This window comes from Diadema antillarum, unplaced genomic scaffold, assembly GCF_040938485.1.
Source record: "Diadema antillarum isolate AM-2024a unplaced genomic scaffold, OU_Dant_1.0 scf00000218, whole genome shotgun sequence".
Taxonomy (NCBI): Eukaryota; Metazoa; Echinodermata; class Echinoidea; order Diadematoida; family Diadematidae; genus Diadema; species Diadema antillarum.
In genome coordinates, this window is record NW_027271107.1 from 202286 (window position 1) to 324181 (window position 121896).

At 39.3% G+C, this 121896-nt stretch overlaps 1 protein-coding gene and 1 pseudogene across 1 annotated transcript; one reads left to right on the plus strand and one right to left on the minus strand.

Annotated features, from left to right (window-relative positions):
* Window positions 1–42247: 42247 nt before the first annotated feature.
* Window positions 42248–82507, minus strand: LOC139724517 (serine/threonine-protein phosphatase 4 regulatory subunit 1-like). Its single transcript, XM_071635651.1, has 14 exons — window positions 82490–82507; window positions 80068–80214; window positions 67213–67359; window positions 59990–60094; window positions 54855–54920; window positions 51743–51901; window positions 50282–51319; window positions 49115–49303; window positions 48602–48763; window positions 47289–47389; window positions 46406–46526; window positions 44856–44971; window positions 44273–44433; window positions 42248–42931 (listed from the first exon to the last, which is right to left on the minus strand). The coding sequence occupies exons 1-14, from the start codon at window positions 82505–82507 to the stop codon at window positions 42684–42686; spliced, it is 2778 nt and encodes a 925-aa protein (XP_071491752.1). The 3' UTR covers window positions 42248–42683.
* A 71-nt stretch (window positions 82508–82578) lies between these two features.
* Window positions 82579–118176, plus strand: LOC139724518 (NACHT domain- and WD repeat-containing protein 1-like; annotated as a pseudogene).
* The last annotated feature ends 3720 nt before the right edge of the window (window positions 118177–121896 follow it).

Consider the following 121896-nt stretch of genomic DNA (forward strand, 5'->3'; position numbering starts at 1 on the left):
AATAGATGGTAGAGGGAGGTATAAAAAGTCATCCCACCCCCACCCCCCATAAAAAGACAACCATTAATGTGATCATTCACTAAGTCACTGTGAAGGTTCCCAACATTACTGCAATTAAATGTGAAATGATGAGATGTAGGTGTGGCAATACTCAATGGCTAAATTTCACTGCAATTCAGCACATGCATTCAGCTCCTAGATTCTTGCATTATTATCATTATCATTTTTTTTTGGGGGGGGGGGAGGGGATTCAAAGAATGGAAGAAAAGAATTCATCTAACACATCAAATTAATGTTTAATTGAACCAAACCATTTGGCTCAGACAATCATACAAGGCTTATTGACCATTTATTTTTAAAAAAGGCTTTGGAATGATGTATTTCTGCCATCAGCGCTGTTTATAGGACAACAAACTGTGATGTATGCACACAAAGGACTTGTGGCCTTTTATTTCCTCTTTGTAACCTGCTCTCTCTTGATTGTCATATTAGTTTTTGTTTTATTTTATTTTCATATCCATCACATTAATTTGTGGCAGTGAAGAAAATGGAGTTATGGCTGCTGACATTCATTCATCCAAACCAGGAAGATTCCACTATGCAGTCAAGAAGAATCTTATCTCTAACAGGCATCTCAACAGATAAAAACATAACTCTCAAATCATATTCTAATATTCATATTCTACTATCATGACAGGAAGAAGTAAAGGCGTGGTCAGGCTGGCAAAAGATTGAGAACTTTAAGATTGTGATCTTGAAGTTCTCAAAGTTTTGCCAGTTGAACTGCAAATTTCCTGTGAAACTTCCCAGGAAAATCCTCATGAAATTTCCCAATCCAACTAGGGATATTTCCCTATCTAACTAGGGATATTTCCCTCACCCCTGCCAAACTTCTCGATCTTCTGCCAATGTGACTGCTAGAAACTGAAACTTTGCGATCTCTGTCACGTGACCAGTCCACCATCTGTTTTCTGGCGGTGTCTCAGAAGCACATGTCTATTGTGTACTACATGTGTTCATTGTGACATCACAATCACCAGCAAACAGACAACGTGCTCTTTCTTCTTCCTTGCACACATGAACTGACAACCCAAAAGTTTTGATCGAAAAATCAAGAGGTTTGGCTGCCAGTGTGACTGGACAACATAAGATCGTGAAGACTTCTCAATCTTTCGCCTGTGTGACCGAGCCTTATGTTTTCAAGAAGCCTCCTGTGTAATCAGGAAGACTGGGAAGCTCTGGGAGAGAGAGTTTAAAAAAAAAAAAAATTGAATGTCATTGCCCTGATCCCCACTTTTGGTTTCACACTCCATTGACTTAACTGCTTCATCAGGGAAAGGATCTCATCTAAGACAAATTACTGTATATTTATATGCTTAAATTTAAATTTCTCGCAGTTGTTTTATTTGTCTGAACTTCGTGAATGGGTTTTTCGATTGTGAAAATAACAAGCGTGCGCAGATATAGACTAAAAATGGAAACAGATATTTGCCCATGGTGTACATAACACTGCACTGCTTCATCAGGGGAAAGATTTCATCCATAAGACAAATTATGCCTGGATAAATGCACACCCATGACTTAAACTTCATACAAGATGGGTAAACAAAAGGCAAAGACCACACAAACTTTTTGTTTAAAGAATGCCAATGATGCATTACTGAAAGTTAAAGGCATAATTTACCATTTGCAGATGAAACAACAACCCAGCATTTATGTTTTAAAATAGTTCTAGAATGTGAGTTAGGGATAGAAACATCCACTATAAAAATTTGAATCCGTATAATGGATGTTAAGTATTGTTAAATACACAAAAAGTGAACAATAGTTATAATAAAAATGCTTCTAGAATAAACCGTCTACAGTTATGGTTTATTCAGAAAAATACTGATATCTCCTTATATTTTAGGCTTTATTGCACAAATTTAATATGGTAGGATGTTTTGCGATACAACAGACCTTTCTAATATGCATCAAATGTGATATCTTGAACATTTTTAAAATCACTGCTCCCAAAGGTAAACTGGACCTTTAAATTCTTCACACTGTATTTGATAAATCAAATAAAAAAGGATTTTCTTCTCGCTTGAGTAGTTCACTCTGCTCCGGGCCAAAGGGGTGTGGGGGCTGTGGACTTGTATTCTTCACTTTAACTTCTGAAAAAAAAAGCTTCATAACTAATGATACAGGCCATACAAAATAATGCTATCATACTCTGTGGCTGAGATTTTCTGAGAAAAAAAAAAAATCTGTACCATGTCCCTGTGTCAGATGAAAGACATACAATGTAGTTGTGCTGGGAGCTGGAGGCCATTGACAGAACATATTGTTTCTTTATATGCCATGGTCAATGCCATGGCTCATCTTCACATGAAAGGGCCGGAAGAAGAAAGGCATTTGATCCTGACTCTAATTTGTGATACCAAAGTCAACTGTGGAACTGAAGGAGATTGCCGACATAGACAGGTAAAGACTAATTAGTATCCTTCTACTTCAGATCTGATTTGACAAAACCTGAAATTTGATTAACCCTTAGGCCTTTTAATACCCAAGGCCACCTTTGCATGTACAGTACATGCATTTATGGTCTGTGCAAATCTGTGCATGTCTTGGCCCTGGTCATGTCAAGCCCATACAAATCTACTCCACAATTTTCCCTATCACATTAAACATTTCATCGCTTGTAGTCGGGTCTGTAAGCTGGTCATACGATACATGTAAATGAATGAGGTGATCTTTAATACACATCCATGCACAACAGGCAAATGTCAAGCGAGGTCATAATTTCAGTGTTCACCTGTGCACTTCCGGTAATATTAGTGTCACTGCAAAGCAGGCATGGGATGTGGCAATCTCATCTCATTTTCCCCTTATGATGTGACAAAAACATTGTCACTTCATAATTGCATATAATGCATTTTCTGAGCTTTTAACTTGATGGTTCTCTTCCCAACAATTGCTGAGAAAATCTACAAAAGTATGGTAGTTTAGAGATAGGGATAGTGCTCCATTTTTGTTTCCATGTATGATCACTATATCACAAAGAGCTTGCGCTGTGCACTGGCACAGCATTGTCCACACATTGTTACAGAAATCAAACAGCGCTGCCGCCGTTTCAGTGTTTACAGCTTATATTTGACAGGGAGATCTCCACAAATAATACAATTGTTTGTCTAAGAAAACCAGAGCAAAATTGTTTGAAATTAATTGCACTTCCTTCAAGGTGTTGAGCAGAGACTTCAAGCCCAAGCACCTTCTGATCTGGAGATTCTCCTGCCTGAAACCCCTGGCAAACGGGAGACTTCATCTTCATGTGCGCGAAGCACGAAGTTCCTTGCAGTGGGGGTCCAGCGCCCCTAAGCGGGCCCTGGAAGCTCTAGGGTTCTAGATGCTCTCTCGTGCTATCTAAGGCTTATTTTTCAACATACCATGGCAATAAGTAAGAAATCATTTCCAGCAGGAGACACAGAGCCAGGGCGGGAGAAATCTCAAGCGGGAGAACTGGAGATTTTGAAAAAATGGGCTTTCGGCAGGAGATCTACTGTCGAAAGTGGGAGGGTTGGAGTCTCTGGTTGATGTTAACACTACAAGAAACCTCACAGTGCCGAAAATGATGATACAATTATCTCCTGTCATCTAGGACACAATGTCTTTGAATGTGTGCTTCAAGGCTCTCAAGCACAACTGCACAAAAGTTCCATCAATAACAGTTTTAAAGAATCTATCCTCCAGTAACGATACTACGAGTACTAATACAAAAGTTATGAGAAACATGTTCACTCCTGTGATATAACCACCAATTTTCCTTCATCAATTTCACAAGATACTTCTAGGCCAAATGTCTCTCACTGCACAAATGTCAAGTGGGACATTTCCTAGAAATACAGTATGTTACAGAAGCATTAGGAAAATCTGCTAGCAAAGGACGACGGGGCATTATGGGATGGCAGCAAAAATAAAACAAAAAAATGCACGCACAATATGTTGAAATGAACGCACACATTGATTTTAAAGGTCCACTTCACCTTTGGGAGCAGTGATTTTTAAAAATGTTTAAGATATCATATTTGATGCAGATGTGTAGGTCTGTTGTATCACAAAACATCCTACCACATAAAATCTTTACAATAAAGCCTAAAATATGAGGAGATCTCAATATTTTTCTCAATAAACCATAACTGTACACGGTTTAGTCTGGAAACATTTTTATCATAACTTTTGTTCACATTTTGTATATCTAACAATACTTAACATCAATTATATGGTTATTGCTTTTATCACTTTTTAAACACGAGCATCATTGTAAAGACCAAAGACTATATGATTCGTTGTTATACTCTGTATGATCTCTAAAATGTGGGGGAGTCTTGTAAATGCACTTGTGTCACAAGTCATGCTTTGGTGTTTAAAAAAAAAAAATGGATGGTAATCTTCTCAAGGTCAAAATCACATTAATAAACACCATACTGAAGAAAAAAGACTGTTGACTATTCATAATTGAGCTATAACCAGTCTTCAGCTTTAACAGCAAGTAAAATGCAAGCAGGTCATGAGGCTGATCTGGGCATTAGAAAAAAGAAGAAGAAGAAGAAGAAATGCACTCCATCGGCACTTCCATGATTAAACCTCTCGTTCAGTGATGCTGCACATGTCTAACAGAATTCCAAGTTTTGTTTAATATTCAGTAGGCACAACAGCTAAAAGATGAAAAAAAAGAGAGAAAAACACTAGTCCTTCTGATCCCTATCAATAAGTTAAGAACTCACCTGCTGATCACCTCATTGGCCCGAATTCACGAAGGTGGTACAAATGAAACCACGGTTTAAACCACGGACAAAAACCATGGAGCGCCAAGTGTCGCATGGGATATTTTCTTGCGAAATCAGTCATTTCGTCGATGAAATAATTATTTTGTAACGAAATGACAAAATTTGTAACTAATTTAATGAACATTTCCTCCACGAAATGATAATTTCGTTAACGAAACGGTCTTTTTGTCGACGAAATGACCAATTTCTTAACGAAATATTCTGTGAGAAACTTGGCGCTGCATGGTTTTTGTCCAAGGTTTAAACCATGGTTTCATTTGTACCACCTTCGTGATTTCGGGCCATTGAGTCATTACTACAGAAGGACAACATTGCTCACTGGCATTTAAGAAAGTCACTGCTTGGAAAAAAAAAATCATGCAGAAGTATATGGTCTGCAAGTGATTGGTTATGATGTTTAATGGCAAATTTGATGTTGCTGTAGTTTTTTTCTGCCATTTAGGCTTAACCACCTGCTTTCCAGGTGACTCAGTAACCCATAGATTTCATACATTATACATCCTGATAACAACAGAAACAGGTCAAAATTAAATTAGGAAAGAACTATCTGTCCTGAAATAATCCAGAAGATTACCAACATTTACACATCAAAATCAGGGAGATTCCTAGCTGGAGTGGGAAGTTTCGCAACAAATTTCACAGGAAGTTTGCAGTCACACTGACAAAACTTCGAGATCTTAATGATCGAGATCTAAACTTAATGATTTTTTGCTAGCATGACAGCGCCTAATAGGATATAGCTATTCCTAAGGTTTCATGCTTTCGTTATAACATGAAGAAATGTTTCATTTGTAAGAGATTATTATCTTCAAGTATAGTCTGGTAAATCTTGTGCATTTCTTTGTGTCATAAGGGCTTTTTACACTTGTGTTTCTTAACCCCGGACTTTCTCTGACCCAGGACTATCGTTAGTCCCGTACCAATTTTTTCAGCTTTTTACACTCGCCAATTAGTCCCGTACTATCTCTTGTCCGGGGCTAAGGAGAAAACTGACCTTTTTACACTCGTATTTCTTAGCCCCGGACTTTCCAAACCACATGAATATTCATAATTACGCTGTGTACTGTACAGGTACACGCACGCACCGGCAACACTTGATTACCTCGTTTCTGATTGGTCAGTGAGGGTCGGACTTCGTCTCCGTCGCTTAGCCCAGGATTATTTTTTCGTTCTGTTTACACTCACTTGCTTGGCACCGCAATTGCGGTGCTAACCCCTGCTATTTTGCAGGGCCAGATAGTACCGTACTATCGGTGGGGCTAGCCCACTTTGGCAAAAACGAGTGTAAACAGAAAGTGGGCTAAGGATAGTCCCGTACCAACGGTGGGGCTAAGGCCCCCCCTTAGCCCCACCGTTGGTCCGGGGCTAAGCAAAATTTTACAAGTGTAAAAAGCCCTATAGAGGCTCAAATACTAGGCAGAGAAAATTCTCTGCCTATATCATATCTCTACAGAACTATCTGTCAAAACAGTTTCTATTCAAGATTTAAGCATCAACTCTAAATCAGGGGATCAATCATCCCATTATCGGTGACAAATTTGTTAAAGCAGTCTGTCTAAAGATCTGTTCTGTGCTATACTTCAAAATAGAAAAGTTCATTACAGTAATGGAATTGCCATGATTTTCAGTTGCTCTGATTTAGATTGTCCTCATACATTAAAGTGAAGTGTTGATCTGCCATTAGTGGCGACCTTCTACTCATAATGCATCTTGATGATACAATGTATATCAAGGCTTTCACCCAAGACTTTACTGTATGGACACATCTGAGTTGGTTTAAACAAGAGCCAGGCTCTGTACACAGAAAAATTAGCAGACAATGATCCCATCTACTGACAACAATGCAGTTTAAATAGCGTAAATGGGCAGTTGGAATTTACATACAAGTGGTCAATACACCGGCCACAAAACTGCACAAGGAAACTGACCATCAACCGGCATTCATTTGCTTGGTCAGCATCAATGACCGGTAACGTGGCGACTAAAGTTTTGGAGGGGAAAACACTTGTCATGTACACAGCAACCCCCTTTTTTTCTCTTGAATGAACAGTACACAGTGTCATCATGTAAAGTGAGGACAGAGAAAACAATGTGTCAATATTTGTTGTGTGTCTCATTGTGCATTGTGTGTGTGTGTGTGTGTGTGTGTGTGTGTGTAATTGGGAGTATGCACAAGGTGCTTTATCAACAGTTATAGTACTATATGTATAGTTACTGCTTTTAAAATCCAAGCCCACAAATTCTTACAATTGTCTGAGCTAGATCAGGGAATCCCTTTTTTATTTATTCTCCTTCTTTTTTTTTTTTTTTTGCTGTTAGTATGAATTTAATGTAAATTAATCCCTACACACAAGATGTCAAAAGCTTTGATACCCATTTACTGGATTTCTCAAGAGAGTGAACATTTTTTTTTTTCATCACCTTACATGTTGTTCCTGACCTCTCTCTTCTCCCCCTTTTTTTCTCCTTCTCCTTTTCCCATCCCTTTTTTAGACTTTTTTCCTCCTTCTTTTTCTTCTTAAACCTCTCATTTTCCTCTATCCTCCCTGTAAATCAATTCCAATTTTTTCTTCTTTTTTTTTACATCCTTCTCAAATCATCTAATTTCATTCCATCTTCATTTTATTACTCCTATCCAGTAGATTCAAGGGAACAACCAAGCCTGACTAGAGCAATTTATAGAATGCAACAAAAGGCAATATCACAGTCCAATATACCTTTCACTGTTGAAAAGAATGGAAAACAAGGAACATGAAATACTCTGTACAACCAGACAATGGGTACACTACCACCAAAGTATTTAAAGCAAACACTGGTGCGCTAAGGTGTTGCATACTGTTTGCTGAGCATGCCACCACACCTGATAAAATTTCAATATCCAGGGCTAAAACTGGAGAAAATTCATACAAGACGTGGCAGCTCAGCACTGACCGCAGAATGTGCAATAAACTCGAGGAAATGCAATATTCAGTGTCATAAAGTTCAGCGGTATACAATTACATTATATAGAGCGCTCAACCCACTAATATCTACAGACAGCTGTCACTGGTCTTACACCTCAGTCGATATAGAAAAACATACTATGTATCAGTCTGCACACCTGGTAATATATCTCACAAAGAAACTGATTATCTAATTTGCAAAATAATATACGGGCGTCATAAATAGTTTTGAAAAGCTCTGATTTTTTATTTTTCTGTCACTGTCCATCCCAGTAATACATGGAATTAATAACCTGCAAATGATTCCCATCAACTCGCAAATACTAAAATACTACAATTTGAGTGTGTCCTTTCAACCACACCTTAGCCACAACAAGCTCAGAATAGTAAAAATTGGCTTTTGACTAACTAGATCACTAGGTCTGTTCACATATCACATAATATACATTTGTAATAATAGTGCCTATTGTGACAGATTAAAGTATTCATATACAGTGAAACCTGTCTATAGCGGCCAGCCAAGGGAGACGGAAAAAGTGGCTGTTATAGACAGGTGGCCGCTATAGACAGGTAATCCAACTTTGTGTGCATTGCTTACATGTACATGTATCATCATTGTATCCTTACATGTACATGTACAGTGTATGTGTGTACGTATGCATACACCGTTCGTTTCATGCATTTAACCATGCCGGTGTATATGAAATTGTTGCACAGTAGCATGTTTATTGTCATGAAGGATTGTGCATTATTATGACTAAATGAGGGATGAATGCAGCGGTGGCGATCACTGAACGTTGCTCGCACAGCTAAACAGAAAAATACGCTGAATTATCGGCTTGGCTACGGCTCCATTGGGTTTTTGGCCGCTATAGACAGGTTAATATCTCCCGCCGGAAACAAAATTTGTGGCCGCTGGCCGTGTTAGAGAGGTGGCCGCTATACACAGGGTCTTTAACAGGGCTTTTCTCTCAGGGGGATTTTGCAGTGGCCGCTATAGACAGGTGGCCGCTAAGGCAGGTTTGACTGTACTTCTTGAAATTATACAAGATTTGAAAACTGGCCATGACCTTTGACCTTGCATTTCTCCAAGAATACTAGAAAATGGAAAAAAAAGAAGAAATGTATATCATGAAAGGTTCTTGGCTGAGTATTTACACATGAGATCTTAACTAATTGACTACTTCGTCAGTGGAGAATGAGAAGGGCATTAAGTTACCTCGAACACTATGGGTTTAGTGGCAACTTAACGCCCTTCTCATTTTCACCATCATTGTAAAGTAATGTATACAATCATGTGCTCCATGTCTCATTGAAATGTAGGCATCAGAATATTTGGCAAAAGCAGATAAAAAAATTCAGAATGCCCCCTAGCATCCGATTATCTGCAGCATGATGAAAAGTACCTCCATCCCCCTCCCCCCCCCCAAAAAAAAAAAAAAAGATGACAGCAGCAATAAAGCAGCAACTTAGAAATATATACTAATGGCAGAAAACTTCATCAACTTCTAATGTCATCGATTAGTACAACATACACTTCAATACTTGAAATCTGTTGTTGACAATCAACTTCCTGTCAAAGCGAGTTTTCCTATCTTCCCTCTTCACGTAGGCCACAGAAGATGCCTATCAGAAAATACATGCTGACCTTTTCATCACCCCCCATCATTACCATGGTTTTTAGTTTAGTAATCGGCTTCTTCTCTGGTGCTGTAGTTTCCGTTATGAAACTTGGGATTTATAGTAGGGAGGGAGGAAACAAAAACTGGAGGAATTTGTCTGAGGTTGAATGGCGCCCTCGTTGATGAAGGTCTGCTGGGGGATGTTGATCATAAAGTCAAGAAAATTCCATATAGAAAATGCTGAGCTTTTACTTGCAGTGCCTCATTTGTCGCCTCACTGTAATGGGCATTATTAGTGCTCTTCGATGCTTCAATGGAAGAAAATGGGATAGGCATGGCTCTGCCTTTTTCACTGTGATCATCAAATGACACTAATTTAATTTACCCCTTCGCCATATATCTCGCTACCAATACCCTTCCGCATGATTCTTGCCTTACATCACTTCATAAGGGTGGTATATCACATCTTCTCCTTTAAACTGCTTGCAAGTAGCTGGTAAATATTCTCACTGCAAGACTCTGAACAGACCTTGCCCTTGCCCTTGCCGTTGCTGTTCATTGTCACCCAAATGTCATGACTTTCTTCTCTTTTTTTCCCCCCACACTGTAAATAGCCACAAGGAGGATACTGCAGGGGATTAAATATCTCGAAACCTACAACATTATGCATGTTGTAAACTGTTGACATCTTGTAAATTCATACCCTGACATATTGTGCTAAAAATATTATCGAACTCTGACAAAATTTGCAACATTTGCAGTGTTAAACTCACAGGCAACCCTCACACTTGTGAAACAGGTTCATTCAACACCCTCGTCTTGGGCTAAGATATCCACGTAGAACTAGAAGCTCTCGGAAAGTGCAAACCATCGCCAAGGCCTTACAAGCTCACCTACACTATACAACTGTACACTCCTCCTCCTCCTCCTCCTTCTTCTTCTTCTTCTTCTTCTTCTTTTATCTCTTTAAAAATAAAATCCTGGATCTTAACTATGATCCAGATCATTATTAGAAAAAAAAAATCATTAAAAAAAACACTCATCTGTTCCTTCTACCACAACAAAACTATCGAGAAATGTCATCAAAATCCATTCATAACTTTTTTATCACCTATTCCACCAGCAACTGCAAGTACCTTGGGCTCCACAAGGTATGGAGACATCTACCGGTAAGTTATATGACACATTCATGAATGGTATGGTGTGGCTTCATCATTAAGGTATTTATTTGTACCTGCTAATACGGAGCTGCCATCAGTGTACACTGTGACAAGGTAAATTACATTTAATTAAATCATTCGAACATTCTCATCAAGTCCATAAATATCCACTGTCCACAAACCATCAGTTCCACAAAAACAAAAAACAAAACAAAATTTTAATTGCTGTTACATCATCAGGCTTTCATAAGCATACATGTTATACACAAGTGCACAAACACTGATTTTAATACATCATGCTAAACTTTAGAAAAATAAAGGAACATTACAATTAAATACAGTAAATGTAGAAATTTTTGCACTCTACTGAGTAAGATGAATTTTGCATGCTTTTAATTCCACAGTTCAAATCAAAATATAAAGTAGTGCATATTTTATCACACATAACAAATTAAAAAAAAGAATGTGTGCTCTTAGTTTAGCGCTAGTTTTATGCCGCACAAAATGCAAGAAAATATCCAAATTGCAAAAATGTTCACCTTTTCAGCATGGTTTCTGATCATGACATTAATTGTATTTTTAATGAAGCTGAACAGAAACTGATTATCATGACAACTAATGAATTTCTTATTAAGAAATGAAATGCACAGAAGTTCCTTCGATGTAATGCAAGAATGACATCGTACAGAAACTCACACATTTCAATGAAATTTATGTACCAAGTTACAGCATCAAGTTCATCCTATGGTAGCCAAGGGCGCAACATCGACAAACAGCCACACATACACACACATCCATACAAACACTTGTTCTAAATTGCATACTATGTGCACATATAAATTCACATGCACACATATAAAACTCACATGCGCACACACACACACACACACACATGTATGCAAAAACTGTCACTGTGCCAACAGCACAGCGATGCATTCCACCGAAATCATCATCCCATTACACGAAAGTGAGCCGTAAATGTGGGATGCCATGACTACAGCCGAACATCCTGGCGACACAAAATGATCAGGTGTAACGGACTCGTCATCAGGTTCAATTACATCACACGTCATTCCCCATCTGATGTACTCTGCTCTCAAACTGATATTGACTACCGTCCGCTGAGGACAGGGAATTTGATGTATTGATTGTCAGGGTCTTGCTCAGTCTCGGTACAAATTTCCGGAAAAAAAAAAACGGCTTAATCAGGAATCAATTTCAGATAGCAAACAGGCAACTTCATTTTCTGCTCGCTCTACCTTCTCCCTCTCTCTCTCTCTCTCTCTCTCTCTGCTTATCTATTTATGTATTACCTCACTATCTCTCATCCAATCCATATATCCTTGGTTGCATTTTGCTCCTACATCTATAAAGACCTGAGCATAGAACCTCATCCTGGATGTTAGTACTCTAAAAATTAAGCAGACATGGAATAGCAGCTCTCTAAAAAGTAATAACAAAATCAATAACAAAATCAATGAAAACAAGATTTTCCTCTACACTTCATCAAAAAGATTAAATTATCCCTAGTTCCTAAAGTTCCTAAAGTTCCTATCTAAAGGGCCTGGTTCTTCCTGTCAAGAATTGACAGAGTAATTAAAAAAGTTTGCTTCTCCAGAGAAAATTGATACTCTTTCAAAACAAGCCAGCAAATAATGAGTTCTTACTGCATGTCTTTAAAGTCACAATAGCTGTCTAAGTGCTATGATGAAAAGCAAGTGACAGAACGGGGATATAATACCATGATTCAATCACATTAAAAAAAAACATAATCTGAGACAGGTTTATGCTGTGTTTAGTTGTCTTCAAACTTCCACTATACCTTGCCTCCATAACATTTGCACGCACATTTAATACCATATTTATCTTAGATAAATATACAATGTACTTAACTGCTTTTATATGACATACGCTTAAATTGATAAGCATAGTTTCATCATTTTGTCTACAATTTTTCTACCATCCTCACCTAATATCTCACCAATCTTCAGTCTTCTAAGAGCTGTTTATTTTCTCTACCTCTCTTTCTCCCTCTCTTTCTCTCTCATGCACACATATACACAAAACACACATAATACCATTTCTACCTCCCTCCCCAAATATTTCATGTTGTCACGTCACCATGGCAACGCAGGCGTGAACATTGTACCAGGTAGCTGGAGTGCCAATGTTTGATGTTTACCAATGGCAGTGTGTGTGTGATCACTGGTGGTAACGGCAGGTACTATATTGATGGCTATGATTTGGGACTTACTGTATTTATAGTCCGGTAATCACACAGTTCAAGTGGTCAGTTCATGGAATGGTAGAAAATAATATGGTTACCATTCAATATTTCTCTTTTATTTCTCTCATTTGAATTTTTTCCCTCTTCTTATCCCTTTACCTCTTCCTCTTCCATTCACCTTGAATTGTTCTCTTTTTGTCCTTTTCTCTGTTTTGTTCTTCATTTTTCATATCTTCTTTCTGAATCATCTTCTCTTTTTCTTCATGTCCATGTGTTTTTGTTAAAAAAAGAAAAGATTATTGATGAGATTGCACCGTATGCCAGGATTGCTAACAAAATTGAAAGTTTGCTCACAGATTAATGCATCCTGACTATGCACTGTTTTATGGCATCATACTCAAGCCTCTGAGATGGACTGGCTGGCCTAGTGTTTGAGTTGACTGTAGAAAATTTGTCCCAGGCAAATGCAGCAAGAGTTATTATTAGCTGACAGCAAGTGTTCCATCATGAATAAATCCAATGTCTCAGTAGCATATTCCATCTTCCATCTTCACTTATTTTTTCTCTTTTTAGATAACAATGTGATGACATAATTTGTCTGTCAATACAATTAGGGAAAACACTGCTAGTTGTACATTTTAACATAGTTCATCTTCCGTTATCATTCAGTCAACTACAATTAACAAAAATATTATCCACCTCATTTTTTTATTCTTTTTGGTTCTGTTTCTTTCCAGGTATACTAGTTCAAATTTCATAGAAAAAAAAGTCTCACAAAAAAAAAATGTTATTTCTGTTCTCATTGAAAAAAAAAGTTCCAAATTTGGGTCATGATCAGGATCACAACCCCCCCCCCCCCCAAAAAAAAAAAAAAAAAAAAAAAATTGTTATACTGAGTGCAATGAGACTGACACTATTGTTACCCTAGGGTTATCAGGTACCCATTTTTATACCAAGGTGGAGAGGGACATCATGGCTAAATCATCCTGTCCAAGGGTTTTAAAAGCACTTGGCAGGACCTCCGTTTGTAAGGCAAGAGTCTTTAAAGGAAACCGAAACCCAAAGAGAAATGAAGATAGAGTGAAAGCAGCAACATTAGTAGAACACATCAGCGAAAGTTTGAGGAAAATCGGACAATTGAATGCAAAAGTTATGAAATGAATTTTTAAAGCTTTGGTGTAGGAACTGGTGGATGAGGAGACTACTAGAGGTTATGATGTTATGTGTGGACAACAATATAAAAAAATATAAAGGGAATTCCACAAAAATTCATTTTTCATGAAGATTACACATTCCATCACATTGATACTGACATATGTTAAGGGTAGCAATTATTCCCCCTGCTTTCTGAAAGCGGTTAGTCAAGTGCTCTTTCATTATGTGCTAGAAAGTGAATTTTTGTGGAATTTCCTTTGTATTTTAATTGTTGTCCACATATGACGTCATAACCTCTAGTAGTCTCCTCATCCAGTGGTTCCAACACCAAAACTTTAAAAATTCATAACTTTTGCACCGATTGTCCGATTTTCCTCAAACTTTCACTGATGTGTTCTACTAATGTTGCTGCTTTCACTCAATCCACATTTCTCTTTGGGTTTTGGTTTCCTTTAATCCACTATACCTTAGTGCCCCCGATGATTAACATCATGCTGAGGTGAGCTGATGATAACGATTACTATGATGAAGGTGACAATGATGATAATCATAACTTCAGAATAACGTCAACAATGATACAGTCAAAACCCAAGTGATGATAAATGATATGATTGATAGCAATCAAAGTCTACCTTGACAATGTGATGGTACTGGGCAGTCTACAGATGATAAAATGGAAATTCATTCCCATGACATTTCACTACCAGAACACTAATGTAAATCTCAAGGATCATGAAATTAAGAGCTTAAAAACTGACACCAGTTATCTCCATGCAGTCAGGGCAACACAGAGGCTGAGTTGCTAGCGCACACTGCGTTGCAATCAAATGGCTCTGTTTTCATGTTACAGTGCATCCAACTGAGCAATGCTGTGTGTACATGTATTACACCATGTATTCATTCTGTTCCCTCTGTGAGAGGCACAAGATTCTGTCCCTCGGACAGCGCGGAAGATGGGGGTCCCAAGTGTAAGGGATTCATAATCCATACACGTACAGGATCCCACTTCAATCAGCTCACAAAAAGCAGCCCTGGTGAAATCTGAATGAAGTACAAGTACAGTTGTAGCAGTGGTGAATCCAGAGGGGGGCGCACTGGGCGCACGCCCCCTCTATATTTTTTGTTGAAACAAAAGAAGTAAAAAGAAAAAATGGGAGGCGTGCGCCCCCCCCCCCCCTTTTAATTTTGTAAAGGTGCCTCCCCTTTACGGAATTCCTGGATCCGCCCCTGAGTAGGGACTAGTATGCCCCACACGCACCACCAAGTGGGCAAATGATGCTACATTTGGTAACCTGGGGTACCAAATGAAATTTCGCTATTTTGCAGAATTATTTTTTTGGGCTTTACCCTGGGTTACCAAAAAAAATTGTGTAAAAATAATTTCAGTACTATTATGCACATAAATGTTTTCCTGTTTGTATGCAACAATTAATGCACGCAAATAATAACCTTTTTTCTCATTTACATGCTCTGTTGTAATCTTTGCTGTGTAAAAGTTGATATGGAAGAAAAATCAGCATTGCGATTGTTATCGCCATGCCGATTTATGCTTGAGCTGATGATGAGAAAATAGTCGCTACGAAATGACAACACTGTACAAAGTCTGTATGATAATGGAACACAAGATGGCACTACACAACGCCATACTCCGGGTTATGACAGTACCCCAGTGTATGGGGTGATGATGATGCCAACCCCTGTGGGGTTCACCCCAGGTGACCAGCAACTGTATTAAAGCAAAAAGGGGATTCAACCAAGCATATTGTGCAATTTGTGAAGATCATCAGTGTACTGCTTGAGGCAGAATACTGTCATTTACTATAAAGTCCTGGTAACATGTACACATGTATGTACACATACTTCATCAATGCACATTTCAAGATGCTGATCCCTTACGGCTTAATGGACTTCCCTTACCTGGGAGACATATTAGGGACTTTTAGACTGCGAGGATGAGGATGCCGTCCTCATTCTCTCGCGGTGCCAAATGGTTGCGGTCCTCTCATTACGTCCACCTGGTTGAAACCCAAATTGATTTCCAGTATGCATGTTCACATCGTGAACATCATGATCTTATGGTTCCGCCCTCTAGCCAGCCAGCCTGATTTTTAGACACAATAACAAAATTCTTCCTAGAATCGAGGAGGAGGCCCTGAATTCCTCCATACCACACATTCTTGATTGTGGTATTAAATATGTCGGGGAACATGAAACATGCACAATTTCTTCGAATGACATCATCACGTGACAGTCCCCGTTTTGGACATTAATTCGAAAAGCCCTATGGCTTATTGTTTGTGGGTGGACCACCACCTAAACTCCGTGGAACAGTGATGACGGGTAAGGGGGGAAATTGACTGTGAGCAAAGAGCAGTATTGTTCAATTTCTGTTCTTTCTTTCCCTTTCCATTATGCATATTATATTTCTGTGTGGTGATGAGTGCATGTCTGTGAGTGCAAGTGTGAGAAGTTGTTTGTTGGAATCTGTGTATTTATTTAAAATGCATCATTGATGCGTAAAACTGTAAAAAGCATTTTTTTCGTGTGCTTCACCACGTGCATGCACCCTGGATACCTTATATGCATGACTTTCTAACTACAGATTCTAATAGACTCCAAATTATGTGATTTAATGTAAGCTCTAAATCTGATACAATAGTGATTATGCTTTTTACCTTATTTGCTCTTACTGTATACATGCAATATTAAGCCTCTACTAGCATCTTTTAGTACCAGTAATATTCCTATTCATGTCAAAACTGTGTACAGAAACATGTATAATACCTGAGCCATATTAGCATGACCCAAATCTTTTGCATTGATTTTTGTCAGTGGACAGTCAATATCTATGAAATTCGATTTCATAGAAAAATTCTACTCATAGACATTTCAGACTGCATTGTCATACTGAGAAATGAATATAACCCTCAAAAAAAGGCAAAAATAAAGTCTAGGAGCAAGGTCACCTATAGTTTGAAATTCTTTGGCTATGCAGTTTCATGCTATTCCAGACTGACATTGACATTCTGTTACTACTGGCACTATAAAGATTTTTTTTTTTAAAGAAGATAAAACTTGCAGGATGTAAGAAGACAGCCATACTTCAAAACACTCGCTATCATTTCACTGCAAAGGGCAAGGCACGATAACAACTATCGATCACCTCCGCAGATTAAAGGAGTATTGATCCGCACACTGAAGAGGACCTGAAGAGATCTTGAAAAGAGGCACAGAGGGGTGTAAATGGGCATTACAGAACATACTGGGCTTCTTTTGTCCACCTGCAACAATGTGGGTTTGAAAGGGAGGGTGTTACCTTCCATAATTGAGTCAGAGAGTGAACTCTTTTCCTCCCCCCCCCCCCCCCCCCCCCCCCTGCTCTGGCCGGACACCTGCTGAGAGTGTGAATCAAGGATTCTCCCATCTCTCTTTGATTTGGGCTATTTTGGGATCTTTACTGATACTTTTTTTTTTCTTTTTTTAACTTGCAACATTGGCCCTTGTAAGTTCTACTTTCTCTTCTTAATTAAAAGGTTCTGGGACGAACACTGTACTAGGGCTTTCTATAGATCAGTCTGTAGAGCACCGGTCTAGCAATCCACAAGTCTAGGGTTCATATCCTGATGGAATCCAATTTTCTTTTCTAAATTTTTCACCATTAAATGTAAAATAGAAATGTGAACACCTCTTCATCCAGCAATCAGAGAGAAAAATAAAAATCTCACTAGGACCTAGGATATTTGAATTCTACATCATTTGTATCCCAACTCCACTGCTAGAATTTTCACTCAGCAGCACACACAATTAGAGCATAATTTCACAGTACTTTTGTTGTTGTTGTTGTTGTTGAAGGGGGCATATCCTATCCCATCACAAACCATTACAAGTGTAACTTGAACCATTGGAAAAAATATTTCTTCAAACTCATTAGATATCATCATACATGATACTGCATATAAATGTCTGTGTCCTATTGTTGTCAAACAGCATTACCTCAAATGGGTCACTGAATCTTAATCACGTGACCACAGAGCTGGTTGTTATAATCTTCCGCATTTGTTTAGTGCATGGGATCCTACAATAAAATGTCCCAAAGTTTCTATCCTTTTGAGAGCTTTCTCCATGCCTTCAAGCTTATTACCCCATGACAACAGTAGACATCCAACAAGACATTCATTTCAATTCATTCTATCACAGGGGCAGATCCAGGATTTCCGTAAAGCCTGAAAGGGGAGGCGCCTTTTCAAAATTAAAGGGGGGCGAAAAAGTCCATCCCCCCATTTTTTCTATTAATTTCTTTTGTTTTAACAAAAAGTAAAGAGGGGGCGCGCGCTTGGTGCGCCCCCCCCCCCCCCCTCTGCTTTTACCATGGATGGTTGCATTCAGTATGTACATGTACAGTGTAGTTTCAAGTTCTCACAGGGCAATAAATATAATTTATAAACCTCAAAGGGCACTAAATATAATCATCATAATTCATTTAGTACTTCATGTTCAGTTTACCATAATCAACTTTGGGCCAATCAATACTTGTTCAAACTCCTGGTGAATTTGTAGTAGTGCTCTAAAGTTTGTCCTGAAATGACTTCAAGAATCAAGATTTTGACAAGCTTCTAAAGGAATGTTTCTACCTTTTCAAGCAATCCTAACGAATCAAACAAATTTTGCCTTGTGTACAAATATTATGTATTTTGTCAATGGTTATGCAATCATATTGGCAGTTCACTACAAATTGATATTGGCTGGTCATCTCAAAGATTTGAAGCTACATGTATGAGCCAATCAAAATATAAAAGAGATAAAAATTATATCACAATTCTTGTCATTAGGTTTTGTTGAACATTGCTTTTCTTTTAGAAGTGGCAAGCTGAGAATGGTTAAGTATGGAACTAGCATTAAACGCCAGCCTGATTAGTGTAAAATAAGCCCACCTACTTTGTATTAGAATAGGATTTATCCAATCTCTACCATTTTTGCACAATGGCAAAGCAGTACAATTACAAGAACCTGGATCACTTCAATGGAAAAAAAAAGATTTGTCAGGAATAAAAAAAAAAAAAAATTCATAAACTGATTTTGCTGATAATAAATTAGTGTAGCCAGACCAGACACCGTACACTTGTGTACAGCGACAGTGCTGTGTGTAGTTAATTACAGTGTAAAGAAACTCATTTTTTGGTTCTTGAATGACTATGAATTTTAATACCGATAATCACACCAACACAACTACATCAGCATTTAAACAGGTTTGTTTGTAAGGGTAGAATCTCCAAGTTTGTGTTTGTTTGTTTGTTTGTTTGTTGTTGTTGTTTTCATTTTTTTTTTTTTTTTTTTTTTTGGGAGTTCAGTTTGCACATTCTAGTTAATAGGCCTGCCTCTGGCTCTGTTACCATATTTACGAAATGCTGTTCAACTGAGCGCAGAAATTAAAAAGAATAGAAGAGAGAAAGACTACAACATGACATACAACTCTGTAATCTAATTTTGATCCAAAGCAATCTTTGGTAATCTTTTTTTTTTTTCATTCTAAAGTTTTTTCTGAAGCTTATCAAAGCCGGTACGCAAAAATAATTATACCAATCGACCATCTCTTCACACACGGGACCCATGCCCAATACTTCTGCGAGACAACCCCGCTACTCGCTAGGTTTGTGCAGTCGGCGTTTCCAATTTATTCCTAGAAGATCCATTTGGATGGATTGAATACGAATTTACTAGTTTCAGTCAAAAACTCATCGTAAGCGTAGACACATTTTCCGTAGAATAATATGAATTTCGTCTACATGTCGGAAGACTGCATAAATTCAGTCCATAATATGCAGCCGCTGCTCTACAGCAATTTACATCCAATTTGCTTCCTTCATCAACAGATTTCTCGCAAAGGCAATACAACGCAGCCTGGCATAATAGCTATGCTAGTGAGACGAGCGTAGCGCTAGCGAACGTCGTCTGAATGGTGCAAGACACACTGCCAACGTTAATCATTTGAGAAATCGGTATCTAAGCATCGCATCGCATTCAGATAGTCAAAATAAGGATTATCTTGGTGCTACTCACTTGGCCGTAGAATCGCCATTGACACTTCGTGTAGAGGAACAACTGGTCCCCATTTCTGGAATATGACTTGATCACACGTAGTCGTATCTCTCAGAAAATCAAACTCATAGGGAATGTGCATCAGGGAATGGAAAGGCTACCGATCTCCGACTTACGGAAGGTTTACGACTTGGAGGCGAGTCAGTCCCGTAAAAGCGTGGAGAGCCAATGGAGGGGAATAAGGGGAGCGAGCGTGCATCAATATCATGATGAATTTAATCACACGTTTCCACGGCAGCGGTACATACTACACCAATGGCAAAGGCGTAGCGTAGATGGCAGCCGTTGAAGTGAACCCTGATGTTCGTAGTGAAAGATGTGCTCACCCCTCAGTTCTTGAACATGAAGCGTTTTTATTTTTTTATAAAGAGGTGTGGACCGTGTGGTGCACACCCAACGTACGCATTTGACTTTTTACTTAACACTTGTTGTTGTTACTTTCTTTCTTTTTTTTTATGACGTCGCCGAATATTAACATCTCGATGTCATACTTGCAGTCAAAAAAAAAATAATGTAATAAAATCAGTATTTTTTAGCCATCACTTGAAGTTGAAGAATAAACAAATGGAAATGTTGTATAGTAGTTGTAGCAGTTTTAATAGTAGAAGAAGTAGTAGCAGCAGCAATCGTAGAAGTGGTAGTGGTAGTGGATGGTGATGATGGTGGTGGTGGTGGATGGTGATGATGGTGGTGGTGGATGGTGATGATGATGGTGGTACAGTGGTAGTGGATGGTGATAATGGCGGTACTGGGGTGCCAGTGGTAGTGGTAGAGGGAGTGGTAGTGGTAGTGGTAGCAGTGGAAGTGATAGTGGTAGTGGTAATGGGGGTGGTAGTAGTTATAGTCATAGTGGTGATGGTGGTGGTGGTGGTGGTCTACCGATGGCGGTGGATCGGGTGGTAGTGGTGGTGGTGCATTGTAAGGATGGACGGGTTACCAAGGTTATGGGGAGAGGATCAGTACCATTATCTTACTATAGCTCTATGCATCATACCAGGGTCTTCCCCTCACATCCAGTAATCGATTCTGGGATGGCCAGTGTGTTATTATCCCACCCCACACAAAGTGAAACAAAGTGGTCCTAATCATGGACCTAGTAGGTCCATGGTCTATTATAGCGTCAATGGTACAACCCTAAACACTCCCCTCCCCCACCCCCGCTCTCGGCGGAGCCTTTGGAAATGGGTTGTTGTTGTTGTATTTGTGGTTGTGGTGGTGGTGTTTCTAAAGAGCTAAATCATGTCCCTGGAGGGGGAGCGGGTACACAATTGTATAAGGGATGCAGCCAACACCCCCCCCCCCCCCCGCCCCCGTTCTGCGACCCCTGCATTGGATGACTGGATGGAAAATGAGACAGGTTCGAGTGTCCTTTTACTTCCCAGCAAACACATAACGTTTTCAGGGGTTTCCTAAACGTTTTACTGAGGTTCCGTACGTCTTCGTATAAAATGGACGTTTTCAAAACATACATACAACGTCAAAGTTGGGACTTAGCATTTACCGCAAAGCACAGGGTTTTTTGGAAAACGTTTTAAAAATGTCAATGGACGTTACAAAACGTTTTTATTATGTCTGCTACCTCTTCGTCCTTTATAAACGTCCACAGAACGTTTTTATTAAGTCTGCTAGTGTTCGTCTTTGATTAATGTTTAAAAAACGTTTTTATTTGGTCTGCTACGTGTCCGTCATTGGTTTCTTTGTCATGAATATTCATGCATTTTTATGAATATTCAAACAAGAAAATATAAGATTTGAAAACTAGTAGAAATAGATAAAAGACATTGAAATCTAAAGATTTATGCTGGGTTCAAACTTTCTGTGTTAAAAATAAACTTACTTACGTTATTATTCAGTTATTCACAATTTCAAATTGTGTTATGAAGAGGTATTTTCATATGTTAATAGGCCTAATTAAGGTGTGTGTGATCTAATTTTAGTAACCATGTCTTCATGCATTACAACATTTTGCTGGTATATAAAAGAATGTGATACAGAATCATCAATTGGGAATAGAATGTATAAATAGGTGGTAGGACGTTAGGATAGGACGATTAGGATTAGGGTACATTAACTCCAGATTGTGCCTGTATAATCTCATAATTTATATATATATATATTTTTTTAAATACCCAATAAAAAAAATAAACATTAGACGTTCTTAAAAGGTTTTCCGGACGTTCTAGACGGATATGAAAAGTTTTCTAAACGTTCTGGAACGGGTCATAAGACTTTTTAGACGTTCTTAAAACGTTTTTTGAACGTTCTAGACGGTTTTCAAAGGTATTCTGGACGTCCGCAGAACGTCCGCAGAACGTTTTGAATATTCTTAAAAGGTTTTACTGACGTCTATAACATTTTAAAAGGTTTTCTGCAGGTCCTTAAAAATTCCGAAAGGTTTTCCATTGGTTTTTTAAACGTAAAAAAAAAACAACACGTTTTTATAACGTCCATTTGAAACGTTTTAAATACGTCGAAAAGCTTCCACAAAAACACGTTCTGGAAACGTTTTGACAAAACGTCCAAATAACAAACTTGGAACGTTACAAAACGTTCAGAAAACGTCCAAATGTTAGCTGGGTTCCTTGCTAACTTTCTTAAGGTGTGTCAAGGTGATAAATAGTATTGTTGTTGTTGTTGCTTATTTAAGCAACATCCTCAACCACCACCACGACCACCACCACCACCACCATCACCATCACCCCACCACAAAAACGACAACTCTGTAGGAATGTCAACGATTCCCTGCAGTCTGCTGGAGTGGTTTGTGGCGTATGCCGTTTTCAAATGAAAGCTAGTCATAAATAATCTTCATCCATCTATATAAATTAATGTGCCTAAGTAGAGACACATCTTTATGACTGTCACGAAAACAGTTATGTATGTATGATGTACTGTATGCATGGCTGTTTTAATGTGTGTATGTATACAGGTTGACCAGATTAGTGGATAACTTTTTATTTGGTATACATGTAGCTACAGTACCGGTACATGCTTGTGACAAGAAATACATTATATAGCTCACTCAATCTAGAATGATCTCTCACCCAATCTAGAATGTTCTAGGAAGTGCTTACATATTTGGCTGAGTGATGAAAAACATATACACTGTACCTGTAGCCCAATGTGATTGGTAGTTATAAACAGGTCTTGAACTTGCAAGAAGGTACAAGTGTGTAGCCCCAGGTTGGAGCAAATTACAGCTCATTCCAGAAGGGGTGAATGGACCTATATAAGCCACAGAAATTCTGAGGCAGGCAGAGTACCCAACACCTCTGCTCTGAGAGTTACGTCACTTCTGGCTCTGAAGCGACTTGTTATAGTCAGTCCTGTGTTACCTGCTGACCTGCTATATTTTGTGGAGATAAGGCCTGGGAGACATTTTGCCTGCAGAGAATTAATTTGCCTACATTGGAGATAGACTCCATTTTTATGTCAATGGACATTGCTAAGTCACAGCTGTGACGGGTTCCTAGCTGGATATTATTGGCTGAGTCATCATTCCCGCATCGACTGGACGCGATCGTCACAACGTTTGGATTCTGCACGTCCACGTCGCTGTGGACTTATACCCTGGATTTTTACCCTGGATCTAGTATACCTTGGATTATTGTAACCTGCGCCTCTGGATTTACGTCGGAGGAATCTTTCATCGGTGCGTCAAGGATCATTCATCTGTGCATCGAACATCGTCTTTGGACATTTCCAGGGGATTACATGGACCTTGTGATTTAAGATTTGGCTGTAATGCATGTAAGTTATATCACACTCTCATTGTGCTAATATATATGTATATAATTGTTATATTGATCATTGTCTGTATAACCCACAATATCACTGTTAATAAACCGCCTGAACATTAGTTGATTGTTTCTTTTGTGCGATCATTCTCAGAGTGATTTTGGTCGTATGACATATTAAGTAGGAAGTTAGAGGTATCCCATCCCAGGTCGATGCGCTTTTGTTTGTTTGTTTGTTTGTGTGTTTGTTTGTTGGTTGGTTGGTTGGTTTTGCTCATATTTTTTGCAAGTTTACAAAATTGCCCCATCCATTTTTTTTCTTTTTCTTTTTTGTTGCCCCCGAGCGGGCAGCCTTGTTTGTGTATCCAAGTGAAACGACACTTTATTTCAAAATAGACTTTTATATAATCACATTTAACAAGAAAGGAGCAGTGAGAGATTCATTAAACTAACACGAAAACTGGAAAGAGTCACGAACTTTGTTAAATTTTGTATGATTTCGAGCCCTCACATATACAAAATCATCTTGAAGGAAAGAAAAAATACATACCATTTGCATCAAATAATAATTGAAGAGTTGGCGATGATGACATTTCAAAGGGAGTTTTTCGTCTTGATTTAGTGATTATCATCTCCATTTCATGTCAATAAAACTCTTTTTATTAAAAAGTTTTTGGTAAAAAAGAATTTCAAATAGGCAATTACAACAACCTCATTTAAGTTGCACGAGAGACTATATGAGCGATATCAATGTTTTGTTGAATGCAATACGAATTTATATATGATATTATATATTTTTATTTTGTCCGATTTTACTATGATGCTTTAGTTGTCCTTTTCATATTGGTTCTCCAGAAAGAATGAATTACATCCTTCGCATAAAGTTATTGTAGCGTTATATCAAGCAATAGGATCCTCAGTATGAAGGTTATTATAAGAGCGTTGCTGAATCAGCCAAAAATAATTATGTTCCTTATGACAGTGTTTTTACAATCCACTATAGTGGTCTGAGACAATAATATCATTTTGCAAACCGATCGACAAGTTGCCCGCCATCAATGTTAAGCACCGAATCATACAAACATTTCGCAGTAGCTGTATACAATGGATATCTTTATTCGGGTTGGACTCGGATCAACGATCACTAAGTTTGATTACTATACTACCGAGCATCTGCCCGACAGCCAGTGCTAGTACTTTACCCTTATGATATAGCATGCAGTGGGTATCTAGTCACTGCGTATTTACTCAATCAATGAATCCTTATACGTCGAATTGTTTTTATTGCAGCTTATTATCGATTCTATATCGACGTAAATAAGCACCAATTATCCAGACTTTTAATATAGGAGCCATGCATGTCAAATCATGGACATAGGGGACCAACATTCATGTTGAACTCGAACCAACAATCTCCTGAACACCAGAACAAACTACCGAGCTTCCCCCGACAGCAGTGCTGGTTCTTCTTTCCCTTATAGCAGCTTATACAGTGTTTACTTCATCAAATTAATTAATTCTTGCATCGAGTTGTTTTTATAGCAACTTATTGACAATTTGCCTTTCGTCGATATTAAAGGTCCTGTTTACCTTTGGGAGTAGTGATTTTAAAAATTTTCAAGATATCGCTTTTGATGCATATGTGTAGCTCAGTTGTATCACAAAACATCCTATACCATATATTTTTTTTTTTTTTGCAATAAAGCCTAAAATATGAGGAGATATCACTATTTTTTCTCATTAAACCATAACTGTATAGACGGTTTAGTCTGGAAACATTTCTATTATATCTATTGTTCACATTTTGTACATTTAACAATACTTAACGATTATACAGGTTCAAATTTTTACATTGGTTGTTTCTATCCCTAACTCACATTTTAGAACTATTTTGAAGCACTAATGCTGGGTTTTTGTTTCATCTGCAATTTAATGGTGAATTATGCCTTTAATAAGCACCGATTATTCAAAGGTTAAATAGTGGTCATGATAAGAAAATCATGGACATATATAATAACTCGTGCTGCACTCGAACCAACCCAACCATGCCAGCGATCTCCTGACAACTGTAAACTGGCTTCCGCCCGACAACTCATTAATTAATTCATTATTGGCTAACATCATTTGATGACATCACTATAGGTGATAGAGAAGGAGTGGAATCTCTATCCAATTTGTGCTTAGCATTCTATTACTGGTTTTGATGTTCCATGCTCTAAGCCGCTCTACCATATAGAGTTTTGATATTATGGAGACCAAATAAGAGGTTCCTGCATGATTTTAGCAATTTCAAGCTGCATATCAGAGGAATGTTGAAATCCTGTGGAACTTTTTGGTTAAGCCTATATGGTACGAAACAAATCCAGTGAGTCTTTCTGCAAATATTCTTATTATCAATACCCCAGGGCTGAAAAAGAGAACATCGCATAAAAAGTTAGCATTTAACCATGTTGCGCATATTGGAGTTTGTGCATAATTTTGTTTGTCGGGTTTAGTACCTGAATGTAAAATCTCTCGGAATGATTGGATAATGCGAGTTTCCGCGAGTATAACAGCATTTTACCGTTGAAAGAGTAAGTTTTTTAAAACTCATTTTTGTTCGCGTGTCCTGTTCTAAACACACTAGATAATTGCTTTCAAAAATATTGGAAAGCACTTTATTGAAATTGTGCTGCTTCGGTTTGTTGTGAATGAGGAAAGATGCATTCTTTAATAGAAATGCTGTCTTACCCTTGTTGAAGCAATTTATTAATACCTGCGATAGAGCGCATGGAACTTCTCTGCGACGCGGAGCATAGGTATAATTATTATTGTTTTTCTCCTTCTCTAACACCTCCCTGCTACTAGTATTACCTAGAGATTAGGGATAGCTCTTGGTGATGAAGGCAGAAGGCCGAAATCTATATAGTAGAGGGAGCAAAATTTGAGAGCAACGTCCGACTTGGAAAATCCCAAACTTCTTGTAGCTCAAAAGTCCATAAGACATCACGGTCCAGATATAATATAACTCATTGGCTGATGATCTTAGACGCAGCTCTTCTTTACAAAGTTTTAAATCATTCTATAAAAAAAGTCCTTCTCGCAATGTGTCACTCGAATTAGAAATACGCCCTCATTATAGCTCGATCCCAACTTCTGAACAATGTATTGTATACTATATATAATATAGCGCTTTTCGTCCCTTTACTTCTCTTCTCTCTACTTTTCCTATTCGGGTACCCCCTTATTCTTGTCCCTTATTCTTGTTTGTGTGTGTGTGTGTGTGTGTGTGTGTGCGTTTTGGTCTTTTTGTATTATTCCACCTTTTGTTGTCCTTTTCTGTTAAATGACATTCAAAAAAGTTGAAAGTTTTACGCTATTTACTCTATATGTGTATGTGTTCTGTTCCTTCAGTTAAAAAAAAATAGAAATTGTTCCAAGCCGTATATGCTTAGAGGCCGTTGTCCATAAAAGTCATGCGATTTGCTTATTGAAAAACTGTCGACTCCACCTGTGCGTGTGTGTGTGTGTGGGGGGGGGGGGTGTATTAGCGTAGAATCATAAAATGAACGAACCGTCAACATGGCCAATGTAACAAAACAAGATGACACATAGCAGACGAGATCAATCATGTAATCTCTTGCAGACAATCTCAAATCGTATTAGCGTGCTCGAGTTTTAGACGAATGTCGATCATGAAATATTCAAATCAAGGAGACGAACGTAAAGCAGATGACGTCTCGACGCGTCGGTTTAACAGCTTAGTTTGTATACGGAACATTCGATGACGATCCGTGCGATTGCCTTGGTTACAGCACCCTTCGTCATGTCTTAAAGCTTTGATGTACACAGCGTTTCCTGCTCTGAAAAAGAGAGAGAAAAAAAAAGTAATCAAAATTCTTCCCGAGTTAATGATGTTTTATTCTTTCTCATCTGATCAGAGCAAATGTTATAAGAATATCACAGGTGGACAAACCGCCAAAAAGGACAAGAAAAACCATGTAAAAACAATGTAAACTTTATAATACAAATTTCTTTACAATCAAAAACAAGACATCAGATACTCGTCTGCCTTTAGGGGAAAAAAGATAAATTTGTCATCCTAATAACACTGTCAACAACATCCCCCAACAAAATTTCCTCTTCATCAACAGCAAACTGGGCAAGACGGAAAAACAAATACGTCAGAGATCATAATCGTCGCATCTTTTTGTGACAAACAATGACAAAATTTTGATGGAAAGCAACAAATGAATGATGCACTAGACCTTCTCATTTGCGACCTCTCTCGAATAGATTGCTAAGATAATCTGCATTCAATATTGATTTTGACTAAAAATAAGGTGGGCGATGTCCATGTACAGAACACAAAAACACAAGCATAGTTATCTTATGGTGTGAACAGAATTCATGAACTCTGCCTCCACTTCCTGTTAATATCTCACTCTAAATATCTCGATTTATAACACGAACATGGCATATCTTTACAGAACTTGTTTCTGCAGTCATTCTAACTGAAGCCTCTGTTAGTTTGTTACTTGATTTACTTTAAAACAAACAGATAAACACTGGCCAAACAAAACTGAACGAATGTTTAAGGAAAAAGGTGGGCATTTTGCGATACCCATGTGCACGCTATTGGCAATTACAGGAAGACATGGCAACTATTGATATGGATCGACATTATGCCCTTATGCTTAAGATTCATAATGTGTTACATTGCAGAAAAGCCCGTCATGTCAGAATCTTTAGGAGTATAAAGACAAAAGTGAAAACAAATACATGTGTATCTTGTTTGCAAGATGAAAGAACAAACGAAGAAACATTATGAATGCCTACAACGCTGATGGACTCTTTAGATGGAAGCAAAATGCATTTCCATTAATTTGTTTTCTCCTTTTCTTCTTTTTCCCCCTTCTTTCTCTTTCTCCGTCTACTTCTGTAACAATTGCTATTTCTTCTATTATCACTATTTACTATTACCAGATAAGTACTTCAAAATGATGGTAATATTGATAATGATGATGATGATAATGTTGAAGGTGATAGTGATCATGATATTACTGATGATAATAATAACAACAATAATAATAATGATTATAATAATCATCATCATCATCATCATCATCACATTAATGATGATATTGATAATGGCCATGTGAAATGGTCAAAAAAGACAATGTCACCTAGCATTTGTCCGGATATCATCATCGAAGACAAGGATCGGCACAATCGGCGATGTCGCTGAACCGTGAGATAGGCCTAATAGCAGAACAGCCGAGAAAGATAAGCAGAAAAGAACCAGGACCTGGCCAGAGAGCTTTGCAGCCTTTGAGAATGAAGGTGGTATGAGATAATATAATATAATATGACATGATATAATATAATATGATATGATATAATATAATATAGGTTTTCCCGGTCAATTTCATACTTTTGTCATTCAAGTTCCTATTCCGAGCATTCGATTTCACGCATTCCACGCTCGCAGCACTGAATCAGCAATCAAATTCAAAATCCGGTCATTCGAATTCACTATCCGAGCATTCAAATTTACTCTCGGAGCATTCAAATTCACTATCGGAGCGTTCAAATTCACTATTGGAACATTCAAATTCACTATCGGAGCATTCAAATTTAAGAGAGGAGCACGCATTTCATCAATGAGCATTCAAATTCATGTCAAGCTGGCGACGGAATCTCGTCGGTCATTCAAATTCGTGAATAGGCAACCATGTTCCAAATAACTGCATTCAATTTAAAAGAAGTCCTGAATTTAGTTAGTTTGGGGCCGTGTATGCATGTGTTTCTCACTTGGCTTTGAATATATTGGGATTTATGATGATTATTTATTTTGCAGTAGAGGTCCACCTGTTAATTGACAATTTTGAACTCGCGCTTAGCAAATAGGAATATACAGGCACATGTCCCTGGGATTGGACATAAAATGGAGGTCCCACGTGTAAAAGAGTCACAACTCATACACGTAAAAGATCCCACTTCATTTATTCATCGCAAAGAGCAAAACATCTAACTGGACCCCATATGAAAGACCAGCTTTTGCAGCTGAATATGGGTTATCCAGCTATCTTCTTTGATAGAAAATGAAACAAACAAACCAAAATTAGGCATTGTATAGAACTACAGACGAGCATAATACGGAGGGTTGGTTGACACTTTGGCGGAAAAAAAACACCACAATTTCGACTATAAAAAATATTGAAACTGATACATGAACATTTTATACGTCTTGTGTGTTGTGTATTGCTGTCTTATTGATGTAATTTTGCGGGACTATGCGAGATCATTGTGTGTCAGTTTGTCTTTAAATTGATGAATTGTCATCATGTGGTTGGTGTTGGGGCGTTGTCAGCATGCAGTATATCATCAAGAAATATGATTACTAGTTGTGTTGTTTGGATGCACTGCTGATTGGACATTGCTATTTTGAATTTATTGAGATGAAAAAAAAAGAATACATGAACAGAGAACAATGTAGAACATGTAAACAATCCTAATTACACTATATGCAAGCATTCATTGGTTGTGTTGGCCCTTTTTCCTTTCTTAAAAGTCTCCTCCATTTTCCTCGTTAAATTGATTGCACGAAGTAGGAACTTGATCGCCTAAAAATGAATTTGAACGCTCCAAACAAGCTCATTGGGACTATCACGTGACTATCGCATGAATTTGAATGCACGAGTAGGAAAGTCGGTGCTCGCATTTTGAAATTGAATGCCCAATCGTGAATTTGATTTCAAGAAAAAGAAATAGATCGCTCATAAATGAAATTGATCGCTCGGATTCTGAATTTGAATGCCCCAATATTTTCGCGTGCGTGCGCTGCGTGAATTTGAATGCACATTAATGAATTTGAGTGACAAAAGTATGAAATTGACCGGGAAAACCTATATAATATGATATAATATAATATAATATAATATAATATAATATAATATAATATAATATAATATAGTGTAATATAATGTAATATGATACAATATAATATAATATGATATAATATAATATAATAGAACATAAAATGATATGATATAATATGATATGATATAATATAATACAATATAATATAATGTGATATAATATGATATAATATGATATAATATAATATTATATGATATACAATAATGATAATAATCAATTATATAATAATGACATATAACATGAAGACGAAGATGGTCCCTATTGTAGTCGGAGCACTTGGAACAACACCAAAGACCAAAGTAACTTTAGGCGTTACTTAGACAATCTGGATGTGGCCGATCGAGTGCAGACACGTAAAAATGTAGCATTGCTCGGGACGGCAAGAATCCTCAGAAAAGTACTAGAAGTCTGATGTTCTGGAATGAAATTTGATGTGATTTTGATCTCCAAGAGACTTGAATAATGAGAGACAATGATGATAGTGGTAGTAGTAATATTAGGACTATAAATTAGTATAGGTTTTCCCGATCAATTTCATACTTTTGTCATTCAAATTCACACAGCGCACGCACGCGACAATATTCGGGCATTCAAATTCAAAACCCGAGCGATCAATTTCATTTATGGGCGTTCTATTTCGATTTCGTCAAATCAAATTCACGGTTGGGCATTCAATTTCCAAATGCGAGCAATGCATTTCCTACTCGTGCATTCAAATTTGCTTGGACCTCTTTTATTTATCCTTTATATTAATGACATGCCGAATTCATCAAGTGTTCTTTCATTTCTATTTTGCTGATGATTCTAATGTATTTTTGTCACATTCTGATCCTAATATGTCAATTGATGTTTTAAATATTGAATTGGACAAATTACTTCAATGGATAAGAGCAAATAAATTGTCAATGAATATAAAAAAAAAAACCTAAACGTATGATTTTTAGTAATTCTTTGGAAAATGTACCAAGGAATGTTTATCTGAATGACACAGTTATTGAAGAAGTCTCTTCAATCAAATTTTTAGGTTTAATTCTTGACCTTAAACTCACTTGGAATTTACATATTGATTCCATAAGCCGTATTATTTCAAGAAATATAGGAGTTATAAATAAAGTTTAATTTTGTTTACCCAAGAACGTTCTTTTAATGTTATATTCATCTCTGATTTTACCTTATTTGAATTATGGTATACTCGCTTGGGGAAACACAATGTCACATTCTTCACATTTGGAAAGATTACTTTTGTTACAGAAAAAAGCTCTTCGTATCATTTGCAATGAATCGTGGAGAAGTCACACTGATGTGTTATTCCATGAAAACAAAATTTTAAAGGTAAAAGATTTGTATTTTCTATGTTTAGGACAATTCATGTATAAACTTGCCAATAATTCTCTCCAATTTGTGTTTGAGTCCATGTTCACGAAAAATAGATCTGTTCATCTTTATCCTACCCGACAATCCAACTCATTTCATTTGCCGTTAACTAGGACTATGTTTGCTAAATCTATATTTTCTTTTACTGGCCCCAAATTTTGGAACTCTCTCGATAATAGCATGAAACAAGTTCTAAGTTTAAACACGCATTCACATTCAAACTGAAGAAGTTGTTCATAAATTCCTATATAGCTGAATGAGTTACATTTTAGTTACCATTAATTTTGAGCATTATTTTTTATTCGTTATACTCATTCTTTTCTTTTATCTATTCCTTTCCTATATTATATACATATACCCCGGCGATCCATTGCACCACGTGCCTCGCGTGTGCTGGTATAGACCCTTCATCTCTTCTCCTTTCTCGCCTCTTTCCTGTCCTATTGTCTCTTTCTGTTTCTTCTTTCAAAATAATTTCTTCTTTTTCCTTCACTGTGTTCTTTTTTTCTCTATCTTTCTCTTTACAAGAGAGGTTGCTTGTGTTTGTCTGTCCGTCTGTTTGTTTGTCTGTTTGTGTGTCCGTCTGTTTGTTTGTTTGAGATCTGTATGTGTTGTGCACCTTTTATGTTATGTCTAGCAAATTGCTTCTTTGATGTTATTTAGTCTTTTTGTCGACGAGGAGACTGCAAAATACAAGCTTAGCTTTTTAGCATGTCTCCTCCATTTCCTGCAACTGTAGATTTATTTCAATTTTCACTCGCTTTTGTGATGCGTAGTATTCTTAACTTCACGTATTTTTCTTTGTCACAACATTGTATTGATATTGTGTTATTTTGTGTATGAAAATGTTTCACATTGCAGGAAATGAAATAAACGAAATGAAATGAAATGAAATTCACGAATTTGAATGACCGACGAGATTCCGTCGCCAACTTGACATGAATTTGAATGCTCATTACTGAAACGCGTGCTCCTCTCGTAAATTTGAATGCTCCGATAGTGAAATTGAATGCTCCGATAGTGAATTCGAATGACCGGATTTTGAATTTGATTGCTGGTTCAGTGCAACGAGCGTGGAATGCGTGAAATCGAATTAAATGCTCGGAATAAGAACTTGAATGACAACAGTATGAAATTGACCGGGAAACCTATAGTAGTATGGTTGTAGTAGTAGTAGTAATAGTAGTAGTAGTAGTGGTAGTAGTAGTAGTAGTAGTAGCAGTAGTAGCAGTAGTAGTAGTAGTAGTAATGATAATGACAATGTTGATGATGACAACAATGATAATAATAATAATAATAATAATAATAATAATAATAATAATAATATTTTGAATTTATAAATAGATAAATGAATGGTGATAATAATCATTATGACAATGATACAAAAATAATAACAATAACAAGGTGGTAATAAGAAAACTAATGGTGAATAATCACAACTTTATCACGACAGAATATTCAGCTGCATTATGGCATGTCCATAAATTCTACAAACCACTACTCTCTTTCATCTTGGGGAGGTAAATATAAGATTTTGATTTTTTTTTTAAATTTAGAATGTCTTCATGGCAATCATAAAGTTTGCAACATCATTATCATCATCTTCTACATCTATAACGTTGCGCTGTTTAGGTGGTGTTTTCGTCTTCTATATATGCGCTATAAATATGATAAAGCTTCAGCCCCTTGTATTCTACATGTTCTAGGTATAGTTACCAGGGCCCCGTTTTATCAAAAGATATAATCGAACATATATTTCCTTACCACACAGGTTGTCATAGACTTATGATAGAAATCAACTATCTAATCAATTATAACTCTTCATAAAAGAGGGCCTAGGGCTCCTATTCCCTAAACTTACAAGACAAATTGCTTAGGTTCACTATGAGAGCGCTTGGGACGTACTATTAGAGCCTGCTGGACTTGACCTATATAAACTGCTAAAGAACAGTGCAACAAAACTGACCTTTTTCTGAAGGCGTATCTTTACTTTATCATTATTATTATTATTATTTCTTTACAAGGGTTTCCAGCCATACTTCCTCCGCCTACTTCTTTCTGATGAGTAAATGTTATAGAAGAGCTATTTGTTAGTTTGTAAGGTAGTCTGTGCGAATCATTCAGCTTGCCTAATTTGGAACTCCTTTATGAAATACGGGGAACACCTGAATTAGCTATTACTTGTATTTGCATGCTTAATATACAAAAAGAGAGGGTGAGCGGGAGAGGGAGGGAGAGAGAGAGAGAGAGAGAGAGAGAGAAAGATAAGATTGATGTATAGAAGGTTCTGACTCTGTTACGACTCTGTTTATTCCGATAACATCATGTTTTTCTACGTGTACCTTTTTCACCACTAACTAGAGACTTCCAGTTTCAAAGATGACGCTCATCAGGAATATCGGACCCCGATATCACCTAACTCGTCTCATTAAAGAGTTTAAATCATACGAATCCTGTTGTCTAATACTCTCAGCTCATAATATCATTAAGTTTTAACTTGTAGTATAAACATGTCACGAATTACATTGTATCTTGTTTTTTAATCGGTTTATGCGTTTTTAATTGATTCGACAGGGATGTATACTTTACTTTTGTTTGTGTATATGAGCATTTGGTAACAGTTACTCTGTAATCATCCTTTTATGATGCTTGATAATTTACAAATACATTTTGTATATACAAATGAAGATCTGAATATAAGAACGACCCAAGTCCAATTTTTGGCCAAATTCAGTTTGACATGGGAAATTGTAGCTTATGCATGGACTCATCTTGTGTATAAATGATAAATCCTAATTACCCCCGGAAGTGCCTGAAATGAATGAGTTAAATCTTATATTAATGTAAGAATGAAGGACTTGCGTCATTCTTACATTCATATAATAGCGCCCTCTCTCATCCTTCTCTCATCTCTATAGCAGAATATCATGTATATGAATCAAAGAACGACCCAAGTCCACCACACAAAATGGCCTCTCCACAATTATTAATGTAAATGTTAATTGTCATAATAATATGTGTTCTAATTTGTATATATAATGTTGCCTTCCCATCACAGTTAAATAGAATATTATTGGACAAATAAAAAAGATATGAAGTTTTTTTTTTTAGTTTACTCGAAATGGTCTTCCATGGACTTGGGTCGTTCTTATATTCATATACTCAAATGCATATAGATTTTGTTAATTTTTCTTTTACAATATGTTTATACTCTTTATATAATAAGGACTCCATGGAAGACCAGCTCTGTCATGCTGACAAAGATGAAAATGCGCAATCCATCCGGGTTTTTTTTTCGTTTGTTTTACAGGAAATAAGTACTTTTTTATTATCAACATTATCATCATCAACACGATCATCATCATCGTCACTTCCATGAAATTTCTCATTATCATCACGGTCATCATCATTTATCAGCGTTATTATCATCCTCATCATCACCATTATATCATCACCATCATATGAATTGATGAAGGGGATCAACGAAGTATTCTCCAATGGCAATGAGGATAAAATGCCTTATAACCAATGTCGCCAGGGACTCGAACCTGCTTGACAGTCCGTGGTCTTTATCCACTGAGCCACATCAAGATCAAAGAACATCTCACATGAGCCAGAGTATGGACCGAAAAAGCAAGCACGGTTTGGCTTTTGAGCAAGATAACTGCCTCAATCTTAAACAAAAGGTGGCGCAACATAGGAAGCAAAGACCATGAGAGGGGGCTAGCGCGATCTCTGAAATCACAGGGCTCCCTCTCTAGGATGATAAGAGGCATGTTTGATTTCGAAAAAAAAAAAAAAAAAAAAAAAAAAGAGAGAAAGAAAGAAATAAAGTGAAAACCCGAAAGATTTTACGTATTCTTGTCTGATATCTAGGCGAATCAGTTACAACTTGTAATTCCCTTTTAATCTTAAGCTTGGAATAGGGATATGGGGCTATTAGGAGTATGCTCCAATATGCTTGGGATCCTGCTGTACTGTGCTCAAGTAGGCCTTCGACAAATTTAGAAACAAAAAGATGCGATACGAAAAACTAAGGCAAAGCATAGCATTTTGATGTACCTGCTCAGTTTGTTTCTAATATAAATTATTGAGACGATTAGAGTGAAATGCTCTTTTTGTGCAGTAACTATAATTTAAGTATGTTGAATACGACCGATATTTGATCTTTCTCTGATGTCCCAAAACTGTTGCAGTCTAAATTGATTGTAGCTGCTGTTTTTGTAAGTTATCGCAAAAGAATAGAAGTTGTAAATGTGTGTGTGTGTGTGTGTGTGTGTGTGTGTGGTTTGTTGAAGATATCCATTTAATTACAGACAAAGGATTTTTATTTTTATTTTTAATCATTTCGTGTATTTGTTACATTAGTGCTTGACTTCGTCTGCAAGATTGACAAGAGTTTTCTGAAAGGGGGTTGGGGGAGAATGTGTTATTCCTATTTATGATTAACAAAAATCATTTGCAGTTTTTGTTCTTTTGTTGAAAGCTGTAAAATACTTATGAGCAGACTGTCAAGATAGTGAGGATATGCTTGATGCTATTAAATTGTTTAAAATGATTATCATTAGTGTGAAAAGTTTCAAAATGAGTATTCTCTGCCTTACTATGTGTCAGATTCTCCTGAGAAGATGGCAATGGAATACAATACAATAATTACATTTATACAGCGCTGTCCGGAACTATTTAGTTGTTTTACAGCACGTTACATCAATTACATTGTCTACAGCAAACCTGCTATATAATACATACACTCTGTATCTATTTAATTTCTCATTCGTCATATAAACCCAAAATAATTTCAAGGCTAAAACCTATAAACGACCCATTCTCAGGAGCCCCCTACCAGCACCTGTATATAGCAGTGCCAAAGATAGATTGGTTTTCTCAACATCTCAACAAGTAATGAGATACAATGTATTAGAAATAAATGAATCAGATATTGACTGGACAGAAGAAGCTCGTAACAATTTATTTTAGGAGTACACCCGTAACTTGTGACACTGAGCTAAGTCATTTTGTTTTTAAAAATTTCAGTCTTTGCTTCAGCAAGGGACACACAGCTGTGTGATTATTGTAATACTGCGATGAGCCTGAATCTATTCGTTTGCTGACTACTTGTACATCATACTGTGGTCAAATCTTTGGGGCATTGTTTAGGGATTTTCATATCAGTAAAGTTGAAGAAAAAGAAGACAAAACTTTGGATGCAATAAACCTGGCTAAGCCCTACATGTATTAATGTTATTATCTTGTGCACACAATCTGACAATCTGTCATAACAGATGCAAAGTCAAAATGTTAAGCTTTCCTTTGATCACCTTACTTTCTTCATTTGTTTTAATTAAAGCCTCAAAAATGAGAAGTGGGACCCTCGTTTTAAAGTTTACTTTCCAAGTTTGATCATTGTCCAGTGATGTATGTTCATCACATTCAATGATTTTTGAAAGTGCTGTGATCGAAATCATTTCGTAAGATCATGTTAATTTCGTAAGCAAAATTTGTAGTTTCGTCTAATTGTGTTAGATTACATGTATTTCATTTCACTGTACAATATGTACTGTACATATGTACGTATTCAATTCAGACAACTTACTGGTATACAGTGTTCAAAGAGTGGGCTTTTTCTCATGACAGACATGAATAATTCCACATTTGCACAGGCACACTCCCAAACACATTCAGAGACACATATATGCATTCATTGTTACAGACAAAGAAACATTACATACACACACACACACACACACATGCAAATACAAACACACACACATACGTGTCTATGGTGGAAACTGAGGACCTGTTTTACCCATAAGAATTTTACCACATAACCGAAGACCTGTGTGTCAGTAGGACTCTTTGTCAACTGAGGACTCATTCGTGTATTACCATCCAACCGAGGACTTATTACAATACATGTAATGGTCTGCGTACCCAGGACGTCCTCAGCTCTCTGCGTGTCCTTGGTTTAAATGTAAAGTTCGTATGTGTGTCCTCGTTTTACACCATGGGTAAGTGCACACACATACACACACACACTCAAACAAATATTCACATGCATGTTCTAGTAATGGGGAGCCAGGACCCCCCCCCCCCCCCCCCCCCCCCCCCCCCCCAAATCTCATTTGATTTGCAACCCTGCTGTGAGAAATACACCCGTATAACTCGCTAAAGTTTTGCTGGTTTCACAGGGACCATGTTGTCGCAAAACACACATATTTGGCATCCAGGGTTACCTCAGAGATCAGCGAAGGGGTAAGCCCATCCAAATATCCCATAATTTTTTTCATTCTTTTACAATGTGGCCTTGCGATATCCATCATGATGACAACCACTGATTCCTAGTGGGAGGACTCCGGCATGAATGCACACGAAGACGATATCTTGTTCTTACAATTCAAAATTTAATCTGGACCATACTGTACACAAGTGACGTCTGCTACCTAGTCCACAGTCAAAACATTTGCACGTTTAACACAATTTTTTTGTTTTGTCTATTAAAAAAAAGTACATACATAGCAACATATTATTGTTTCATCTCTTCCTCCCTATACACTTTGTTAGTACACATAGCATTTAAACACAGTGTGCATATATTAAGGATAGATACAAATTTTATAAACTTTCTTCCACATGTTCATTTGTACATAATCGTGTTACTGTTGATGAGCTTACGTTTACATGACACATAATAAAATTTGCGACACAGTATCAAACGAAAAAACATACACGTCTACAAATGTCATCACACTACAACAAAGCAGAGAAATATGCACAGTACTATTCAGTATTTCCACTTTGTTGCTGCATATTGAAAGACAATTCTAGACTTTACCATTTTTTTTTTTTCGTAAATCACCATCACAAGATTTCTCTTTTTTTTTTTCTTTAAAAAAATAGGAGTTCAGTAATAATTGTATTTCTACAGAGGAAACAAGAAATCAGGTAAAGTGACAATCCTGATCCGCACTCCGGGACTTTCAATAAATTTGTCGTCGTCAAACGATGGCTTTGAAAAAAATAACCAAAAAGACAACTGCTTGTTTTTTTTTGTTTTTGTTCAAGACACACACATGACCAATAAAGGCACACTGCAGAAGAACAAAATGATTTTGATGTCACCGAAGATCCTGATGAGAAATTGTTACACAGAAAAGTACACACCCACACTCCCACTCTCACTGAAATACTGACACAGACACATACAAACAAACAAACTAGCAGGCATGCACTTTCTTTCTCTTCTCCTGACCATCAACTTGTTTTCATGGTCTCCCTCAAAAGAGTATCTTAAAAAAAAAAGAAAAAAGGAACGCAGCAGTCCTCTCACTTAGAGATGTGGTGATACATGTGGTAAGAATGAGACTGTCACATATAGAGCTGGTATAGATCTGCCAACAAAAATATCTGGACAGTGCCTATATTATGTCATTTTCTAACAGCTGTTTGTGTATGTCATTTTTAACAGCTGTTTGTGCTGCCGAACATGAATAAAAAACAAACATCAACTCACGAGCACCGAATTAAAAATATCATGGTACAGGTTTATAAAGTTTCATGGTTTGTGTGAGAAAGCCAGAAAGGGCATCAATTTGCACTTTTGCTATATGGTGTACATGAGGAGAATTTGTGCCATTTACACTTTCTTAGAGCCGTAGTAGATTTTGGGATTGCTGACAATCTTGAAGACTGTCATCGTGACTAGCTGTATACTAAAAGAAAGCGTGCAGATTACAGCTAAATGAATATTTGCATGTTGTGTTTGCGCCCTATCATGGTGCTCATCGTGTTACTAATCCGACATCGTAAAACATGCCTTAGCGGTACCACATTTCTCTGCCAACAATGACTCCCATCAATACACATCTACATAGATTCCGAGGTTTGTTTTAAGCATGGGTTTATCGCCTGCGGACTGATGCCCACATACACTAACAAAGAACAGTGCGAAGACGTTGGGTCTCGGTAATTGTATGTGCAGGCCTAACTTCATGGTGTGAAAGATATCTCGTGAAGAAAAACTGAAAGAACAAAGACTGCCTCGCTGAAATGAAGTGACTTTGTAAGGACAAAGAAAGGGCACAGTAAAATCACAGTTCCTGTCATAGAAAAGTTGGCAACCAATATCCACATGATTGTTTCATTAACATCTACGGAAAGCGGACTCTCACTAACGTCAGTTTAAAATGACTGAAGTCTAGAGTAATTAACACAAAATAAAAATTGGTAAAAAGTGAAAACAATTCTATAAAACATCAAAATTTCTTGCATTATAAACTTGCTTAAAAAAACTAAAAAGTTTCTTACTCCAAACATGTAATATTTAGCACTTCTCCTCCTCTGAGAAAACAGACATTAATACAGGGATAAGAAACTAGGATGTCACAGGCAAAGTGACTCCATACACAACCATGACATAATAATCATGTTTAACCTTCTAATGTAAATGAAGTTTACCCATGCACATTTTAACATTTTTCAACAACTAATCACACTGGTGTTCATAATTAATAATTTTCCACAGGAAAAAAAAAAGGAACATCCTATATTACCTCATCAGATTATAAGAAGTTAATGAGTTTACTTGGTGAAGTTGGGCAACTAAGAAGGGCAAGGGGAAAGACACCCAAGTTTTCATCTAGTTAGTGTGTGTTCATTGGCCATGCTTTGCACTAGCAGATCTTGAGAAAACATTAAACTGGGTATTAGAATATTATATGTGAAGATACACAGCATGGAATTTAAGAGTCCCATTAAATGCAAATGAAAATAAAAAGATGTTCAAAGTTACAACATGGTGATATCATTCAGGCTGGATATAATATTAGTGGGCTTGATGGAAAGAAAATAGGGCAAATATGTGATATGGATTATTATCAATATTAAAAATCTGCTGCTATAGAATTTTCTGACAGCTACCGAACCTCTTCTCTCTATAACTTCCCATATTCTGAAACTGCAAGATGTGCCTTTTTACTTTGCAAAGTTGACAATAATGATTAAAAAGTTCTTAGTCTTTGAATAAATGAAAATTTGTAAAGGAAAAATAAAAATCTTTTGCAATCCAAAACGACAATCCAAAACGACCAATATATATATAAGGAACCAACTTGGGTATGATACGTAATGGTGATATCAGGTTTGTGGGGATACATGCATGCTAAAGCCCAAAGTTATATAAATACAGAGATAACAAATATTTGTGAAGATTACATAATAAGACAGAATGTGAAGTTTCTAAAGCATTTAAACACGAAATAAGAAATTTTAATAAAATTTGCTGCTGCAAAGCTTGACACGACGCTTCATAGAGACATTAAGAACAGAAAGTAGCAGGGGCCGTATTACACCCTTGACCTTTACTGTGCCCAGGAGTCTAGCCAGTGCTTCCCAGGCCATCTTACAAGCATTCAATGAATTTCCCCCCACAGATAAACTTGACCATAATTCAGGGTCTGCCAAACTGTGCTGCAGTCCTAAATGAAGACTGCCAAACTAGGATTGGAGGATTCTGTAAACTCTATTCACTGACAATTTGCTGAACGCTACCTGTGCATGGCGGCAAAAACAGAGCAAGCCAACTAAATCAAAAGTAGGGTTGATGACATGCTGTGAGGTTTCAGCAGAACCATTCGGCAACACGGCGGGGGCTAAAATCATGTCACACATCTTCTATTGCCAGTAGCATTAAAAGCAGGCAAAAAAACAAAACTAGACCCATTTAAAGAAAAAAATCTTAATGTAAAGCAGTGTGCTTGGGTGCAACTGTGTCTGTCTGCCTTGGTTTTGACCGACAGAAGAGGTCAATAGTAGCGAGAGGTCCAGATTGACCAGGTCTGACTTTGGCGGGCATCTTGAATCTAGCTTTGTGGAGATGATGAGTGTGATGTGATGTACCACGGTAGCACACTAGTGGAAGAAGAAGAAGGTTGCATCTGATGATACCCATCGTGCCAGCTATACCGGTGGTTCCTGCAAGAAATGCAAGTACACAAGATTAAAGTAATGATGGAGTACTAAACACTCGCAGAACAAAAATGTCAACATAAAACTTTCCATGAATACCACAGCGAGTGCCAGAGGTTCATCATCAATTCCTTCCAAAAGATTACCAATGCACACGCTCAGAGTCACAAATATTATATTGTCAGTTCTCCTAAAATAGATTTCTGCTCTTACAATTACAGCATATCATATGGACTTTGGTAAAGGCATGTCCCACACATCAGTTTCTCGCAATCACTAGTCCAGCTGTTACTTTTGCGTATAGATATTTTTGCGAAATGTTGTTTTTGCGAATTTACACAGAGTGCACTATTATACTAGCGCATGGCGACATTTTTGCTTGTTGATAAATTTGCAGTCCAACAGTAATTTGCTAAATTTGTGAAAATTTAACCCTTGCAAAAATAACACCTTAGACAGTACAAGTGTAACCGTAAGTGAGAAAGAAAATTCCCTGGACATTCATTCAAATCGTATCCACACTTCCTTCATAATGGACTCTGTGAGAGCTGAAAGTTGGGGATATTTCTTTTACCGACCATCCGTCAACTGACTAGTAGACTGATACAAGTGCTCTGCATTCTATCGTGTGCCACATGTTCATTTGATTCTTCATTGTCATATTAAAAAAATAAAATAAAACAGTAAAGTTTCAAATATTATATGTGACAGGTTCATTGCTGATGGGAGGAGGAAATCATCTGGACGTTGCACAAAACTAACCCCTTCAGCGAAAGGCGCTTTCGTTTCCCCGGACGGGCCGATGCTGGAGTAGAACCGGACGTCCCGATCCTCGTCTCCACGTAATCGTGTCAGTGTTTTCATCATCTCCTCCTGGTGGGGATTCCCCCGCTTGTCGTAATAATCTACCAAGATCAAAGATGACACAAAGCACATTCAATTTCATGTCAGATGATCTTACAGTACAATAACGGGTTTTCGCTCGGCTCCCCTTTTTTTTCTGCGACATCAAAGTCAGAAATGGTGTTAAGAAATGCAAAGTAAGGAAGGATAAACATTATTGAAAACATTCACTTTGTTCCATGTACTGTACTTGCCCTATATTGAGCAGGTATAATTTTTCTCAAATCAGGACATCCCAACAAGTGTTTGAATTCGCGATTGTTCAGCACAGTAATGCATGGAGAAATTTACGCATGCATGCAGCATTCATGTCCAGATCAAAATTAATACTTTCGTGTGTTCTAAAATTCTTGAATTGTATCCTTCATGTGAAATTCACAGAAATAAAACACCCACAAAAAAATCTATGGCATATACAGTATCGTTTACATTCGAACCGGCTGACTTACAACTAACAGTTTACACAACAACCTACAGTGATCCCTTTTTCATTTATCATATCCATCATGTCACTTGTTTAAGTTTTTACCTTCGCCTTGATCAATGGAACAGCGGCAATGTGCAGTTTGTGAGACATCTGCAGTCTACATGACCTGTCATTTTCAAGGCAGTGATGGATGTAGCAGTTACTGATCCAACACTCTTTACAATAGAAAGGACTGGATTCCAGCACCAGTGCTCCCAAGTCCCACATTTTCAAGACTAAAAGCTAACTCTGCCACGCCTGAATGACTGAATGTAATTTCTCCCAGCAGACTCCATTCTTGCCAGTAAAGAGAAGTGTTTTCTACGTGACTGCTTGCTACTGAGGCCCCGGGGTATGTTTTTGCCACGTAGGCCCACATCTAGAGGCATCCATCCATGCAACAATGGTAGCAGAGGATATTAATATTCCCATCTCTCGTGAATTCAGCTCTTAGCAGGATCTTTATGGATCATTGTTCCATGCAGAAGGCTTTGTTGCAGTAAACTAAAGCAATCAAATCCTGCTTAATGATGGGCATGGGGAGGACAACATTTGTCACCGTTAAGCTTATGGTGACACACAGACACCAATGTGGCAACACTTCTATCATAACCCTTCCTTTCTTTCTCCCTCATGCTGGAGGAAAGCGAGATATAAAGAGATAATTTCCCACAGCTGGGGGTAAAACACTTTTATTTCAATTTGACTGTGTCTTACAATCTCTGAACTCCACACATCACTTCTCCCAAACACAGTAAAATAAAAACACAGGGACAAGGAAGGAGATTAATTAATGGTGACAGCGATATGTCAGTCCCAGAATGTGCAGAGGATCCCCAACCCAAAACAGTGACAGCATTGCTGGTAGGACACTTACAGAGAGGAAGAACAAACTCGGTGAGGGTGCGGGCCACCGTGATGCGGACGTTGGGGATGGGATCCTTCTCCAGCTGGAGTAGACTAGGCAGGAAGTCTGTAGCGAAGGTTGATGCATCCAGGGCCTGCTCGTGGAGCAGTCTTTGGCACAGATGGCAATACCTGTCACGAACATGAAAATGAGATTCTAAAGGTCTTCATTTTTCTTTTTTTTTTCTTTCTTCAATCACACAAATCCTGGTCAACAGATTGCAGCATATGATTAACACTTTCATGTATTCATTATCACTGATATGGATAAGCCTATTACACAGCTTTGAATCAAAATACAAGTAAAGGTAATATAATAAACTGAGCTAGAATCAACATTATCAATTAAGTGCCTTCTTCAAACAATTTTGCATAATTGTGAAGATGCAAACAAAAAACAAGCAACTAAATCAGATACAGACAATCACCGAGTCATCGTTTCTTTCTTGGTTTTGTATGGTGATACTTTTCTTGACCACTTTTGTGCTTTTTAGGGGGAAATTTTCTTTATTAACAAGATAAAACAGAACTTGAAACTTTGAACTTGAACTTACGCCTGTCTCTTGATCCAGCGGGGGCTCTCTGCATAGCTGGAGTTGATCTCGTGGACGAAATTTCTCCTCAGGTTGCCATTGTTGGACGACATGATGATCTTGGCAATCATACTCAGCTGTATCATTTAGGTGAGAATATAAGACAAGCAATGAACAATGGTGAGGATAGCTGCATGCCATTACTTCTCGCTATGTTAGGCAAGTGGAAGTAAGCTATCTGAATGTTTCAAAACAGACTTCATTGTACAGGCACAAAGAAAATTGGGATAAGACTGGAAAATGTTTGCAAATAACGACGATTATCAGAAGTCTCCCCATTGCTCATTATAAGGGCCCTGCTTTGCAATGAGTCATAATGCCCGAATTTGACTTTTCCCCTTTTCCTCATTCTAGAACTAGAGAGGACACGATAATGTAAAACCAGAAAGATGCGTGAATTACCACTGGCATTCAATGCATTGTGTAAAGAAAACTTTCACATGCATTTTTTTTCTTTTTCTTTCATGAATCTTGGCTCTGTAAGAAATTTGCGAAAGTTTCATGCATGCATAAATTTCTGGTTTTACAGTATGCCATATCACCTGACTGGAATGTGACTAGAAAGAAGACTTACTGTATATGCCAAATATTTCGCGAGATTTTTATTTTCGCGAATTTCGCGAGTCAGGTGCTATTCGCGAAATTAAAAACACAGGAAAATATTGACTCCAATGCCGATATGAATGTGACATACACGTATACATTTCTCCGTTCAGTACAGGACTCCGCGATCGCGAATTTAACCACTTGCGAAATTGTTGGGAAGTCGCAATTCGCGAAATTTTAGACTCGCGAAATATATGGCGTATACAGTATCTGGGTCTCGACTCTACATTGTTGCCCTGTCACAATATATTATCAGGCTGGCCTAAAGTGTGTCAGTACTCCTTCATAAAACTTACATGATTATTTCTCAATACAGGGTGGAACTAGATCCAATAAAAAAATATCAATCCTCCTCCCCAAGCCCCACACCCCCCCCCCCCCAAAAAAAAAAAAATAAAACGCTCTCAAAAACCTTCAGAGAGAAACGCATTCATCACTGTGGAAGCTAAGCTGCATGTCTTTCTAATCTGTCATATCACCAAAATGTACAACTGTAAATGCCAAGTAATTGACATGAAATGTATACATAGTAGTGCAGGGATGATATTGAAGTTTTTTGAGAAAATCGGAAATCAAAATTGTCAGGTGATTTTGATACATGAAAATAGCAAAATGTGTACAGACCTGGGAAAAAAAATCTGAAATCAGATTTAAATCTGCAGAATATCATGCCTGGTAGTGGCAACTTAGAATGAACAATCTATATTTACAACAACGATGTCACAGACAGTGATAACATGCTAATTCACTGCATGCTCTTCATTACTACTGCCCTGCTCAGCGAATACTGCAACATTAGATGTAATCTATACAGGTACTACTCCAGAAAAGGAGTGGTGGGCGGGAGTATCACAAGCATGAATCTCTAGCAGAGATTAACTTCCTCTATGCTTAGCAATGCTTACCAGTTTGTAGGACGTGAACCTCACGTCGGCGACGCGATCCCCGGCGAGCGTCATAGCGATGGGCAAGATGTTATCACAGACATCGCTGGGATCATACAGATCACACAGGAGGATTAGTTGCCTGCGAGAAGTAAAACCAGAAGAATTGAAGGAAATTACAAAAACGTGGATAACACCATCTTTTTCAGGTGAGGTCCAAATCATGTGATTGAGGAGGGTGCAAAGAAAGAGAAGCCATGGGTATCACCAAATTTGTTTCATTGGCCATTAATTCTTGTGTGTAATGTGTTGTAGTGTATTTTTCTATTGCTGTACTGTATTGTCTTTTTCCTGGTCAAGTAAATCATAAATTATCAAACAGGTGTACCTCTGGCATCAAAGACAAGGGATCGAGTTCAGGGGGAGAGGATTTAAGAAATGGGAAGCACATCAAGATTTTTTTTTCCAGAAAAACAGCTATCTTTCCAGTCTTACACACAGACACAAACACAGACACAGATACAGACACACAAACAGACACACACACACATAAACCCAACAGATTGTAACTGAGAAAGGTGCCTGTAGTTGAGATCGCAATGAAAGCTGATGTCAAATACATCCTTGCTCCTTCGTCTCCCTGTGCTTGTTTCTGAGGAGCTTTCATATCAATCACGGTATTCACACATCTTTCACTAACTCAAAATGGGCGTTAGTAGAGCACTTCAAGTACATCATTTTTCTTTTTAAATGTTATCATGCTGCTTTTAATTTTTAATAACTCTAGAATTCTGAACAGTTTCTCTTAACCAGTTCTGTACGGGAACCTGGCGGACTGTGTATTAAGTCTATAGGCATTTCAGAATTCAGTATGGAACGGGTTAATTGCACAAGGGCTGCTTACTCTGCCAGCTCTAGTCGGAAGCGCCAATTCCTCTGGTTGTCGGTCGTCAGAAAGTCAGTCATTCGGCCGAGATACTGCCTCCTCAGCTCAGGTTGTAATAACTGCACACGGGGGAAAAGATAATGAAGTATGTATCAGTCGGAGGGAACAGGGCGAAAGAGAGCAGAACAGCTGAACAAGCTCTGAATTTACGAGAGAAATGCAAACACCCTTTGATTTGATTTGGAACCTGTTCAGCAGTTCATGGAGTTCATCTTTAACTATGTAGGGGGAAAAAGACAAATATGAGAACAAAATGATAACAAAAACCGCAAGACTATTGATTGGATGGCAGGCTACAGGCTGGTGCCATGAGAAGCCACAGAGCGGAATCAAATTTGTATCCAATCTAAAGCATGCAATATATCTCCACTTACCATGCGCTGACTGGTTTGATGGGCAGTGAGACAGAATGTTATCATGCAAAATATGCTCAAAGTACCGAGTTTTACAGCGCCTCAAATACAAATACCCTGAAACTTGGTGGGGCCAAGGTCAAACTGAGTTCAAATTTTTGTCCTCCTTCATATACCACCATGACGACATAAATATTCCTGGAATGCATTCTTGTCATCCTATTCATTCCTTAATCTTTTGCCATTTTTTTTTGATTAACCTTATTTCAAAATACCCAGGATATGGTTTGATCGTAATATATTATGCTTATTTCAATACACATGCGTTTAATATCTTTATAAAGTAAAATTCAATTAGTGGGCAGTGTTGCTATATGTGATCTTTCTGCTAAGTCACTAAAAAGAATATTAGTTCCTATTTTTTTTTTAGTGAACTAACCCATTTTTTATTATACATGTGTGGCACTGTTTTCCTATTTTCTTTGATTTTTCACATATTGTACTATTTCACTGTATCATGTATATATCCTCCGCTTTTCGTACACTCGGCTTCAGAACTGATGGAATTTAATTTTTTTCTACGATCAAATAGTCTCAACAAAATAACTTCAGTTAGGATGCAGTTGAATTGAAGTAGAAGGGGGGGGGGGGGGGGGGGAGCGCACGCATGGCCATGGAATTACTCTGGTGAGAGTTTTCTCCTCGAACAACTAATCTTGTTACCTTCCAAGAACTTGCCAAGGGTGCCAAGATGAGGCATTCCTTCATTCAAACCATCGGTACATGGAGGACAAAACATTTACAATATGTTCTAAAGAGATAGATCATGTGTCAATGCCCCTAACTTTCCATCCTTACTCCAAGTCAAGACCTTACAATGCTGTTCGCTGCTCTTCACATTCTGCCCGTGCTCCTTACCTTGACAAAATCTGCAAAGTGCTTGAGGACACCTATCCTGACCTCGTCCAGGTCCCGAAGAAAGCCGTTGAAGATAGGCACGAGGTCCTTCGAAGTGATCTCGTCCCCAAGAATGAGAGCCATCTCGTGTATTGAGAATGCTAACGTACGCCTCACTTTCCACTGGAAGGAGACAAAAAGGTGAAGAGGGGACTAAGATTCCAGTATTGGTGTTGACATCTATGTGATGCGTTCGGTTTCTTTGGACCATCACAAAGAAATAGCGTCTGCGGTATTACGCATTTGTATGCACAACTGGATTAGATTTGTTCGAGCACAAATGCTCCCCAAAACACTTCATGGCAGTAATCCAACATCAATCTTTTGAAGAAACATGGAGCAAGCCTTCAGAAATTGTTCCTGAATAGGCCAGAGCAGGGCCACGTGTTGTTTAACTTTGCTCTATTAATCTACAGTTGTTTTGTCTTAATTCTTTCTTTTACTTCTGCGTCTTTACTCTGCAAAAAAACCAACCTGCATGTCGGAGGCCAGGGTCTCATAGATATCCCGTAGGCAGGGCCAGTTCTTGCGGCCCAGTGTGAGGGCGACTCCCGGCAGGCTGTAGGCGCAGTGCTTGGCGATCTCGGTGTCCACTGCCTGTGCAATCCTGGGGTCTGTCATGGAGAGGTAGTTCTCAAGGAGGCTGGTTGGGATGACATTTTGCTGCAGGACAGAAAAAAAAACATCAAATTTAAACCCAGAGACTTTTTTTCATCTTCATTGCTAAAAACAAATCAAACCATACACGCCAAACCAGAACAGAACAATTGGGGTCTCCCACTGCACTCAAAGAGCCCAAGAAAAAGTACGCAAGGATAACTTCATCAGCATGATACGGCCTGGTAGAAATTGTGAAAACTGGAGTGAAGTGAGAGAAATCAAAGGCACATCATCAAGCATTTGATTTGTATTGACTTTCAAACTCTTTACCCTCTCAAGTTTCCATGTAGAAACAAATGACTTTTTGGGAACCAATGTACCATAGCTAAAGTAATTAAAACATGTTTGAGGATTTCAGAAACATTACTGTACATAGTTCTGCTGCTTTCCTTTTAATGTGAATGCCACTGACACAGGTCAACAGGTTATATAGACACACATCTTTATCATCTCATTTTTCAGATATCAAAATGTACATTAACCTTTGTATCTTTATCATAATCTCAGATAAAAGAAATTAACAGTAGAAAAGCTTAGTGTTGCAGCCGATATAACTTTTAATCACTGACAATATTTGGGTATAGTTTGTGTCAATGTTGCAACAGCACACAAAAGATTTCACCCATGCAGAGCTGATAGGAATACCCTCTAGATAGATAAGTGACAGTGTTAAAGAAATATGGTTCATGTGAAGCTGACAGGTGTGTGTGTTATGTGTGTGTGTGTGTGTGGGGGGGGGGGGGGGGAGTTGGGATAAGAGCAAGTTTACCTCAGATTTCTCTGCCATGGTGTGCATGTGTGTGTGTGTGTGTGGGGGGGGGGGGCGGTAGTGGGTGTTAGGGAAAAAGAGTGTGGGGAGGCGGGGTGGAGGGGGTGTTAGGGGAAAGGAGCAAGCCTCATACTAGAGTTTTCTGGGCCAATGCGTGCTCATGTGTGTGTGTGTGTTTGGTGGGGGGTTAGGGAAATGAGCAAGAACCTAACCTCAGTTTTCTGGGCCAATTGCATTTTCTCGGAGGCACTTGGTTGGACATCGGCCCATTCTTGGAGCTCTTCCTCCTCTTCTAGGACACCGTTGACAAAGGAGAGCGTCTTGTCGTCAATCCTCTGCTCCAGGGTCTGCGTGCTCGGCAAGTGCATGACCATCTCGGACATGTCGTTGGCTTCGCTCAGGTTGGCGGTGTGGAGCTTCATGTTGGGGTCTGCCCCCGCGGCGGTTCCGTCCCCAACCGTCTGCACCTGTGCTTCTCCTCGTTTCTCCCCCTCCCCTTCCTCCTCCTCCTCCTTCGAGGTTCCGATGCTCATCTGGGAAATGGTCTGCACCAGATCCTGGATGTCTTTGCCCGATCCCTCCTTGCTCACACCGTCGTCGCTGTCCTCGTGCACTGCTTCCGGACTGCTGATCCCGGAGTCGGGGGATGACTTTTCGCTTTCCGCGTCACTGCTCTCCCCACCGCCTAGCGGAACAATTGAAAACTCTGTAGTACTAGTAAACCTATCACCATTAGTTCTAGACTTTGTTTCATCTTTCTCCTCCTCCTCCTTTTCCTCCCCTAATGCCTCCATCTCTATCACTTCACCCTTTTTCTGCTCATCTTTGTCAGTCTTTTCCTCGCTACCATCTTCCGCGTTTCCGTCCTGAACACTGATGACCGGCACCGGCTGTCTCCAGAAGAGGAAAGAATTATACTCTGGACTATCATCGTGGGCGGGCTGCTGCCCGCCCCCTATATTGAACTCTAGATGACCCACCCCCTGATGAAGAGTCTTCACTTCACTGCTTTGCTCTTGCTTGGCAGTCTCGCTGCTGTGCATGTCTATCGCAGCATTCTCTGCTAGTCTTTGGTTTGAGGGGGAGTTATCGGACGTACTGGGCTTGCTGATGCTGTCGTCTTCGATGGGGATGATCCCCGCGACCTGAACTGTGCCATCAGCATTGTACATCAGCTGGATCCCTGATATACTGGGATCAGCGAAGGTTGAGATGAAAGGACCAAGGGCTTGAAATGCTGCCATTCTTACCTGTAGAAAGTAACAAAGTTGAACATGATGCTAAGCTCTATTGATGTGTTTAATGAATCCATGTCAGGGATGACATATAAATATGCATATACTGAGAGCAGATTAATTATAATGGTTTACGTTATATAAAACACTGGATAAGTGAGTGTACAAGAGCAAATCTATCCTGTTTGTGTCTGAATAAGTCCAACTTTTTGTATTGATTTTCATAAAACTTCACCTTAGAAATAGATTCAAAGTTGCAGTAGTTAAATGACAGTTGTTGACGCAACTTCATGATAACCTGTTTAATACTCTAAAACTGTTAAACCTACAAGATGTAGTGACGTTTTCAATGTAAATAACTTTTGCAATAACGATGGGTGTGTATCGCAAGGGATAGACTTGACAAGAAAAAAAAAAAAATTCTTGGATGTCACTCACCCATCTTGACTGGTCACGCAGCAATTGGACAAAGAGGTTTGAGAGTTCCTGCTCCCGCTTGGACTTGGATGTAGCCCACGACACTGTCATGAAACATTCTGCACATGCCTTCCGTACTCCCCATACACCGTCCTCACACAGTGCTTCAAACCTTGGTAACTAGACGAGAAAAGGATAAAAATGGGGGGGGGGGGGGGGGGGGGAAGGGAAGAGAGAAGAGGAAAGAGTAAATTCAAGCTTGATTATCCTCTAATTCACCAGGATAGGTCGGTTCGCAATTGTATTATAATTCATGGGTAAAAGCTTGCCGGAGGATTTAACAATGGGCCATTATGTTTGCCTCTTTCTGCATAATACACCTCGGTACCTGGAAGCCTGCTTGCATACAGTTGTTGTTGTTGTTGTTGCTAGGTCTGGCAAGCCTAGGGCAAGCTCTCTTGTCCAAAACAACCATCCTTACGCAGAAATGCAATACTTTAAGTGAGGAGTTTAGTAAATGGGTTCTTTTGAGAGGACGAGTGTGATATGACTCAAATAGAACCTTGCCTTCTAGAGGATGCAAGCTTCAAAATCTCTTTGTGGCAAAACATCAGCATGGAGGAGTACACATAGCAACAGCTACAGGTCATCTCAACCTCATGCAAACAAAAACAATTTGATCATTTATTTGCATTAAAAATTCTGGTAACATGGTCGTATCATGCATGGACTAATCAAGAAATGTGCAGAAATGTGTTCTCCATTGATGGATGTCAAAGAGTTATTACTGACAAGCAAACAAATGTCAAATACCACTGACAAGCAAAGTTGCAAAGAAATGGTGTCATTGTTCTGACAGTAGATCTCATACATTGCATCACGTCGCATGTCATATGTAGGAGCCAGGGAACATAAATGCACAACTCTAAACACGACAGCAGGACAAGTGAAGAAAACGAGACTCAAAATGGAGAAGCATGACACTGATGTGTCAAGATCACATTTCACGCTCACTGCTGATACACAACTCATATTGTTGCGCAGCGCTCTGCATTATTGACGACAAGTCGCCCTACAAAACCCTCGGCAGAGTTATCTCATTTAATTGAGGAAAATTTGTCGCCGCCAATGCGAATAATCACCGCGAGAGACTCGGGGCTCTCGCTATCGCTCTCCCTCCATCTCTCTCAGACCGCTCATTATGCATTCAAGTGCTGCTCAATTCACCATCAATTGTATGATTATTTCATGAAGCGGGGGGAGGTGCAGTCAGAGGCACTAAAGTCCGCGAGACGCAGCCACGGCACGGTAAGGAGGAGCACTCTATTCACAGGGTGAAAAGTTCTCTACCAATTCACATTCAGGTTCAGGAGGTTTTTGGCTAATTCAATCAAACGCCTCAATTCCCATCATTCCTCCTGTCCCCCCCCCCCCCCCCACCATACAATGGAGAATTCTGAGGAGTTGTGTTTTGACAAGGGTAGCCCTGAAGATGGTGGTAAGTGCAGCTCACAAGACATTCTGGAGCTTTCACTTATTCATCACAATTTCAACACATCATTAACAAAATTTGCTTCACTAATTGAATTCTATCTTTTCCGGATGTTGAAGGAGTTGCTTCAGCAAACAACAACACAATACACATAAAACTTGCTGACTGAACACACACATAAGACATTCTAACTGCCTCTGGCTCTTTCATGCATAATAATTTCAGCAAATGAATTATAGCAAAAACTGCCTTTTGTAAAGAGATGAAAATTTTTTCTCCTAAACGAGTACTGGGGTCATCAAATTCTTCACTCAATGAAGACCAATATTTTGGGGAATTTGTCTCACAGAATTATGGTCTGAAACCATCTCTACTTACCCATTTCACACAACCTGTCTATAATGTGTTTTGAAGTTTGGGATTACTGTAAAATGAGGAATTTTCGCGTGCACTTTAATTTCGCGAATTTCACGAGCGCCAAGATTCGCGAAATTAAAATGCACGCGAAAGTCCTTGTTTACACTATTATGCATTGAACGCCAGTGGCACTTCGCGAAAATTTCATGCCACGAAAAAGGCTGCCAGTTCCAATTCGCGAAAAATTAATGCCGCGAATATATCATGTTTTACAGTATTAATGACAGCTCATTCACATGAGAAAAAATATTAAACGTAAGAGGTCAGGATCTCTTTTTTTTTCCCCCTTTGATTGACAACCAAATGATATTTGTACAACATACGGTGCTAGAAATGCTCAACCAGGTTAACCAATAGTCAGCGTGCGAAATGAAGAGTTCTTGCCTACATAATGGATTTCGATACTTGACCAACAAATTGTTCCATCAAGTATGTGGCTTCCCTGAATTGCAGTTCAAACTTGGGCTCAAATGTAGCCAGTAGGGGTCAAAGGTGAACGGCTAGGACTGGAAATTATTTTGACCCCTCATCCTAATTCAACATAGCCAAGTTCATGTTTCATGCAGCAGTTTAAATTTGTCTAACATGTCAGCATATCATCATTCTATTGGACTTGGCTAAACAACTCCAACAATCTATGGCGCTTCTTGGACCCTTACTTATCCACGCTGTGACCATCATCACAGATGATACCTTATTCCAACAACAGACTTCAGTTTTCTATAACAATACTCTCAGGGGACACTTCCTCTTGTCCATCGGACACTTTTTCATCTGACACTTTTTCATCGGAGACTAGACAATTGAAAACAGGACGGATAAACACACTCAAAGAATTGACAAACAAGATGCAATAAATGAAAGAGTTGACATTAACAACAAACCACTTGGATGCCCCACCCCCTCCCAATTTCCTTCCTTCTCGGCATGAAATTCCTGTATCTAATTCTCCCTACATGCCTGAAAAACAGAATCACACATGAAGCGCACTTTGTCTGCACGATGGGCAATGTTGCCTAAAACTATGGTAGCTTTTTAATTAAGGGAAACTCCTACAACCAATAAACATCAGTGACTTTTTGGCTCTGATGTTCTACTGAATATTGTTGCTATGGCAACTACCACACAATGCAGAGAAACCATTGATTGCAAAGACACCATAGTTTTAAGCAACGTGGTCCAGATTGTGAATGTAAATAATTCATGCAGTCTTAGACTTCTTACCAATAATTTCTCTGTGGCATCCTCTCCGACAACAGTGCAAATATCACCAAAGTTTGCAGCACAGACCTGGAAGGGGAAAACAAAGATATTTCATCATGTTTGCTCCTGCATTACACATGAAAGATGACATGCTTGAATTAATTCAGTTACCCTGCTACATGACAGCAAGAGCTTCACGATCTTTATTAATACTATCTGAAAAAGACTGAACAATTTTTGGTTGATAGTTACTCTTTTTCCATGATGTACATCTATGTTTAATACCAAAGATATGACAAGACACTTAATTCACTACGCATTTACGTTGATTGGAATAGTGGTGGGTAAAAGCATACACGCTGTAAGGAATTATAATCCTGAGAAAGAATGGTTTATAAGCATATTACTGCTGAAATCATCATAATGGGTAGTAAGAAGGATTACTTGGGATTTAATCTTCCTCTGTTTTGTTTTGTTGTTGTTGTTGTGTGTTTGTTTGTTTGTTTGTTTGTTTGTTGTTGTTGTTGTTTTTTTTTTTTGGGGGGGGGGGGGCAAAATAGCACTCATGGCAGGTGAGTGTATCTTAAACAAACAAAAACATACACAAAACCAAATAAAAAGCCTCCAATCCAATCTCCTGACACTACTTGGTTGACATTTGTTTTTTCGTCCAGGTTGAAAGAGTATCATTTATGTGAACACACAATAGTCCTTCATTATTGTCATATTCTGTTCGTAGTAAATAAAATTCAGTCAGGAAAAGGTTTGTGGCAAGCTGCATGGTCGGTAGACTGACCAATGACATCACGCCATGGCATCGAACACTGGAGGAAGTGATGCCGAAAGTTTTTGCAGGGAAGTACGGCTCAATAAATGTTTCTTTCCTTTCAAGGGAGCATGATATCGAATGCCCCATGTACACAGTACTGCAATACTTGCCACGTGTTCAATCAAAAGACTGGCCGGACTCATTCATTTCACATTATCAGGTGTTCAGCATTATGTGTGAGAGCAATTATTCTATGAAAGTGAAAGTGCTTTTTGCAAGGCACGGACTACAGACACCAATTTTGTTGCAGTTGCTCTCTTGCATATGATTAGGCATATGCAGATTAGATTCAGAAGGTTTCTACAGCAAAACAAAAAATACTTCAGCTTCCCATAAAACCTTTACATTTGGTGCTAGAAGAGTGCTGTATGAATGACTGAACACACACACACACAAAAAAAAAAAATACCGGTAGGCAGGAACCAAAAACCATACTTATCAAATACAACTTCCTGAAGACTATATTCTCTTTTACCAGCACAGATACAAGTCTGTAGGGCACTAGATCCAGCATGTTATCTGAACAATTTTGATGATTAATTCTGACAAATGTTTTGACAAGTTTCAAGACCTAATTGTGTTAATTAATTTGTTTTGGAGAAGTGGGGCCAAAAGCTTTTCTTCGAAGTGTTGCGTCAATATCTCTCTCACACACATACACACATCCAATAGCCAAACATGATTTTATTGAGGGACATTTTTAAGAAAAAAAACATTTCATTGGGTATGTACAGTGGTGTGTATCTGCCAAACATTTTGAATTGTATGTTTATATACTCAAGTTTTGACATGCCATCTTGCCTTATCAATGTCTTCAGAGACTACATTAATAATAATAAATAATAATAAATATCATTTATAAAGCGCTTATTACGATGTTTCTAAGCGCTGAAGAAAAATTAGGAAAAATAGATTCAATCATGGAACATATAAAGATTGAGATACGATGAAACGCAATACAATATACAAAATACATAAGATAAACATTGTAAGTTATAACGTATAGAACAAACTTAACATATATACAGACTGCATATAATAAATCAATACAAATTACATGGCATGAGAGAACAGATGAGTTTTCAGTGATGATTTGAAGGAGTCTACTGTTGGAGCTTCACGGACGTGGATGGGCAAGTTGTTCCATAGTGTGGGTGCAATAACACTGAAGGCACGGTTGCCATAACGGGTACGGGTGCGCGGTGCCGATGTGAGTTGAAGATGTGCAGTGGAGTGAGAACGAAGGCGTCTGGTTGTTGAGGAAGTAGATATAGTCCGGAGGGAAACCAGATGATGAAGATAGGATGGTGCTAAGTTGTGGACAATCTTGTAGGTGAGGAGTAGAACTTTGAAGATGATGCGGTCATGAATTTGTAGCCAGTGCAGTGATCTGATGACAGGTGTGATATGTTCATGCTTCTTCGTGCGTGTGATGAGACGTGCAGCGGTGTTCTGGATGCGTTGTAGCGGAGCAAGACAGGAGCGAGGAAGACCAGCGAGGAGGCTGTTGCAATAGTCTAAATGTGAAGACACAAATGCATGTACCAGCTTTTCTGTAGATGACTCATTAAGGAATCTCCTTATTTTCCCGATCCTAGCAATGCCAAAGGAAGCCGATCTGCAGACATTTCGAATGTGGTTAGTGAGAGTGAGATGCTTGTCGAGGGTAACACCAAGATCCCTCACACAGTCAGAGGAAGAAACGCATTCTCCAGCCATATCCAAAGAAGGTTGAAATCCCGGTTGCTGCCTAAACTGAGATGAGACGAACAACAACTCAGTTTTGGCTTCATTTAGTTTGAGATGGTTGCGGGAAGACCATGACTTAATATCAAGGAAGCAATCATGAAGTTTCTGCATGGAAGCAGCCCGGTGGTCGTCATCAGCGTTCATTATGACATACAACTGAGTGTCGTCCGCGTAGATTGCGTGCTGCACTCCATGGTGTGAGCCAATGATGTGGCTCAACGGACCAGTGTAAAGGGAGAACAACAATGGTCCTACGACGGAACCCTGCGGGACGCCACAGTAAAGAGGAAATGACCTGGAGTCCACGCCGTTCACAACGATCTCCTGACTACGATCAGCGAGGTAGGATTCGATCCAGCGAAGTACAGATCCATCCATCCCATAGTGCTCTTTTAGGCAGTTGATGAGGTTGGTGTGGTCTATAGTATCGAAGGCCGACGAGTAATCCAAAAGAATGAGGGCAGCTTCAAGACCCCTGTCAACGGCAAGCAGAAGATCATTCACTACCTTTACTAAGGCAGTCTCAGTAGAGTGACACTTCCGGTACGCAGATTGATGTTGAGGAAACAGGTTGTTTGTTTCAAGGTATGATATGAGTTGATCTGACACAATCTTCTCGAGAACCTTGCTGATGAAAGGCAAATTTGCGACTGGTCTATAATTCCTTAAGTCATTCTTGTCAAGCGAAGACTTTTTGAGGAGCGGTATGATGAGCGATGTCTTAAATGCACATGGAACTTCCCCGGATGATAAGGAAAGATTAACAATCCTTGTGATGAAAGGAATGAGTTCATCAGTACATGACTTCACGAGTCTAGAAGGAATAGGGTCAAGGCCACATGTCTTCGGTTTAATAATTGTCATGATCTGTTTGACTTCAGAGAGAGAGACAGGCTGGAAATCGCAGAAACCAATGCTCTTGACCTGAGGCAGTGAACGTGATTCCACGCTGGATGGCAACTCGTCAGTTGGTGAGACATCTATCGCCGAAATAGTTCTGCTAACTTTGTCACTGAAGTATTGCCCAAAATCATTGGCAAGATCAGCATCAGACAAATGATCTGGAAAAACAGATTCGTGGTTAGAGCAGGTAAGTCTCTTAACAATTTTGAATAGCTCCTTGCAATCCGCAGAAGCAATCACACCAGTCCAATGTTTGGACTTGGATTCGTTCAGGGCTGCATAGTATGAGTTACATTGCTGGCGATAGATGTCTTTATCAACTGAAAGGCCAGATTTCCGCATCTTACGCTCGGCACGCCGTCTGTTCTGTTTAGCTCTCCTTAATTCCTGCGTGTACCATGGTGCTGATGGCCTAGTTGTCACCGTCTTATTCTGTAAGGGCGCATGTTTGTCCAAGAGTGTAGTCATTGTACGATTGTAAAGATCCACAGCATCAGAAGGACACATAGCTGCCGAAGATGATAAAGCAGACTCGCGAATATCCTGCTTGAATGATGATATATCAATATCTCGAAGCTTTCTGAAAGATACGTGTTTCGTACCGTTACGATGCCCCATCATGTTGACAGTGATGACGACCGCAGAATGATCCGAAGGGAGACCGGTTTGAAGGGTGAGACTAGAGACAATATCATCCACCTTCCTGGTCATTACTAAGTCCAGTGTGTGCCCCGCGATGTGGGTAGGGCCTGCTACATGTTGATGGAAGCCAAGCGAATCAATGGAAGACATGAATGACTGAGCTTGGACATCCCTGTCATCGTCAACATGAATATTGAAGTCTCCCAGCAGGAGTGGTGCGTTATCCGCTATTACTGCTGATTCCAGCAGCGTGAGAAATTCCTGCAGGAACATGTTATATGTCAGTTTGTTCCTGGGCGAAGGTGGTGGTCTATAGACAGCGTAGCATCTTAAAACCGATGCCGAAGAGAGTCGGATACTGAAATCCATGTGCTCAAAGCTCTTGAAATCAGTTGCATGTAGATTTTTCTCAGCATGCTCGTTTCCAAGGGAAATAACACAAGGTGCAGCATATTTAGCAGCCTTCTGTCCGCCACGGCAGCCTCTCTTTGTACCGCGAGCAACGTTCAAGTTTTTCCAAAGCTGCCATTCACCGCGTGTGAAAGGCGGGGGATGACCATGAAAAGCGACTCTTCTTCCAACATTCAAAAGAGCTTCACGCGAGTACACAAGTCTAGTCATGGTCATGGTCAGCGCACACACGATCAAGGCGAAAGTTAATGTTGTAATCAGTGTACATGGAATGGCAGGTGTAAAGCCTTGGCTTCGACGAAAATTGAAGCAGGTTAAATACATCTTTCTCGATATTGTAAAACCACGAAACCGGTACAAACAGCACCACAACAGTCAAAATATGCAAACTGTGGTATCATACTCACGAACAGTCATTTACGAACGTATGGAATCAGGGTGAAAATGACAGAAAATTCAGAGCGACAGAGAGGTGCAGCCATGAGGGAAGGGCGCCACCAAACAAGCATATTGACATTGGTCTCTTGGATATCAAATATCAAATATCAAACACAGCACGTTCACACCAATCATCGACTGATAAGGGAGATTCGAATTGATGCATAGATCTATGCAGGCTTACCTTTCGTATATGAAATAGGCTATCTTGGCACAATTCTGTAAACTGCGGTAGAAAGTACTTCTCTGTGATCTCCTTGCCTACAAGGGGAGCCACCTTGCTCATGAGCTGCATGGAAAAATGATGTTTGTGGGGTAGACAGACGAAAAGGATGACAGGGTCAGTGGGATCGATTTACACTACAGTGAATCACTGCATATACAGTGCACTCCCGTTATAACGAACAAGGCTATAACAAAATTCCGGTTATAACGAAGTAAAAATTTGGGCCGTAACGCTATCCACTTTATGTATTTTTATTGTTTATTTGTTCAGTTATAACGAAAGAAAACTGCCGGTCACGAGGACTTTGCTGTAACGGGAGTCCACTGTATTCAAAAAGACATATGAAGCAAAGGAGACAAAAATCAATTCTGAATATACATTGTATCAGTTGTTGGCAAACCATTATCTCCACTGCAAATCCAATCTTCAGGTTTTGCATATTGACAATAGTTTTGATCTTCTTTACTTTGTGTATGTGTGTGTGTGTAATTGAAACAGTAATGTAATAGCTGTGAGTAGTCGGCAAAAAAAAAAAAAAAAAATGTATGCATATCAGTGATGGGAAACCACTGTGCCACACGATGCATTCTGTGGCAGGTTAACTCTTCCACACAGCATTGATCATAATTTGCACTCAAGAGAGCAGAGGAGTTAGCCAGGTGTAGCTGACATTTTTTCAACCAGCCTGATCATGACACAAAATACAATTTCGCACATGGCCGGTGAAGGTGCGCAAACGGAACTCGGCAAGGCATGGGCTGTGCGGCAATAAGAGCAAATGGGAATATACGGCCATCGGGGCAGCAAACGATTCACAGCATTAGGGAATCGCCTATTTTCTCGGCACAGGGGGCGCAACGCTGCTTAAGACAAGGGGGATAAAGCCCCCTTGCGACGGTTTGCAAAGTGCAACCTGCCGTCTCGCTCAGCCCCCAATAACTCTTCATTAAGGCTTATGAGCAAACTCTGCGATATGAGCGCAGGAATGTATCAGGTCTGTCACTGGTGGGCGTCCGATGTCTGCCCCCTGGGAATGTGTCATCTGCAAGGCAGGCTCCCATGGATGCTGGCCCCCTCAGGGAGGCCGCAATTACGGCCCTTTGCCAGTTTGAGGCGAGAAGCATGCGAGAGCAGCTCCTCACCATCCCCATTTGCATGTAAATCACTGAACCTGTGACCTTTGCCTGCTACTTCAAAATTGTTTGATAATGTTGCCGGCTAAATTACATGATTCTCATAAAAAAGACCGGGGTATCTGTCAATGCAAGCTCACTATACACATTGGTAAGAAAACTGGATTACTCTGTCTGTAGCACAAAATCTTGCTCTGCACTATAAATGGGGAAAAAGCATCTTTTGATATCAATCTAGAAATGACAAGAAGGGAGATCAGAGTCTAGCACTCACTGGGATATCAAAAATTCACCTTCAATGCATTCTTTCAGACTATTACCCAAAAAGAACAAAGCCAACTTAGGGTGCTTTGGGGGTGTCTCCAGGGGAACATGGTATCCATATTTCTATCACACTGGTGGTAACATCTGCCAAGTTTGGTGAAAATTTGACCAGATGCATCTTTGAAGAAGAAGAAAGTGTGAAAATTGGCCCCTAATTTGGTACTAGCCCTAGGTGGACCACCCCTAGATCTGCCATGAACAAAATTAAAGGTTAATTCACTAACCTATTTACTAGAAACATTTCTGGTTTTATAGAAGATCTTTTTTTTTCAAAGATTCTCTAATTTGGGACCCCAGGGGCCAATAGCACTCATTTGTAAACATCATATTCTACTGCCCTAGCAATTATACCTGCTAAGTAGGTGAAAATGTGACCATGCATTTTCAAGGGGATGAAATGTGAAAAATGATCCCCCCTTTGGTTCCCCCCCCCCCCCCCCCCCCAAACAGGGTCACCCCTGGGTATGACATGGAAAAAAAAAATGAAATCGCACTCACAAACATACTTCTAGAATAGCATTTTAGCTCTATCATTTACGATTTTATAGATATATAATTTTTTTTTTTTTTTCAGTTAAGATTCTCTAATTTGGGGGTTCTGGGCCCCCCAGGGGACCCACTTGTATATCAAAATACATATTCTGTCACCCTAGCGATTAAAACTTTCCAAATTGACCATGTGTTTTTCAAGGAGATTATGAAAATGTGAAAACTGGGGGGAGCATTTTGCCTACTTGAATGACTGAGATCCTATCACCAAAGGGATGCTACCTACCATGTTAAGTGAAAATCACTCATAAAAGGATACAAAGAAGCTCACAGGCTAAAAATGTAAAAAATTTATGCATGACGCACAGCGAACTAGAGAACTTGTAATAGCGCCATAAAGCTTGGTAATAAAAGAGCGGGATGGACGATAGTATTGCAAGCACGTCATTAAGTGTGTCATTGTTAGCAACCACTGACATTTCAACAAGCTGAAAATTGATTTAAACTGGTATTTCATTACTGAACAGTAATCAGGTGTGTGTATTTTTTCAGGTTAACACACAGAACAGGTTTGGGCGTTTCTTTTTTTCCTATCTTAATACAATTGACATATTAGCAGAGTAAAATTGAATCAGACCTATGCACCAATGCATTTAAAAGTCCCTTCATTCCAAAAACTATGTTGACCTCTACTGTTGTCTTTTGGTCTGTACATAACTGAATCACTAAATACTTCATGAAAATATGTATAAAATATTTTGAAATTTTTTTTTCTTAACTTTTTTTTGTTTCAGCACCCAGTGGAGTCCCACCTCTATTTAAAAAAAAAAAATCCTCCAGATTATCTTTATTCATATTTCAGCAGTGACATCCTCCTCCTGTAACATTGAGTTGAACAATAGACAGAGATGTGTGCCTTACCATTCACTGCTACGTCACAAATTTGTCTGAAACATTTGCACAAAATAAGGACTTGTGGTGCTGTTGTAAGTGCAGGCAGTAGCAGGAACTATTGTTTAAATATATATGATGTATATTTTCATTAAGTATTTGTGATTTCGTCATGTACAGATCAAAAGGCATCAACAGAGGTCAAAATACACTTGGCTTGCAGGGACCTTTTAAATTACTAATTACTCCAGGGTAGCAGAGGAAGAAGGTGCTCACATCAGACGTTACTCTCACACATGATCCATCATCCAGTTTGATGCTGACAATTAATATGACAGTTCAAGAAGCTTTTGATGGTAGCCGAAGACATCTCGGCAAAGATGGCAGGCGGATGGCAAGACGATGGGGGGCAGTCACCGGGTGGAAAAACAGAATAGTGAGATTGCTTGCGAAATAGTCAAAATCTCACTACCCATGTCTTTCAACCGGGGAATACCACTCTCCTCCGAAGCTGTCTCAACCAGCTGGCCAGAAAAAAAAAAAAAAAAAATCCTCAGCGATCCAGCAAATGTTGGCCCCATCCAGAAATGATTCACCGCACGCCTCTCTTGCATCTCTCCAGCAGAGCCCGGGATGCGCAGTAACTCTTGAGTAAACACATCCACAGTCATATCGTACTTGATTTAAGAGGTAGAGAATGATGGCCGACGAAGAACGGCTTGGAGTCGGCTTTTTAGAGGCAGGGGTACTCCTTTGTTCCTCCAATGTGCACGTTATCACTAATCACCGAGATGTGTGACAGCTCTGTGTCATTTTGACTGTAGGAATTTCATGTTTCCTCCGCAAACAAAGGCCTACCTCTGTCGAAGCAACGTGAGCTCAATTACATATTTGTTTTTTTTATTATTATTATTATTTTTCTTTAGACAATACTCCCAACTACGCACTGACTTGCCGAGATGGGTTCTCCAGTCTTGCCTTGCCCGTGAAGGAAAATGGCTTCACGCAGCACATCTTTATGCACATCTATGGCTGCCTTCTTGCCACTGTGCTGTTTCATGCACGTGCATTTGTGTGTGAGAGTGTGTATGTGTGTGAGAGTGTGTATACAATGTGTGTGTGTGTGTGTGTGTGTGTGTGTGTGTGTGTGGGCCGGCTTGACATCTGTGAGTATGACGTTAGTGTGGTGAGTGGGAGAAGACTTAGCAGGCAAGCGACACACAGTTGGGTCCGTCTGGAGTAGAAAGGACTCATGTACAGCAGCATCTTACAAGGTGAAGATGGAGAAGTGTAGTATGTTTTTCAACAGCGTGCATTGCTGGCTTCTCATCACACAGTATGTATGTTGATCATATGTGTGTGTGTGGGTATGCCTGTGCGCTCGTGAAGGAGAGAGCGAGAGAAAAAAGACTGCTCCCTATGCGTTCTCTCTAACCCTCTCTCGCTCAACTCGGGTAGCAGCTGCATGAATAATTCACACACCGCGGTACGTCACTCCCCCTGTTGTTGATTAGCGGCAAACATGATGTGCTAGTTAGCAACATCTCTCGCTACCTCTCATTCATACAGTAGTCCGCATCAAGATCAATTCACAATGTTTTGACTGGGCCATTTGCCTGGTAAGAGCGCACTTGGGCAGACCATGGAGAAACCATACAAAAAAGTGCAACGAAAACACCACCAAAATTATAAATTGCTGGCGAATGTGGCTTCTGCTGCTTTGGAAAACAACTCAATTTGTCTCGAATCTTCTGCATGCTTGTTCAGCAATTTGTTTTTTTCACTGCAATCCAAGTAGGAACAGTTCAAGCTCAAAATAAATTGCTGCACACATTAATTTTACTATTATTATTATTATTTTTTTTAAATCTTGGTTGTTTTCTACTGTCCACTAGTATGAGAATGTAGTGCTTCACAGTGGGACCACTGTCCTTACATAATATTACAAGGCATGCCTGTCTTATTCATCGTCTCCATTAAATCACTGACTACCACTCTATAATGAACAAATGCTGCACACTTGCCCCAGAAGTTGCAGCCTCATTAGCGGAGACCAACCTTGTGAGCATCCAATTCCCTGCCCCCCCCCCCCCACATCTGAAAAATAATTTTGTTGAGACTACAATGGAAAACATATGTGAATATTGCACGCACATGCAGAATTACCAAAGCCTTTAATACATGTCTGTCCTCTCCCTCCCTGTCCCCCCCCCCCCCCCCTTAGGTCCTCCTGTCTTTAGAACTGAAGAGAAGTATTTCTTGGCCTTTTTTAATATTAGAAAGACAGCTATGAAGGACAAAGAAGTCTATCTCAGTAAGAGTTTTTAAAAACACACCTTGCTTGGCATTTGATTCCTCCATTATCAGTAGAAAACTAGTACCTTATAACATACCCAAACATAAAGAGCCAATGAAAAAAAAAAGAACTCTGCAGTGCATCTCTTGTTATGATAATACTACAAAAAACAAAGTGCATCCTGTGAGAAAACTCAGTGGGAGATGGAATACGTCACAGCTTTAGATCAGTGATCTATATACAAAAATATAAGGTTTAATCGCTCACTAAACATCTCCACCAACATCAGACATTGCTGTCTGCACACAATGGTTCCATGACATTTGCTCCTGCAACAATTGCTCCCAGGAAATATCTGCATGCTAAGCGAAACATAAATTTTACCCACAAACATAACCCTAAACTAGTTTGCAGACACAAAGCCTTGTAGGTCGTAAAAAGGAGTCTGCGCCAAAAAGCCTACATGCACCATAGCACTCTCCCATAGGCCGTGTACTGTAGCTGCTCCCGACAGTGAAGGGAATACTGTATATGCCAAATATTTGGCGAGGTTTTATTTTCGCGAATATCGTGAGACAGGTGCTATTCGCGAAATTCAAGACACGCGAAAATATTGACACTGATCCCAATATGAATGTGGTGTACGCGTGTACTTACTCTCCGTTCAATAAAGGACCCCAGGATCGCGAATTTAACCACTCGCGAAATCATTTTCAAACCAATTCGCGAAAATTTAGACTCGCTAAATATATGGTGTATACAGTATATGGTAGGCCTACATGCAAAGACCCTGAAAGGGATGTTTTGGCACAGACTCCTTTGCGATCGACAAGAGCTTGTGCTTGTAAACCAATCCTCACCCTAATCCTTACATCAAACTAAACCTAAAACCCTATCACAACCATAACCCTAACCCTAACCGTAAGTCCTTGGAGAGAATAAGACGAGCAATTGTTGCAGGAGCAAATGTAGAGTCATCGTACACAACACCTTGCCATTTACTTGCTGTATACGGTGTTATTTTCGCGTACAGATATTTTCACGAATGACGAGGTCACAGACATTTTCGTGAGATGTTGTTTTCGCGAATCGACGCTGAAACTTACGTTAATGCTCTATAACACAGCTCATGGAGTCATTTTCGCGTGTTGTTAAATTTGCGAAATTTGCGAAAATAACAGCTCATACAGTACTCTGTTACTGCGAACTAGGTTCGAAGCAGACTAGTAAAATTCACGGGCCAACATTTTCCTCTGCAAAGAGTTCTGCGTCAATGAAAAAGAAAATCACTTTGACTTTGCCCATAATCAATCTGTCAACTTGAGCATTTGAATGACAGCTGTGAATGACATTTCTTTATTTCAAGTAGATATAGTCCTTATTAAAGGGATGGCATAGCTCTAGTTGAGATGGGGATTCACATTTTGCCAGTTAATAAGAAATCAATTTTATGAAATATCAGAGAGCATACAATTCTAAGAGGACTTCCAAGTTTATGTGATGAAAATTGGTTTTGAAATGGCTGAGATATGCAGAAACAAAGGGGTCCTAGTAAAACATGGGACTCACCTTTTATTGTGACCATTTTGTTTTACTTTGTTTCTGGATATCTCAGGATATCTCTGGATACATCAAATAAACTTTGAAGTCCTCTCCAAATTCTATGCTCTTTAATATTTCATAATTAAGTGGTTTCTAATTACTGTGCAAAAAGTTAAAACCTGAATTCTCATTTCAACCATACTATAATACCTCTATTCCGGTCTACATCCAACTAACTATGCCTCAAGGCCTGCATGTATTTAATACAGTTCCCTTGTATCCTTAAACCTCCATAAATGCATTAGTCTGGAGGAAAACCAATTCCACTGATGTGCTCCGTCTCTTGACAACTCTGCTACTCATGCTCGTCAGGCTGTCTAATAGTCTGAAGACAAGACTTGCAGATTATTTTCCCCATATGACACATAATCCAATGAAAACTGGGGGGGGGGGATACAGGCCAAATGCCTGGAAGCAAGGCTATCATAACACTACAAAACACTCACCGCCACTGCTTCTGTCCGGTAGTCATCCGAGCTGTCCTGGCTGGAGAGCTGGACGATGACTGGACAGACCTGGTCCTCCATGTCTGGCCTACCCACCAGCTCCTGCTCCAGCAGGACCAACAAGGCTGCTTGGCTCGTCTTCCGCACCTACAGCGACAGAGGCAAGTCGCATAAGAGATCAAGATGTTTAGTTTCTCCAACCAACATGCCAAGTAATTCAGTTACCGCATCTACATTTCCATGTACGGCTGAAACACAATGCAGGATTCAATCACAATACTTGAGTAGGCCTATTGCATAGAATACTGTAAAACACAATATTTTCGCGGCATGAAATTTTCGTGAATAGGAGCCGACGGCCTTATTCGCAGCATGAAATTTTTGTGAGTTGCCTCTAACATTCAATGCATATATTGTAGACAAGATATCTAGCGTGCATTTTAATTTCGCGAATCTCAGCTCTCTCGAAATTCGCAAAATTAAAATGCATGCAAACATTCCTCGTTTTACAGTATTACAATGCCACATACCTCACTATCTACTGTACCTATCACTGAGATAAGACATGACAGTGGTCTGTCTGTGAATTAGGAACTCAGAGATTCATCACAGAATTAATCCTATTCTTCTTCCTTCATCCAGGCATATTAAAACTTGGTATACTGGGTGAACATTTTATAGCGCTACCAATTTATACATGCTATCAATGCATGAAATGAAAGTTGCAAATTGCACAGTGCACACCACATGCAAGGGTGAGCAAAAGCCATTCAACAAATTACCACACATTTGTATTTAGAAGAATTACAATGTATCATGTATGGTCAATATTTTGGGGGTTCAAAGCTTCCCACATTTTTGCATTTTCTTATTACAAACAAGGGGGGGGGGTGCTGGTTAATGCAAACTTGTAAGTGATAGCACTGCACTTAAACACGAAAAATACAGAAACTGTTGTGTGTTAGTGTCCACTTTCAATTCCCATGAACCTTATTCACAAATACAGTACCTCAAGCGTGTTATCTTGTTTTTTACCCATCTGTATCGACTCTCAAAATGATTTTTTTTTTCTGGCTATTTGAGTTAAGCATATTGCCTAGACTGCAATTATCTATCCAAGAAATTAATCCAGGTGGACAAAGAAAAGATGCCATTCTATACCTCTGCTAAAAGGGGTATGCAGAAATAGGAGCACTGCTACATTCTCCTCATCGCGCATATGGAGAAAATCACATGATCGCTGGAGCGCAGGGGGGGGGGGTCTCTCGAATAGGCACTGGAGACAAAATTGCTTCTCTGGATGCAAGCTGCCATCTTCCACAGGGTTCAGAAAGTTAATGATATGCATCGCTTGCCAATCTCCCCATCTCCCTCTCTGGAAAAGATATTCAGTCTCCACAAACACTCACACACGTATAGTCAACTTCCTTGGCCCAAGTCATCCCCCCCCCCATGCCACCCTCAACCCCCCCCCCCCCCCTTCTCCCACCAACACCAAAACCCCCACCACATGTAAATATTACTCCAACAATATAGCTGCATATTGCCCGCAGCCAAAATTGAGTCATTCTCTTTCATTATTCTGCCGGAATATTAATCCCTTTTCTCCCGGCGGAGAACTCTCCTTCTGCCGCTCCAGCGCAAACTGTTTGCGTGATGCAGGCTGCTACAAAATGTGGGTTGACAGTAAGCTGTATAATGTTCTTACCCCTTTATCCTTCCCTTCAGTATAAGTTTACCGGGCAAGTCAGTAGCGCCCCTTCAACCCCGTAGAGGAAAATGAAAATGATTTCAATGGGATTATATTTCCATCAAAAATACTATGATTAAAATCCGCAGTGCTCTTATTCTTATTTTAACACTCTGGCAGCTATATTAATGAAGAAAGCTACAAACAAATGTTCTGTCATCTTTTTTTCTTCTTCTGTCAATTTGTTTGTTTTGTCTGCCACTAGAAAACATGGTGCATCAACTTTAATGGATTTTTTTTTGGGGGGGGGGGAGAGAGGGGGTAGGATAAGTGCATTACAATAAACTTGAATAATTGACCATCTTAAAGACAAGCTTGATTTCTGTGCATTGTTTTAGGGTATCTCTTACTTTCTTGTTGTTTTGGTTGTAATTTTATACCAGTAAGGACACCACTGACAGGGAGGATCAAACGCAGAGCCCTGGCAGCATTACTGTATAAAACCTCTTGCCTAAATTCTGACAAAGTTTGACAGGTGAAAACAACAGAAAACTTTACTTTCAGTGCAAACTTCAATGTGCATGTTTCTGTTTTGTCAATGTAAAAATTTCATTTCGACAGACGTACAATTTAGCAAAGTGATGCTTATCCCTCCGTCCAAGTTCAAAATCCCCACGCACATCACTTAAGGAGAAAATTTCATTACAGCAGATAACAGAGAAAAGCCCCTCTCTTCTCCAATAAAGGAAACTCACGACAGCCTACGCATACGAGGCAGGAAGTTCACTGGTAGGTACATCCAAATGAAAAATGCCCGGTTCTGCGATACATGCATGACCAACGGAAATGAATCAGACATTCAAACTGCCCCTAGGCACAATAGAAAGGTAAGAAATCACTGGAAATCGTTTTGTCGGTGCCTTGCATGGGATATAGGACAGACAGGTTTGCATTTCAACTTCCCCCTTGCAAATGCTGCTACGCAGGAGTTGGTATGTGGCACTACTTTTTCGCATGGACTCTGACCCACATAAGGCAGCGAATGCGACCTCCTGGCGACCCCAGGTCACATTCCTGATCTGTATTTATGGCAACTTGCATGGAAACTGCCAAAATGATTTATGTTTCTCTCCCTCCCCCCACAAAAAAAGAGAAAACTTTCTGGGGAGCATGATGGCAAATAGCATAATGTAGCAAATGATCACTCCTTTCAGATTTTTGCTTTAGCTTAACATATTTGTGATGAAAATGGATTAATTTTACTGCCAATATAACTTGTTCCTTCCATCTCCTCCCCTAAGAAAAGCAAAAATGATAATAAAGTGCTGTGCAAAGAAAGCATAGTGGCTGTTCTCTTCACTTCTCATGTACACTTCACTCAATCATTCATGCGTAACAATTCTCTCATACCTTATTATGCCCCCCCCCCCCCCCCACATACACACATTAGGATAGCTAATGGTTGGGTTGAAATTTGATAACTGTCAAGATGATCTACTCTTTCTGTCAAATCCCCCTCCCCCAACAAAAAGGAAGAGTCTATAAAAGCATAATACTGTTCTCTTCTCTATTATGCAAATTCTTCACTACTTTCAACCATCCATACTATCCATGAATTGCAACATTTCTTATTTCCTCTGGATGTAATAGCTGTTGCAAATTGATAAGAGTAACTGCAGTCCACATGGAAGCCAAACGTGGTTGTCTGGAGAGACGAGTTACATCATGAATGTGAAAAGCGCCACATATCAACCTGACAGTTTTAGAGGTGGATGCTGGAGTACATGTGTCTACAACCCTCTACATCTTGGTATGAAAACATCAGTTTAAGAAAAAAAAGCCTAACGTCTGGACATTCAGTCGAGACTTTCAAAAAGTCATATAATGGCTCCTATGTGTGAAGAACAAGAATTAAATCAACTTTCAGAAAAACTTGATGCCATGAGCATATGAAAACTTTGTAGCATAAAATTACATATTGCACACTGCTGAGGTCGAAAGGGAAAAAGGGAACAGAAACATCTGAGAAATTTATGAGATACTAACTGCCAATCATACATGTTACGCATCATGAAATTGGGATAATGTAAGTGTTCTTATCCCACATATGAAGCTGATGACAGGATATCAATCAAAGAAAAAAAAATAAAAATGTCAACTCAATCTACGAAATCAATGCATTTCGGGAAGTAGGCACCTAATCAGACAATTCATAACTTCTAACGACTTCTAATTATGCCTCAAGTAGGTTAAAAGCTTTTTGGAAACATAAGAAAAAAAAACAATCAGAATCCCTGTGGCTAGGACTATAAAAATATTCTACTGAAGTTGTAACTTTCCATATTCTTGGCTTCCATGCAATCGCATGAAAACCTAACATGGTGGCCTAGTTTCCATTACAAGCACTCCGCCTTCTTCTGCTTCTTGGCTGGAACATATCACATCAATCGCACAAATATCACAATATCCAATGATCTGCATCAGTCAGAATCGACTGTGTCAAAGTGTTGGAATTTGTCAGGTCAAAGGTGAAGTGCTTGCAGAAATAACATCCCCACCAGCATATGACCCCCCTCTCTCTTTCTGCAAGTTGTCTAGATGCATAAAAGCTTTGTCTTGTGAAGATATAACACACCCCTTAAACTGTTGGCATTATATATTTCTGTACAGAACAAATAGAAATATTCACTTCTGTCATAATATTCTCTATTTTTAATGCACAAACATACATACACACAAACAGACAAATCGATGCTAATCAGTGGGTGCAAACTCCCAAGAGCAGGTGCAGCATGCAGCGTCAAAATGACTTTCTCCTCATCTAGGAAAACATTCCCACAGTATTTGTTTCCGGACAGATAAGATTCCACTGCTACTCTTGACAGTTGAAATGCTGTCATTCCTATGTTTCTGATCTTGTTTCATTTTCTGTTTTCTCTTTTTTTTCCCTTTTGTTTTCTCTTTTGTTTTCCCTTTTGTTTTGTTTTGTTTTGTTGGTTTTTTGGGGGGGGAAGGGGGTGAGTAGGGGGATGGATGCAACAACGACAGCCAATAGGAAGAACATTGTATATTTTCTGACTTCTATTCCAACGAGAAAGAATACAAACATCTTTTCATTTTTACTTTTTTTTTTCTCCAAACAAAAGAGTAAATATTTAACAAAATGATCATACTTCACACTATTCCATGTTCTTGCACAATTCTAAGAAAGCTGTTGGGGGCATTTTGCACCAATATCTGAAAAGCACTAACACACAAGTCATACAGATACAAGGAGCCAAATAACCTGCACATTTATGGTTCATGACAGAATGTAGCTGTGGCTACATCGATGACACATCACGGGCAAAATGTGAAGAAAATGCAATTAACTTGTTGTCTACGGCCTCGTTTTGAGGAGATGGGGAGATGAGGAGATATGATGAATACGGCGAGGCGAGACGCTTTTGAAACTGGCAAGCTGGCGGGGGATGGCATGCAACAGCTTTTATTGGCTGCAAATGAGACAGATTTAGCTTGCAACAGGTGAAACCTGCCACACGCAGAGAGCAGAAAACTTGTGAGCATAGCAGAAATACTTGCTTAGTCTCGTCTTCTAGACTGATTTCATAATTTTACAACCACAAAGTATACAACTATGGATGAAAGAAACATGATGACCTATTCATCCCCCCCCCCCAAAAAAAGTATAAAATAAAACAAAACCAAATCTGAAAACTAATCCCATTTCAATACACTCACACCTTGGGTAATAGGTCAATCCTAATTATCCTCACTATTCTTACATGACATGATCTCTATTTCTCTATTTCACATTGGGTGTTTTCACATCAACCCGATGTTTTGAAATAGAGAGCTATTTTCAGAATCTCGAGCTTATATTTTCATAACCTGATGACGAAATAGTGGGCTATTTGAGGTGAGAAAATTTCTCAACCAAAACTCAGGAAATTTCCGAACTAGCGGGATGACTTGTGAACTAGCGCGCTTTATTTGATCATGTGAATTCGCCTCAAGAAAGAAATTAGCGCGATGCATCCCATCATGCGGCTGTCTAGTGTGTGTGACCGGATCGATCGAGGCAACTTGCACACAAGTCGCGGGTAAGTTTTTAAAGGCGCGCTCTACCAACGCTGTTTGCGCATGCTCAGCTATCAAATTAACTCGAAAAAATTCCAGGCTAATTGTCTTTGGGCTGATGTGAATAGGAAATTAAATAGCGGGCTAATATGCTATCGGGAAAAAAATCTCGAGCTTGTGGATTTTCATCGCGCTGATGTGAAAACACCTATTATTCATACAAGTCTTCCATACATTTGATATAGGCATGAAAATGTACATAGTCTATGCATCTGACCATCTTCACCTAACAATGGGATTGTTAAAGAAGCCACAATGAACAGTGTAAAGATACTCTGCAGGGCGGGCTGACGGAGCTGAGGGACTGATACGAAGTTGCAGGTATCTCCAATGTATATGGTGAAATGAAAGCAACTGCACAAGGATATCTTCCAGGAAAAAATTTAGATCATTCAAAAGCAATTTGAAATTCACTCCTGCCTGAATACCTTAGAACCGCATGCTCTTTGACATCTCATAGAGTGGTTTCAGAATATCTCACAAAACGTTAAAAGCTAAATCTTCACCTCGACCAGAACTGTACACACCCTTTAAGATCTGCCGCCTCTTTCATCCATCTTAGGGACCGTGACACTATTGTGAATGACACAATTAAAAGCATCACACAAGGACTTTCACGCCTCGTTAGACCTTTAAGACTCAGATCTTTTTCTTTCTTTTTATGTGTGTGTGTGTAGACGTGGACGCCATTGGGAAATATCAAGCTCGAGACAATAAGTGGCCACTTACAATATAATGACCGACCGATGTTGAAGGTAGATTAAATCAGTAACTAAGTCAGAAATTGGGGAACCAGTAAATAAATAGGCAGCGATCGACACTTCGACGGTTTGCCAATCTAATGTGCAGCGATCGACGTCGAAAGTGTCAATCAAATACGTTATTTACGGTCGACGTCGAAGGTTGATAAAATCAGTAAGCAGCGATCGATGTCGAAGGTTGATAATCGGATGGGTGCTGTTCGTAATATTCCGAAGGTTCGTAATTCCGAAGGGTCGTTAAATTCGAAACACACAAATTCCCTAAACCTACAGGTTCGTTAATTCGAACGTTTGTGGCGTTATTCCGAAGGTTCGTTATTCTGAAGATTCATGAATCCGAAAATGAAATTAACGGAACAATATACCTTCTGAATAACGAATCTTCGGACTAGAGAGCCTTCGGAATAACGAACATCGGAATAATAGCTACCGATGTGTAAGGTTGATGAAATTATTAAATAGCGACCAATGTCCAAAGTTGATTAGGTCATACCGTCCGACGTTAGTGATCGAGAAAACTATAAAGTAGCGGCTGATGTCGAAGGTTGATAAAATAAGGACAATTAAATCAAATAGGTATAGCGTCCATAATGTCGAGATCAAATAAAATTGAGCAGCAACGAAGTGTCGAAGGTTTATGCAATCAACTTGGTATCGCACGACGTCGAATGTTAAGCAAAATTATCTGATTTATCCGACATTTGTTTTAGCATTGTAAAGAGGCTAAAGTTACCGTTATTCATTTCTGATCGCAAAAGCAATCATCCAACATTTACTATTGACACCTTACGGAGCCGAATGTTACCGTTAATCATTTTCAAATGTTAAAGCAAACAACCGACATTCATTTTAGCATCTTACGGAGCTGAATGTTATCCTTTTTCATTTCCAAACGTGAAAGCAAACATCCGCTATTTATTTTAGCATCTAACTGAGCCGATTGATACCGTTAATAATTTCCAAATGTAAAAGCAACAATCTGTTATTTATTTTAGCATCGTTCGGAGCAGAACATTACCGTTATTCATTTCCAAATTTAAAAGCAAACATCCGACAATCATTTTAGCATCGTACGGAGCCGAATGTTACTGTTTTTCATTTTGAACGTCAAGGCATGCAGACATCAGACATTTACTTTACCATCAAACGCAGCTGAATGTTACTGTTCTTCATTTCGAAATGTAATAGCAAATATCGGACATTTATTTTATTATATGGAGCAGACTGTTACTGCTATTCACCTCCAAACGTAAAAAGCAATCATCTGCCATTTTCTGGGCATCTTCCGGAGCCAAATGTTATTGCTATTTACTTTCGAAAGTAAAAGCAAACACCCGACATCTGTTTAATCATCATACGGAGTTGAATATTAGTGTTATTAATTTCCGAACATCAAAGGGATCATTCGACATTTATTTTAGCATCTTCCGGAGCCGAATGTTATTGTTATTTACTTTTGAACGTAAAAGCAAACATCCGGCATTTATTTTTATCATCGTACAGAGTTGAATATCATTGTTATTCATTTCCGAACGTCAAAGCAAAGATCCGACATTTATTTTAGCATCTTCCGGAGATGAATGTTATTGCTATTTACTTCCGAAAGTAAAAGCAAACATCCGACATTTATTTAATCATCGTACGGAGTATTATTGTTATTCATTTCCAAACGTCAAAGGGATCATTCGACATTTGCTTTAGCATATTCGGGAGCTGAATGTTATGGTTATTATTTTACTTTCGAACGTAAAAGCAAACATCCGGCAAATTACTGATACTTTTCAAAAGATTTTCGCGGATCGATTTCAGCTAATTTCCTTCATGTAGCCGATGGTTGACGGGAGAGTTTGATTTTCATATCATTAATTCCGCGCTGGAGCGCTCGGGCAAATGCGGGTGTTTAGACGAGCGTGAAAGTGCGGGCGACTTCCCTCGTCTGTACGCGTCCAAACGCCCGCATATTACCTAGTACGCCCGGACGAAAGGGCTTCCCGCATTTGCCCTAGGGGTTTTCGTGACGTTTCCCGCGGTCGGCACTGTACATGAGAAATGAGGCCGCATTGTCATAACAAGGAAAACAAAATGATCAACAGTAGTATCAGTTTGATTTTTGTTATTGAATGCTTCAAGTGTTTTTCATAACACCCCGGCAAGCGTAAGTGTTGGGAAACGGTGTACATAGTAACCCCACTAGGCAAGGAGTCTTTCAGAAGTATAGCATGTGTGTAAAAGACTGTATATTTATAAATGCTGACATAGTTTAACAGCATGTGCCTTGGGGGTCAGTGTCTTCCTAGTGATTTTGTTTTGGATGATAGCAGGGCTGCACACTGGCACTGGTCAGACGGTTTCTGACTTGTAAAATCACTGTCGGACCAATAACATTTTCAGGAATGAACCACTTAAAAATGGAAAAAACTAGGTACCTAATGGTCGGACAGACACGTCGGACCAGTAGAAAAATGGGTTAGTGTGCAGCCCTGCTTATAGAATAAGAGAATTTTACCCCTTTTATACTGGGCACGACTTTTAGCTCGCTTCTGAAGCGAGCTAACTTTAGCTCGGGCCAAGTCGTTTTATACTGCCATTCTCGACTGCCCAAGGTTACTTGCGAGACCAGACCTATCACCTCCCCCTCCCCCCATTAGCCTGCTGTTCTTCAAACGAGCGCGAAAACTCAGTGACAGTTTTCATGCTTACTTACGAGTACGAATTCAGTTCCGTTGTTATACGGTAAGTTACTCGCGAAATTCAACCAGCAATCGGCATATATATATATATATACATATATATATACTGTATACGTACTGAGCTGGTCTATTTTCTTTCTTACGATTTAATCATGTCGTTTGCTAGTTCAAAGAGTTCATTGCATTGAGAGTTTTACCAAACAGTGAACACACCAATGCGCGGCGTAACACATAGCACGCGGGTGGCAACAGTACAGCAGTAAACGTACATATTGGCAACCCGGAAGCACCGTACACGCTTTTCCGGTCACGGGTCAGTGAATTTAGCTGTGGCTAAACTCGCGAACCTTTTATACTGAAGTTAGCTTGGACCTGAAGCTGATCTGATCCACCCCTCTAGAGTGGACTAACTTTAGCTCGGACTAACTATTTCTTGACCTTTTATACTGAGAGTTAGCTCGCTTCAGGTCCGTACCTGAAGCGAGCTGACACCCAGTATAAAAGGGGTATTAGAGATGTGATTTCTGCATTGTGATCTTTAGCACAAATTGTATATTCATCATTTCATAAAAACAAAGTTTTGCAAAATCATTATGATATATCCAAATGATAGGCAGAATATTTGTTTTATATATGTACAATTTGTAAAGTCATTCTCTGTACAAGAAAACACTTGACAAGTAGGTTATAGATGAACTAATTCCATGATGTAAATTCCCCCTCTTCTCTCTTCTGTATTCAGAACATTTTGTCTTTCATTGCATTAATTGCAAATTTGTAGTAGATATCGTTTGCAACATTATGAATTAATCAATAAGTGTTGGCTGTGTACATGTATGAATGTGTGTGTGCTTGCATACTTTTTGTGTATGCTTGTGTTTAGGTACACAGGAAATGTGTTGTTTTGTTCCCTACGCTGTTCTCAGTGGACATATCACCAGGGACATGAAGACCTTCCTTTTCTCTCACAATGTTCCAGCTCTTTATGATGCCTCTCTTACCATATTTATTATGAGCAGTGCACCAGTTGCCATGGAAACAATGTGATGATGCAGGATATGCTGGCGAGGAGATGCGATGAGTAGCCGGCTTGTTTCGAACTTGTCGAGAGGTTTCTCCCTAATGGCTGCGGCCTTCTGTTGATTGCGAAGTGTTCTTTTTTTAACTTTCCAACATGGTTGGACAGTGGCATAGTGTTGTGGTGCAGTCACCATGCACATTACTTGTTAATGTAATTGCTCTGCTACTACAAGTGTATTGTGTACGTGTGTTTGCGTGTGTTTACGGAGCTGAGTATTAATTTAAAGCCTTGATATAATTTTTGAAATTAAGAGGAAATTATATCCAAAACTACCAGAACATTTGCTCCTTTGTCAAATCACAGATTTGATAAGAATGTCCAGATTTTGACTCGTAGAATTTCTAGCCAATTTTGTTCTTGCCAGAAACCAGTGACATTGCAGGTCCCATATAAAGGCATATTTGATGTGGTACATTCTCCTTTTTCTTTAATGCGTTATGACATTGATCACATAACTTTGATGGCACAATCAAAAATTTGTGTATTATATGTGACTTGAATGCAATCAAACATTCAAATGTACGTTACCAAAACTTTGTTATGTTTGTTTGTTTTTAGAGCAATATATACCTGTGAGTTCAATTTTGTACATGTGTGTGGGAAATGTTGATAACAATAATTATGCATCTTGCAACTGTACTGGTAATATTTAGAAAATGGTCACCAAGAATCAGTGCTGTCATGTTGCAGTAGTTTGTCACACCGTGCACATCTTATTAGATGTGCGATGTATGATGTTGGAGTATGCTGATGCTCGGCATATCTTCACAAAGGCATGGGACCTAGTTTTTTTGCAAGCGGCTCCTCTGATCTTCCCTGTTGATTTCCCACCCTATTATATTCTGTGGTAATAACATTGCGTGTTGTTGTCGAGTATTCTTCATATGAGCCAATTAGCCAAGCCAGGGCAAATGGGGTTAATTATTGTTGATTACAATGACTTATATCAAGTCCAATTAACCCCGTGTGTACTGAGAGATGTTATACAAGGTATAGTGCTGAGATGCGTGACATGGTTGCTTGCTTACCCACCAGTGTGAGGTCTTCTCTACCTTTTATTCTGGCAAAGTAAGAGAGAGAGAAAGAGGTGCATTAGAGAACAATATGCTCATTTGGGTGCTATCATCTGGCAGTTCTTTCTACAGTGTACTGTACAATAGGCATGACAGCTATCATTTTAAGATTTGCAGGTGTTGGATGAGTTAATGTTTGGTATCTCGAAGTAAAATTTGCTTTGACCTATGAGCTCTAATTATTCTCTTTATTGCTTGTTCATTTCAATTATGGGGACATGTGTGAAGTGGTCATGAAATGACTTGGAAATGTTGTAATGAATAAAAGAGAATGCAAGAGTGTACAAACATGACTTAAAGACAGAAACTTACCACACCACCAGAGAACTATCCACCAAAGGATAGTATGAAAATATTTTTATGTTTTTACACAGATGGACAGACAAACGGACAGATATACAGCCAGCTACAAACTTTACAATGCATATCAAACAACAATAATCTCTTCTGTTTTATCCTTATCCTTATTTTTTTTTTTACATCATGGATCACCCATGCTCACAACTGCAGAACGCTTCTGCTTTGCTACCCTTATGGAACTCAATCAATTGTGTTACTCTAGCATGGTTCCTCTTTGTCTTTTGATCCATAACCAATTTTCCCTTGAGCCATCAAGTGATACACACCGTCAAAGATCCTACGGAAGGGTGACCATAGCTCTTGACCTTTGTTCAGAAGCAGGGAACTCTAAACTGTCACTTACTTTGCTACAATGCAGCACTCGTACACAGATTAGGTTCGACTTCAATAGGTATTGTAGCTCATCAGATTTTTTTTTTCACTCTTGTGATCACATGTAACATGAAATACAGTGTACTTTACCATTATTGTCAAAATTCATACCAGTAGGCCTATGTCATGCATATAATTTGTACCCTTTGATGCCTTCCAATTCCCTGCCTCCATCATCTCCCCCTTCTCACTTCGCCCTTTTACCCTTTAATTCTCTATTCTTTACTTTTTGCCATCCCTTCCATGCCTCCTGTCTGTTGTTTTCTTCACCTGTCACAGAGCTTGACATTAACTTTTTCATTTGGTGGCCCGTTCGGATCACTAAAATCTATGGATTTGAGAGTTTGGTGGTCGAAAAAGAAATGTATTTGCCCCACATAATAGGAAACAATCCATTTTGAATCGTAGCTGCCATATTGAACCACTAAAAAGATAACCGTGTTAGAAATTTGTTGGCCTGATGGCAATTTTTAGTGGCCCCGGGCCAATGGGCCACTGCTAATGTCAGTCTTGCTGTATTCTCCTGTTTCTTCCCACTCTCGCACTTTTATCTTCTAAGTTCTATTTTCTTCCTCTGCTCCTTCTGCTCCTTCATCCTTTTCCACTTTCCATTCTCCTTCCCCTTCCTCTGAGCTTTTTTCTCCCCCTTCTCCTAGTCCTCAAGTGCTTCCCCCATCCCCACAATTACCCTATAGGAGAGTACATTTTTGGCCTGGTGGTTCCAGAAGGAGCAGTAGACCTGCATACCACTCTTGATTGGCCCTAGAGGAGCTAGAAAGGTCAGGGCTAAGTGATGAACACAGTGATCATTGCGGAAGCCTTGGGCTGTTGCTATCTGATGCACACGAGACCACAAAAAATAGGGAGGAGTCATCCAGCATTGTTGGTATCTGTGGTGGTGGTGGTGGTGGTGGTGGTGAAGCAATACTCTTTATAGGGGTGCATTTATCTAAAATTTTTCTTAGTGTATCATTACCATTCAAAATACGTTTAAGACATTTTCCTGTGTTAGATAAACATACCTGTATTCACTTTTGTTGTTCGAAATGCCAGTAGAAAAAAAAAGAGCGATTTGAAATGCATATCTGTGAAACATTTCTGTAACTGCCTTTCTGCGAAGTAGATGAATGCAAAGCCATTTGGAAACATTTTGTAGGGCCTATAGTATGCCATAGTTGACATCAACTTCCTGGGCTGAGCAGCGCAAAGCAGCTGCACAGTGACAACCCCCAAATCGCTATTATGTCATTTGTAGATAAAGGCATCACCATGAGAAATATGTTTCCAACCGTGTTCATATGCACCTTTCGAAACATGCTTTGAAATGTGGTTCTGTCTTCAGAATTAGATGAATGCAGCCTTACATTAGCACATTGATCCAGTCTTTAAAGGACTGTAATTATCTAATAAAAGAACAAGGCCAAAGAGAATGAGCAGGAACCCATACTGAGCTTGTGACTCATCATGAATTAAGTTGGATAAATTTTACTTTTACTTTTGACTTAGTCACCCTAGTGGTTGTTAGGTTTGAAATAAACCTCCAATAATGCTCTTGCAATACATTACATTAATTTTGCTATCATGGCACCAGAAGGTTGGCAGTGGTCCTGATTTAGATTTTTCTAGTCTTCTTGGAGGCTAAGGTATTGGTTGCCTGACCCCTGACCTCCATAATACCAAACAATACCAATGAAATAAAATGAAAAGACTTTGGCATGAGTGAGGATGACTGTGCATTGCATACCAGAACCACTGTTGTTCATTGGTGCCATCAGAACTATGACATTGCAAGTTCCTTTTGCCCAACTTGCAGGATCAGAACTCCATCAGAGCAGACCTAGGGTGCAGTTATCTAAAAATTTTCTGAAGCAGAATCACCATCCTAAACGCGTTCGAGGCATTTTCCGGGGTTAGATAAACGCAACCGTGTTTTCAAAAGCATTTAGAAATGCCGTTTTGAAACATGATTCGAAGGGCGTTTTTTAAATGCGTTTGAGACCACGATCGCCTTTCTGCGAGTAGATAAACGCAATTTTGAAACGTGGTTATATCTCAAGAATGAAGGTCAACTCCCAGCTGTTTCTGTTTGTGTTTTCTACCCATTATTTGTGTGTGAATTGGTGAGGAATATGGTGGTATGCAGGTGACCTTGACTTACTGGGTCGAACAGCGCAAAGCAGCTGCGCAGTGACAACACCCGAATCACGATTGCATGAAGGATAGATAAATGCTGCACCCCTAGAATCGCGTTTCAAACCACGTTCGCAAACACCATTCCAAACGCATTTTGAAACGTGTTTCTCTTTCTCAAGTTAGATAAATGCAGCCCTAGAGCAGTACACTGTCCTTATGGGTGGATTCTTGTACTTTTATTTTGGTCTCTATTAAGGGATTTAAAGAGGTCATGGTTTGAGCTCACTTGGCAGTGGACTTCCAGGAAGTCTTCCACTGAAGGGGGGAGGGTTCCTTGACATTCCCCCAACCACCGGTAGTGTTACTCAACAAAAATTGAAGCAGGGTACCAGTGGATATAAGACTTCTGTTTGCACGCTTGAGTGAGCACAAACCTTTGCATTATACTGACATAAGATCTTGGGGTTAATTTTTCCCATTAATACAAGAATGCAGCATCCAGAGCAGAGTTCAGCAGGAAGAACTGAAAAGAACTGGAAAATGGAATTGCAAGAAGTTGGTTTACTTGGACAGCAAATATGAAATATGGAAATATGCATAACATCTGCCAAAGCTCCCCTGGCTTTGTAGTCTTGCTCCCTGCAAAATCAACTGTTTCTTAACGGCTTGACTTTTAGATGAATGTAAAACCCTCCTTGGTTTGGGAATACTTGCCTAGTCAGAGATGCATGTAGCATACATACTTGTATCTCTGTGACTGCTCCAAGGTTTCTTCCTGATAGGGATGTGTGATTTTTGCAGCTCAGCATGATACGGGTTCTGCGATTGCATGGTGATGTTAATATTCACAGTGCTCCATACAATGTATGTTTCACTTGGGTATAGAATGAGGTTCAGCAACATTCTCTGAGATTGCAACACATGCATGCACACACACACACACACACACACACACACACACACACACACACACACACCTTAGTTGTGGACCCCATGCCTCAATATTAGTGATAACAATTTGCTCCCACTTGCATCTTGGCATCACTATTCCAAAGAAGACTCCAGGATGGGGTGAGAACCACACCTGCATAAGTAGTCTACAAGTTACCAAAATTCACTTTCATATCTGATGTTCTTTTTTTTCCCATTGTATCTAATCAATATTTCCCTGTTCTCTCTCTTTCCTCCTCTGCCCCACCCCCTCCTCTCTGGTCCATCTCTCCTGTAGCCTGGGCACTCATCGCAACAGCCACTCCTCTGGAGAGGAGAAGGAGTCCTCCCACCCGGACAAGCAGCCCTCCAATACCAGGCAGGCTACGCAGGAGATAGCCCCGCCACCTCCGCAGCCCACCGAGCCCTCGCCTACCATCCGGCAGGAGCAGCCCGTACCTGTGGCCCAGCCGTCCCCTTCTCCTGGCAAACCACCGCCGGATAAGTCCTCCCTGCCTTCGGGCCCCGCCCTCCCAGACCTCGCCCTGTATGACAGCGAGGTTCGCAACATGCTCCTGGGCCGGATAGCGTCGGTCAAGTGCAAGCTGAAACCGAGGATGATCAGGATATACGTCAATGCTTCTCATGAAGGTAATCTTTATAGCAAGGTGTGTTAATGACCTTGGTGGTCCGATTGTATCAGTTTTCATTCGCTGCCTACTGGGGTACATTTGAAACCATGAATAGCGCCCGTCAGCCACATGCCAGCGTATATGTGCATCAAAGCGTGCGCTTGTTGGTTACATTGACGCCAGTCAAGATTCTGTCGCTCTCTGTGTGCGTACATCAAGATCAGTTGATTAAAGCTGTACACAATTCGTTATGGGAAGTCTCGAATAGATCTGAACCTGACCCACCTTCCCACTCCATGAATTCCCATGCGATGGGGTCTTTAGTCATTTCACACCCAGAGTCAGGGCTATCATAATGTGCAAATGTTGAAGAATATTCAGATACAGGTCTTTAAGCCAGACCTCCCAGCCATTCGAGATTTGGAGGGGAAAAAAATCTGAATTTTGACCATTCCCAGCTCTTATTCCAATAGAAGTTTCCTATTTTTCATGTAATTTTACTACACACTCCTATGGGAACCGCTCATTCTTTCGTACTTTTGAGCCAAATTATCCCTACTTTTCAGTCAGAAAAGTTGGGAAGTCTGGTTAGGCACAGCTGAATAATTTTTTTTTTTTTTGTTAGAACATGATGCGACTGAAAGTGTTATTTTGATGTGAAATATACTGGTATATTTTGCATGATTTGGCTGCAAGTTGCATGCATCTGTACATTTTTTATTTCATTTGAAACTTACATTTCCATGAATTGCTCTGCCAGGTAAACACGCCCACTTTATTAGTTGGGATATTGAGCGGCTTCAAAAGTTGATCATAAACAGCAGATCGTAATAAAGTTGTTGTTTGTATCTAATGCCGTTTAGCTATTCAGAGGGTCATTTACTGATTCTAATGGTTCTGATGATAACATCTTATGGCGTAGAAATGACTTAATGAATATTAGAGAAGAACTTTCTTGGATACTTTATTTCACATAGCACTTTCAGATATAAATGTACTAAATCTCATAAATGGAGATACAAATCAAAGTTTGATCTAATGTTAAAGGCTTTGCAGAGATGATGACAGATACAGCTGTAAATGCCCTGACATAAGACTTTCAAAGTTATGATTTTAAGTATGCTTGTTTTGATTCATGATATATGATGTATCACAATGAGCAGGTGATGTTTACCTGACCAGGAAAACGGTTGATGAAACACAAGCGAGACATTTTTACTTAGAGTAGACAGTGCGCCTATCACAAGTTGATGACTGATTTAGAGCTCATCTCAAATTTTTGCAACTCCAGAGAAGTGGGCCAGCCAGTCTCAGAGATGACATATTTGGTGCACTTGACATTTGCATGGCAGCTTTGACCTGCACTTTTGAAGGAGATGTTAACGATACAGCCGGCAGACATGAAACATATCATACGAATGCTGTACAGAGTATATTATATTCTGCCTGGTGTGACCGCTTGTAGAATCGCAGCGTCGTCGTCGAGAGAGCATGGTCGGCTGTGTCACATGTGCACTTTCCATTAATCAGCTGAGTGGGAGAGGAATTTCTCTGCGAGCCCCTCACAACTCAATCTTGTTGGGGTCTCCCCCTGCAGTGGGTGAGGTGCTGCCGTTACTGCTGCTGCTGCTGCTGCTACTGACAAGGCCAGCTGCCCAAACAGGCGTGCCCCATTTTGGCATACGATGGTGTGGCCGCATATCTACATTCATGCACAAGGAGTGTGAACAGTTGCTGTGAGTGTGGAATGCAAATCCACCCCATATATCGGAATATAAGAATGTCACATTATCTGTTAATGACAACAACCAAAAAATACAAACAAAAACAAACAAAAAGGGATTAGATTTTTGAGGGTGTTCAAAGAGTAGGAGTGATATTCACACAATTATGTTGCAACATTCCCAGGACACCTATCAAAAAAATTTCATCAATTTTTGTTTTTTGGATTATCTAGCAATTCTCCGTAAAATCCTGAAGTGATTATTTTGATTTCCAGGAAGTCACTTAACAAAGTATGTATTTGTTTCATTGATTTTATCATTTATTTCTAAACTCCAGCATACAATGTTTGTATTTTTTTTTGTTCAGTATTACTATTAGCAAATTAGCCTCCCCCACTAATGGTAGTGAATACAACCATCAAAGACCATGAACTGGTTCAGTGAACAAAGCAGCTGTTCTGCAGCATCCATTGCCCAGCACCTTAGTTTCATCAAAAATTTATGTTTGAAATCAAATCTGGCAATCAGGTAATGAATGCAAGTCCTGCTACTGTGGCGATCTATCGGCTGAAAGCCTAGGGGCGTGCAATTTCGTCATGCTTTGATTTCTAGCATTCTGTGGTATACATTGTATGCCACATATTTAGCAAATATACTTTTTCACGAATGGGAATTTGCCAACCATTTTGCAAGGGTGCTTTAAATTCATGATAGTGGAGTGCAGTATTAATGAATAGAGAAATGCATGCGTGCACGTCACATTCATTTTGATATCAGTTTTAATAATTTCGTTTGTTGTTAAATTCACAAATAGCAGTCTGACTTGTGAAATTTGCAACAAAAAAAAAAAGGCTTTAAGAAATATAAATGATGTATACAGTTAGTCTCCATGAAGCAAGACCCTGTTCAAGTGATGGGGTTGGTGTGGACATCTTGCCTATTGTGACATGTACAATGAATACAATGAGCATGCTTCATCAGTGTCTACCATGATGCTGTCTTGGAAGACCTAAGCATGTCTAGTCTCTTTGCCATTGAGTGAGAATCTAATATCACCCTTATTGAAGCTGGAAAGGTTACAATTCTGGCTTATTTCTGCCGAGCTATTGATTAGAAGGATGATATACTTGTATCAGTTTTTCTGTTGGGCTTGTGCTGTACTGTAGCTTAGGACACCATGTATGTTCTTTAACTTACTTTTACCCAAGGCTAGGGCAAGCCATTGTCTCTATCTAATACCTGTCTTAATCAAGCTGTATCTGGGCAAATACCCCCTCCCAACAAGATTAACCCCATCCCCTCCCCCAGCTAAATACTGGTTAGTAATAAGGTTGGAATAAAGATTAGGGTTAGGGTTAGGTTTAGGGTTAGAGTTTGGGTTAGAGATAGGATTAGGGTTATAGGGTCAGGGGAATGGTCTGGGGTAATTGTCCAGGGTTAATTGCCCTAGACCTGCCTTAACCTGTTGAGAACGGACTGATTTTGCTGTAACATGCATTTCCCAGTGACACCTGCCTGAGTATATTCGGAACTAGACTTCAACGGGCTAAGGCGTGTGTTGGGCATAATGTTAAATCCCTCCCCCCCCCCCTCCATTTCCATCCTCAAAACAAAGAGATGAAAAGGGAAAAAAACAACAACCACTCAAGGGGATCATCAGTGTGGGAAAACTATTTGGCCTTTTTTACGATCAGTGGTGTAACTTTTGTACTCAGAGGGTCAAAATTTCAAACAAAATATTTTTTCATTATTCTGTTTGATTCCTGTTGGAAAGTATTCAAATTTTTGAAAAAATAACATTTCAGACCTTAAAGCTGAAGAGTTATTGGTGTAATTTAAGGAAAACCCTGGCACCTGAAGTAAATTTAAGCAAAATTTTGTTTTCATGAATTGCATCATAATGACAAAACTCAGTAGTCAAACTTCACCATGCAAGGTTTATATGGTTAACAACAATATATAGTTTGTGAATCAAAACTATTTGGGGTTGAATATAAAGTGAATTAAAAAAAAATACATGAGATTTATAAATTTTTGGTAAAAATACCAATTGACATGCAATTTTTAAGATTTTAACTATTTATTGGAGGGCAAGCCAGGTCAAACTCTATACTATAACAAGTCTTTAAGAAGGGCTACCTTCCTATGTAGGTTAAATGAAATTCCAATCATTTCTTTAAATCTTGGATTTTTCACACATGGCTGTTTCGGAGGTGACAGTTAACATAATAGAATGTTTCGGAGGTGACATTAATATTAACACTCAGTTTTTTTTAGAATAAGTGACAATAACACAAAACTTCTTCTTTTTATCAATGTTTTTAGTAATTATAACTCGAGAACAAGAAATTAACTCCCGTTTCAAGCAGATAAACCACACAGAACAAGTGTTTTTTTACACTTCATTAATTAGCATGGGCACCGGTAGTTTGCCTTCCATTTGGACGAAGGTTGTAAGCTAAATATTGTAATCTGATAAGAAACATGGCATTCCATTTTCTACCTTAAATTGAGATGAGGGTGTGAGATCATTTTAGTAATGTTTCTTTGCTCTCAGAACATTTTATTCCACAACACCAGGGAAGAATCACTTCGTTTCGGAGGTGACATTCAATGTTAACATTGTGTTGAAATGTTCATGTACAGGTAGAATATGACGGACATAAGTTAGATATTGTAACCTGAAGAAACATGGCATTCCATTTTCTACCTTAAATTGAAATGAGGGTGTAAGATCATTTTAGTAATGTTTCTTTGCTCTCAGAACATTTTATTCCACAACACCAGGGAAGAATAACTTTGTTTCGGAGGTGACATTCAATGTTAACATTGTGTTCAGGTATTCATATAGTATGTCCCCCCCCCCAAAAAAAAAAAACAAAAACAAAAACAAAAACAAAAACAAAAACAAAAACAAAAACAAAAACAAAAACAAAAACAAAACAAAACTACAATTAGACTTTTGCATTGATAGCACCCAATATGATTCAATCAGCTAAAATCTACTTTGGGGTCTTAAATTATAACATCTTAGCTCTATTTTGCAGAAAGCCCCAGTCAATTTGGTTAAGTGGTCTCAAAGAAATGTGGATTGTTATAAAGGATGTCAGGAGTCTGATTCTTCCAAGTTTAGCAGTTGGATGCTCTTGGAACTGCATATTAATGTGTAAACACAATATACAGAACTTGGAGGGAAGGGATTCCTGACATGCTCTACAAAAATCCTCATTTCTCTTTGACCTCTGAAGCAAATTGAATGGGGTTTTCTGTAAGGTGTGGGCAATGAGTTATAGTTTCAATCCCTCAAATTGTATTTTAGATTGATTCATTATCTTTAAAGTTATCGTTGCAGAGAGTACCATTGTAATTTTTTGGTGGGGACATAGGTTATGAATGCCAAAAGCAAAAATTCTTATTTGACTTGTATTATGTTTTTGTTTGCACATAGTATTATAAATAGATTAATTCAAGGATGTTCATGAATTCTTCATCATTCTTGATAGCCACCATACAAATGTTATAATACTGGTGAAAGGTATTTGGTTCATCTGGGATAAATTTTCTATATACCAGATTCATTTAAACTGTTGACATTACTAAAATATATTTTATGTATCTTTCTGAATTGCTTGAAAATTACCAGCAAATCATATATATTAGTCACTTTTGAGAGTAAAAAGTATACGATAAGAAAAAATCATTTTATTGTTTTGGAGGTGACACAACACAGAGACAACCCAACTTCTCAGGTGTTAACTAATATATTGTGAACATTCATGTCTTTCCTCATGGCTTTAATTTTCAAATATAAGCTCTTTCTTTCAGTTCTTACTTGTTATTTTGTTTCGTTATTCTCTTTCATGATAGTGGATACCAGCTCATATTTTGTTTTAGATTGTAATTCATACTAATCTTTAGCAAGTTTTTACAGTTTGGTTAAGACAACAGTTTGTGTTTCCCAGCTGAAGAGAGCAGCATAATGCTTTTGTGTGAACTTATGGGGATTTTTTTTTTTTTTTTTCAGTAATTTTACCCATCAACTTCACAGAAGGTCCCGGACACAAACTGGTCTCAAATAACCCTATAAGGGACCGAAAAAGGACAAGTTCACCTCAATAGACACGAGGGTTGAGTAAATACAGCAATATTAGTAGAACACATCAGTGAGAGTTTGAGGAAAATAAGGCAATCCGTTCCAGAGTTATGAATTTTTGAAGTTTCTGCTCAGTCACAGCTGAATGAGAAGACTTAGAATAGCTTGTGATGTCACACGTGTACAAGGATATAGAGAAAGTATCAAGAAAATTCAACATATTTTCACTTTTCTTGCATAACAAAAGAACACTTGACTTCTCTTTTTTGGAAGGCAGGGTGAATAATATTGCCCTAACATACATCAGTAGCAAGTTGAAGAAATGTGCACTTTTTTTCAAAAAGTAAAGTTTTGTGAAATTTACTTATATTTTCTTTATATCGTTGTATGCATGTGACATCATACACTGTCGTAGTCGTCTCATCCAGCAGTGATTGCATAGATACTTTAAAAAAAAAACATAACTTTTGAATGGATTGTCCAATTTCCCAAACTTTCAATGATGTGTTCTACTAATGTTGTTGCATTCACTCAATCCACATGTATATGAAGGTGGACTTGTCCTTTAAGAAACCATTTTCTTTTCCTTGAAATTCCAGTACTTAAAGCCAAATTCTAAGATAAAACATAATAACAAAACAAGGTAAACACGTTATCAAAATTATATTGAGATAGAACTACAAATCTTGTTTTTGGATCTTTCCCTTTCCAGTCCTGGGGACTTGTTCCTCTGTTCACTTTTATTGTCAGATAACTTCAATAAATAATCTTAAAAAATACAATGTCATAAACAGTTGGTTCAACTTGGAAAATGTAATAATCATTGTCATATTAAAAAAAAATCACATAATTTTGTTTATGATTACCACGTTGTACATGGAAAAACAACAACTAAGAATTCAAGAACAAGTTGTGCACCAGCTATAGGCATGTGGCCTTTTTGTGGAGTTTGATTATTTTATGATTTTTTTTTTAAGATTGTGGACTAGGGCATGCATGAACTGCCACATGTATCACTTTGGTATCAAGGGAATTCTAGTGAGCTAGGTATACAAAAGTCACTTCTATTGTGATGATTTTGTAGATATTAAATGTATTTGAAAATGTTAATAGATAGTGAAAAGGAACTGAAGTCTTGCCTTTCACTATCACATAACAATATGGTGTTAACAAACAATGTCACCTCCGAAACACAAGAAAAAGCAACCTACATGGAAAGCTTTGATTGGTAAATCTTCACAACTAAATTGCTTAAATTGGAAATCAAGCTTCTAAGATGAAAGCATCTGTATGTTTACTTCACTAAAGCAGGAGAATTGATCTTGATTACAATATTATATATACAACAGATGTGTGTATTTTGTGCATTCTCTTTGTTAAAAAAGTGAAAAAATGTAAATTTGCCCTAAAATGTACAGTATAGTAATAAAAATAAGAGTGAGAGTGTGTTAGTTGATTTCTCCACTTTGAGACTTATGTTACTAAAATAAATGAAACCATTGGTGTACATGATATGGTTTCTCTTCAATAGAAATGAGCAAAAACTCTTGTTAACAGTGTTTTGTCACCTCCGAAACAGTAATTCTTAGTTTTTATTAGATCTTTTTTTAATCTCTAGAAAATTCTCACTTCCTGTTGCCATATTACTATTTTCATCCAAAAGAGATTCCTGTCAATTGGACAGAATCAAACAAAATTGCTTTGTCTTCGAGAAATTATCAAATATAATATGCTTGTTGTTTCGGAGGTGACGGTTGTTTCGGAGGTGACAAGTGTTAACGGAAAATTGTAAATTGCTCCGAAATGAAAACAACAGGCTATATTTCTACTACCTTCCTTCAGAGATAATGTGAGGGGATATGTTACATTTTTGTAAATGTAATGTATAACTGATGTCAAGAATAAAAAAATCAAATACATAAATCTGTTGTCTCGGAGGTGACAGAAAAGTTAACGGAAAAGTTGCATAAATTTATAAACACTTACCAAAAAATGATAAGCTATTTGAATCAAATAATCTTTGGATCGAAGTTAAGTCAGATTGATTACTATTCTGTTTTGATGGAAATTAGCAAAGTTGAATTTTATAATTGTGAGCTAGAGCTAACTCAAAAGAGGGGTTAATTGTTAACGGAAAATGTCACCTCCGAAACATAAAGTTTGGACAATTTCAGTCTTTAAAGAAGACAAAGCAGAACCTGGTAAACATAATAGTTCTTAATGTTGGATACCTGTCTATCACCACAACAACAAAAATAATGAAAAGGAATAAACAATTTAATATGCTAGGTCTGACAAAAAAACCATGTCAGAGTGCATACACCAAAAGTGTTAGATTTCAAGCATGTAAGTGCACGCCACATCTGAAAGAAAAAGAGAGGAAAGTTCATTAAGGTACCCAAGGTAGACACTGTGGGTGGCAAGTTTATGAGAAAAAATAATGCATATCTGTCAGTGTATAAGAAAGTTATACACCAATTAGTGCCAAAACCGGGTTTTACACCACTGATTGTAAAAATGGCCATTTCAAGTTGTAAGAGTGAACACCATAACCACCCACTCCTTGTGTAAGAGCAATGAAGTATTTTATTGTTAGTCTTTTGTTTTTCTTATTTAGTTGTGGTTATACCCACTGCTACACTGCTTGTGACATCTTCGTTTTATAAGGTCATGAATCAGACTTAAACAGTTGCTCAGTTGAAGATCCACAGGTCAAGGCCAATGTGTTATACAGGGGAGTTAAACTACAGGCTTCTTTGTGGTGCTGATAATGAGTACAAACTATTTATCACTGCAGACTCATCCAGTGGGTTGCGGAGGCTTTGATGATTAATGACATAGTATTAATAACTACTGAGCTGTTCTGTTCTTATATGGAATGAACTTGTTATGGTTCTAAACATACTGAGGTTTTAGCCTTTATTTTGGTGAACGTTACTGCTGCATTTACTTGGTTGCATAAATGCAATATTTTCTTGTGTGGGTATAGGGGGTTATTAAAGCAGTGAATCGCAATTTCAGGCTTTGTCATAATCCTCACCACACAGTATGGGCTGAACATTGCCAAAGAGCACTTGGTTTTAGCAGAGGTCCTAACCCAGGGTAGCAAGCCCATTGTGTGACAAGGACCTGTAATTATCCATATCAGGCTATACAAAGTATGGGCAGGACATTGCCAAAGATCAGAGCATTTCTTAGGAGAGGTCCAAGGCAGCAAGCCCTTTTTCTGACAAGGAAAACATACTGTAAAACACGATATATTCGTGGCATGAAAATTTCACGAATTGGAGCCGACGGCCTTTCTCTTAGCATGAAAATTTTGCTGTAGAATTGCCACTAGCATCCACTGCATATATGTGTAGGCAAGAAATTTCGCATGCATTTTAATTTCATGAATGTTGGCACTTGCGAAATTTGCGAAATTAAAATGCACGTGAACATTTCTCGTTTTACAGTATTCTTTGAATTCAAAACCAACTCTGAGCCTGCAGCCCTGCAAGGCTGCCCAACATTTTGTAGCAACTCTCTGATGCTGTCTCTGGTCTCTGAAAGTGGTTTAATTCCTAGAAGACTGTGGTGTGCCAGTTTCTATTACAGAAAACTGAACTGAGCTGAAATAAAGAAAAAGGTCTCTTGAAATGTGATCTCCATGATGACTGGAAAAGGACAGTTGCGTATCCAGTAATATTTAAAGGAAAAAGTTAATGAAATCTGTCTCGGGCAGTTTGTATGCTCCTAGTTGCATGCAGAAATTCTGAGTGCATGTTGCCTGGAATAGCTTCCCATTTCACACTCCTCGGCATGCCTTCTGAAAATCCAGGTCACTCAAGTCCCAACCTATTTTGACAGTTGGCACGGTCCCGTCAAACTGCAGCAACCACCCGGATCAAGCAGATCTAGATTGACTGGACTTTAGTGAGGGCTATGGTGATATCCCACATGAAAGGCAAATAATTTTCACACGATAGATTTATAATGTACTCTTACATGAATACCACAAAGATTGGAACAGTCCTTCCTCCCTGATCAGTTGGTATCCATTCCCTTTAACCCGTTGAGGATGAGTCCTCAGTATACTCAGGCAAGTGTCTATGAGAAAAGCGTGTCGTAGTAAAATCAGTCAGTCCTCAATGGGTTAAAAGCAGAGCTAACATGGCACCATGAGTAAGGCTATGGCATGGATTCTCCCCTCTCTTACCCATCGGTCAGTCATGTCCATCCTGTCCATCTGGTAAATTCCAGTGAACATGACCTGGGATTTGCTGGTATGTTGTAGAGTAATCACAAGGGACTTTTTTTTTTTCTTCATTAGGGCCATTTCATCTGCTATACTTGAATAATGGCAGGGCCCTCTGGTAGAGCAGTGGCAACAGTGGAGAGGCTACTAAAATAAGACCTTTATTATTGTTATTATTATTATTATTATTGCTGCTACTACTACTACTGCTGCTATTATTATTATTATTATTACAATTACTGTTATTACTATTATTGTTATTATTATTATTATTATTATTATTATTATTATTATTATTATTACAATTACTGTTATTACTATTATTGTTATTATTATTATTATTATTATTATTATTATTATTATTATTATTATTATCATCATCATCATTATTATTACTATTAAACAAAAGAAGCCACTCTATTTGGACTACATCTAGTTCTAGATGATTTCATCATATAGGCCTACAGGCAGATGGGTATGACAATAATAAGCTGCTTTCTGAACAGATTGAAAGTGGCTGTTAGCGTGATCAACACTATGGGAATAGGACGAGTTCAGTTTACAGCAGTAAAGATTGGTATGGATGTCGGAAAATGACGATTTGAAAAGATCATCATATCATATGGGAGGCAGTCCACTGAGAAGAGGTGGAAGGCGTCAAAAAAAAAATATGGATTTACTGTCTGCAATGAATTCAGACTGGACATACAAATGGAGCTCGTGCAGTGAATAAGGCCAGCAGACCACTTGCTTACGTACAGAAGAAGAAGAAGAAGAAAAAACTTTCCACAGCTTGCTAGTGCTCTGTGGAGAAAGAGATGTTCCAATCTTCAGTGCACTTCATATCAGATCTATGCAAACCAATCGGAAGATTACAAGCAGCACATGGTCAAGCGTGACAACCTGTGCATCTAAACCTCTGGAAGGAAAGTGAGCAAATATTTAAGGAAAACACCAAACAGATGTAAACACATCTGTGCAAAATGCTCCGTAGGGAATGCTATGCTGAATTACAATTATGGAAATTCTGATAAGTATAACACATCAGAACTGATCACCAGTCGCTCGTAAGTCGTTCGTAACTTTACGAACAGCTTTATGAAACCCCCCCAGGTTGTGCAAATTCAAAGTGATCCAATCAATAGATCACACTTAGCTTTGGTGTAATACCAATATATCTAAAGCTTCTGAAGTTCTGAAGAAAAGAGTAAATGGGGGGGGGGGGGGGGGGGGGGGGGGGGGGGGGGGGGGGAGTTATCACTTGTGCAAAGTGCCACAATTGTGCAGAGATCTTGATTAGATGTAGGCTCCAGCTGTGATTGCTGTGATTGGACCATCTTGGCGGTATAGACAATTGAGACTGTGTGATTTGTTACACTAGTTTTAAGAATGGTCGAATCACTAAATAATTTCTCTATTTATATTAATTTCACTCAATTTAAGAAGTACAAATTGTAGAACTGCTTGACAATTTTCAGTGGCTATGATTTTTTTTCTTTCTTTTTTTGATGACAGGAGGACAGTATTACCACCTGTTTGATTAACTCTCCGATGCTCTAGAAATGATGCCAAGGTACTGATCCCCTTCATCCCCTGTCCTAGTTTTTGAATGAAAGACATCATGGTGGTAATCTGTCGAATCAGCCTACCAGCTTCTTGTCTTGAACAATTGTAGGGAATGTAAAATCGGCGATGACATCTGGGGACTGGACAAAGAGTCTAATCCCCCCTCTCCATCCCTCCGACACTTAAACCGAAGACACGAGAGAGGGAGAGAGCATGCTCAGATCATGAAGAGACCTGGTTGCTGGTCATTATGTATGCGTCAGACACCTCGTTGCCCGTTGCGGACAAGTAGGACGGGGGCGCGTCGCATTGCGCTGACGAAGGGAGAGGGTGGGGGAGGCTGTGGGGGATGGCGAAGCCCGATGGACGAGCAGGTGTGGCCATCGCCGGAGAGCAGTCGCAATTTGGCGACCCGAGATAATGCCGTCATGCCACTCTGACTCCGTACCGACTCATCCATCACAACGAAGTGGGCTCCTCGTTGCATCGGGACTGATCTGGGGAAGCAAAGCACTTGGGGGGGGGGGAGGGGAGGAGGCAGGGAGGGGGATGGGGATGTCTTTTACAGAGCTAATCTCAGTCAGACATGTGCTCTTTATCCGTTTTAACCCTTTGACGACTAGTTCTGAAAATACTTCGGCAGGTGTCTGTGAAATATGTGTTATAGCAAAATCAACTAGTCCTCTACGGGTTAAAAAAAGAAGAAGAAGATTGATTTTATCAAATTTTTTTATACTGGGTTTTTGTGCAGAGTTTTAGCTCTATTCTATTAGAGTCAGGATCTACACCCCCCCCCCCCCCCTCCAGCGTTTTGGTACTCTGACTACAGTAGACTACGATAAATGCTGTTTGAAATGCATTACCTTGTAATTCAGGTCACAGCAAAGGCCATTAAAAGCATTCTTTTTTATCATTTATGAGAGCAGGGAGTATTCAAATTATCATTATGAGATTTATCATTTATTGCTTGCCTATCTGTAAACTTGAGGGTTGGAGAGTTCTGTAGTATGGTGTGGCATATGAAATGTGATAAGAGGAGTGGAGAGGGGTGGGGAGTTTGTGCACTTTTAGGGTTTCAGTTGAATGAAAAACAAAAGGCAAGTATAAAAGCTTGACATTCCTCATCCTTATGCAACCATAGCATGTGGAAGGCATTGTTAGCTTCCAATGCCATGGCATGGACTCCACAATGCAATTAAACATGTTTAGCTTGTTTTTTTCTTTTCCCTTTGTTTAGGTGGGGATGGGGGGGGGGGGGGGGAGGGAATAGTAAGTGGGTGGGGAAAGGGTACATATTTTTGTAATGTCTCTGTTTGGTTGAACTTATCAACTTTATACTTTATTGTGACATTACATTCAGTGAAGTGAGAGAGGTATTAAAAGGGAAACATATGAAGTGAGGTAGAGGGAGAGATTGAGGGAGAGAGAGGAAGAAAGAGAAAAGGAGATATATAGTAAGGTAGGGGAGAGATACAGAGAGAGAGAGAGAGAGAGAGGAAGAGAGATAGAGATGGATATACAACACTGGAGGAATAGATGAAGGAATAGAAGGATATGATGAGTATGTGTCAGAGCCTTCCTTTGCAAAACAATTGTACAATACCTGTGTTTGCAGATTGACATTGCAATGCCTGTTGTTATAATGGCAGGTAAATTAGTGGATCAGATGGTTTGCACACAAACTCTGTTCAGAGCGTGCAGTCTGGCCGCGGGTGCAGTTGGTTCTGACATGCTTGTAGTTGCTCATGGGGATGGTCTCTGGCGAGTTTTTCCCGCCTCATTACCGTCGCAGCTCAAGAGGAGGAATATTGAGTTAGCCTGAATTATTAATTGTACATGGCCAATAGGTGGTAAAAGCTGCAGACTGTCTGTCGGCATGGCAACATGAGTTTACCCATGATTCTTGCCGCTCAACATGACAAGAGTCATTCTGTGTTCCTGTTGGATATATGTATATATTTTTTAAAGCACTAGATACATGAGACAAAGCAGGAAATAGTGTGCTATGTAGGACTGTGTCAAACTTTGTATCCAAGGAGATGGGAGTAAATATTGAAGCCCCTTTCTTCCCCTCGACCCAGATTCAGTCATGTAAAAGTTGTTTTGAAAAAAAGAAAAAAACACACATTGAAATTGTCATCACCAGCATGCATCCACTGTGGCTGTATCATAAGCATGTAATGTAGAGTATTGTCTACACATTATGATATGGAATTTGTTTCTTTGCCGCATAAACATCAATCTAGAATTCGGCTATGGTTTCACCATGGCCGAATTCGTCTTAGAATTGTGGGACCCACATTTTATTAGGATTGCTTAATTTTACATTGTTTTTGGATATCTCCGCCATTTCAAAACCGATTTTCATGGAATAAACCATGAATTTGTCTTGGAATTGTGTGATCTCCATACTTTATAAGTGGTTTCTGATTATCTTGCAAAAAGTTAAAATCTGAATCCCCATCTCTACCAAAGCTATACCATCCCTTTAACAGTTTTTATGACCAAATATAGGGTTACAATGTTTTAGCATGGTTTAAACTTTGCAACCTGTGATGGGGCATGATGTTGTTTTTTTTTGTGATTATTGGTAATCTGTGAAAACTACCCAAATTTGCACATCGCCGAAAATGTCCACTTGAGCTGGATTGACCCAGAGTTGGTAACCGATGCCTTGATCATCTGATTAAGGTGATAAAACCGTGACTTTTAGGATCTCAAATTTGCGTGATCTATTTCTGCTGATGAATGTGAACAGCCCTGCCATTATCTTGTCGGGGGAAATTCAGTTTGTGCGGTCGAGATGCGAGACTCCGTGCATGGATTCGTGCGTGGTCTGTTTGTGGCCGGGGAAGAACGTACAAACGTAGCCGTCTGCTGAGGTTATTGATAAATGAGCTTTCATCTACCGCAAAGGAGGTGGGGGGGGGGGGGGGGGATTGGAAGCAGGGGGAGGCTGGGAGAGGCAGGGGTAGAGAGAGGCGGAGAGGGGTGGAAGATTCAGGCCAATCATAGACGCAGGAAGGGGATGAGTTAGATTGGGCTGGGAAGCAAGTAGATTTGCCTGTTTGTATGTTTAGTGTAGTGAGCTTGTCAACAGTGGGGTTGAAGAGCTATAAAAGAACAAGTAGTGTATTTTAGGCTGGAATTCCCTTTATAACAATAATACTTTGCATCCTCATCGTGACATTGTGATCGTAACACTTGTGACCCGTTGCTAATGGTGACAAAAAAAAAGGTGCTGATGTGAGAAATGTCTTTTATTATCATTGTGCATTCAAAATAATAATGCAGATAAAAGATCAAAAAGTGTTTTTATTGATACCACTCATACTCTTTCACAGACTCAGTTACATAATTGCTTCTGTTGGAATATAGTGCTCAGATATCTAAAAATGCCAGCATCTTTTTTTTTTTTTTACCTGCTAGCTACACCTTTCAGAAAATCAAATCAGGATTCCACTTACAACATGTCTTAGAGCTTCCAGATTGATTTTAAAATCAACAACAAAGAAACAAATGAAGAACAAACAAGTGGGTTAGTTTTGCGAGAAATTGAATTTGGAACTCAAAGGGTATTCCTTGTTGAATTAAGTGTAATGATGTACTTGACTTTCTTTAGATGTGTTTTCCATTCCTCCTTTGCTCTCTGTCCCGTATAATTTTCTGCTCTCTTTTCTTTCGCTTGTGGCGTACTTTATATCAAATTACTATTCACAAGTCGTAATTGCTGTTGACCAGGGGCCCTGTACAAGGCAAGGGGTCGCAGTGGTTGCGGCTGGTTGCGTCGCACCCGCAAGATGTTGGCCTTTCAACTGTACACTCACACCTCAAATGCTCGCACAAAGCTTTTTCGAGCATTGTTTTCTGCCCTGAGTGAACGTGATAGAAAGAAGAGGAAATGAAAAAGCAATAGTCAAGTGGTCAGCTGTCGTGGAGCTTCTCTGAAAACTTTCTCGTTTTTGATAAAATATTCAAGCAGATGAAATCTGCCTGTTCCTCTTCTTGTAATTGATACCATTTGTGTTATGATTATGATAGTGATGATGATGATGATGATGATGATGATGATGATTGTTATTATTGTTACTATCATGATCACCCTCATTGTCATCATTTTTCATGCCACATTTTATCTATCAAGTGATTATTACTTTAATATTTGGTCAACCTCCCCCCCCCCCCAAAAAAAAAAAAAAAAAGAAAAAGAGAAGAAGTAATAACCAACTCATCATTCAACTGTAACAAGAAGTACTGTATACCCATCCATTTGTATTAAAAATTGTCTTTTTTTCATAAGAAAGAGTAACTTTAGGGAGAGAGAGTGTTTTTAAGATTTATGTTATGCAACTTGGGAGATGAGAAATCATACCCGATTTACATATCATGTGTAGTTTAAACAAGAAATACTTTGAGAATTGCACAAGTTCTTATCATAATTGTTATCATTGTTTTCGATGTCATCATTATTTCATAGTCATTATTTGAATCATCTTCATTAGCATTTTTGTTCATATTATCATCCCAGTTTTCTCCATCTTTTTTTTTCTTTTAACCTTCAGACTCGGAGGTAGAACGCTGTGCCCTGATGGAAAAAGTGTATCCGGGGCTAAGAGAGTACTGCGCTGGGAAAGGCTACGAGTTTGAGGTCATCGACCTCCACTGGGCATCTGGGACGACAGGATACGAGACCATCGCTTCCTAGACCAGTGTGCCAACGAAATCAGAAACTGCCAAATCCTCTCTGTGGGACCCAACTTCATTGTGAGTGGTTTGAATTCAGGCCTGACTCTTCACACCCAGATATCTGAAGTCTCAATTGTCAGTAACAGAGAAAAGCATGACAGTGCTATGAAGTATACTGCTCAATATTTGCTCTGTCTTAAAGGTGTTGTCAATATTATCACCTGCATAGACAACTCAGATTACACAATGCACTTGTGAGATACAGTGACTTTTTAAAAAAAATGACAATTCTTTTATGTGTTTAATCATAATTTATGTTGATTAATTACAGTGATTTTCAAGTGGCAATATGAATTCTTCCATTAATTGGGTTTTTTTCTTTCATCAAACTTCATGAAGTTTATTTGCTAATCTTTTACTGATTTATATATCTATTTACAGATCTGAAAGTTTCATTTATCTGCATGACATTTCCTTTTTCTAAAAGAGCAGTCTTGTGCATGGTAAGGCTCTTTGGTGAATGAGTCTGCTATCTTTGATGGTAGAGTTTGTAATAATCCGATTTGAAATACACTTTATGTTTGTCAGCCTCTTATTCAAGTTCTGGAAGAACCCATCCCAGTTCTTTTGTAGGGTATCTTGGTGGGGTTTTTGTGTGTTTATATTGTTTCTTTCAAAACTGAACAGTGACAGAAAAATAAAAGTAAAATAATCTACGATAACTTGAAAAAGAAAGCAATCAATTTAGCACAAATATTGTATATTTTTTGTAAAATTAACTGACAAGTTTTGTCTAGGAAATGCATGGCATGAGGAGCACTTTATTATTGCACTATCAAAGCTAAATCATCCTTGGAATGAAGCGTTTTTTTAGAGCCAATCTGCTGTCTTTTTTCTACAACAGTCTTTCCTGAACCAGAAGTACGACCGCCTGGCTGCCCCACTCCGCATCCTGGCCTCGGCCTACGACCGCCTCCTGAAGAAGGTGGGCAGCGAGGAGGACAAGGCCTTTCTCTCCCAGTGCTACCAGCTGGACTCCAATGCCACGCCCCCGGTCTACATCTACCAGGACGGTAGCAGCAAGGGCCAGCAGAACAGGGAGAAGGTGCACACGATCCTGAGCAGCTGCTGGGGGAAGGAGGAGAAGGAGATGTACATGGCGTCGAGTAAGGAATTATACAATTTGCCAGTACCATTGATAAGCTACATCATCAAATCCCAAAAGCCATTTTTCTCCAGTTTGGTGCTGTATCTTACTGTATTGTGATTTTTTGCTCATGTTTACTGTTTCCTGAAGAGTATAAAATCCACTATCATGCAAGCCCTTTGTAGTCCATTGATGATTCTTTGTGGCCGAAGTAGGATTTTCAAATGCTTCTTTATTTCCAAATGTGAGTCAAGATTTTTCCATTGCCAAAAGATGTTAAGAGTGTAGTTCTGTTTTGTTTTGTTTTTTGCTCAGATTGCAAAACATTATGTAAATTTTTTTCTGATTTGTTAAGATTTTATGAATGTAACCAGTTCTGAATAATCTTTCTCAAATACAAAATATGTGCAGTGTCAGCCCTACTACTGATATGATCCAATATTTACTACACCATTTGACTAGTTGATGTTCCCGTAACAAGCTGGCGTTTCAAACTTAAAAAGAGACAGCATTAGAATTTTGTGTTCTTGCATTTTTTTCCTCTCTGTGGCTTTTGATAGGCTAGGATGTGGTTGAACTGAGAGAATGAGATAGTGTCATGTTTTGTTTGTTTTACACAGTGCTGGAGACGGAGATAGAGAAGGGAGTGTTCAGTCCCGAGAGCTCCAGTGAGAGCATCATCTGGGCTCACCGCATCTTTAAGGGCATCGACTGCAACGACTCCATGGCAACCAACTACCTTGACCTGGTACTGTAAGTCCTTGGAGAAAATAAGTTCGGAGCGACTGTCGCAGGAGCAAATGTCGTGTCACCCCCTCCCCCATTTCTCTTCCCACGCTCTCTCCCCCTCTCCCTTCCCCTCCCCCTCCTTCTTTAGTATTGGTTGATGTCATTGGCATTCATTTTGCTACAGTTCTTCCTTTGCTTGACTGGTAGTGTACAAGTGGTCTGAACAATCTTACGTAGAACATTATATTAACCTGCTAGTACAGTACACCACAGACATCAGGTTAAAAAAAAGATCATATGTTATACTGATTATCATCACCAGGTGGTTCCATTATTAGAATTTAAAAATAAGCTTTCCATGTAAAGGGGAAAAAAGTGTTATGAGATTAAGGTGAGAAATCAGTGTCATTTCTCTTGCGTTCTGATGACATCACTTGATCATGTGATGAAAGTTTTGTAAACTGTTCCCATGGAGATGATCGGAAGAGAGCATTTATCGGAGCACAGGAATACCAGTAATAGATTGTATCAGAATAGACCATGTGATTCCATTTAAATGTAATATGAAATGTAGTGCTGTCTGTCTTGCCCCACTCTCAAATCAGCCGTCTCCTTTTTCCACGCACATGTGACTTTATCATCACAGTGAGATATTCAGTCTAAAAAATGCCCATGATTCTCTATGGATTGTTCCGACAAAAGTATTAATTCATCTAAAAAACAGTGGTTCTATTCCCGGAATACATGTAGGTCTTGTACATATTTGTTTTATTTGAGTACTGTGGTTTTAATTCATAAGAAAACACATTCATGAATCATCACATGGAATCGTTTTACTGTTAATCATACAGCAGGTGAAATGAATGTAATGTTGTGTAAAGCCCGCCGCACACTATATGACTCACAACTATATGACCTTAAGACCATGAGACCAGGTTGTACGACTTGGCAACGCCCACTATACGATCAGACTACACAACTAGGTTTACGAACATTCTGGCTTCAGTTTATGTTACCAATGAGTATGGAAGCGCACATTTCGTGCGCTTCCATATTCTTCGCATAATGCTGTATCGTGATTGGCTGAAAGCCCTCGAACGGTCGTGGAAATTCAACATGTCAAATCTCTACCACTGGCACTAAGACCCGTCGCACGACTGGAAAATGGCGAGGCTGTTGACGTCACACTTCTGGTCTTAAAGTCGTACGACTGGTCTGATCGTATAGTGTGCGGCGGGCTTTGGTTAAGCTCAGACAGTGGGAGTGTGAATCAAGAACAATGTTAATGTGAAAGGTGGAATTCCCGATGTGTGTTATTAATTGGTTTGTGTGACGATGAAGATGAGCTGGGTCCGTCTTGAGTTACAAGGAACATATTTTGGGCACATCCTTCTCACGCCTCGGTGCCTGGGGAATTTGAAGGTATTGCACAATGACTGTGGCATCTCTTGTCATAATGAGAGTTCTTACTGTGGTCATGATAACATGTGACTCTCATTCGGTAGTATTCTGTGTCTTGGTGCACTTGGGATAGAGAACAAAACAAAAACAAAATGCATGTGTAGAGTTAACCTTTGCTTTAGTGGCGTACTTGAAAGAAGATGATTGATGCTGCTATGAAATGCACAAGTGTGATTTTCAATATTATGGTGATGATAATAATATTGATGATTTGTATTTATATAGCATATCAATGATAATCTAGAAGACTGTCTAAGCTGTTAGCAAAAGCGGCTAAACATCAGAAACAGATAAAATTCATTGTATGTTGACATATAGATAGGAACATTATGCAGATCCAAATGAGCACTTGAGTCACTGATGCCCATATATCAAACGATCCATCAATGTTAACAAGGACTATGTGGGAATTTCTTCATGAAAGGGATGGTATAGTTTTGGTTGAGATGGGGTTTCAGGTTTCCAACTTTTGTTGTGAGATAATTACAAACCTCTTATGAAATATGAATATTAACGAGCATTCAATTCTAAGAGAAATTCAAAGTTTATTTGATGAAAATTGGTTTTGAAATAGCTGAGATATCCAAAACAAAGTAAAACAAAGTGGTCCTGATAAAAGTTGGGACCCAACTTTTGTTAGAACCTCTTTGTTATTGGATATCTCAGGTGTAGACAGGAATGGAATGTAATCTGTCATTTTTTTGCAGATAACATGATTCACTGTTACTGCCAGCCTGCTTACTTTATATCACCGTGAAACGCATGATAAAGACCTCTGCAGTCGGTATATATATGGTGTTTTTAATGGCATCGTGCATTCATGAAATATCTCATGATTATTTCATGGCATACCTGAGTTTGTAAACTCTGAATTTCATGTCCACAGGAGTGCAGTATAGAATGATAGCTGTGGTTTTAAGCAGGTTAATGTTCTCAAGGAGAACTCAAGGTTTAGCTGTGCCTGCCAAACATCTTATTTATATTCGAAGCCTCTCTCATTCAAGTATGCCAGTAGATCTTTATAGTGTAGTATCATATTACCATATTCCCAGTAGATGATGGCATATTACCAATATAGCTGTGAAAGGGCCAAGGTTCTGATATACATAGCTCACCTGTACCAAGGTTTCGAGTGAGTTCATTTATTACTTTTTCCTGGTCGTCTGTGATCTGTCGTCTACTAACCTCCATTTTGTGTGCATTGTTAGTTCTTCTTCAAATTGCTGTCTGATTTTGACCAAATCTGGGGAAGTTGGGGGAGGCGAAGGGGAGATGATAAGTTTGGAGGACAGTCTTTTCTTCCCTTTACCCTACTGTAGCAATTTCCACCATACTTGACAGGAATCGTACTTAGAGATCATTTGTGACTAAGTTAAACAAAGTTGCTTGATGGTTGTGACATGATTTTGTACAACACCATAACCAGAAGTCACAATTACTTGACATGAAATATTTGAGATACTGTAAAACAAGGAATTATCGCGTGCACTTTAATTTTGCGAATTTCACGAGCGCCAAGATTCGCGAAATTAAAATGCACGCGAAAGTCCATGTTTACATTATATGCATTCAGATGCCAGTGGCACTTCGTGAAAATTTCATGCCACGAAAAAGGCTGTCGGCTCCAATTCGCGAAAAATTCATGCCGCGAATATATCATGTTTTACAGTAATATACTGAACTCCTTTCCCGTAATTTGATGCACAGAAAGTGATGGTTATTGGAAGGACCTTGTGTGTTTGTTTTGTTTCCCATCTGAGAAGATGGCTGGATAGCCCATATTCAGCTGCTATAGCTAGTCTTCTGTGAGGTCCAGTTATGTGTACTTTAAAGAGGGGAACCACTTCACTGGGTTATGTATGGATGACCACAAGATGGCGTTTGTTGGCATTGCGTCATAACCAACTCTTTCTGTCCATCTTTTCCCCATTCCTGTCTCAAATACCCCATCCTCCATCCAGTCCAACGAGCAGCTTGCACAGCTGACCAAGCGCCTCCACTCTAAGGTCAACGAGGGTAACTTCCTGCCCTTTGAGGTGCCCTGGGGCCCCAAGGGTCTCGACCCGGACGGGGTGTCCAGCCACGCCACGTACCTTGAGAACTTCTGCTCGCAGGTGCAGACCATCGTCCGCGAACTCATCGACCGGGCCATCGCTGAGCAGCAGGAGGACGTCAAGGCCTCAAGTAAGTAGCTTTGTGGGGTCAGAGGTCAGTGGAGAAGGTCGATAGGTCATGGTAGGTGTCAAAGGTCATAGGAGAAAGTTGTTTGCGTGTGTTCTCGCAAGCTCAGCCCGAATCGTCATCCATCAGAGCCGGAATCTGAAAGTGTTATGAATAGGAGTGATCGAAAACATGTAAACAGTTGAGCAACCTGAGGAAGTTGTTACCATTTTAGGTTGTTGACTTGTGTAAAGCAGCATCATGCACTTAGCACTATTAACAGCCATCTAAGAAGAGTGTTCATGTGGACTACTCTCTCATAATTTCTTTCTTACAATATTATGGAGTGTCACTCGTGTATCGTTTCCATTTTTAAAACAAAACCAATCAGAGAAGACTTGTCTCCCTCATTGTCTTGATTATTGAGAAGGATTACATTGTAAGCTTTATCATCGTGACATGAACAGGATGTATGTATTTATATATACTTATTAGTGTGCGTGTGTGTGTGTGTGTGTGTGTGTGTGTGTGTGTGTGTGTGTGTGTGTGTGTGTGTGTGTAAAGTACTCATGGGATTTCACAATAAGACCGTCAGCAAACAGTGGTTATTGCAGTTCTGTTTCCTTGAATTTTGCTCCAAGTTTCACAGATCACTTTCTTTTTGTCATATGCTATTTCTTGCCTCCCCTCTGTCTCCTGTGTATCTATCTCTATCTGTCTGTCTATCTATCTGTCTGTCTATCTATCTATCTATCTATCTATCTATCTACCTACCTATCAATCTATTTATCTATCTATCTATCTATCTACCTACCTACCTATCAATCTGTCTATCTATCTATCTATCTATCTATCTATCTATCTATCTATCTCTCTACCTATCTGTCTATCTATCTATCTGTCTATGTATCTATCTATCTCTCTATCTATCTGTCTACCTATCTATCTGTCTATCTATCTATCTATCTATCTGTCTATCTATTTATCTATCTCTACCTATCTGTCTGTCTATTTGTCTATCTATCTATCTATCTCTACCTGTCTGTCTATCTGTCTATCTGTCTATCTATCTATATATCTATCTACCTATCTATCTATATATCTATCTATCTGTCTATCTATCTATCTATCTATCTATCTATCTATCTGTCTATCTATCTATCTATCTCTACCTGTCTGTCTATCTATCTATCTATCTATCTATCTATCTATCTATCTATCTATCTATATATCTGTCTATCTATCTATCTATCTGTCTATCTATCTCTACCTGTCTGTCTATCTATCTATCTATCTGTCTGTCTATCTATCTATCTATCTATCTGTCTATCTATCTATCTATCTCTACTTGTCTATCTATCTATCTATCTATCTGTCTATCTATCTACCTCTTTTTCTCTGTCTATGTCGCTATGGGATCAATTATCCTCTTATGTGAAAGACATGAGCTCTATGTAGTCTGTAGCCCTTGTTTTCCGTGCCAAGTCCTTTCAGCTTGTTGAAAGCATGCTTATGACATTTATATATATTTTTTGATACTGAAATATAATACAAATGCAGTACTAACTAGAGCACACATAAATCATAGTTTGAAGTATGATTATGACAAAAAAAAAGGTTTTGTGGATATCCAAGTAGGAGATTTATATGATAAAAGAAAAGATTCATTATAGTTTTTCTGAGTTTTACTTACATTCTAGAATCACTTGGAAAATAGAACAAGTGAACCCGAGATTACACAAGGTAGGGGTATAACTTAAATAGACACAAATTCTTAGTTTGTTCATGTTTAAGAACATTCTCTCTGTCTGGTTTGGAATGTCACAAACCGACAGTAAAGAGTGTGTGTGTGAGGGGGGGGGGGGGGGGGGAGTAACCAAACATCTCTGAAGATTATATTGTTTGATATGTACATTAATTGGCTGGCCACAAATAATCTCGAACAAAAAGAGAAGCTTTTGAATAAAGCAGTTTTCTTCTGATCCATGAGAGCCATCAGTAGAGCTTCCCATGTGAATTAGAGTAAAATATACCCAGAAACTTGGCAAATAGTAGTAATTTCAGCCGTAACTTTGTAGGGTAGTGCAGCTTCCTTGAAACACAGCTTGTGAGCCTGAGGACTCTCAGCCAATGGTGTCCATTCATGATGTGGCAGCAGAGTCAAGAAAGGGGGAATGTGATGATAAGTTGATGAATAAAGAAGACAGTTAATTGTTGCCCCCACTGATGCTTTATATTGAGTAGTCTCAAGGCCGCATGATACTGTTACATATCAAATAGAGTCAACCCTGTCTATAGTGGCCACCTGCTTTGTCCACCCGCTACACTAACCACTGCAGAGAAATTGTGAATTACAACCTTGCACATGGTGGCCACCTATGTCTAACACAACCAACAGCCTCCTGAATGCCTCCTTAAGTCTACTATTTCACTGTGTAAAACAATATAGCAGCCACAAACTCAGATTAAGCACCATCTATTGGCTTACTAATTAGTTGCTTCAGAGTTCCTATTGCTGCATGATAGCTGTTTGAATTTTTTTTCCGACTTTAAACTAAATTGGTTATCTTGAGTAAAAAAGAACCCAACATGATATACTTTCATGTATACATGTTTCTGAATTAAACATAATTATGTTTTCAGAGATTTGAATCGAATTTTTAAACGATGGTATTTAAAAGAAGCTAAAAAGATACAAATACATATGTGTTGTAACTTAAAGGCTAAGTCCAATGAGGAATCACTAACACTCGACCAAGAATTAGACCAGTGTTCCGCCAAACTCGTAAAGTGAAATGATCAATAAGGCGCCAAAATCTCCTCTTTCTTCTCTCCCTCCCTTCTCTCTTTCTCTTCTCTATCTATTTCTCTGTCTCCTGCTTTCTGTGTGAGAAGCTGTGACATTTGCAGTGATGTATCTCATGAAGCAGCTGACAGTTGGTGTCAATTTGACCAGGATTAGTGTCAAAAGACTTGATAATTGACTGCCTTTCCAGTTGCATTCCCTTGAAGGTTCAGCTTCCTAGTGCAAACATTTGCTGACTTTTCTGCTCAGTAAATATATTTTCTATTGATGGATTAACAACTGGATATTTTGAAGCTTTGTATACATGGTTAATATATAAGTAAGTTTTGTGGATGATTTAGAACTTGTACTACAATGTTATCATTGCGTGCTTAAGCCATTCAGTGCACTTCATTAAAATGGTATGAGAATCTTAGTAGATGTAGTGTGTACACCAGTCAGCTGTATTGGTAATATCACAATGACGTTTATAAAACAAATATTATTCCTGAAAATTGCAATGATGTGGAGCATCAAAGCAGTGTGTTGGTGCAGACCAAGATTAGTGACGAGTTCTTAGCTTGACAAGTTTCCCACCCCGCCTTGTCTCACTTGTCCAGGAATCCACCGTCGCTTGCGTGCCGAGCTTGAGCACCACACCTCCCTCTGCCAGAAGCAGGTTGAAACATTCCAGGGATGTAGCGCCCTCGTGGGACAGATCAGCTCCTACCTGAGCAGCGACAGCAGCGTGCCCTTGGTCCTGCACGGGCCGCAGGGATGTGGCAAGTCAGCGCTGGCCGCCATGGGCGCAAAGACAGCGGTTCAAGCCTTGCCCAACAGCGCCTGCGTGATCAGGTTTATCGGTTCATCCCCAGAGTCGTCAACACCAAACCAAGTCTTCAGGAGCGTATGTGAGCAGATTGCCTACCTGTATGGGGAGCATATATCAATAGGAGCTAGGGTGAGTTCTTATACCAGCTTTATACCAGTAGGAATCTTTTTTATGCCTCCACCACGAGGTGTCGCCGGAGGCATTATGTTTTCGGGTTGTCCGTCCTTCCGTCTGTCCGTAATGAATTTTGTGGACAGTGTAACTAAAAAACCGTTTAAGGTGTCCCAATGAGACTTGGTATGTATATGCATGAGTGGACGAAGTTGTGCCTATCAACTTTTGGGCGCACATGCTCAAGGTCCAAGGTCAAAAAGTCAAGGTCAAATGTTCAAAATTTCACCATTTCCCCCATATCTATGCAATGCCTGGAGCTTTTTTCTTGAAACTTGGTGTATACATGTAATAACAAATAAAGAGTCTCCAGAGAGAATTTTGAGTCATGAGATCAAAGGTCAAAGGTCAGAGGTCAAGTGAAAATGTTAAAATTTCACTTTTTTCTCCATATCTTGGAAATGGTTCAAGCTATCTTCATGGAACTTAGTGCATATGCATGTGCTGACTAGCAGTGATGACCTAGGGAATGTGGGGTCATGGGTCAAAGGTCATGGGTCAAAGGTCAAGGTCAACTCATAATTTCACTTTTTCCCTCATATTTAAATGCAATACATGCCAGATTTTTCTTGAAACTTGATACATACATGTACTGTATACGCTATAATTTTCGCGTACATAAATTTTCGCGAATTGCCGCTGTCACACATTTTCGCGAGTGGTTAAATTCGCGATTGAGGGACCAGAGAAAATATGAAGTGGCAAAGAAAGTGAATTTTCAACTTACTAGCAAATAAGAATGATACTAGGTATACACTGCATGAAAAAAACTCACCAAACGCTGCGAACTAGTAAGTTAGAATTCAACATTTTTGAAGTGGTTAAGTCCATCGCGCTAGATTTCTGACGAGTGGTCCCCTTGCGATAATGGATTGGCTCTCTACAGTATTCGTACAATGTAAGTAGACGTGGACGTGCGGAAACAAGCTTAGCCAGTATGGTCTGTTTGTAAAGCCATGACATGGTATACTAGTACTGAAATGTTCGTATCATCAAGGCAAGGGATTCATTTTGGAAGGTAATATTTTCGTGTGTTGTTAATTTCGCGAAAAGCTCCCGACTCGCGAAATTCGCGAAAATAAAACCCCCGCGAAATATATAGCGTATACAGTATATCCAACAGAGAATTTTCTTGTCCAAAGGTCATGGTCAAAGGTCAAGTGAAAGTGCTAAATTTCATTTCTTCGTCCATATCTCGAAAGTGACTAAGTTATGATCATGAAACTTAGTACATATATATACAGATGCATGTTCTACCTGACAGTGATTCTCTTGGGAATTTTAGGGTCATAGGGTCAAAGGTCCAGGGTCAAAAGACAAGTTGAAATGCAAAAAATTTTACGATTCGATAGTAAAATTACACTTTTCTTCATACCTTGAAAGTTAATCAATGCATAGACTTATAAAAAAAGAGTAAAAAGTGAAGTAAAAATCCTCAAATCCCCAAATACCTGCGCTCATAGGCAGTATAGCTGTCCATCCATTTAATCCTAGTTCAAGGACAGTGAACTTTCAAAACATTTGTGACAAACCTGTCATTTTAATATTTTACCAATTATGTGAAACACATCACACATTGTCAATACATTGTGGTATAGACTTATTAGGAAAACCATGCATTAAGGCGGAGGCATACCAGTCGCCATAGCGACATTTCTAGTTTCTGTAATTTAATGGGGTTGACGTCACCCGTGCCTCTTCGCTTTTGCACTTGCCTTACCAAGGAACATTGTTCGAACTCGCAACAGGTGATTTTTGTTTTCAGAAGATTTGATAATGTCTTATAGCCATTGCAAATACATCACATCATGACTCACCAAACTGTTTTTCATGTCAAGAAGATATTTTGCTAATTGTAGTGTGAACATTTAGTTTCCTAATAATTGAAAGCAAGCAATTTAACATTCCTTTTGTTGCAAATCAGTTTTAGTTTGAAGGAATGGATAAATGAGAGCAAAATAAAAGTGTTATGATACTTTGAGTATGATATGTAATCATTTGTAATCAGTGATCAACAAGCATTTGTCAAATTAAGATCTCTAGGAAATTAAAAAGACAATAATGACATGATTTTTCTTGTGGGTCTGCTCAGATCATGGTGACCACAACTCTTTTTCAGATGGAAATATTACATCATGATATCAAAACTTTTGGATTTGTTCCTTGCACTTTGGCAAAATAGTTTTTTTTTTTTCATTACAGGAATGCCTCTCATTTTATCACATGTGATGAGTCATTTTGCCTTAAAAAAACAAAACAAAACAAAACAAAACAAAACAAAACAAAACAAAACAAAACAAAACAAAACAAAACAAAACAAAACCCCAAACTGTCTGATTGAATTTCAGGGAATCAAGAGATTGCACAAAGATCTGCCACAGCTCCTGAAGAAGGTCACCCCACAGCGACCTCTCGTTGTCATCATCGATGGGCTGGACCAGTTCAGCGATGATGAGGCCGAGGCACTCAGCGCCATCCCCAAGACCCTGGCTCCCTGCGTGAAGATGATCCTGACGACAAGAGGGAAGGACTTTGACGGTTTCACCAAGCTTCAGGTCAGTCATGCGTGTTGGCTGCTATTAGGATTGTTGGAATGGTGATGGTGACTATGGACATTAAGATGATGATATTTATGAAAATGAAGGTTAGGATGATGGTGGTGATGATGATGATGAACATGAAGGTTAGGATGATGGTGATGATGATGATGATAAAGATGAAGGTTAGGATGATAGTGATGGTGGTGATGATGATGATAATGATGATAAATATGAAGGTTAGGACGATGGTGGTGATGATGATTATGATGATGAACACGAAGGTTAGGATGATGGTGATGATGATGATGATGAACATGAAGGTTAGGATGATGGTGATGATGATGATGATAAATAGGAAGGTTAGGATGATGGTGGTGATGATGATGATGATGATGAACATGAAGGTTAGGATGATGGTGATGATGATGATGATGATGATGATAAATATGAAGGTTAGGATGATGGTGATGATGATGATGATGGTGGTGATAGATATGAAGGTTAGGATGGTGGTGGTGGTGATGATGATGATGAACATGAAGGTTAGGATGATGGTGATGATGGTGATGATGATGACTGTGGGGGTAAGGATGATGATGGTGGTGGTGATGATGATGATAATGATGAAGATGGGATGATTGTGGTGGTGATGATGATGGTGAATGTGAACATGAAGATTCAGGTGATGGTGATGATGATGGTGATGATGAAAATGATGAATAGGAACATGAAGATTGGGGTAATGGTTATGATGTGGATGATGATGATGATGATGATGATAATAAAGCACTGTTTGTGATGAAATAATTTTAGGTGATTATACAGAACTTATGTGCCAGTAGCATGCCAAATCCAACATCACATTTTTGTATTTTTATCAAAGTATGTAAATTAGTACCTATTATTTTTAGTTGAAAGTCTTCTTTTCACACTAATGACAACAGCGACAACCGGTTGAGTTGACCTCTTGTGCTAATGAAATTATCATAATCATTGTCATGGTCTATTATTAACCCATTGCCTCCGAGATTCTGTAATTCTCATTGAGTTAATACAGGGCCTGCCCGGTTCCTGGTTGTGGGTCTATACTTCTTGAGAACAAAGAGTTGTGCCGTATTCATCACTTGATAGCGAAAATAAATGAAGATCTCTTCTCTGTCTTTCTTTTCTTGTAATACAGAATCTGCTGAAGGACAGTGCGCAATTTGTAGAGATACCTCCACTAGCCAATGACGAAGCTGCCAAACTGAGCGAAACTCTGCTGAAGTCGCACCGGCGGACCCTGACGGAGGACCAGCACAGCGCCCTGCAGGACGCAGTGGCGGCTTGCCCGCTTCCGCTCTTCATAAAGCTAGCGTGCCAGGCTGCCTGCTCGTGGCACAGTTATGATGCAGTGTCTGAAACGAAGCTGAGCTCAGATGTGACGTCACTGTTTGCTATGCATCTGGAAACCCTGGAGAAGCGCTATGGCAAAGTGGCCGTTTCAAAATCTCTGTCGTATCTGACAATCGCGAGGGATGGTCTCTCCGATGCAGAAATGAACGATATACTGTCGTGCGATGAGGATGTGTTGAATGAGCTGTATGCACAGAGGACACAGGCATTGAGGAGGGTCCCCTGTTTACTCTGGGTGGCCCTGTGCCAGGAGCTTGGTCCATTCCTACAGGAATGCAGTGTCAATGGACGCTTACTGCGATGTTGGGGTCACTCATGCTTCAGGGAGGTAGTAACCAAGCAATATTTATCAAACGAGAAAGAAAAAGCGGAGCTACATAAGAACATCCAAGACTACTTCCAGGATCGTTGGGCCAAGGGGAAGAAGAAGCCCTATGTGGGCGAGGGAGGCATGGAGATGATCATGGACAGGTTGGTGCTCACCCAACCTGATGCTTTTGGCAAAGTGGACAACCTGAGGAGGTTCCAGGAAGTCAGCTATCATGTATTCCATGCCGGGGAAAAGAAGTTTGCGGACAAGTATGTGTGGGACGTAGACTGGTTGGTCAAAAAACTCACGTGTTGTGATGTGTACGATGTCTTGGAGGATGTGCGGTTGGCGCAGTCGTGTGATCCCTCCAATCAGGACCTGCAGCTGATGGAAGAGTTCTTGCAACTCTCGGCATATGCGCTGTCCTGCTCGGGATCGCAGCTCTTCACACAGCTGTGTCAACGGCTGGACAAGTCTCTGGAGAAGGAGAAGAGCAAATACCCGCTCATGAGCAAACTGCTCGAGACTGCCAACAACCCCCCTCACATCAGCTTCTTTCCCTCCACACCCTGTCTCCTGAAGGTCAGAGATGCCAAGGATGAAGTCCTGGACGATGACTGTGAGAAGCTAAAGCAGAATAACCTCTCCCGACTCTACCGTGGCAAGTCAACGCCGTGGCACATGGTGTCCATCTCTCCAGACAAGGGTGAGCTTGTGGTGTGGGATATCATCACACAAAAATCAGTCAGGACGTTGACTGGGCTGGATAGCCCACGAGATATATGCTTCATTGATTCCCACCGCGTGGTTGTGTTGTGCAATCGTGAGCTCAAGATCTACAACCTGGACACGGGCACGCTGCAGACCAAACTCAAGGGGTTGATGAACCAGAAGATGCCATACTTCTCGCTGCATGACGAGGACCATATCGTGGCGCTGTCGCGCAACCGCATGTACGTCAACATCATCAACGTCACCAGCGGGGAGACCGAGTCCACCTTCAAGGCCGGGGAGGACCGCTTCCTCAACAGCCTACTGGTCAGTGCGAATGGTCAGCGGTGTGTGTGCGGCGATGAGACGCAGAAGCCGAGTCCGCTCCTCGTCTGGGATCTCAACGCTAGGAAGCTCATTCAGGATTTCCGCATCCCACAGCATGAGTTTGTCACCCGCATGGCGGCCATCTCCAACGATGGTCACTATGTTGTGTCAGTCATCAAGGTAAGGAACATCATACTGTACAAGTGGAAATTTTCTTGGTGTTGAAATTTTCATGCATTTCGCGCATCCAGAAGCTACCACAAGAGTGAAAGCACATGAATGTTTTTTCTTGCCATATGTTCACGTACTCGATGTCTTGATTTCATGGAATTAAGAATATGTGAAACTCTTCTCACCCGGTAGAGTGCGAAAAATTGGTTACACAAAAATATTCGCTTTCGCAGTATGCTGGAACCAATCATTTTAGATTTATTGCATTGTAAAATAATTGTAATCAAACATGTACATGCACGTGAGGAGGAAAGATTGACAGGTAAAATATAGAGTACTGATAAGACGGAAAGATTATGAGAAAAATGGAGCAAAATTGAACAAAGTAATTTTGAAATAGATTTTGCTGAGACTTATTATATTTATTCCAAAGATGGCAAAAAATAAATCAAAATACTATTGATGAGATAATCTCAAATGGAGTGTATATGCTTGTAAGATCGAGGGTTTCATTTTGCTGATATAAAATATTTCTTTTTCAAGAACTAGATATATATCATTGAAACCTTGTCATGCTACCCAACTTCATGTCAGTCTGTGTAGATTTCATCTTCAGCCACTTTCTGTGACCTTGTTTGACTTTTGCTGGTCCACAGTATGCTTTTCACTTCAGAGATTTAAGTACATATTAAATTAAGTGATCTATAGGGTACACCCAGAGTAAATGTATCTTTAATATCATATGTTGCCAGCTACACACTTAACTGTCCTTCCCTTGGACTGTTAACAAGAAACGAAGATGATGTTTTTAAAGTGTATAAAGTCAGTTTGTAATGCTCTTGTTCATGCAGACATGATGAAACTTCTGCGATGTTAAATAATTCTCTTTCCCAAATTGTGTCTATATTTGCGCTGTGGTGCTTTGTTCCTTCAGGTAAGCAAGGCAAATATATACCTGCATTGTTCTGAAATCTTTGCTGACAATGTGTTGTTTTGATTCCAAAAACCTACCATCTCCAATCATTTACAACCCTCTGCAGGAGTTGGAAGACCCGACCCGCAACTTTGTGTTCGTCTACGACCTTCAGAGCGGTCAGCTCTTCAAGAAGTGGAAGCCGCCGGTCAACACCACGTGTGTTGCCATCTCGTCAGAGGGCATGTGTGTGGTGAATGGCTGTGAGGATGCGTCCATCTTGGTCTGGGATCTCGCATCGGGCTCCATGAAGTAAGACATTAGCATTGTCGTGTTCTTTCACACCGGCAGTGCAAAATTGTGACATTAACTCTTTATGTGCCACGTTCGCACGTCCGACTCAGTCGACGGCATGCCAAGTTCGCATGTTCTGCTCAAACGCACATACCTGCCCAAACTGTTCGATTAACCGCCAAATGCTACAGTGCCATTCTTGTCACATGTAGCTTGCATGTTATGTGGTAATTGACTATCAAGCGGTGTTCCCTACTGACTTTGCGAGCAAGTACTAAGGTTCAGTCACTGTTTTCTGTGCAAAAGTCATGCCTCTATAATAATGTAGCTACTGGTCATTTAAAAGAAAATAAGTCATAGATTTGTAATACAGTTTAAATCACGGCAAATCACGGCAAAGCTTGGCATTTTCTCTACAATTTTACTCATTACATGTCAAGGGTAACACAAATCTATAAAAGTTACATTGATTTGAAAAACAGAATGTTTTCCCCAAGCATGACTGTGTTGCTTTCTCAGAATATTGTTGCACACAGGGGATTTACACCATGGCACATAAAGAGTTAATAGCAAAATTGCAGCATTTCAGTGACAGTTGCTAGTCAAATGCCTTCCTGGACATTGCTAGAATATTGGTACAGCGGGGTGCAATGTTTCTGGAGACTTGGTGTGAAGTTTGCAATGAGACGGCTTACAGTAAAAATATTGGTCACATAGCCTCCACTAAATGTTATGATCCTTTCCGACAGACACACATGAAATGTGTATCTATCTGGCCAGGCTTCTAATGACAACAGAGCTGTACTAGCGTGCGGCAGATTGCGCAGCCAGTTGTGCATGAGCTGTACTGTTACAATGTGGTAACTGGGAATCTTTTGTAGTATGGAAATATTTATGGAATTGCTGCTAATCTAAACTATTGCAAAAATATTTACACCTAAGTATCTGAAAAGATATCACATTTGCTATGAGATCGCTTTCATCTTTGTAATTTTCTGTGTGTGTGTGAGAGTCGCAGTCCATGCATGTTAAAGATCTGGCTTCATTCATTGCAAATAGTGAGGTGCAAACCCTGTGAAATGGTCCGACTCAAATACGCATAAAGTGTGGAGATGCTGACCCTGCATGGTCTGCCTTGGATGGCTAGCAATAGTCATCGAATAGTATCAACCAGGCACATGGTATCATTGAGAGGAAGAAGAAGTGAAATATATAAAAAATCAGATGTTGTGGCCCATTGTATAATCAAATATATTCATTTTTTATTTTGTTGATGGTCGTTGTGTATCTCTTCATACCTATTGCACCCCCCAAAATATGTCTGTGATGTTAGCCAGTGCATGTTCCTGCCATATTGTACAGAACTGTACCCATAATGATGTAATACCCTGTATTTTGTCTACACAGACACACGTTGGAGGGGCACACCCACCCTGTGGACAAACTTTACCTGTCTGATGATGGAACGGTCTGCCTCACCTATGATTCCACTCTCCAGGACCGTACCATTCGGGCGTGGGATCTTCAGAAGGGTGAGCACATCATTCATCATTTATGTTAAACAGTCTTAGAGTTTGGCTAGCCAGCAACAACTATACACAGCAACAACAGCAAAGGTCAATGAACATAAATCTGAATGAAACACGCCTAAAAACAGGAGAAACAGACTAAAATAGATCAATCCATTCACATAATTTTTGGATAACTTGATCAAGTCAATGTTTCGTGAATTTTGTTGTGACAGTAAAAAAAAAATGGCTCTCTGAATTTTGAAGCCAAAGCTGAAACTATTCAAATGAACTGAAAATGTACTAATTGAATGAGAAATGGTCTTTTTCAATCCCAACTTTTCACCCCTTTCAGGTGTATGTCTGGCTGCGTTCACGCCAGACCAACCAATCAGCTGCTGCCAAATATCCGCCGACGGGACGTGTGTTGTGATCGGCCTGCCGGGACAAAACGATATCATCTCGCTCTGGATCCGTTCTAGTAGCTCTGGCTCCGCTCCGAAAGACACCGCACCGTTCGGCGACCCCAGTCGGAATGGATCCCTCTTCAATGTGAATCCGAGCGAGGGTCAATGACCTACGTGACCCCGGCGTAGTTTTGTCACTAGTTAATTTCAGTAAAAATATTCAAAGCGGCATAAATCTTGATGTGTAATATAGGGCATATGAGAGGAAATTTTGTAAGAGATGGTGGACATGTCAAGTAAGGAGATATCATAATTGGTTTAATCAAGTAAGCGTCTGTGTAACAGAGTGTATGTTTCTAGTATGAAGTGCCCACCCATGTCAAAAAACACCTCACATCTTTACTTGATGATGTAGAAATCAGTCGCAGTTGAGGTAACACAACAGTTTTTGCCCCCGCCCCCTCATCTCTTAGTGAGAATGACATCCTACTTGTATCTTCCAAGGTACTACATTACATTTGGGAGTTTTCAGTGAGATGTTTTACCACGTATGGAATTTTAAGGTGCAGTACACAAAGAAATCTGTCAACTTATAGGGCATTTGTCGTTATGGGACTCAGGAAACAGTATGACATTGTGTGGTCACTAAGCCAAGTCACCTGGCACAGTGACCTTTTTGTCTCTTTGCAGAAGAGAGCAAAGATTCAACTACAAAGTAAGCTGAGCTGCTAGAAATCACGGACAGTTTACCGAAATTTGGGAATCATGGTTTGAAAATTTGTAATGCATCACTACGTAGCAGCTGTGACAAGAACAAGAGGGAGGAAGGGGTTTGACATTTTGTACTGCTGATGAATGATAACTACTTACCTATTCTCGCTTATGATGACATAAAAGAAATCTTCATTTTTGTAATAGTATTTTAAACCATTCACATTTTGAGAAGTTGAAAGGGACTGAGAATGCTGCTTAACCCCTTAAAAATGATGATAAATTTGAATTTAAAAAAAGGACTACATGTACTGTCTTCCAGTCATGTCATTCAAAATATAACTATTTTCCGATATTGGATAACACAAGCCCAAGATACTCACCAACAGCTGGCTGGGAAGAAAGAGATGAGATAGGGGAAAGTTAAGGGCTGAGATTTGGAGGCATTCTTCTTCTGTTCCTCCTTCTTTCATTTAGAGATGGGAATGAGAGGAATGGGCGATATTTAAGTCAGGGTTTCATGATAACTTGCAAGGATCCATATTCTGAACACCCATCATTGGAAAACCATAACAGGGTGGTATATTAAAGTCTATCAGGGCTATGGAGAAAGCCAGTCACAGAGGTTTTTCTTGGAAGGTCTGAATGGAGAAGGTTATCACTGGAGAAGGCAAAACAGTAGAATCCTTTTATTTGCAGGGTATGAACTGAGAAATAGTTGTACATATTTTGTGTTGTGGCATTGGTATAATGTGCTGTGTATGCTTACTCTTTGTAACTAATATTGTATATATTGTCTCGTACGCGCGCGTGTGTGTGTGTGTGTAAGCCGCTATTGTGCTGCATCCGAATACTTCTACCTTTTTTTTTTTAGAGATGAATAAATCACAAACACATGTTTTTACCATCCCCTGTCCCCTTTCCTAGTGATGTGAGTATCAGAGGCTGCAATAAGATAAAAATATAGAGGGTAAGTGTTGATGTTGTTGTAGCCTTTCTGTCCTGTTATGCAACCTCCAATAGAGACAAAGGTCATGGAGCTTTTGTAGGAATGTTCTGGTCAGTTCCGGTATGACACACGTCATTCCTGAGGTTGAGTGCTTCCATAGCAATGTGTGTCAAACCACATCCCCGATTGTGAAGAGGGGTGGGTGCAGGCTTGGGTAACTCCATCTGAACTCTTCTCCTTCATGTGGTCTGTACTGCCAGCAAATTCTCTCCCCTGCCCTGACCCCCCCCCCCCCCCCCATCCACTACCCCACCCCCTCCACCCCCTCCATCCCCCCTCACCTCCTACCTTTTCCTTGATAGTGAAATGGGTAATATTTTGCACAAGACGTTTACATTGATCATGTTGTAAGACCAAGGCCCTGTTTTATCAAAAGATAAAATCAATTTTAACTTTCCTTACCACACCGGATGCCATAGACAAATCAACTATATAATCAATTTTAACTTTTCATAAAACAGGTCTCAAGTCACAGGTATGGTTTACATACATGAAAGTATATGTGTAGGCCTGCTTACAGTATACGCCATATTTATTTTTGCAAATTCTGCACGTCAGGTGCTAGTCACAAATTTAACAACATGCGAAAATATTAACTCTGACCCTGACATGAACGCGACGTGCATGCATACATTCCTCGGAATTTCACGACTCGTGAACCTGTCTGGAAGTCCCGATTCGCGAAGAAATTAGACTGGATAAATATTTATGAGGCATATGCGGTACATGGTGCCGTTATTACATAAGACAGTTTGGGAAGAGGAATCTTTCCATATCCCTGCAGGTAGATATTCAGTCGTTTGAGTTGTGAGATGCTAATGTTACAGGGTCTTGCAGTATGGGAGATACAGTCTGACCTCGATTATCCAACCATTTCTTATCTAGACTTCTCTTTTCATGTTAACTTAATCAAACAGGATAGATGAAAAAAGAAAAGTGATTTCAAACTCCAATAAAAACTCCTATAAGACTCACACGATTCACCTATGATATTTCCAATGGAAGCATGCTGTGAATTTTACATTCCCAACAGAAACATGCTATTAATTTTACATTAAAATGTTTCAATTTCTGTAAAAAAGAAAAGTGACTAAAATTTCAAGGAGGCTCTACCAAAGACTATACTAAAGACTATACCACTGTTGCAGTGTAAGCTGCCTACTTAGGCACCACCGGGTTGGCAGCCACATGTACATACATAAACATTATTTCTTCCATTTCCGACCGGTCCTGACATGGCTGGATAACAGAGGTCGGACTGTAGTGAGTTGGGACAGGGCATTTCCTCACACGTACTCTCGCGCTATGGCAGTTTACAAGCCCCATTGGAGACGGTGGAGAGGAGGGATGGAGGGGGTGTGAGGACAGTTAGTTAGGACTGTACGGAGACGGAGAGGAAAAGCAGCAGTGGAGCCATCGCTGTTGTCATGGTGACCATCAAAGATGGACCAATCCCTAGTGAAGAGGCAATGACTGAAACAAATAAACAAACAAACAAACAGAAGACATATAGCAAAGGAGTAGGTTAAAGCCAAGTGTGCATCATGTGCTATAACGATAACTTAACTCGTCATCCATGGCTGTTCGTACATATATACCTGCCTGTAATGCTTGTGTGTGCTTGTGTGTGGCTGTGTTTGTATCAAAAAGAAAAACCGGAAAAAAAACTGAGGAAAACAAAACAAAAAAATTATGGTGTGTCCCTTGAACAAGACTAGTCATAGTACACATTGACATTATGTGCGTCTCTTGAAGTAGGCTAGCTACTGTAAGTAAATGTGTGCATTTATATCGTATCATTGAGACCTGATTAGATCTTAAATATCATCAACTTTCCTATCCTTGTCGGATCATGGTGTCACATGACACGGGATCAGAGTGGTGGTTGTCGCTGGAGTTGCCAAATTGCTGAGGATCTGTAGTGATTTATTTATATCGTTATTGTAAATATCTTGTGAATAGTATGTTAAAACAAAGAAAAAAGGAATTGATGTTTTTGTGAAGAAAAAAATCTGACGAATGAACTCATGAAATTTTGTTCATGCTCTGTGTCAAATTAAAATTGAGACGATAACTGATGAATAGAAGTAGATAAGTTTTTTTTTTCCTATAGATAAGATTTTTTTTTTTTCCTTTGATGCTTAAAGGCTGATATGTGTTATACTAATAAAAACGAACTTTGGGTTTTCTCCCATGCAGAAAAATTACGAGAGAGAAAGTGAGTGTGTGAAAGCGAGAGAGAATGAGTCTTAATTTTATGTTTTCCCTTCCTATTTCCCTCTGTACTTCTCTCTTTCCTGTTGCTGTGGTTTATATGCAATAGATGTCATTAACATGTGTCCTGCTTACTGCAGAATGTAAAACAAGACTTCTTTTTTTTTTTTTAAGTGTGGCATTTGATTGTGTCGTTAATGAGTGAAGGTTAGCTTAGACAATTGTGTATCATTCAAAATATGCTAAAAGAAAAAAATGAATGTTAATAATTGACTTAATAAAGATTGGTTTGAAAGAGACTGGTTGGTATGGAGGCAGCAATGGTTTTGTATCCGTCTTCTCACCCTTTACAGTGGCTGGAGACACGCCATGAAGCATCGGTATGAATAAAAGTTGGGAAGCAACAAGGTGGCAGCGTTATGGGGTTATGTGAGAAACTTGATTCATTTTTTATCAATTTTTTATTTTAAATGTTAGATGTGTATCATGGTATATCTTCTTGGGTTATCTTGTGTATCAGAGCGTTCTTAGCATGGTAGCATGTAGGGTATGAAAACAAAATGATAATAATGATGATTATTGCTTTGGTGTCTATTACAGTTCTGTGTGAAGAGATGTGTATAACCATATTCATGAGTTTTCCATCTTGACGGCTTAAGGAGTAAATGGCATGTATACCGATACTGGTTGATAAAGTCCTTTCCTTTTTAAAGTGGAAGCT

Excerpts from the sequence above, each read along its gene's own strand:
- LOC139724517 (XM_071635651.1), bottom strand. Across the intron at positions 67,360-80,067 it reads AAAATGTACTCTCCTATAGG|GTGCGGAAGACGAGCCAAGC; the intron begins GTAATTGTGGGG and ends CTGTCGCTGTAG. Across the intron at positions 49,304-50,281 it reads AATTGGCCCAGAAAACTGAG|CAAAATGTCATCCCAACCAG; the intron begins GTTAGGTTCTTG and ends TCTGTCCTGCAG.